The 144,179-nt window shown below is 36.1% G+C and overlaps 1 protein-coding gene across 1 annotated transcript; it reads right to left on the minus strand.

Annotated features, from left to right (window-relative positions):
- Nucleotides 1-575: 575 nt before the first annotated feature.
- Nucleotides 576-117,291, minus strand: LOC149560460 (vesicle transport protein GOT1-like). The gene is made up of 7 exons (XM_089823601.1): nt 116,979-117,291; nt 116,503-116,573; nt 116,286-116,373; nt 90,799-90,875; nt 1,386-1,483; nt 1,147-1,228; nt 576-1,002 (listed from the first exon to the last, which is right to left on the minus strand). Exons 4-7 carry the CDS (start codon nt 90,844-90,846, stop codon nt 967-969), a joined length of 264 nt encoding a protein of 87 aa, XP_089679727.1. The 5' UTR covers nt 90,847-90,875; nt 116,286-116,373; nt 116,503-116,573; nt 116,979-117,291; the 3' UTR covers nt 576-966.
- Between the last annotated feature and the right edge of the window lie 26,888 nt (nt 117,292-144,179).

Raw genomic sequence — 144,179 nt, forward strand, 5'->3', positions numbered from 1 at the left:
TAAACAAGCAAAGTGAGTTGCATATTTATCATATCATTTCATTGTTACTCTCTAACCATTATAGTAAAATATCTCTTATCGGAGTGGACTTAATAGCGTTTATTTGTAAATCCTTTTATAAGGTGGCATTCTATTGAATGTTCGTGAGTCCTTTACAAATGCCACTTATTGAATTGTAACTAGGTCACACCTAACAAGTGTGTTTGTGCCCTTTGGCAAGGTTGGCTCTTAATTGAGATCACTTAAGAAAAGTGAAATATTTTTGAGTGACTAATCCCTAATGGGTTTTTTTTTTAAAGGTAATCGGCTGAAGCCTAGATTATTTATTATTATTGTTAAGATTAATTATTATTGTGTGTTAATGCCGAGTAGATTCGAACCCAAGACCTCCCGGATGAGAGGCTCACAATTTACCATTTTGTAGGCTCTTGCCTAGTCCCTAATGGTTTTTACCCTAATCAGGTTGCTGCATTAAATATCATGGTGTTAAGATGTGTTGTGTTATTTTCTTTTACATGTTAAAACTGTTGTTATTTTGTAAGTCGGTTAATGAAGTTAATACTCGATACAAGACGTGCAAATATGTTTACTGCATAAAATTGATTAAGTTACTGTAGTTACCAAGTTGATTTACTGATAAGTTGAAGTTGGCTTAAGTGTGGTGAATTGTTTAAAAGGGCATAAGGATAACTAATCCATGGGAAAACCATGTTCTTAAAAACCAAACTCCTCCTGCATGAAGACCTTATAGTACATCACATCCCACTTTGTATCAAACTTCCAGAATTTTGAACCATGAAATATGAATATGTTTACAGGAGGAACTTGCATAAGAAAGCTAAAAACTAATATTTTTAATTAGTCAGATAAAGATAGTAAAGCAACTATCCTTGATCCTTACACAACCATGTGTGATTCTTCTGTATATTTTCCCCTACGAAACCATGCTTGATTTAACATATCAAGTTACGCTGGCACCCTTCTGTCCCTCGAGCCAAATACCTTTATAAAAATAATAACTATTGATTAGAACCTTAATGGTAACTATACGGTGCCTTCCAAAACACTTAGTATTGGCAGTGAATTTTGGATTACAATTTTTCCAGAAGTGGCTCTAGAACTTTAGATTAAGCATATCTTACTCACCGATTTAATGAATGGTAGTTGGAATACCCAACCGAGTACAGGAATCCTGCTCAAGTATACAGCAAAAGTAGGCCAGAAACCACTGCCAAGACCAAAACAGCAGGCAAAAGAATAATACATTAACATATCAGATAAAAGTGTTTCCCTCTAGAAATTCTCCATATTTGAGTGTCAACAAATTGGGATACAGAGGATTTAAACAAAATAATGATAAAGCAGAAAGCAACAAAAGGATCAACCTGAAGAGAAAAATAAAGCCATAGATTTCCAATATCATCCCAATGACAGGCCATCCAATGATAACAAAGAAGAATCCAATCAGAAAAGAGATGGATCCCTGCAGGCGGCAAGAAAAGATTTACTTGAGAAATGCACTGAAGTCAACACTTCTATGATTATAAAGCTCATCTTCTGTAAGATTATAAAGCTAATTTTCTGTACAAAATATAACGTACAATTTATTCATCTCCTTAATCTTCAGCATATAAATGGATTATTTAGTTCAGAAAACTAATTTCCACAAATCAAAAGCATATCAATAGCAGGTTAATCTTCATAACCCCTATCTTTAACAAAGAAGCTGACTCTTAGAAAATTGAGGGTCTTCTTGGCACTCAGTATCTAGGTTAATATTAATAACGAAGGAATTTGTTGAGTTGTTACAACATAGTTAAAATGTGATAATGCCAGGAAGACTGAGACTACTAGAATTCAGTTCAAATTTAATATCCAAATGATCACACTAAGTAGAAAATCTAAAAATATAAGATCGTATACCAAAGATTTACCAACTTTATAAACTTAAGAATGATCAGTCTTCAAAGTTCTAGGAACGTAAGAAAACTATAAAAATGGCTATTTGTAAATGCTTTTATGTTTCTGGCATGAAAAGTGGATAGCACTGCAGTAACATATTGTTGATGTCTCCACAGTTGGATGCTATGTATCTATGTCGAAAACTGAAACACAAATTAAAACAATCTTAACGATAAATACTAAGTAGGAGATAATTTCCACAGCAAGTCAAATTGTGATATTGCTATCAGGTTTTAACTGTGTGATTTTGAGTCAAACTCATTGACCCATGTTTCATTCAACTACTCATGAAACATGGGTCAATGAGTTTGACTCAAAGTCACACAGTTAAAACCTGATAGCAATATCACGACAAATACTAACTTGGAGGCTTGAAAACTTCATGCCTTGTAATGGTTGCGCTTCATAAAGAATTGCGTTGTTGACTTCACACCAATTGTTAACATAACACCTGCAAAGAAGAGGATCTGATAAGAATCACAAGTTGAGCATTGGCTGAGTGAGCATTCACATCGACATGTACATTCCCCATTTCCAGTAGACCCTTATCAAAGATGTAATGGGCACCCCTGGATGTCCCAAAAGAACTAAACCAAATTGCTGGAAGGAATTATGTCAAACAGTTTGCATTCAACTTCTTATTTCTCCGTTTAATGTTTTAAACCCCTTATAACTCCGGAAATCAAACGTTTATTTGTTTGTTATGTTTCGTGCATGGAATTGGTATCATACAACATAAACAAGAAAGAAACTACAATAGTATGCAAAGTGGAAATGAACTGCTACTAATAAAATGTTATTTTCAGAATTTATAAAACCAAATACATGGCAGATTTATCAACTCACTAATTACTTCAGCAGTATTGACATAATACTCCAGCCCATGCTTTCGAACTTGCTGCTACAATACTTTGTCCTTCAATCAGTCCACTACCTTCATAATACCATTCCCTCAAAGCGGCATAAGCATCGGACAAGTAGTGAAGAAGATATGAGCAAAATACCAAATCTGCCTGTAGCCGAAAATGCAATTAAACTGCCTGAAAATGAAGCCAATAAAAAAGAATTCCAAAGGCCAAACCCCAAGGGAATGACGTCTAGAATGTTACAAGAGAGGATAGACGTCCTCAAATGCCAAGAACGGAGCTGCAACTCACACACCAATTTCTTCTCATATTCAACCTGCCTAATGAAGCCACAAATGCTTCCTTTTATTCTATTTCCAAGGGTCCGCTCAACTCATATGGGCAATGTGGGATAAAAGATGTGTAATATATAAAACATATATTAAAATACCCCTTATGTCTCCCTTGGGTACACATCACCATAAAATAAATATTAAAGTAACACTTTTAATATTTTACAATTAAATTAGACGTTACTTTAATAAAACTTCAGGCATTAAAATGTATTAGCAATCGGACTCTGAATAATGCGAGTGATAGCTCATCAGAAAGCTCTCACCAAGGAGTATCGAATTCAATCACCAAAATTGACCTGCACTGTGTCCTGCCGACTTACTAAAAATAGTAAGTATGCCTGAAACTGAGTAAATCAACTTCGTTTTGGCCCAAACTGGAAATGACTAGGCCAAAACACTCCAGGATCCCATTAAACCCTTCGTTAGCCCTCGAGACCATGTAGAACAAGGCTAACGCACACACACTTGGTCAACTGCTAAAATGGGGACATTACAAAAGAAGAAGACAATTCCCAAGAAAAGGAATAAAACACCAAAGCCTATTAGGCCTATCCCGATTTCTGTTTCAAAGCACAACAGAAATTTTGTAAGTCTGTAAAGTGTTAAAAGACTGTAATCTATGTTATATTTGCCCAAGAACGTGTCAACCAATCTGTCAGGTCACAAAATTAAGCATATAATATCTTTAAGTATGTCAAACCAAAAGAAGAATGTGCCACTCATAGGAGAACCCTAAATCCTAAGATTTGCATAAAAATGCCAAAGAGATGATCAAACCATGTGAATTTCATTCTTTCATCAGCAACGTAAACCAAACCACCAAAATCACATCTAATCAGGGTCATAGTGTTGAGAGTAAGACAGAAAAAACTTGGCAAGTTGATATTCGACTGAGACTCCAACTTGGTTCCAGTACTTGGTGAAAACTCAGCAAAAAATAACAAATATAAAATATCACTGAATATTAGTGAATTTTAAGGTTAAATGTTACCATATTGCAGTGTCTTATGCCAAATTAACTACAAATATCATAGTAAAATTACTCAGAATTGTGATCAACCGAGCAAACCAGAAGCATAAATGGAATCCAAATATTCAAAACCGCTGCTTTTCCATTTTCCACAGCACAAAACCTTTTTTGCATCTGCACAATCTCACAAGCCTTGAGTTTGGACTCGCCAGACCTGCAAATATAATCCAGACTTACCATGGGCACCTGAGACTTTGGACTTGCAAAACTAGGGTGAGTCACAAGACTGTAGGATTAGTCCTGCAACAAGTGGACCATGGTAACATGCAATCATCCTAAAAGTAAAGAAAATGGAAACCATAAAGCATTCCTTATGTTTCTTTCCCTTGGTCAATAAAACAGCCACAGTACTTATCCTATTCATACCAAATAATTGATAACTGTTAAGTTTTAATAGATTTGTCATTTCTGTAACTTGTATAGCACTTGTAGATTTCTGTGTTTTCCAAATTACTTTCTCAATGCATATGTATATGACATTAAGAGGCATGTCTCTATAGATACATCTTTTTAACTCTCATTAGTTATCAATAACATTTTCATGATTAAGAATGTGATTATATATATATATATATATATATATATATATATATATATATATATATATATATATATATATATATATATATATATATATATATATATATATATATATATATAAAATGAGTTTTATCTGACTAAAACTACACTAACATTAACACTCCCTCTTAGTTAGGAAGGATAAACACATGAATATATATTACCTCAACGTAATATTAGGAATGACAGTTTTAAGGATATCTTTGATCACAAGATATCCACCATTTAGATATCATCTCATGATATCAATAGTAATGGCCTCAAAATATCAAGTCGGATGATATTCACCAAATATCTGAGTAATGGAATCATGAACGTCGAGTTGCAAGATATTCACCAAGTGCTCTGAGTAATGGCCTCCTGAACATCAAGTTGTATGACATTTACCAAGTACTCAAAAATGTTCATTAAGGTATGTGCACACATATCCTCAACGATACTTACCATAGGAACATTCATGGTTTGTTTAAGGAACTTAATCCACCATGTAAAATATAATCTATTATGATCTTCTTAGACATCATAATCTATCCATCATAATAGAAGATTAAGTTATTATAAGATCATCACCTTTCAATAACTTCTACAAATACAAGTGATAATCATTTGGAAGTTGTCAATTCCTCATGATGCACAAAAGGGGCAGGCCCATTTAAAATCATGCATTCACATACATGAATTCTCAGACTCCCTCTGAATATCAATCTTTTGAGCTCCTCATCCAATTTGACTGTGAATCTTATATGGATCTTCCTTTTTCTACAAGAACATGCCCGGAGATAAAGGAAACAACCAAGGTAAATAGCTTTTATAGTACGTATAGAAATACAAATAAGAAAGAGACTACAATGAGTAGATAAATGAAATGCTTAAGGACAATAAATACTTATCTATACAGAAACATCCTTGATTGTCCTCATCATCATTGATGTGACCACTTATGACTCTATCTAATTACTAATGCCACTGTTAGATGTATTATTAGTAAAAAGGTATTCCAATTCTCCTCCCCGTATCATGATAGTATTTCTCCTCCTTGGTACTCAGGTGTGGCTTATTCATTCAATTATAATATCCATTGTACTTTAAATTGTAACTAAACATATATGAGTTTATAAGCCCCTTTTCCACCTTTGCTATCTGAGATTATTAAATTAAGGTATATATAGGATTTAATTGTGGTGGTCATTGAGTGTCACTACCTCCCATTTCGGTGTATCCACACAGGATATGTTTTGCAAGGTAGGGTGAAGACGAGTATGTTTATAAAATTATAAACCCTTCTGCCACCTTACTAAGGTACATCCCTTTTAATATATTTTCTCACGCAGTTCTTTTTCATTAAAGGATCATTGTTTGGCAGGGACATACTCCACGTGCCCTTGACTTTTGCATAACTCTCCACATTCCACTTAAGAATGAGTTTGATCCATGTTATTTGCAGTCAGCATTCCATGTCATGCTTTTTACCTCCTTACCACACCTTCCACATCATCCTTGTCCTATATCAAATTGCGCCAATGATTTTAAGTTGGAATTCAGTTCCAACTTCCTCCTATCAGATTCTTGCAGCTGCCAACACATTACTGTGTATTACCATTTAATGATATAGATCATTTATTTTGTGTCTTCCGCTTTGTCTTTAATAATCTCCATAAAATAGTGTTAGATAAAAAATGCAGAGTCTAATCATCATTTTATGATTGGACAACACGCAACATATTTTGTTTGAATTGATCTTGTCTATATTATAAGAATTCTTCACTGCAGGTCACATTAGAGATATTGCCTTGTGAGGCATCCTACACTCTTGACCGCTGATGTTAAGACTTTGTCAAGACCTATCTAGGCGCTCGGTAGCCTGATACCGCATTTATCAAATATTTTATTACAGATGTTAAGAATCCGATAAACAATTATTTTACAGTCAGTGTTGAGATTATATGCACAATGTGATCAAGACTATCAAAAACAAAACCCACGATGCTGGAGATTGTTTTTCATAGCTTCCGTCAAAGTTATGCTCATACGCAAATAGCATTGCTTCATCTATCAATTTGTAGGGAATGACAAGTCTCCTCCCAGGCTTTGTTCGGAAACACCATATTAAGTTTGAACTTATAATAGATTTGTCATTGTTGTCACTTGTAATAGCACTCGTAGCTTTTTGTGTCTTCCAAATTACCTTCTCAATGCATATGTATATGAGATTAAGAGGCATGTCTTCATAAGAACATGTCTTTTTAACTTTCATTAATTATCAATAACATTTTTTTATTGTGATTATGAATGTGATAATAACTTACATATAATAATATAATACAATATATATAGATATATATAGATATACATACATACATACATATATATATACATACATACATAAATATATATAATACAATACAATATAATACATACATACATATATATATAGAGAGAGAGAGAGACAGAGAGAGGTATCTTCAATGAGTTCTGACTGAAACTACACTAACATCAACAATATCACTGGATGCATTAATTTTTTTTTTAAAGGAAGAAAATACGAACAGACTAGTTTATAATGCTGCACCTGAACAACACAAATATACTATACCACACATCAAAAATTGATACAAACATTAGATTAAAAAGCATACCAACAAAGCAACATCATAACAAAACCACTTCATTATGTTAAGTACTTCTATAATCCAGAACAACCCAATAAATATCTAATTTGGCATTTATCACCTGAACTAAATAAGTGTATATTGCAACAGCCCTAGAAATTGTGCGGAAGATTTGTCTGCAAGTAGGTGCTGCCCATTCAAGAAGTGAAACATAAAGGTGCATAAAAACCATCATTGGAGGCCTTGTCATTGCCCAAATATAAAATATCAAACTACATTTATTCCTTCATTATCACTTCTATATCACCTTAGGCACATCCAAATATCATTTAGCATGTTCGTATTACATTATGACATTCAAAAAATCAAATTTCAACAACATTCTAACTTAACGCTCAGTCCCAGTAATGCATGTATGGAAAAAAATATCAAATAGATTCTCCCACCCCAACTGAGTAAACCCTAATCTGATGGATGGGGCTACAGATATAGGAATACTTCAGCTGGTAACTAGTTTGCAAGCATAATCCAAGCTTAGGAAGGATTTCAATAGTGCCACACATACAAAGGAATCCTCCCTGGCCGCACCCAAAAGTCCTGGAGTACTGCCATGCCTTGTAAACTGTGCCCAACAGAATATTTGAGTTATAATAGGGCCATCAGATGAACGGGTTGAGCAAAAATCAATAGTATCACTGCTGTTGTTTGTGGAAAGGGAGAAATGCTTTAAGTGGCAACAGGAACCTATCATGTGTGTCAAGGTGCCTTCAATGCACAAGCTGGGGAAAGAAGAGCTGTATTAAAAATTTGAAATATACCAGCATATAAAACTCAACAATAAAGTTATAAACATACTTCCAGATTAACCTCAGGTATCAGAAACAGATTTTACAAACTCCGTACAATCTTCAGATCACCCACATGAACAATCAGTTACTTTTTTCATACCATTAATTTAACTCACACGCACAGACTTATACTGGGAAAATCTTATTAACTGCAAATAGTAGAGTATACAAAACCAAACTCAGAAATTTATATGGAAACTGTGTAGCAGATTCATACTGTTTTCTCAACTCCAAGCACTGTGTCTCTGTTTGCTAATGACAGAAGATAGGAAGCATTTGTTTAGACTCTAGAGGGGCAAACTCTTACGCTTTGTAGTGAACCTGGAAATGTCAATCTCTGATGAACTAACCTGATCCAATGCCCATGCTCAGAATAAAGCCTATGTAAGATTGAGTGCAGTACAAGCACCATGTCTCTGTTTGCCAACGACAGTAGATAGGAAGCATTCATTAGAGGTACAATCTCTTAAGGTTTGTAGTAAACCTGGAAATGTCAATCTCTGATGAACTAACCCAAACCAATTCCTATGCTCGGAATGAAGTTTGTGTTAAGATGTGAGTGCACGCCACATGTAGTGTTAGTCACGCCACATGTATGTGTTAGTCAGATTCAAACTCTTCCTTAATTTATTATTCGCTGTTCATGTGGCAGGTCACAAAAGGTTTTGGTTTTGAGTTTAGACGTCAAAATAGGTTTTGGTTTTGTGTTTTGGTCTCTAATTTGCACCTTACCACATCTTTCATCACCCTGCAAATCAGAAGAATTACGATTTTGCTTGACCAAATAGTTCAGAAACACACAACAATCACTGAGTAGGGGTGTCTTTCTACCCAGGCCTGCCTACTGGAGTTTTCATTCCAGGAAGCACTGATCTCACAAATGTGATCGCAAACTCAAAACCTGTAATACCCTTTCAATGCTTCCTATCTGTATTATCAAAATATCACCTTATGTTGTCCCAGCAGGCAATCTGGTTAAGCAGCCTTCACGTCGGCCTGAGTTGAGCTTCAAATTATTAAATAATTGCCATTTAATAAGAATTCATATCTATTATATAATTTTTTTTTATTTTTTTATTAAATTTACACAAGCAAAAGACAGAAAAATAGGGTATTAGATAGCACAATTAGGCTGGCCAACCCACCCTTAAACAACCTCATCACAGTACTCAAGTCCCATCTTATCCTCAAGCAATTTCAGGCTAGAATGTTCAAAAATCTCAATTCCCTCCCATATAGCATCTTCAAGAGCAATTCCTTTCTATTACATCAAATCCTCAGGAAAGACTGTGTTTATCAACTTCTTCTCTATCACATCCAACATTGTTTAAGGTTCTAGAATTAATATGCTTTTATCGTCCAATCATAGTAACTTTTGTGAAGGAGTTACCTACTATCCAAGGGCTTTCTTAAGGCACAAAATGTCAAACATGTTATGGATTCTGCTGTTAGCTGAAAGTTCCTGCTCATAAGCAAATCAACAATTCTTTTGACCACCTTGTATGTCCCATAAAAACGTGTATTCAGCTTTGTTGTGTTGTTAACAAACACCCCATTGCAAATGAGGACCCCACTTTTTGCTTAGTAATTTACTAGTGTGTAGGTCTCTTTGCTTTGGTCTTTGGTCTTTGGTCTCTAGCTTGTGCAAAGTATTCTTGGGTTTTCCTCAGATTCAGAGATTCGCAAGATAGGTAAATAGGTAGATACTCAGCTTTAGCTCTTAAGAATAGAAATAGAATAGGCAAAGGAAAAGACATTGTTGTAAGAATTTGGAAATTAAAATTGATTTCATTGAAGATATGGTGAATTCATGCTTAGTTCAACTTGTTGCATTGTTTTTCCAATGTTGCAAGTGTTAGATGAAGTGTTTTGATTACAATGGAGAATGTAATGGTGTTCGATGAATTTCTCTGTCTCATACTTTTTGCATCTTTTTTATTATAAGTTGTAATGGTGTTTGACGAATTACCATGGCCCATACGACAATTTTTTCTTTTCTAGCACGCCCGATGAGACACGAAGCTAACCCACAACTAGTGGAAGTTCCAAAAGGTGCATGAGCCACAGATCAATCACTAGGTCTCAATCCATTGGAGCTCCCCATTTGTTAGTTCCTTCATTGGTTTTCGGTTGTTATAGAAGCCCTACCATCAAACGAGAGCTCAACAACCTCGAGCCCAAGTTGCTATTATAAACCCTAACCCAGGCCAACCGCAGCACACCAACACACAATGCAAAGAAATTTTGTGGCCTAGAATAGTGTAAGTCCCTTGATTCCCCCAACGTCTGTGACACAACGGGGATAGATTCCCACTTTTTCCTTAAAGGCATTACCTAAGTTCTTGGGCGAAGACTTCAAAACTCTTGGGGAACATCTCCAAGACATAGCAAAAGTATGTACACTACATAACATCACTGAATAGGACGTCGCCTTGTGACTGTTGGCAACATTGCTCAAAGGTAAGGTTCAAGACTGCTATCGGTCCCTTCTGACCAATTCTTTTGCAACATGGGACAAGCTAGGCGACTTGTTCTTCAAACGCTTCTCAAACAAAGAAAATACCTCTTTGTTGTTCTAGCAGTTGATCATAATCAAATGAGCCTATCAAGAAATTGTTACAGACATCAAGACAAAATTCAACAAGACCTAACATAGAATACCCACGATTGCTAGGTCGTTAAGTGGTATGGCATTCGTTTTCTATCTCAAAACATGCGACCCTTGTGTCTCCGTCATGATACAATCTATGGGCAAAGTGACATTACTATTTGCTTATGAAACTGTTGTGAAAGCCAAAAAAAGACCTCATAAATGTCAGTTATCTCTCGCCTAGACTAGTCATGCCTTTATTTGCAAATCTGCAAGCTACACCTACCCCCATAGAAAACACTTTGACTATAACCCCCACCCCACAGTCACACTATTACTACCCAAATTCACAAGCAATCTCATATGGTGCTACCCATAATACCTTGACCACTCCCACTACTCTAGTCACAAAGGTAAGTGAGATGAAAAATATGCTCTACACCTTCTGTAATGAAATTATCAGTTCAAAGAGACAGCAAGCCCCTACCACGAAACCGCCTTACCAAAATAACTTTTTGGGCAAACCCATGTCCAAGAAATCAGCCCCAAGTAAATAACCAGTTGGTCCCAGTCCCTTCCCCTTTACAAGCAATCTCACTTAGCCAGAGCAGAGAAATGATTCTTGGGTAAAATAGCTTGGCGGATGATAATTCGTGCTGCTTTCCATGCAATGATGGACATGGCTTGAGGAATGTTGAAGAGGAAACCTGCAACAACATATCACAGAGCAGCAAGCACAAGGGATAATTGTTGATTCAAGTGTATAGACCTTGCCTAGTATGGAGATTGCAATGGTGACGACGCAGTTGCAAGGTATGTACATGGAAAGGGAAGTTGAGATTGCTTCTGATCACACTCTATTCTCTTGAATAGAAGATGAGGTGGTGGTAGCAAACTTCTTTAAACAAGGTGGCTCGTCAAGTAGCATACCCTCACAAGTACAATCTAACTATCAACTGCATTCCAAACATTGAAACATTAGAAAACTAGTAATACCACACAGCAAAGTAAGTACACGCAAAGTAGCCCTCGAACCCGTTGCGGCATCTGCCTACCCAAGACCTAAGAAGATGACAACGTACAAGTACGAAGATGCCAAACGAGCAATATCAACTAACCTCAATGTAGTTGAGCAACACAAGAAGGCTCTTGCCATCGTATCCTTATGGTATATTCTTTCAATCCCTAGGCAGCAGTCATTGCTGACAGGGCCACTAACCAGAATTGATACAACATCGCTTGTTCCAAAAAAGACCCCAATGCAAGCAAAGAAGTTTATGCCTGATAGACCAACTGAACCAGGACACCAAGCACACACCCATATTGCAGTAGTCGACAAGGGGATAGCAGGATTGAGCATCAAGGCAAAACATACCAAACCTACCGCATTCTACCTGACTCTAATTGTGAATGGAAAACTTCTACATAATTCAATGATTGACAACGGAGCAAGCATCATGGTTATGCCAAAGGAAATTGTTGATGCAATGGGATTTGAGTATGAACCATTAAGCAAGAGACTCGTGCAGCTAGATGGCAACAAGGTCCAGACTCTAGGTGCCATCAAGAAACTAACACTTACTTTATACACCTACCCAACATCATCGTACTTCAAGAGGTGGTCATTATCAACATTCCCTGCACTTCCAGTCTCTGTCTCTCAGGGGATGTTATAGCCAAGATTGATGGATGCCTCTTGTTGAATTGGTCGCATCTCATCCTCAAAAACAAACATGGGGCTAAATTCAAGATTTTAAGCGAGGTTTTGCATTTTGAACATGTTTTTGAGGCTCTGGTCAATACCGAGTCCATAGAAGCAGAATGATTAGTACTACTGGGAGGTGGGATCATTCCTGAACTTGAACATATAGAAGACTCCTCTGTGCAAGGCAGTAACCCTATTATCTATCTTGAATATCAATCCATCGGCCTATGCACCTACATGTTATATGAAGAGGATCAACCATTGCCACAAATAACTAGGGATGGTGTTACAGAAGCAAAGGAAATTGAGAATACGAGTTTCGTTGTTTCGACCCTACATTTCGATGAAAGGATCCAATGCAAGAGTGTGTCTTATGTCCCCTAATGGTGAAGGAATTTTGAAGGCTAAACACGGTCGCTGACAATCTGCCCATAGTAGGCTCCTATTTTTGCCCAATTATGAATCTACTTGAAAACAAACACGCAATCCGTATAATTGTAATGCTCACATTCCAAACAACAACCAAAATTTGCCAAGTTTCGGGAACATGTGCAACCCAAGGTCGTTGAAGCTTATGGAGACCAAGTTATTCAACTAAAAGCAAACAAACTCCCCAGAGGACTAATCACATTAGAAAACATCTTTGACTTAGATGATACAACCATGAACTAGAAGAAAGTTCAAATCAAATAAGCACGATTGCAGTGATCTACAAGTCGGTGAAGATTGCATGCTTAATGTGGGTAATGTTGTTCCCCAACATGATCAGGACCGTCTAGGTCATCTATTTGAGAAATATATGAGTATTGCTTGGACATACAACGACTTGAAGGGATATGACCCGTCAATAATCCAATATATCATAGAGCTTACAGAAGGCACCAAACCTGTCAGACAAAAGCAGACCTATGAACCGCAAGATTGAACCTCTCGTGGCTAAAGAATTGACCAAGCTGGTGGACTCTCAAATTATCTTTCCAATCAAGCATAGTACATGGGTGTCGAACCTCATCCCCATACACAAGAATAATGGAGATATCCACCTTTGGGTTGATTTTCGTGACCTTTATAAAGCATCCTTAAAGGACCATCACCCTTTGCCATCAATGGAAGTGATCCTACAATCAATAGCTAGGTCAAAAGCATTTTTGTTGCTTGATGGCTTCTCGGGATATAATCAAGTGCTGGTTAGAGAGGAGGGTCAACAAAAATGACATTCACCACATGGTGGGGCACATTCGTCTACAAGAAAATACCTTTCGTCTTATCTGATGCAAACACAACATTCTAGCTAGTCAAGGATTGGAGTAACAAATTGCTTCTGTAACGGCAGTTGCACGTGCAATTATTTTAGCAATTTTGGGCATTCTAACTGTTCTTGTGATGGGTACTTATGTTTTTAGTTCTTAGATTATGTGATTTGGTTGTATTTAGAGTCTTTTTAATAATGTTTGAAACTACTATTAAATATAATAATAAAGATTAATTTAATGTTAAATATAACATGCTATAGCACTTATCAAAAATATCAAAAACACAATTGCTACAGCAAAATGAGAATGGAGAAAAAATTTCAATTTTTGTATTAATTCGTCTCCTTAAAATATATTACAATTGCCATATTTTATATTGAGAAATGTCTCATATGGACTTTCACATGCTTATTTAACTACACTACAATCAAGACTAACTTTGTACTTAATCTAATTTTATCGAATGAGACTGGCCCAAGATTCCTATGTAACTGTTGTTATAACAAACATAGACAGTTGTAGAACTTGTGATTAATAATTTATAACTGCTTGATTCTCCGTATTTCATGCATAAATTCATGATTCTAAAAACTCAAAGTTCAAACTGCATGTTACATTCTCTTCCTTATTCGGTGAATTGGTGCATGACTATTAGATTAAACAGTGCATGGAAGAGACAAAACACTGAAAGAAATTACTCTTTTCTTATTATTATTGTTGCTGCTATTTTTTTTTTTTTTATAATTATTGTTAGTCTTGATGTTGTTTTTAATTTTATTATTACAAATATTGATTATTAATATCTTTGAGTTCATCCAGAGAATAGTACTAAATCTAGAAAAACTTAGTAATAACAGTTTGAGATAACTGCAGAAAGTTTTTATTTTCACAAATATTCCCTTTCTTTTGAAAATCTGCGATTATTTTGGTAATGAATTGTAAAGTAGAAAGGAAAAAATTTCTATAAATCTTTTTTGGTTACTGTTTCGCTTGCAGTTTTCATTTTATATGAAAGTTTATTATTTTTTCAAATCTTAAAAATAAAGATTTTTATATATGTAATTTTATTTTATTATTAAAACAATAAGATTTTGGAGGTTGTAAAATATTGAAGTTTAGAAATTATTTTAGATTTTACAAATGAATTTTAACATAATATTTATATTAAAGAAAGAAAAGATAATAAAATTGTTACTTAAATCAAATATTAAAATTATAAAATTTTACCTAAATTTATTAATTGTATAAAAAACTATTAAAGATAATTAAGTTCTATTAAATGTACTTGATTTTATATTATAGAAATACAAACAAAAATTATAAATTGAGACAAACTTTAGAAATGAAGTCAAATTTAAAGAGAGACAAATAACATGAGGTGACGTGTGTGTGTGTGTGTGTGTGTGTGTGTGTGTGTGTGTGTGTGTGTGTGTGTGTGAGAGAGAGAGAGAGAGAGAGAGAGAATTAGCATGAGGCGACGTGATACAGAGAAAGAGTGAGATAAATAACATGATGCATTGTGTGTGTGTGTGTGTGTGTGTGTGTGTGTGAGAGAGAGAGAGAGAGAGAGAGAAAGAGAGAGAGAGAGAGAGAGAGAGGATATTCTTAGAGGGGGTAGAAGGAAAAGGGGAGAGGGGGAGAGATGAGCCATGGAGAGAAAAAGCATAAGAAGGGTGCAAAATAGATGGAGATGGAGATGGTGGAAAGAGAGAGGCCATCAGTGAGTGAGAGAGAGACAAAGACAGAGAGAGAGAGGAGGGGAAGAGGGTGAGAGACATGAGGTAGACATACATAGAGCATTTAAGAGATATATAAACATGAAGATGGTGTGTGTGCGTGTGTGTGTGTGAGTGAGTGAGAGAGAGAGAGAGAGAGAGAGAGATCGAGAGATCACATGAGGTGATGTTGTAGAGAGAAAGAGTGAGACAAGGGGGAGAGTGTGAGAGACATGAGGTAGACATAGATAGATGTAGTGAAAAATAAGGAGGGAGAAAGAGCCCGGGGGGGGGGGGCAGACAGAGAGAGATGATTAGAGGGGGCAGGAGATGTAGATATATAGAAGGGGAGTAGGGAGAGATGAGCTAAATAAGAAAAAGAATATATTAGGCCCAAAAGAGATGTAGACAATGATTGGGAGAGCAAGAGTATGACAGAAAGTGATAGACAATGACAATAATTATGGAGGGAGAGATGTATATATGTAGAGAAAGAGATGGACAAAGAGAACAACGTAGGGGGAGTGGGGAGGGTATACATTATTTGGGGGGGGGGGTGGAATTATAGAATGAGACATGTGAGAGAGAGTATGATTACAATTAACCCTAACCCTAACCCTAACTCTAAATTATAATTATAATTTCGAGTAATAATATTTATTAATTATAATTTTATTAGCTGTAATATCATTAGTAACCCAAAAATTATCTTAACATCAATAATAACAAAAAACCCTAACTCTAACTAGATAATTCTAATTTTAACCCTAACCCTAACCCTAACACTAACCCTAACCCTAACTCTAACTCTAACTCTATGTCTAACTTTAATTCTCCCCCTAACCCTAACCTTAACCCTTTATAATCCTAAATCTAATGCTAATTCTAACCCTAACCCTAATTCTAATCCTAATCCTAGCCCTAACTCTTACCCTAACCCTAAATCTAATCAAGTAACTTTAACCTTAACCCTAATCTAACCCTGATCACAACTCTATCTCTAACTTTAACTCTAACTCTAACTTGAACCCTAACTCTAACTCTAATTCTAACTCTAACTCTTATATGAACACTAACACTAACACTACCTCTAATTTTAACTCTAACTCTAATTGTAACCCTAACCCTAATGCTAATCCTAACCATAACCCTAACACTAACCCTAACCCTAACCCTAATGCTAACCCTAACCATAACCCTAACACTAACTGTAACCCTATCTCTAACACTAATTCTAATCCTAACCTTAATTCTAACCCTAAATATAACCCTAACTCTAACTCTAACTCTAACTCCAACCCTTATTCGAACTCTAATTCTAACTCTATCTCTAACCCTAACCCTAACTCTTATTCTAACCCTAACACTAACCCTAATTCTAACCCTCACCCTAATTCTTACCCTTATCCTAACCTAACTCTATCTCTATTCCTAACTATATTTCTAACCCTAATTCTAACCCTAACCCTAATCCCAACTCTAACTCTAATTTTAAACCTAACCCTAACCCTAACTCTAACTCTAACCCTAACTATAACTCTAACCCTAACGTAACAAGAACCCTAATTCTAATTCAAACCCTATCCCTTACCCTAATTTTCATCCTAATGCTAACCCTAACTTTAACTCTAACCCTAACCCTAACATTAACACTAACCCTAACCTTAATTCTAACCTTAACCCTAACACTAACCCTAACCCTAACTTTAACACTAACCTTAACCATAAACATTAATTTGTCCCTAACTCTAACCCTAAATCTAACTCTACCATAATTGGACTCTAACCATAACCCTAACCCCAACTTTAATCTTGGCTTAAAACTTTTCCCTAACCATAACTCTAGAACCTTAACCCTTACGCAAGCCCTAACCCTAACCCTAACCCTAACCCTGGCCCTACTATAACCCTAACCCTAACCATAACCATAAGTCTAACCCTAACCTTAACCATGAGCATAACTCTAACCCTAAACTTAACCATAAACATAACTCTATGCCTAACTCTAACCCTAAATCTAACTCTACCATAACTAGACTCTAACCCTAACCCTAACCCTAATCCTAAGCCTAACCTTAACCCTGACTCAAACCCTAACCCTATCCCTACAATAACCCTAACTCGAGCCCTATAATAACCCTAACCCTAACCCTAACCTTAACCATGAGCATAACTCTAACCCTAAATCTAACACTACCATAATTGGACTCTAACCCTAACACTAACCCTTACTTTAATCTTGACTCAAACCCTAACCTTCACTCTAACCTTAACCTTGACTCAAACCCTAACCCTAGCCTTACTATAACACTAACCCTAACCATAACCATAACTCTAACCCTAACCTTAACTATGACCATAACTCTAACCCTAACCTTAACCATAAACATAACTCTAATCCAAACCTTAACCATAACCATAACTCTAACCCTAACCTTAACCATAAACATAACTCTAACCCAAACCTTAACCATAACTCTAACAATAACCATAACCGTAACTCTAACCCTAACCTTAACCATAACTCAAACCCTAACCCTAACTCCAACCCTAACCCTAATGCTAACCCTAACCCTTATTCTATCCCTAAGGTTAACATTAATTGTAATGGTAACTTTGTCTCTAACCATATATCTATGTTTGACTATAACATTTTACATTACAATATGCCAAAAAAAAAATTACTTTTTTAAACCATAATCCTACCCCTAACTCTAACCCTAAATATAACCCTAACTGTAAATCTAACTCTACCATAATTAGACTCTAATCCTAACCCTAATCCTTAGTTTAACCTTCACTAAAACCGTAACCTAACCCTAACTCTAACCTTAACCCTGACTCAAAACTCTAACTCTAACCTTAACCCTTACTTTAATCTAGATGAAAACCATAGCCCTAACCCTAACCTTAACCCCAACTCAAACCCTTACCCTAACCTTAACCCTGATGTAACTCTATATACAACCCTCTCTCTAAATATAAACCTAACCTTAACCATCACCCTAAAACTAACCCTTTCTCTACCCCTTTCTCTAACTCTAACCCTAAGCCTAATTTTAACCCTAACCCTAAGCCTAATTTTAACCCTAATTATAACCCTAATTTAAACTCTAACTCTAGCCCTTATTCGAGCTCCAATTCTAACTCTACCTCTAACTCTAACTCTAACTCTAATTCTAATCCTAACCCTAACTATATGTTTAACCTAAACCCTTATTCTTACCCTCGCACTTTCCTTAACCCTAACCCTAATTCTAATTCTAACCCTAACTATATTTGTAACCCAAATTCTAACCCTAATCCTAACATTAACTCTAACTCTAATTCTAAACCTAACCTTAACTATAACCCTAACAAGATTCATAATCCTAAAAATAACCCTAGCCCTAACCCTAATGATAATCCTGACTCTAATTGTAACTCTATTCCTAACCGTAACTCTAACCCTATCCATAACTCAAACCCTAACAATAGCCCCAACCCTAACACTAACCCTAACCCTAACTATAACTCTACTCTTCAATATAACATTTTACGTAACAATATGCTTAAAATAAAACTAAATTAAAGTGATGCAAATAAACACCATATATAGAATTAAAAAATAAAGTATTCAAGAATAATTTTATAGTAAGTTTATACAATTGTATTTAAAAAGAAATAAATAATTCAGCACTTACCTTAAAAAAATAGAAAAAAATTTAAAAATACTTTTCCTATTGCGCCGCGATTGCCACTAGCTTATATATACCTCTATATATATTACGCCTAGAGTAATCGTTCTCGAGGCGCCTATTTTCATTTTCATAAATCCCAACTGTGATTAAAATAACCTTGGGATTAAATGAAAATAGGCGCCTCGAGAACGATTACTCTCGGCGTAATATATATACAGGTATATATAAGCTAGTTTCTTATTTGAAAAGTCATATTGGTTGGATGTAACCAAGTGACTATTGGATATTATACAAGTACCAAGTGCAAAAGAGACAAGAAAATAAGATAGAGATTCAGAAAAAAAAACATTCATATTCAAGAGAAATTATTTTATATTACTTGTACGGAGGGATAAGGAGTTTAATATGATTTTGTAATATAAATTTCATTAGTTTATTTTAATAACAAAATAAAATGTTCTTTGTTTATTTCTAAATGCCATGGAGATTTAAACTGCAATTGAATCGTCCTTTGTAATTATTATTTAGAATTTTGTATACATTTAAATGTCGGATAAGTGGACAAGGACATTTATCAATTAAATTCGATCATCACAGATAGTGTGAAATGTTAAATTGTTTCTGTATATGTGTCTAGTTTGTCTCCCTACTAGAGGAGTTAAAATTCAATCTGGACTAATCTAAGATTGCGAAATATTTAATCTACCACATCTTGATTATTTAATTTTTGGCAGTAAAAGTGTGTAAAACATTATAAAGTTGTACATGAAAATTCACTAAAGTTGACTCTATTGGCCAAATGAGCAAAGGCACTTGTCTTTTTTATTGAAAAAAATCTATAACTTTCTTCCTACAAGCATCAAATTGATTATTATTCAATTATAAAAGACATTCAACCATTATCCAGCATCCAGTTTTCATTTTCATTAAGTTCGAGGATCGTGCTAGCTGAAGAACTCCAAAGCTTCAATTCGTTATAGAAAAGCCTTGAACCAGATAGTCAGCGTTTGAGAAGGTAATCTACCCGCCTAGGTGTAGCGGAGCCTGAAGTGCAAGGGAATCGAGAAGTATTCCCGTTCGTTGGCCAGAATTGATTGCGGAATCCTATCAGAGAAGTGGCAGGCTCTTGCAGTTCCAATCTGTGGTTTTGGGAACCAACACAGTGTATGATTGTGAACATCATAACAAATACCAAAAAGGTCCAAATAAACTTTAAACAATTTATCTGCTAGATAAAATGTAAGCAAGGAGCCTGGACTAAATGAAGCTTTAGTGACAAGCTCAAATTTACTTTAGGAGAATATAGCTAAATTTAACACTAATATCTATTTGAAATTAAGAGAACATATTTACTGAAATTACCATATAAAACATTAATATTTGAATGCTCAAAACCCCACTATGTTCCCGTTTAATTACTAAAACAAGCCTTCGCTGTGCCAATGGCAAAGATAGGAGTTTAAAGTTTAAACACACAGTCAACATCATAAATATGCCCAAACCATGAATAAACAAAAGGCATTGCAGATATATAACACCTAATTATGCCCATGTTAAAATATGAATTATATATGTCTAATATAAGTCAAACAAAAATAATTAGCCTTCATCGAGTTTAATATTAAAATAAAACTATATGAGCCTTATGTTGTGATTAGATCAAGCTTTTGGTTTTATTTTATAAAGTTCTTATCTGACTTTATCTGCAACATTATTGTAATTAGATCAAAAGGCTTTTTGGTAGCAGCACAAGTATGGATGTTCTCGAGGCCATGCAAAGGAGACTGGAAAGTCAAGTTGCGAAAAAGGTACTAACAAGAATGTCAAAGGTTAATCATTTTGCAGGAACATCTACAAACCAATCCAGCAACTAGATACATCCATCACACTATCACTTGCCCTTAAGAAAGTAGCTATTGATAGCATAGTTCAACTTCTCACTGGTATATCAGGGATAAATCAACTTCTTGCGAGAAGTTCTAGAGGCGAGAAAACTTCAAATTTTATCACCGATTTTGGGGGCTGAGATTTTGCACTTCTCACGAGAAGTTCCAGGCGGCAAGAAAACTTGAGATTTTATCGCCGATTTAGGGGGCCGAGATTTTGCACTTCTCGCAGCAATAAGTTGGCAAGAAGTCAGCGATATATCGCCAATTTCTCGCTATAACTTGCAGTCTTCTCGCAAGCGGCATCCAATAAATACATGCGCACAAAAACATCATTTTATTTTTTTGTTTGTTGCGTTCATCGTCTAGGATGGAGGAGAAGGGTTTTGGAGTAGCACCTAAGTGTTTGGCATTGATTTGTAGCGATTTCTAGTGGATTAGGAGCGGATTCGAAGCTCTTTCCTAGCAAATCCCGATCCACAAGCAAGTTTCTCAATTTTTTGTTCTTTTGAGTTGAACTTATTTTTGTCTTCCCATACTTGCATATCTTGCATCTAACTTAATTAAGACTCTAAGAATACCATTTGTAGTATTCTCTAATACATTTTAGAGTGTAATGACAAAGCCCTTAAACCATCTGTTTGCAATTTTTCCAAGAACAATCAAGTTTTTGTCAATAATTTCAATACCTAAAGGCTAATATATTTTTTGTTTTATTCTCTAATTATCCAACAAATATGGCTTCCTCTACATCAAGGTCAGTTGCAGCATCTCCCAATGGTCCCGTAGCATGCCCATCTGGATTCATAGGCACGCGCCCTAAAGAGGCTAGAGATTTTGCATGGAAATATGCCTTTGAAGGAAGAAAGTATAATAGTGCCATATGCATGAAATGTGAAAATCAAATCCATAGAGGCATATCTCGTTTGAAATACCACCTTGCTGGTATAAAAGAGCGTGACACAAGGGTTTGTGATGCGACTACGAAGGAAATAAAAAGGGAGATGATTGTTTTGCTGAGTGCCCAAGAAGAGAATAAGTTGAAAAGGGAAAGGGCAAAATTGGCCATGAGGGCAGCCATTTACGAATTGCAACGTCTGTTTCCTTTTAAAAATCATTTATTATTTTCTAATCACGACTAATGATTGTGCTAAAACAATTATCATGATTCATAATGAAATGATGTGGGTTGTGTCATGTGACTAGGTATCCCAATCACCCTTGATGAAGAAGCAACTAAGGGGATAGTGGGCTCTTTTCGTGGCCCAAAGATCCGTGCACGAAACATACCTACCCGTGGCAGGCCCTCGGGCTCAACTTCCACATTTGTTGGTTCTAGTAGACCACAAAACTCTTCTATTCATGGTTATTTTGTGCATAGAAACACACCTAGAGCACAACCATTATTGGAGGGTACTGGATGGAACCGTGATGTGCATGAGCAACTTGACATTCAATGTGCTGATTTTTGGTTTTTTAACAAGCTCTCCTTCAATATTGCAGCAAGTCCATATTTTCTGAATTTTGTGATTGGTTGTACAATAGCGGGAAAGGGCTACAAGCCACCTACTCCTGTAGCCTTAAGTGTGAGGTACTTCACTTGTTTCAAACTTTAATACTTTTTACAGTTTTACAATTTACTTGTTTTTGTTGAAAGTAATTTTTCTTAATCAATGTTGTGTACTTAAAGTTAATCTCATTTTTTATTTTGTGCTTGTAGATTGTTGAAAGATGTTGTTTCTACGGGTAAAGATGAGGTTGAAGAGAAAAAGTTACAATGGAAACAGTATGGCTGCACCATGCTTTCAAATGAATGGACGAATGGAAGAAACCATACCATCATGAACCTTTTAGTTTCTTGCATAGATCAAGTAGTCTTTCTTAAATCCTTGGATGCCTCGGACAAGATAAAGATGACTGAGACTTTGGCTCGAATGTTAGAGAATGTTGTGATGGAGGTTGGGGTTGCAAATGTGGTGCAAATCATAACCGACAATGCAGCAGCATATGTGGCAGCAGGTAGGATCTTACGAGAAAAGCATAGCACACTCTTTTGGTCTCCTTGCGCAACGCATGTTATTGACCTTTTGGAGGATATAGGGAAATTGGATTGGGTGAAATTGGTTGTAGAGGAAGCAAGGAAGATAACAAAATATATCTACAATCACCCTTAGGTCCTTCGCTTGATGAGAGACTACACTGAAGACAAGGAGTTGGTTAGACCTGCGGTCACAAGATTTGCAATGATTTTTTTAATGTTGCAAAGTGTTCTTCATCTTATGAATCCTTTGAGAAAGATGTTTGTGTGTCCAAAATGGCCACAATCAAGTTATTCAAAGAAGGTCAATGGGCAGAGTGTTGCACGCATTATGTTTGACATCCAATTTTTTGATCGAGCTACAGAAATTGTGGAGGAAACTTGGAAACTTCAAAATTTGATTTTTTTTTCTACTTATTAATCAAGTCTTTCATTATTAATTTATAACGATACTCTATGATTAATAATTGTTTTCTACTTTTCAATTGTAGGTGGTGACGTCGTTGGTTAGAGTTCTCCGCTTGGTAGATGGGGAACAAACCCCAATGGGGTCCCTTTATGAGGCCATGGATAGGGCGAAAGAGGCTACAAGAAATAAGTATAGGGGAGAACCTAAAATTTGAGCCCATATGGGATATTATTGATAGGAGATGGAGCAATCAGCTCCACCAACCCATTCATGCAACAAGGCATTTTCTCAACCCTTCTTACCACTTCTCTCCATTGTATGAGGATCCCAATGGATAGTTCATGGAGGGCTTTACTGAATGCATGAAGAGAATGGTACCTGACATTACGGTGAGAGACCTCATTGTTGCCAAGACGGAAGTGTATCAAAATGCAACGGGCAAACTATTCTCCTCAGCCTTGGCAAAGAGAGGCAGACACACTCAAACCCCAGGTACAATATTTGGAATTTGGAGTCTCCCACATGCATGATAAGTAGATAAATAAGCTACAAAAACTTGTCCTCGTTTGCTTTCTAACTCTTTAATATTTATCTTGCAGATGCATGGTGGCGAAACTGGGTGGTAATGTCCCAAATCTGCAAAAGCTTGCTCTTCACATCCTATGTCAGCCTTGTAGTTCATCTAGTTGTGAGCGTGATTAGAGCTTGTTCGAATCTATTCACACAAAGAAGAGGAACAAGTTGGCACAAAAACGTCTAAAATGACCTTATCTTTGTGCATTATAACCTCAAGTCGCACATAAGAAAGGTAATGTCAGCATCAACTGAGCCACATGATCTGGATGACATAGATCCTTTTGGCAATTGGACAGCATAGGAGCAGCCTTCACTTTTCACTAAGGATGAAATATATTAGTTGGAGAGGGAGGCTATGGAAGAGGGTGGTGTTATAGTGGGACTAGACGCAATTCAGGAGGAGGGCAGTGAGAGTGAGGACAAAGACAGTGAGGATGAGGATGAGGATGATGAGGAGTCATTGCAAGGCCAACACTAGCACCACCACAGACGACTGCTACAACTAGAGGTGCTAGACCCCCTCCCTCTCCCATAGTTTTTACTAGAACTACTAGGAAGGGGAAGAGGAAGATGTGCACAAGCTTCATACCGAATTTGACATTTGTATGTGCTTATATTTTCACAAAGACAATTCGGTATTTACTATTTGTAGCTTGTTTCAAAGTTCAAAGTCTGTGACTACATCGACATTCCACATGAGGATGCGATTTTGTTAGTTATTGCATTTATATATATCTAGATCAGCTTGCTTGGTTTGTTTACTCATTTACTAACTCAATACATGCATCTACTTATTGAATTTTGTAAAAAAAATACGTTTTTAATTAAATTAAAGTCATTTTTAAAATTCTCAATATTTTCCCAAGAAGTTGCCGATTTCTCTCTGATATTTGCTGAGAAAAAAAATTGGCCTCGCCGAGAAGTGGCAGAGAGCGAGAAGTTGAAGTATGATTGATAGTATAGATAATGCAAGGGTCGCACTTCAAGAGACTCGACTTGGGTAGGCCGTGTTGTACAGGAAGGATTGGCATTCTCCAAGGATTTCTAGAGCAGTTTTGGGCACTCGTGCACTCAGGGCTAGATTTCATGCTTTCATCAATCTTGGGTATGATTTTTTACTTGTTAAGGAAAAGACTATACCCCAGCTTCGGGCGATGGTCAGTACTCCTGAGCGACTATTGAGGAAGGGCAAGGTGATTAGGGCAGATGAAAGGAACAACATAGAGTCATGGTACTTTTCTCTAAGCCCACAGGCTAGAAGAATGACAGTGCACATCTTGGTGTTTCTGTCTACACCATAGTTATGATTTTACAAACACTTTGAGTTCAACTACAATTGCCTTCAATTTCAAAGAGCTAAGTGAAGGAAACATGAACTTGGAGATTTTGACTGAAGGGTTGAGATCTTTCGGTGGTGGCGAAAATGGTTTCATCAGGCGTGAAATCTTGGAAAGCCTCTCATACTCTTAGACTACTCATAACTTCAATAGGTGACAAGGTGGATGAGTGGGAGAAAACAATTATGGCAACTAGAACAGAAATGGATTCAACAGAGAGGAAAGTACAAGTTCATCGAATTTGCGAGGGAAAGAGATAAAGGAAAAATAATTTTGGATGATAATTTGATGTAAGCCCATGTGGTAGTGACGCAAGGTTGGAGGGTAAAGAGGCACCTCCCAGCTACCCTTTCTCAAAGTTACACACAAAAGCCACCAAATAGAGATAACACAACAGTTTATAGAGGAAACAATGCAACAATGACTAGATAATCTTTCTTCAATGTGCCAGGCATAAGGCTTACCTGGTTGTGGCCATTTAAGTCTTAATTACAATCAATGATCTTAAGAGCTCAATCTTATACAGCCAAATCTCAGTATGTTTCTTCCATCTAACTTCATTATGTGTTTCCGTAATCCTAGACCTCTACTTTTATAGCCAGCAAGACCACTAATTGGCCAGTCAGGCAATTTATTACAAACTATAGGTCCTACTCAAAAGAGAAATCAGAAACCCATCACACAAGCAAATTAACTTCCACAGGGGCAAGGATAGGTCCACACGTCTCAGAATGGTAATCCCAAGCACACGAAACTCCAAGAGATCATAGGAAACTGTGCCTAAGCCAAACTCACATGTTACTTGAGGTGCTAGGAAATCAGCACGCCTCGAACAAAAGAAGGAATAACTTCTGCAAATCATGGAATTATGTTCTGCGCTCTTAGACGAAGGATCCACGATAGCTCCATATTAAGTAGATGACTGCATGGAAAGAGAAACCATGAAGAAAAACAGCCATTCTCCAAACAGCAAACATGAACAAAATAAAGGAAATATTTTTGGTGATGCAAGATTGCCAAAGTACCCAAGATGCCCCTGCATTAGGCAACTATTTACTCAATGCTTAATTGTCTAGGTATCTGATTCTGATCTCCCCACATTTGTGGCACCCTTTGATTGGTACCTACTTTTGTATAATTTTGCTATTGGTTTGTTATGGGATACTTGAACCTCATTCCTCGATGGGGGTGGAAACTAATGCGGATCTTATACAACCAAGATGTATATCAATGGAAAAGATAATGGAAAGAATATATATTATTTCTTATTGTACATAAAATATCCATCACTCAAGGCTGAAACATTGCCTCTTTCTTATACATATAAATAGCCTACTAAAAGCCTATAACAACCTGTAACATATCAACGATTAAAGAAAGATCAAACAATAATCCCTAATATTCCTCTAACTCCCTATGTATTTTAATCAAATTACATTCAAATCACAAAAAAATCATTGGGAGGTTACAAACAAACAAATGCCTATATGTGTAGTGATCTAGAAATATCTAGAATGCACCTACATGAAACTACTGAGGAACATAAGGACTTGTTCATGGTTTCCTGTCCATGAGTTTTCCAACTGCTTTTGTTGATTGTACCTTGTCTGACATATACCAATTTCAAGTGCATTTATAGCAACTAACTTCCCTCCTAGATTGCAAACTGTATTTTGTTGTGGTTCTCTTGCCTTACTATCATGAACATGTTCAACATCATTCATTTTAATGTTGAACTTTTTCATTAACTTTGTCCTCTTCATCTCTTGTAGTTGTTGATGTCTACTATTGTTTTCAATCTTCCCAATTTTGATACTTCACTTGGCAATTGATTTCTATTACTGACCATCGTCTTCACTTCAATATGCCTCCTCTTGGGTAATTTATTCATCAGTAAACATTAACTTTTCAACCTCAATATCTAGCATATTCTTTCATTGATCCATGCTTCTAACATTGTTCCATTGCACCTCTGCTTCAAAACTTAAAACTTGAATGGCCTCCATTGCAATTTCACTATTCAGATTCTACTTTTCATGATCAGATATTTTTGCAAAAGTCATTAAGGTACTTTGTTGCCTCTTCCATGGCTGTTTTATGAAAGATTGACTTTTATTGTTCAAATAAGCACTTTTACTTGCATCTTCACATGGATTAAACTTGTTGCAGTAAACATTAATCTCCAAAAATCCACTTGTTGCATTTTCTCAGATACTTATTTCATGTTTCTGCATTTTATTTGATATGTATAGTCATGTATTTAAATTATGTCATTTCCTTATATTAGATATCAGGATTCAGTTACAAAGATTAACTATGAGATGGAAATGCAATAGATATGGTAGTTTCAACTATATTTCATGTGAACCTAGAATTGGAATGTTAGTTTATTTTTCAGTTATATGAATTGTAAGTTATAGTTAAACTTGTAATTTCCCTTCATGTGAATGAGTAGAAAGATTATTGTAACTATCACTCATTTCATTCGGTTAAGATTGTAAAGGTATTACATTTAAATAATGGATAAATCAGCTATGTTACAAATCTTCTATGCAATCTTTACATACATGTTGATTTTGATCAAGAGAGGAGAGTGTGTTTTGTCACTTTAAACTCTGTTGGTATGGTCATAAAACATTCATCCATCGTGATCCTCCTTGAATGATGAATATTACTTATGTCATCAAGATCTTGAAAACTATCTACAATTAGGTGTAATACCTCCTTCGTTGTGTCATTACCGCAAGGAAGTTGAGGTGCCAATGTTTGTTGGGAAGTGAAGCTTAAGTGTCACCGAACAAGCATAGATTGTAGACATCTTCACTAAGCGTATGACATTCCTACGCTATCTTTAGTTCCTTTCAATGCTTAGGGTGAAGGAAGTTGTCCTGGGGGGTCTTTATGAGGCCTTCCTTCTGCATTTCATGTTTCTTTTCTACCAAAAATCTCTTTCTTTCATTTTTTCTCCTTTTCTGGACTTTCAAATGTTGTTTTTTGTACATGGGTACCTCGTCAACCCTTTAGTTGTTGGTACCCATTCTTGCATTTCAAGCACTTAGATTTCTTTGCTTCTCACTAAGTTTCACTTAATGGAGGTAAGAGCATGCACATTTTTTGCATCAAATATATAATTACAATATTTCATTATTCAGAAATGAGTGATTGCAAATGGTCACATTGTCTCCTTATCCAAAGAATAACTGAGAACGAAATAGAAACTTTCGAAAAGGCTAACAAGAAAGTTTTTATTTATCTAGAAATTACTTAATGAACTTAACATGCCTAAATGACCACTCATATAACATTAAATAATTTATTACCTTTTCTTAATGGTCATTTTACTAACTATCCTATAGAAAACACAATTCCTTTTGGTCACAAATACAAAGAAGGTTGCCCCCTTCTCAAAACATTTTGGTGCAGGAGCACCCAGGTAGGCTAGTGGTAGACCTAGGGCTTCTTTCATTGTTTTGGCTTGTAGTGATGCTAGCCACATCACTAGATCAATAAGAGGACTAACTTGGTCCTAAGGTGTGGATAGGTAGGTTGGAAGAAACCAAAATTGCAGTGTTGCTCCTAGTTGCTAAAAAATTGCTCATTTGGCTTTATAGAGAATTTTTGGGTTTTGGTGGCTAAAAAGGTGAAGTATGTGTTTTAAGGACCTTATTAGGTGTTTGGTAACCCTCTAAGGTCTTTTGCATAGTTTGGTATCAATTGGAGCAAGTTTGAGGAGCAAATGCTCAAAATTGCAAAAATTGCTAAAGTTGTCATTGACAACTTTTTGGACAATTTCTTGTAATGCGATCAACTTTTCAGTTAAAGCTCTTCAACTGTCTGAAGCAATTGGGAGCACTCATGGGAAGCCTTTAAGAGGCCATTCTCAACCTAAGCGTGGGATTGAAGAATTGAGTTATTACACTTTACGGCCTAGACAACAGGATATGAATAGCAGTTTCTTGTTTTTGAGTGCTCTTGGCATGTGTACAGATTAGATTTAGTATCTTTTGTGTTGGAAGTGTTAGTAGTAATTGTTTTGCAGTTTTGTACATAGTTTGTTTGTTATTTTATAGAGTTTGGAGTACTTAGGATAATTATCCTAGTATAATTGACTTAGGATAAATTATACTAGGATAATTTATACTAGGATAGCATGTAAACCCTTGAAACCCTTAATTCAAGGCTAAAATTATGCCCGTATAGTACAGACAACTTGGGAATCCAAGACCTCCAAAATCTCCCAAAACTCTGGAAAAGGTATCTGGAATTTTTATTTATTTTGGCCAATGTTGAGGAGTTTTTCAAGATATCTTGATTTTAGTGCATTTGGAGGGCAATATCACACATTTAAATCCTGATAGCAATATCATAATTTGACTTGCTGTGGAAAGTATCTCCTACTTATCAATTGATGAGCTTAAGGGCCTTTCTAATGAATGGTTCATAAGGCACAACACTTGGTGAAGGTTTTTCAAAGGGGTTGCAAGCTTTGGGTTTAACCATGGAGGAAACTCCGTAGTTAAGTGCACTCCGGTTGGAGTAGTACTGGGATGGGTAACCTCCCTAGAAGTCTCAATGCTTCACTCTTGTGAGCATCACCTAGATCCAATGAGTGCTCAAGTGTTCCATTTATTCTCATGAGAGATGGATTCATGTTGCATTGCTACTCATGAAACATGGTTCAATGAGTTTGACTGAAAATGACAGTTAAATCCTGATAGCAATATCATAATTTGAATTGCTATGGAACTTATCTCCTACTTATCAATTGATTAGCTTAAGGGGCTTTCTACTGAATGGTTCATAAGGTACAACACTTGGTGAAGGTTTTGCAAATGGGGTTACAAGCTTTGGGTATAACCATGGAGGAAACTCTGTAGTTAAGCGCACTCAGGCTGGAGTAGTACTGGGATGGGTGACCTCCTGGGAAGTCCCGGTGCTTCACCCCTGTGAGCATCACCTAGATCCAATGAGTGCTAAGTGTTCCATTTATTATCATGAGAGATGGATTCATGTTGAATCACTACTCATGAAACATGGGTCGATGAGTTTGACTCAAAATCACACAGTTAAATCCTGATAGCAATATCATAATTTGACTTATTGTGGAAATTATTTCCTACTTTTCAATTATGAGTCAAAGGGGCTTTCTAATGAATGGTTCATAAGGCACAACACTTGGTGAAGGTTTTGCAAATGGGGTTGCAAGCTTCGAGTTTAACCATGGAGGAAACTCCGTAGTTAAGTGCGCTTAGGTTGGAGTAGTACTGGGATGGGTGACCTCTCGGGAAGTCTTGGTGCTTCACCCCTGTGAGCATCACTTGGATCTAATGAGTGGTAAGTGTTCCATTTATTCTCATGAGAGATGGATCATGTTGAATAGCTACTCATGAAACATGGGTCAATGAGTTCGACTCAAAATGACATAGTCAAATCCTAATAGCAATATCATAATTTGACTTGCTGTGGAAATTATCTCCTACTTATCAATTGATGAGCTTAAGGGGCTTTCTAATGAATGGTTCATAAGACACAACTCTTGGTGAAGGTTTTGCAAATGGGGTTGCAAGCGTTGGGTTTAACTAGGGAGAAAACTCCATAGTTAAGTGCACTCAGGCTGGAGTAGTACTGGGATGGGTGACCTCCCGGAAAGTCCCAGTACTTCACCCCTGTGAGCATCACCTAGATCCAATGAGTGCTATGTGCTCCATTTATTCTCATGAGAGATGGATTCATGTTGAATCGCTACTCATGAAACATGGGTCAATGAGTTTGACTCAAAATCACACAGTTAGATCTTGATAGCAATATCATAATTTGACTTGCTGTGGAAATTATCTCCTACTTATCAATTGATGAGCTTAAGGGGCATTCCAGTGAATGGTTCATAAGGGACAACACTTGGTGAAGGTTTTGCAATGAGGTTGCAAGTTTTGGGTTTAACCATGGAGGAAACTCCGTAGTTAAGTGCACTCAAGCTGGTGTAGTACTGGTATGGGTGGCCTCTCGGGAAGTCCTAGTGTTAAACCCCTATGAGCATCTCCTAGATCCAATGAGTGCTAACTGTTCCATTTATTCTCATGAGAGATAGATTCATGTTGAATCGTTACTCATGAAACATGGGTCAATGAGTTTGACTGAAAATGACATAGTTAAATCCTGATAGCAATATCATAATTTGACTTGCTGTGAAAATTATCTCCCACTTATCAAGAGTTGGTGAGTTAGAAACATCAGTAGGAGGAGGAAGCTTGTCAAATTCTAAAACTTATATGACATTTCTCTTTTGAATCAACCTCTCAATCTGAGTCAAAGAAGTCCATTTTTGGATGTTGCTCTTACAACAATGGGCTTTTGAGTGCCTCATATCTGCAATGCAACAACTATCTGTCTAGTAAATACACTTATATCTGTTCTTCTATCAGCAATTACTTGTAAGTTCCTTTCAAAAACTTCATATAGTGCCATAAAGGATAATGGTTTGAATACAAGTCATGATCTGTTTCACGCGACATGGCGAAAGGCAGCTGCGAGGAGGATTTTATGATTCTTGGCCACTACTTGATCAAGGGTTCCTTCAAATTGGGAGCTTTTTTATCATTCAACGATTTTTCTAAACTTTTTGAAGCTTGTGAGAGCATATTCATAAACTTGGGAGCACAAGGCGATATTTCCTCATTTCTAATGGATGTACTTCTAAGAGTAGCTACGTCAATGACCTCTTTCAAACTGCAATTGCCATCATCATCTACAACGTATAGAAAGTTCTCGAAGGAGAAATATTCCCTTGTGAAGTTGCTTAATATGTTTGTGAAGGAAGAAGAGGTTATAGATCAAAGCTGTAACTCGTTTGTTAGAGGTTTAAGGACTAGTATTGGCTGGCCACAGATTGCATGCGTGGTGCCTCCATTCTTCTCTTTTAAAAAAGGATATGGAAAACCTTTAAAAGGCCACTATTATACTTGAAGCACGAATTGCATCATAGAGATGCTTGGTGTTCAATGGTCCTTAACTTGGCAGCTGCTTCGGATTTTTCAATGGAAGCAAGGTCCCTCTTTCATAAGTGGTTCCTACTTGTACGTGCAGATTGCATAGTGGAAGTGCACATCGAATTGGTTGCTTTCTTCGGCCATTGGAGACAACCATTGGGGTATATCAGTAGATAATGGTGTCAAGCTTCCTATTTCACATGCTTTCTTCTGCCATTGGAGACAACCATTGATTTCAACTTCTGAATACTGTTGTACTAACATGGAGAACCTCAATGTTAAGAAGAGTTGTCATTTAGAGGAGGTTGAAAGACTTCCAAGTACCCTTGAGATTGCTCTAGAAGGAATTAACAGGTTCAAGGAGGAGAAAATGAATTACTTGTCAAGATTGTTCTTGATGCTATGATTTCAATTGGTTAAGAATCTCGAGGTGATTGGGACTTGTGAACTTTTGAGGAGAAGTAATTGGGAAGAGAGATATCCAATGTGTTTAGTGGGTGATCATCAAACTTGACTGCAACCATAGTTTTATGTGGTGGGGCAGATCAGTTCAGTGATGAAAACTCTAAATAAGCTCAAACAAAAGCATGCATTTCCTTCTAGTGAGGGTGCACCTCATGGCATGGATATAAATAGAGAATGTAAAGTTGATTCTGTTGCTATCTTTGTGTGGGAACCTGCAGTTATAAAGGTAGATGCAATCAATGCTGCCACATAAGCCTTTTCTCAGTGTGGACAAAACAATAAAGAAACCAAAGTCTGAAAGTACTCAAAGGAGAAGTAGTTGTAAATGCAATGGCAGGTTGAGGGCGTCCTGGTGGTTTTCCAAGTCAAGGTGAATCCTCCATGTCAAGTACATGCAATAATCAATTCTTGGGGAGTGATATTACCAACATAAGTTTATTACAAATATTCCAATTGCACCAAATGAGGAATATCATATTTTATTTGAAATGCCAAATAAGATAAAAGGATTATGCTGATCGAGAAAATGATAAATCAAATTTTCCAAGCAGAAGAGCATATTGATTAGTGACTCTACAACCCAGGGAATAAAGCACTGGATAACAACAGATGGAGATTCTGGAGTTCTTTGCATCTTGACACAAAATACAGTCCCCAATTAGAGCCACTGTTACCTAGGGTTTTCAAACTCTGAGTATCCCCTCTTCACTCAACAATTTGAGAGATTAACAACTTTTAAAATTTACAAATTGTTTTGCATTTATATTAAATTTAATTCTTTAATGAATTAAATATCATTCAAGTTAAATGCAAAATAATTAAATATTAAACCATTGGTAGGTTATGCTAATTTCCCATATAATTATTTCTATCAAGAATTAATTATCAATATTGAAATATAAAAACAAGTAAATTGGTAAGTTGAAGGGGGTTAGATAAATGTGAAAAAGGATTTGAAATAATCAACTCCTTAAAAGAATTAATTATTATTGTTACATGAGGCATTTGTGGAAAACTTGTATGGGGAGACATTCTTGGGAAATGGGTTAAATTGGAAAAGGAATGTAAAATTAATTCTTTAATAGAATTAGTTATTATTTTAACGTGCTTGAGAAGATAAAGATTGGTGACGAGAAGTTACGGGAGTTACCAACTTCTTTGGGGAAATTATTTAATGAGGGAAAAGGTATTGTAAAGGGGTTCTTCTTTTCCTTTATCACATGTCTGTGTATTTTCAGAAGGGAAGAGAAGAAATTTTGATGTTTTCAGATTTGTAACAGAGAAAGGAAGGAAAGGAATTGCATTTTAATTGCAAACTTGTTTATGATGCAACGATAAAATGATTATATTGTTATTTTGTTTACATATTTGGAATGAAAAGAAATTTATTTGTAGATCTTATGGTTTGAATTTACGTTTCTCTGGTTGGAAATGATCTTGTGGTTATTCCAGCCACATTCAAAACATTATCTTGCTCATTTATCAAGGGTCTTATGTGTCATGAAATCTTGAGGTTATATGTACCAAAAATGCAATGAATATCAAATCTCCCTTTTGTTTCTCTGTAAATGGGAAGATTGATTAGATATCTTGTGTGCTATATACTTGATTTTCTTCTTAAGTTATTTAAATCAAGGTTCGCATTCATATCATGTTGATGAATGGATGTTAATGTTCCTTCTTTGCCTTCTAGTTAAAGGCATATCATAAAATTATTTACTATAAATCCAAAGGAGGGAGCTGTACCTTCATTTCAAAATTCAGAGAGCATTTGACAAAATAATTGCAAGTGCCTCAATTGTTGGTTTCAGAGTTTGCCTTTCACTTTGGGCATTTTAGAGTTATTTGTGAAGGATTTTCAAAAAAGACAAATTTGTTTATGAACAAGGTACATGCTTGATTTTGTATAGCCACTTAGAAGAGACAACTGATTTGTTCTTTGGCTTGGGTACAACATCCCACACATCATTTCTTAGTATTGATTGATATTCTTCAATCATTGCATCTTTCCAAGGTTTGCTTGATAAGGCTTCTGCAACATTCGAAGGTTTTTTTTTGATAAGTTCATATAGTAGTGCCACATAACATGAACGATTTCTTGTTCTCTTGCTTTCTCTGATTACTTCATCAGATCCAACATGATTCTCTTCTATCATTTTCCTAGCTCAGAGTGGTCTCTTTTTGTTATTGGAATTTTTAGTATTCTTTGAATTTGAGATAGTAGGTGAAGAAGGTCCAGTATCATTCTCCCTCTCATTTTCTACTGAATGATCTTCATCTAGTTTAGTAGTAGGTTCTGCATATGATTCATCAATGTTCTTAGAAAGATTAAAGGCAATGTCTACTTCAAATTTTACATATGTATTGATCTCAATTGTTTTTTGACTCGTAACATAGATCTTGTAACCTTTGGTTGTTTCACCGTATCCAATGAGTATTCTCTTCTTTCCAGATGGTTCTAACTTTGTTATTTTCTTTTTAGGAATATGAATATAAATAGACACCCAAATATTCTTAGGTGACTTATGCCTAGTTTGATACCTGAAAATACTTCTTCAAGAGTGGTGTTTTCTAATATTGAGTGAGGACCTCTATTTTGAATATAAACTGCAGTATTAAAAGCTTAGCCCAAAAAGAAGTACGAAGATTTTGGTCGTGCATCATTTCTCTGGTTGATATAATAATTGATCTATTTTTATGTTTTGCAACTCCATTTTGTTGAGGATTATATAGTACAGAAAACTCCCTTTTAACTCCAATAGTAATGCAAAAATCTTTGAAAATTTCAGAGATGTATTCTCCTCCATTGTCTGATCTTAGTGTTTTGATTTTCTGTCCAGACTGGTTTTCAACAAGTGCTTTGAATTCTTTGAATTTAGATAATACTTCAATTGATTCCTTTTGTTTGAGGAAGTAGATCCAAGTTCTTCTAAAATAGTCATCAATAAAAATCACATAAGAGGCATCCATTTAGGGAAGGTACAGTTATAGGACCACATAGATCAGCGTGAATAAGTTCAAGTACAGATATTGATTTGTGTATGCTTTTAGGAAAGGATTTCATGGTGTTCTTGCCTAGGGAAAATCCTTTGCAGATGCCTAAGTGATTAGTTTTGAGACTAGGTAATCCGTTTACAGTTTTTCCTATTGATGACAATGCACAAAAATGAAGGTGACCTAGTCTCCTATGCTAAATTTCAGTTGAGATTGATGTTTCATTATTTAGGGTTAAATTTTGCTGGTTACAAAGTTTATATAAACTTCCATCTCTAAATCCAATCGATATAGCTTTCTTGATGTTGGAGTTCTTTGGCCAATGTAAAACTCTATCCTCTTGGATGGTGATTCTGTATCCTTGATCAACAAGATCGAAGATAGAGACCAAATTCCTTTTTATACCAGGTACGAATAAAACATTTCTAAGTTGGAGAGTAATACTTGAATTTAGTTGAGTTGAACATGATCCAATACCTTTAATCAGATGTGTAAAATTTTCCCTAATGGTTACTTCTTCAGAGGAGTATTCTTCAAAGCTTTCAAATTTGTCTCTAAAACCTGTAATATGACGTGATGCTCCACTATTTATAATCTTGGTATTTTTGTTTGAGTTTAATTCACTTGAGAGCGCTAGATAAAATGCAAGGTTTTCTTCTTTTTCCTCCTCCTCTTCTTTGATTTCTGCTAGAGCTGCTTGAATTTTCTTTCATTCAAGGCAGAAGTTGAGTGTGACCAAATTTGTCACATTTGAAACATTTTACTTTTGATCAATCTCGTTTCTTTTATGATTTGTTAAATTCCTTCCTATTATGTCTAAATTTGCCTTTCTTTTCTTTATTGTTTGTATTAGTATGAAGAGCTTGAATGTCTCCCTCTTGATTTATGCTGATTCCTCTGGAAACTAATCTTGATTCTTCTTGAGTGTATTCATTTTTGAATAATTCAAATTTAGGAAGGTCAGGTCGAGTGCTTAGACCACGAATAAAGGTTTCCCAAGATAGTAGAAGTCGTTTTAATGCTATGATGCTAAGTTCTTTGTCATCAACTTGACTTCCAATTGTTGCAAGTTGATCTTTTAACTCAAAGATTCTTAGGAAATAGGACATAATTGACTCCCCATTGTTCATTTTTATATATAGGAGATCTTGGTTTAATGTTAGCAATCTACTAGTGTTGTTGATTTCGAAAGTGTTCTTAATAGTAGAGAACATCTCAAAAGCAGTTTTAAGAGTGGATATAGAAGGAAGAATATGATCCTTTATCGAGTCTATAATAATTTTCATAGCTTTGTTGTTGTGCTTCTTCCATGTCATTTTATCTGGATCATTTTCAGGTATTGATTTATTTGATCCTATGTACTTTCTAACTCCATTTCTTTTAGTACAATCATGACTCAAATTTTCCATGTCTCAAATTTGATGCTCCCTTAAGTCTATCCTCCAATCTTACATGATTAACCATTTTGAATTTGAGGATAAAAATCTAATATTGATAATTCTGAGATTTTAATTTTTAATTCTGAAAATATGATTCTCTATCAGGATGGCTCTGATACTAAGTAAATGAACAGGATCTCTGATAAAGACCAGAAATGTTATGACAGATTGGAATGGTATTGACTCAGAATTGTTTCGAAATTACTTACCAATTGATGTCTGATGTACGAAGTTTGATTGTATGTAGTGTGCAGATCTTCGTAACAGAACAGTATAATGGAGAATGGACAACTTTAGATTGATCAATGTCTTTGCTTGCTGGAAGGAGAGATCGCAGTGAGACTGAGTATTACCATGTTATTGATATCAGTCTATATCGACACTCTCCATATTAAATATACAAGGCATCATGTCCCCGTAGAGACATGACTCCATGTAACCAATGGCCACATAGGGTCATGTCCGTACGTGGACATAACCTTTGTTAATAAGACAACCTGATAACCATTTGGTTAATCATTATTATATGGTAAACATATCCAGATCGACTCATCTTATGGTAAGAGCCCGATTAGTTAAGGAATATTATTTATGAATAAATATATAAAACAAATGTATATGTAGAATCATGAGTACATATACTCAATATAATGTGTGCTTCACTTCTACTGAAGCTACACTTTAACAGTTTCAAGTGTCTTTGCTCTGCAAAATCCCGTCTCACAGCCACAAGCCGAGTTTGCAATTACAGTCAGAATCATTGGGAAAGACCTGCAATTATAGTGAATCTAGCAGAGGCTTCAGTATCGTCATCTTCATTTGGCATCAATTCTAGTTAGCATTCCATCGTGTCACAGCTAGTGATCTCAAGTCTACACTAGGTAAGGCAGTGTGGAATCACAGGTTATGCAGTCATTGATTCTTGCTAAGTTACCATTTATACACATTGCTCATTGTTGATACTGATTATTGCAAACAATGGTCTTACGAAGTTGCCATAGATTGTTTGCCGATAGAACTCTTATGCAATCTCTGAACATCATTTTGATGCCATGCATATAGAGTGTTTGTTGGTAATTATGTCATAAGTTGTCTTTGCGATCACTGTAAATATTTCATAATTACTTTCCCATGGCATATCTTGTGCATGAAATGTTTGTAAGCAAGCACTGAATTACTTTTGTGCATAATAATCAACTTGACTTACACGACAATATGCCTTAGAGATAAGATCAGCTCGAGAGGATTATAAAATACTGAATGTTCAATCTTTTACTTGATTTGTGTATGATCTCGAGATCTCTTAAGATACACCCCAAGATCGGAATGGTCAATATAAAGGGTGGGAGGAGACAACATCCGTACAGTAGCAAAAACAAGATGAAATCAGTAATGAATTACATATAACAACGTTAAATAATTGAGTCAGCTCATTGTTTTCCAATATGTAACTCTTGTTGTCAAGTCAAGTAGTGGGTAATCGGGCATAATTAGTAGTCCATTGAAATGCTTAGCCTAGGTAGGTTAGTGGCATGTTTGTCACAACGATCACTAGAGGTTAGAGTGCTAGATGACAGAGGGGAGGTTGATGAAGGATATCCACAACCTTGTTTGCTACTTAGCCGATGCTCTAATACCGGAATGCTCTGGTGGCAGGACCATGCTACCCCAAACCAAATCCCAAGGTAGGGAGGGCCGTTCTCGTTTGCAATTGTGCGCGGAATAAATTAAGGTTTGTGTTTGGGAGGTTAAGCCCATGTCCATTCTTCTCGTCTTCACTATATGCTGAGGCTTGCTGAAGACAATTATTGTCTTCTGTTTCATGAATGGTACTTAATTCTCTTATTCTCATTTATCGTTGCCATTATATTAAATAGATATGAAAGTTGTAACTGAATTTCATATGAATTTAGTTTAGTTCATTATTGTTCTCTTGAATGTGAAACACAATAACTAAATAAGTTCGTTGATTTCTCTTTCATTTGAATTAGTTGATATAACTGTCACTTGTCATTTTGTTATGAATATAGATATTGTTAATTTTCTCAAATCGCTGCAAATGTAATGACACTGCCATTTTAGTATGTGTTTTCCAAATTGCAACCATCTCCAATATAAAATGAAGTATGGATTGACATGTCGCTTCACGAGTGTAATCTCCTTTTTCTGGGGACATTAGAAATATTAAAGGGGACATCGTTATAATATTAAAATTGACTATGAGAGCTAAGACTTTATTTATTAAAGGTCAAATTAATATTCGAAGTTGGCAAAAGATGACAAGGAAAGATAAGACGAAAGGCCAGAAAAAGGAAGTCGAAGAGTCACAATTGCAAGAATAGAGAGAAGAGACCTTTTCTCTGGGGTATGCTTGATTTTGCTATTCAGTTCAGTTTTCTCTCTTGGAGAGTTTCAGAAAGCTTTAGCTTTCAGCCCGTGTGAGGACGTAGCCCCTCGTGCAGGCAGGCAGTGGACGCAAACCCATTGCTCATGGAGATATCATCACAGGTGTCTCATTGAGCTTACAGGTTCTTATCCTCTTATTCCAATCCGACTGTTGAATTCTGTATTTAGGATTGGTTTTCTATGTATTAGTTATTGTATTGTTGTTGTATGATACAATAACATTTAGTTGCCGGGTGTTATCTTGCGGTTGTAAAAAGCAATATCATTGTTTAAGGATTTTTAAGAGTTTCTGGTTTTATCATACCAGTTTGTAATTTGTGGTTGCATGTTGATATTTTGAATGTTATTGCGGAATAACGGGTCATATTTAAGAATCTTCTGGTCTATTATAGCATTGTCTCATTTTTGTGTACACTCGAATCTGAATGTTATATCTAAGAAAAGTGAATTAATTGGAAAATTCTACTGGTTTTTATGAATGTGTTGTAAATTATCCGCAAGGTTTTATTTCTAAGTGTATTGTTAAGGGAAATCCAGCGAATATCCTATTCGGGATATTACAGTGGTATTAGAGCTGGTTTTCCTACCAACCTATGAAGTTCATTCAAAAACTTTAATTAGAGTTACCGGACGGGGGATTCTTAATCATAAATTTGTTAATAGAGAATCTTTTAGAGACCAAGTAATTACAGGTGGATTTTGATCAAAGGGCTGGAACTTGTATTTAACTAGTAATATCTCTCAACTTATGCCTAAGATAGTTGTTTGTTTCTGTTGAAGAAATAGTTTTAGACAGAACCATTTGGTTTGACATCGTGACACAACACATGTATGGTTAAAAGATCAAGTACCTTTACTCTAACAGTGTTCTTTCATGTCAAGAACTGTGGACTAAGCAGTGAGTGATTCAAACTGCCAATTTAACTAGCTTTATATACAAGAGTCTTGTCAATAAAGACTATTTTTAGTGGTGAAACATATGCTCAGGATAGCCACGTTGGAAGGTTACGAATTGAGTTTTTCCCTACACAGTCGAATATACTTGATTGGAGGGCGTTTGGATTTATTGTTGGAATGAAGTCGTGATGTGTTTCTTAGTGGCAATAAGCAATATTTGGCAGTGAAAGCGGGGAACTGTGGAAGGAAAATTTCGATTGAGAACATGAGTTGGCTACAGCAGCATCCAGTAGAAGTCACGGCAGCACCATTATATCTTCTGAACACTAGACGGGATATATTTGCACTGTAGGTTCGAATCAAACTCTCAGCTCGGCAACAAGGATACATTGCATCATTGAAAAGAAGGGGGTCTAGGAAAAGCTTTGCGCAGAAGTTGAATTGTTAGGTATATTGGATGGAATCGAAGTTTTGGTAGAGTATTACGCGTGCGGCTGGACACAACCAATCTTTCTCTGCCACGAACAACCAAGGGACATGTTACTAGAGAGTTTCTTCAATCCTCGACCCAATATATGCCATCGTGGAGTCGGTTTTGGGCTTGAAAGAATAACTACGGAAGCAGTAAACGGAGGATATCATTGGTGCAGAGATTATAGGTGTGGTTACGTGGATAGATCAGTGACGTCGCGAGTGAATTTTCCAAGGCGTGAACAGGAATTTTGGGCGGCGTCAACGTAAGAGGAAGGAGTTACGAACAGGTGCTACACACTTCAGTGCCGTAGAACAGTCCGAGCATCAAATAAGGAATTCACAGGATACATAGGGTGGCGGAAACCATCATTCCCAGGCACTACAAACCGGCGGCATAAGGGTTGGAAGTTCATTGATATGCTAAACAACTGTTGCATTCATTCATCGGACTTACTGCCAGTTAAGATGAAAGATAGTCAACGGGTTAGAGCTCCAGTTATGTAAATTTGATCAATAACATTGAGATACAGAGATATCTTCATAAGAACCAGGCGAGTTGTAGGAAGAGGAAGGAGTTTGGTGGAGAAGTTTGTGAAGAAGTTGTTGGGAGATGATAAGCACACCAGCTGTAACACTTAAGGAGAATAAAGGAATTGTTACTGTGGTCATCTTCATCAGGGACAACTGTCAACAGTTCACTTATTATTGAAAGGCGTTCCAGTTTTTCACCGCTCTATTGTCATCATTATTGGCGTTTCATTACGGAAAAGAATTGAGTGCAACTCCTTCAGTTAAAAGCCATGATATGTTGATTATCATCTGACGTCGCGAATGCCAATAGTCATGAATGAACTCCAAGCGTTTTTTGGTAACGCTTGTTCTGCAAACTATTACCGAAAAATTATAATTTCTAAGTAATGAATGTCTAACAAGTCTATGCCAAGGGGAGGACGGTCAGTTTTGTGGTTGAAACCGATGGCAACTTGTTAGAATACAATGCGTTAACAGTTGGACGGCAAGGAGGAAAGACACGTCTTCCTTTATCCCATGGCAGTGCGAGAGTAAGAACATGATAGCACTGGGCACAGTAACTGCGAAGATTGGGTTGCTCTCGGCTTCCATCACATGACCTTCTCGCGGGATCATTCCATCTAAAATAGCAGGTCGGTTTGATTACAAATGACAGGTTGGTGGATTTACTTGACTTGACATTGTTTGCAGAAATTGTAAATACAATCAAGTGTTTAAGAGAGCTTATGGATGCAGGGGTGGAACCATTGGCTCTGATGTCACAGTTAGTAGCATTAATAATTGATATTCTTGCAGGAAGTTACAAGTTCTCTAAACAAGGGCACAGGAAGTTTTTTTGAAGAGAAACATTGTCCAAAGAAGAGATGGAGAGATTGCGGCAGGCACTGAAGATACTCTTTGAGGCTGAGAAGTAGCTTCGACTGTCGAGTGATAGAACAACATGGCTAACAGCTGCTTTGCTTCAGCTTGCTCTAGATCAGTCATATATGTTGCCAAGTTCCTCTGCAGGTACCAGTTTCAAGTAGAGCCCTGTAGCACGGAATCATATGAATGAAAAGCAAGTTACTGATAGAGAATTTGTGGATCCTAGATGAGACCTTAAAGATGATATGTTTGAGAATACACACTTCAAAGATTTCAAAACAAAGAAAGACATTAGTACTGCTAAGAGTACCAAGGATCCTGGTACAGTCAGTCATGGTGGAAGCAGAGCTAAGGGCAATTCATCAATTTTATCATCGAGAAACAAAAGTTTTGAACATAATGTGGATTCAAAAATTAGTGGTAGGAACACAATTCCAACAACCTCATCTGCATATTCTATGGAAGCAAATGAAGCAGGGTTGAGGCGATTTATCTGCAGAAGTCCATCTAAGCTTGAAGATATTTGGGAAGGAGTTCTAGAGAGGATCCATGCAAATTCTTTGAAGCAATTCTTGCATGTACAAGGGAAACTCTTTTTAGTCTCATTTGGAGCAGCTCCGGCTGCAAGGGTGGTCTTCAACGATCAAGAGCACAAAGCAGTAGCAGAGAAATCAAGGTCATCTATTGTACAGGCATTTTAGTTAGCTCTTGGCTGCCCACTTGAAATCCAAATCGAGTATGCACCTACTCAAGAAAGGAAAGCTGATTTACAGGCCAAACTTAGTTTTCCAGAGGGCCAATCAAATGCTTCATATGCTGTACAAACCCACGGTTTGAATTCTTCTACTCACAAATTACAACTTAGTGCCCCTGAAGCTCAAAACAATTTAAGAAGTGAAATTGGTAATGACATGATTCAAATGGGAGATTTTAATACGACTGATTTGTTGAAGGATAGCAACAAAATAAAGTTGGTTCCTATTGAGGAAACACCTTCCACAACCCTAGCAAGGAATGAAGTGTCTATAAATTCTACTCAAGTTATGAAGCCTGAAGAAGAGATCGGTAAGATGGAAAGTGTGATCAACTTTCATTTGGACAAGGGTAATGATGTGATAGAGCTGGTGCCCAATGAGAAACCCGCTTCTCTCCACGGTAAAGTGATGGAAGCAGATGTGGATTTGAAAGCATTCAAACTATCAATGATTGTGAGATGCCCAAAGTGAAAAATATCCATCCTGTTCAATTGCAAGATACCAATAATATGTCAAAAGCAATGTTGAGTGAGAAATCCTCCTTTGTCAAGCACAACAGTAAACCAAGCTTTGATACACAATTTATTTGGAATACCTTCCAGTGGACCAAGTAATCTTTTCCAAACAGCACCAAAAATGTTTCTTGCCAAATCTAGCTCAATTTTAAGTTCTCGTTCAAGTATTCCCACAAAAACTGTTCCTCAGGGAGATAGTTTTCATCCAGTTGAGTCTATTTCTACTCGAGCAAATGAGTTTGGGTCTTCTTTTGCAAACATGACTAAATTGAACAATTAAACTGTTTCTTGTAAAGCAGATTTGATTGGATTTTCAAATAAAGATGTTGCAGGAAAAGTTTCTTCAGAAACTTCAGTGGGAAATATGCCAAAATTAGGTTTTGGTATTGTGTTATTTGGATCCAAGCAGTCATCTGGACGACTTTTCAATCCAAGCATTACAACTTCAAATCTGCCAGCATCAGTTTCAGCTTCATCTTCAGGGGCACAGTTGTTTGAAGGAGTAAAAGTTTCATATCCGAGAAAGGCTGGTTTTCATTCTGTAAAACTACAACAACAGTTAGTTCGAAATTCACAACTTGATGTAAGGGTAGAGGTGCTTGATATGTTTGATGAGTATAACAAACTTCCTTCAACGATTCAAAAAGAGTTACCATTCATTGATTACATGGATTTCCATCCACAGCTACAAAAAAAGAATGACCTCGCAAAAAAGAAGTATTATGATTTGAGTCGGGATCTTCTTGCAAGAGAGTAGTTATGTTTCACTCGTAAGCATGTTTGGTCTCTTGATCACATTTGGGACAAGCACAAAGAAGAAGAGATAACTCAAGAAGTGCAGATCAACATTGAGGGAATTGGGAAATACACAGTTCAGCCTAAACATGATGAAAAACATAAGCGAGAACCCACTTTAATTAATGGTAAGGATCATTCTAGCAGCTTATCTGGTGATTTAGAGATTATTCTTGACAAACAATTCGATGATGTTGGTCCTATTCAAAGTAAGAGCAACTTAAAATCTTCACATGATGAGTTTTTGCATGGGAAAGATGACATTGCAGCAATTTTGCCTTTGCACGCAAATCAAATGAACAAGAAAATTGAAGCCTACGATGATGTTATTACTCGTAGCATGCAAAGTGTTGATTGGGTGAAGCATAGTAATTCACTGTTTGAGATAGTTGTTGATCAGATATTGGAGAATCCGCTATTCGAATTTGATGATAGTGAGGAGCCGTAGATTGATACCTGTTGCAGCCAAGATGTTGCTGCCTTGAGAGAAGGACATAACGCTGATTGCAAATCAGCCTTGGTTAGAGATATGGTGAGCAGTACAGTGAGAGAGAATTGAGCTAGCAGGACAGCATTGTGGCAGTTGATTAGCTTGGACACACCACCCATTATGGGTACTGAGAACCAGGATATGACAGATAGTTGGAAAGGTGGATGGCACTTTGTTTGTGGAATCCAGGAGGAACTTCCCTATGGTTAGTAAGGTTTCGAGGAGTTGGTTGGCAAATGGTTGAGTTCCCAGAGGCATGTGACCACAGTGGTGCTAGTGATCTCAGTTGGGTTGAGGATCTTCCTGTATATGTTAGTAGTACATGGTAGGTTGTTTTGACTAAGCATGCATGTGGTGTGATATGGGATCTAGGGATCCAGTTGACGGGTGGTTTGCAGAGTGGCACTTTGCTTTACAGTTTGGCTGGAATTGTTTTCAATATTGGCTTCAGGGTAAACTACAGATTCATATGGGATCCTGGTATTAATTGCTTGAAGGCAAGCAATCTCAAGGAGGAGAGACTTGTAATGTCCCTTTTCTGGGGACATTAAAAATATTAAAGGGGACATCGTTATAATATTAAAATTGACTATGAGCGCTAAGACTTTATTTATTAAAGGTCAAATTAATATTCGAAGTTGGCAAAAGATGACAAGGAAAGATAAGACGAAAGGCCAAAAAAAGGAAGTCGAAGAGTCACAACTGCAAGGATAAAAGGAGAAGAGACCCTTTCTCTGGGGTATGCTTGATTTTGCTATTTAGTTCAGTTTTCTCTCTTGGAGAGTTTTAGAAAGCTTCAACTTTCAGCCTGTGTGAGGACGTAGCCCCTCGTGCAGGCAGGCAATGGACGCAAACCCATTGCCCGTGGAGATATCATCATAGGTGTCTCATTCAGCTTACAGGTTTTTATCCTCTCATTCCAATCCGATTGTTGAATTTTGTATTTAGGATTGGTTTTCTATGCATTGGTTATTGTATTGCTGTTGTATGATACAATAACGTTTAGTTGCTGGGTGTTATCTTGCGGTTGTAAAAAGCAATATCATTGTTTAAGGATTTATAAGAGTTTCTGGTTTTATCATACCAGTTTGTAATTCGTGGTTGCATGTTGATATTCTGAATGTTATTGTGGAATAACGGGTCATAATTAATTGTGGAACAATGGGTCATAATTAAGAATCTTCTGGTCTATTATAGCACTGTGTCTCATTTTTGTGTACACCCGAATCTGAATGTTATATCTAAGAAAAGTGAATTAATTGAAAAATTCTACTGGGGTTTTCGAATGTGCTGTAAATTATCCACGAGGTTTTATTTCTAAGTGTCTTGTTAAGGGAAATCCAACAAATATCCTATTTGGGATATTACAACGAGACATGTTTATTCATTAGTCTTTAATTAATATAGTGACAAATAAATATCTCAAATATTTAGTATATTAATAAATATTATATCTCACACTTATATATATATATAATATATATATTTGCACTATAGTTTATCCAACTAAATCTACCAAACATTAACACTCCCTCTTAGGTAGGGAGGATAAACAAGATTTATACACAATATGAATAACATATTACCTCAACGTAAAAAATGGTTCATGGAATGTCAACTTATTTAATGTCCCAGTTTATTGATTGCCAACTCATTTGACATTTGAAAGTCAACTCTTGACTTTCTAGTTTCTTGAATATCAGCTCATTTGATATTTGAATGTCAACTCATTTGACATTTGAATGTCAACTCAATTGACATTTGAATGAAATTGTTATAAGATTCTCACCTTACAATAACTTCTGCAAATACAAGTGATAATCATTTGGAAGTTGTCACTTCGTCATGATGTACATAGGGGACAGACCCATATTAAAAACATATAGTCACACACATGGACTTTTGAACTCCCTTGAATATCAATCATTAGAGCTCTTCATCTAAAATTTCTTTTGACGAGGTGTCAAATTCCCACTGTGTCTGAAATCAATCTCCCCTTTCCTACAACAACATTCTCAGAAAAGATCAAGGCAAATAATTCTTATAAGTGTATAAATAAGAATGACATCATTAACTAGAATGTTAGTAATTTAACTCATGTCCATTACTGACAACAACATAAATGATTATATCATCTCTCTTTATTTTCAATAATAGAATACAATACTTAATTTCTCTCTATATGACTTTCTCTTAGATGGCATATTCTTGTAGAAATTCAATATTTGTAATTATATTTAAATTTTATTTCATTTCATTTATATTTATATAAATATTAACATATTTTCATATACATATTATTTGAATCGATACTTATTTCATTAAGTAAATCATTTTTACCTTTTATACCTTACTAGGTAGGAGGTAGGTCCCTACCACCCAAGATGTGTATTTACCTCCATTATTCTCCTTTAGTCTTGTTTGTCACTATATTAACATGTGGTGGATTACCCACGCCCCAATATTTCTCCCATCACCATCTTTACCTTTTATCTCTACTTTTATGTGGGTTCCATGTTTGCCTGTTGATCGAGGGTTATCCTTCACAATTGTTAATGTGACTTTGTTTATGTTTATGAATGTTACCTTAAGTTTTGGGCTTCAGGCACACGTTTTAAAAATAAATTATTCATAGCTCCCTCATGAAAATATTGATGGATGTACGACCCAGTCATATTTAGTAGAAAGGGGTCCAATATTGTTTACCGTTTATGCAAGTGCCAAGGTATGTAGTTTGGACGACAAACTACCAGTCGCTTCAATCTTGATTCAAATATTCTTTTTCTGCATTGTTTATTAAAAGTAAGACTACTACTTGTTATCATTGTCTGAGTGGATACAACTTTTCCAACTAGAGCATGATCTTCTTGTGGTGATACTTGTCCCTACGATTCTTGACCAAGAATGACAATTGTCATTGTGTTATGCCGATGTTTCATAACAGTGAGTCCAATTTTGCTGGTATCAATGAATTCTATCAGCAAACAAGCAAGATCATGCTTCAATTCACCATGTTGGCTATTTGTCAGTTGAAATGATTGGTATTTCCAATAGAGCCTCTCTTCACGGGCCCAAACTCTTGTGATTGAATATGCATATCTTCTTACGGTGAAGTGAGGCATGTGACTTCTATCAAGAACATTGTGGCAGTGGATTCCACCGTGGCTGTCTTGCTGTCTTTAAAGATTGCTTTGAATTTCATGGTGATATGAGGCACCATAGTATGAGGAGTTGACAAGTCTAGCAGATTTTCTATCAAATATTCTTCTCTCATCGTGCATGTCATCAATATCCTCTTGCTAGCAATGTGTAGCATCCTTGACTAGGTGCGAAGAGAATTCTTGATTTACTGTAACATTGGTATTGTCTTCATTATGCTATTGTCGTGGCATTACTACCAATGTGGTTTCTCATTCAATCCTTCAATCCGTGGTCTATCGTACTCTATCTAGAATAGTAAACTCATGTGCTATATTTGCAATTCCATTTTAATCATTTACAGTCTAGCTTTGGTACCATGTTAATTTTCTTAGATCGCTGCAAATGTAATGGCACTGCTATTTTGGTACGTGTTTTCCAAATTGCAGCCATCTCTCTAATATAGGATGAAGTATGGATAGACATGTCCCTTCACGAGACATGTCTATTCATTAGTATTTAATTAATATAATGACAAATAAATATCTCATATATTTATATATCAATATATATTATATGTATAGTTTATCCATATAATATTAGCACTATAGTTTATCCAACTAAATCTACCAAACATTAACGGATATAATCTGAATTATAGGTTAAATTGATTATGGAAAATAGCATGGTACAAGATTCGATAGTTGGTTGATGAGGGGACTGTTCACTTGCAATATGTTCCAACAGCAGATCAGACTGTAGACATTGTCACCAAGCCTCTTGGTCCAGATAAGTTTGTTCAATTTAGGGGACAACTTGGTGTTGTGGATGGATCGACCATCGAGGGAGGGTATTATAATATTATTATGTTATTACTTTAATGGTCAATTATGTATTAAATTTAATAATTTGTAGATAAGATTGTCTTTATGATCTTCTTAAGTTAATTATCAGGAACTTTTTATTTTGTATATTTGTAAATTCTCTATAATGATCTCTTCGATCATTTGTTAGTACATCAAATATTTTACCAATTACTTTGTGTAATAGGATCGACTGTCCAAATTGAGACTCAAAAAGAAATATGAAACTTTAAAATGTTTATGTGGCCCAACCCATCAAAACACCAATCTGCTCATAATTAATTTTTAGGCACTGACCTATAGATGACCAATCCCTTCACACAGAACTGAGCACCAACTCAGTTCTGAAGCACCAACCACAATTACAACAAAATGTATATTGTGCAGACCTTCAAAACTTAGACTGCACCATCTGCCAGATCTGAGCTGCCATAGAACATTTGCTCAGTGTGTATATTATCAGCAACTTGATTTGTAAACTTTAATTCATCTCTGTTATTGTGCAAACATCTTGCGCAACTCTTCTTCTATACATACACGCAATAGGAACAAACCTATATATATATATATATATATATATATATATGCATTAGAATGATAATTACATTTACATGTCGGCCTAGAACATTATTATAATATCCTCAAGTCAACCACACAAAATTTCTTGATGAAATGAGTAATGGATCTGGTCCAAAACACTACACGTTACTACAAAAGAAATGACATGCTATGCGTTACCCAATGCACGTTCCACTGGCCACAATGTACATGTACACATTCCACTGGCCGCCATGTACATCTACATGTTATCTTTGGCTGGCGCACACCCTACAGTCTTCTCGCGTATCAATCTGGAACATCAAAGTAACACTCAATCATCTCTAACTTTCTCTGTTGAAGTTCATCTCTGATACTTTGATACATCATGAGCAGCTTTACATTAGTGCCAAACTGCAGAGCATAAATCTTGACTGCAGCATAATGCAGAGCATAACAAATTGTTTGTGTAGACACTAATTTTGAGAGACAAACCTCAGTAGCATTCAAACAACTGTAACAGAATCATGATGATATTACAAAACTCTACAACAGATCTCATCAAAGTACTTTGCCTCTCCTTCCAGAACTCAAATGATCATACTTAGGCACGACAGTAATTGCACTCTTCTGGGTACCTTGACAGCAATGGGAAACTGTCCAAAACCATTGACATCAATGACAATGTTTGTCCTACATTCTCAACCTTGGTGGTCCAATCTCATTGCGGATCAACCTCCTTTAGAATGATGGGGGATATGCCAGTGCTCAAGATTAGTGAACGATGGAGGTGGAGGTTTTGATGAACATAATAAATATTATTCAATCTTTGCACTGACAACCTATTGAAATTCCTTGACTTTATGCATAGCTGGCACACTCAGCGTGTACTCGCCATTTTTTGTGTTGCTGAATTGCTCATAGGAAAACTTTCTAGTTTGACGTGCTGATCTTTTGGCAAGTACTTGACTTAAGAAGTACCGAACAATTGAATAGTAATGAGAAAGGTAGATGAAAGATATAATGTCCCCACTTTAGCAGTTGACCAAGTGTGTGTGCGTTAGCCCAGTTCTACATGGTCCTGAGGGATAACGAAGGGTTTAAAGGGATCCTAGAGTGTTTTGGTCTAGTGATCTCTAGTTTGGGCCAAAACGGAGCTGATTTACTCAGTGTTAGGCATACTTACTGTTTTTAGTAAGTCAGCAGGACACAGGGGAGGCTAATTTTGGTGATTGGGTTTGATACTCCTCAGCGAGAGCTTTTCAATGAGCTATCACTCGTGTTGTTCGGAGTCTGATAGCTAATATATTTTTATGCCTGAAGTATTGTTAAAGTAACATTTAATTTAGTTGTAAAATATTAAAGTGTTTCTTTAATATTAAATTTTATGGGAATGTGTGCAAATCAAAAGGGGCGCCTTAAGGGAGACATAAGTGAATATTTTAATATGTTTTATATTGCACATCTTTTATCCCACATTGCTCATGAGAGTTGAATTGACCCTTGGAGAAAGAATAAAAGAGTGTTAGTGGCTTCATTCGGTAGGTTGAATATGAGAAGAAAATTGATGTGTGAGTTGCAGGTCCATTCTTGGCATCAGAGGACATCTATCCTCTCTTGTGACATTTTAGACGTCATTCCCTTGGGGTTTGGCCTTTGGAATTCATTGCTATCAGCTTCATTAACAGGCAGATTGGGCACATTTCCAGCTACAGGCAGATTGGGTGTCTGCTCATATCATCGCCGCTTCTTGTCCGATGCTTATGCCATTCTGAAGGGATGATTTTATGAGGATCTTGGACTAATTAAAGACATATTATACAGTAGCAACACTATACCGCGACACTATTCACGTTACTGTAGCGCAACACTATTCACGTCACTGCAGCACGATTCTATTCATGTTAATGTAGCAGCAAGATGAGAAGTCATTACTATAACATTATGTTATAATGTTGGAGTAACTAGTGAGTTGAAAAGTCTGCTATGTATTTGATTTTATTAGTTTGAAAAATAATATTACTTCAACAATAATTCAATCTTCGGTTTGCATATTATTATAAATTCCTTTTTGTTCATGTTATGTGATTTCAAATCCATGCAAAGACATAAAAAGAAACAACCATTTTACTTCTGGAGCCATAAAGGGGTTTATACATTTAATGGAGAAATAAAGGGTTGGATGCAAATTATTTGACTAAATTCCTATTAGCAGTTGGTTTAGTTTTTGGGCATTTCTAGGGTGCTCATCGCAGTGGTATTAGAGCCTAGTTGTCTTGCCATCATGTGGAGGCCTTACAGGGAATTTGGAATAGATACAGGGAAAAGTGTTTCACGAAATGTCAATACACTTAAGGTTAGAGATAAAAGAGGTTAAGAATGTATGTTTGAGCATGCGACAGAGGCCATTAACTTCTGCCATACCAGAGCAAGACAACAAAGATTTAGACTCATAGAGCGAGCAATCTAGTTCTTCCGTGTAGGTGGACATAGAGTCCAACCATACAGACACAGAGGAGATATTCTTTGAACAAGACGATAGTATGGGTGACCAAGATGACAGGAATACAGGACTAGGCGGAGGTAGAAATGTCGGTTCAGATCAGGAGGAGGTAATGTTCAAATGGTTAATGGGTACGGTAGAGTAGGGGCAATGTATGCAACAAGAGCAGAATAGGCAAATGGATATGATGTTGCAACTTATGGCTAGATAGATGGGCGTCAATATTAATCCAGGCGATGCAAACAATGGAAACAATGATAATAATGGAGGCCAAGGGAACAACAATGGTCCTGAGAATAATATCATTGGTAATAATGATGGACAAAGCAACAATGGGAATGAGGCTGATAATTTTAGACACATTGCATGCACAACTCAAACAGCTAGCTCGAGACCTCTTCTACCCACATTCTCACCCAGATATCTAGTTCAAGTAGTGAACGAACTGCAGATTACCAAGTTACAGGTTTAGTTTGGGAGGGACTGGGAAGCTAGCGGACTGGAGTTTCAGGCGGATATTTCCCTTAGAGATTATATGGACTTGAGGATGAGACATATGGCTAGAGCTGGAGGGAGAAATCAAAACTTTGAGCTACTTTCTTTCTTTGCCTTATTATGATGCTTCAGGGAAGATAACTGCACAATCTTTGGTACAAAAGGTAGTTACATACTTGCAGCTAAATCCTATGCTTGAGGAGGAGGCTAGAAAGTATGTGGTTATTCATTTGGAGGGCCTAGTGCATGAGTGGTGGCACCCTGGCATGCTAACCTTGGGACATAATCAAATCACATCTTACGAAGAGTTCACTGAGAGGCTCATAGAGAGATTTGATACCAAAGATCAAAAGTTACAGTTTAAGGAGTTGGCGTAGCTCAAGCAGTGGGGGTCAGATGAGACCTACATCAGTGAAGTTCAGAGGTTAGCTGTGTGGGTCACAGATATTTCAGAGAGGAGATTAGTAGTGTTGTTTATGGACAAACTCTCAGATCCCTTGAGGGGTTGGGTCAAGGGGCATGACCTTGCTACATTACAGGAGGCCGCTAAGAAGGCTCATGACTTAGCGCCTTCTTCTTTTAAGAGCAGATTTCAGCCTAAGGAATACATACAAAGAAGGATAAGGACAAAAAACCTTTTTACTAAGATGCACAACCAAAAGGGGATAATAGGAAGTTGGATAATGACACCTTGAATGAGTTGAGGAGGAAGAAGCTGTGTTTTCATTGTAGAGAGCCTTGGGACTTATCTCATAAGTGCCCTCCCAAGGCTAAGGCAAATCAAATAGAGTATTTTTCAGTGAAGGAGTCATAGTTAGAGGGGGAGGATTCGCACTCCTATTCGGATGAGAGTAGCACTCTAGAGGAGAACATCATTCCGAAGGATGATAGGTCATTGCCACATTTGATGGGGCATCAAAAGGCGATCACATATAGGGTCAGGGGTACTATCCAGGGGTAGAAAGTGATCTCTCTCATTGACACTAGGGCTACACAAAACCTGATAGATGCACGGTTGGTAGCCACGAGAGGTTTACAGACTGAGGAGCATGCCAGGTTTAGAGTCATGGTAGCTAATGGTGACAAATTATTATGCATTTGGAAGATATCTAATCTTCACATCAAGTTTGGAGATGGCTATGAGTTGGAGGATGAGTTCTATGTAGTAGACATGGGAGACTATGATGTCATCCTCAACATGACATGGATGGCCTCCACTAGTTGAGTTTACACTCAACCTAGCAAAACTGGAGATGAGATTCTAGCACGAGGGCAAGATTGTTGTACAAAGGACTTTCGAATGGGAGTTGCAGAGTAGTCTCCCTAAGGAGAATGCAAAGACTTTTTCGACATAATGGCATAGAATGGACAACAAAATGTTTCATTATGCTAGCTCCACAGAAGCCACATGTAAAGAGTAATCCACCAGATATCTAGGAGATACTTGGCAGGCATGCCAAAGTATTCGGTGATACTCTGCATGGGGTTCCTCCTGACAGGAGGATAAAGCATGTTATTGAGCTTGAGGAGGGAGCGAAACCGGTCATGATTACTCCCTATCGTCATCATAAGTGAGATAGAGAAGGCAATTAAGGAGCTATTGGAGATAGGGCACATTAGGTCTAGCAAAAGCCCTTTTGCTTCAACAGTAGTTCTAGTGAAGAAGAAGGATGGGACGATGCACATGTGTGTCGATTACAAGGCACTGAATAAGAAAACAATTGAAAACAGGTATCCCATTCCTAGGATTGATGAGCTGATTGATGAGTTGCATGGTGCATGCTTCTTCACCAAAATTGATTTACGATCCAAATACCACCAGATTAGGATGAGAGCAGGGGACATCAAGAAGACAACCTTCTGATGTCACAATGGCCACTTCAAGTTTATAGTTATGCCATTTGGGCTAACCAATACACTCGCCACATTTCAAAGTTGTATGAACTAGGTGTTTAGGGGGCAGTTGAGGAGATTCGTCTTGATCTTCTTTGATGAGATCTTGGTCTTCAGTAAGACCTGGGAGGAGCACTTGTAGCATCTGGAGAAGGTGGTATCTATTCTAGATAGAGAATCATTGTATGCCAAGGAATCAAAATGCGAGTTTGGCATGACTGAGCTCCTTTACCTTAGGCATATCATTAGTGCAGATGGTGTTCGGGTTGATCCCAAAAAGATTAGAGCTCTTGTTCCCTACTCCCACAAACCTCACACAGCTTAAGGGGTTCTTTGGTTTATGTGATTTTTACAGGAGGTTTGTTAAGGGATTCTTACAGATTGCTGCACCTTTGACAAATCTCACCAAGAAAGGAGCCTTCACATGGATAGAGCCTTCAATCAGGTGATGTCATCTTGTGCAGTTCTAGCTCTACCTGATTTCATGAAGCCATTTGAGCTTAAATGTGATGCTTCAGGAGACGAGATAGGAGTAGTATTGATGCAGGAGAGACACCCCATTACATTTGAGAGTAGGAAGCTCTGAGGAGTTGAGAGGAGTTATTCTATCTACGATAGGGATTAAATGTTGGCCATAATGCATGCATTGGCCCAATTCTGATTATATTTGGTAGGTGGGCATTTTGTGATCAAGACTGATCACAATAGTATTAAATACTTGATGAGCCAGCGTGATCTTAATGACCGGTAACAGAAATGGGTTACTAAATTGCAGACTCATGACTTTGATATAGAGTTTTTCAAGGTAAGAAAAATGTGGTGGTTGATGCTTTATCTCAGAGACCTCACTTATGTGCTTTGGCATAGGTTTCAGGAGATTGGAGATATCGAATTGCAACAAAGAGGAGTTGATTGGGCTTCTGGGATAGTTGCAGGCACGATTCAAGATGACAAGTATGCAGTGTTGGATGGGTTGATTAGATTTCAGGACAGTGTTTATTTGATCCCTACATTAGAGTTTCGAGAGGAGATTTTGAGGGCATATCATGATGCACCTACAGTTGGGCATCTAAGGGTCTTCAAGACCTACAAGCAAATCCGAGAGTAGTTTTCATGGAGAGGGCTCAAGGATGATGTTCAAAGGTATGTCAGGGAGTGTGTAGTTTGTCAGCAGAATAAGGGAGAGCACACATTTCCTGCAGGTTTACTATAGCCCTTGCCCATTCCGAACAGGAAATTGGAAAGTATTTCTATGTACTTCATCACTGGTTTACCACGAGTACAGGGAAGAGATTGTATTTATGTAGTGGTAGACAAATTGACAAAGTTTGCTCACTTCTTTGCTATTCCTTCTACTAATACAACAACTTAAGTGGTAGATTTATTCTTCAGAGAGGTTTTCAGGTTTCATGGGATACTGAGATTTATTGTTAGTGACAGGGATAAAAAGTTCATGAGCGCATTTTGGCAAGAGTTGTTTAGGTTGTGCGGTACAGATCTTACACCTAGTACGAGTTACCACCCTCAGATAGATGGGTAGATGGAGATAGTAAATAAATGGGTGGAAGACTATTTGTGGAACTATGTGACTGAGCAACATAGAGCGTGGTTCAAGTGGTTACACATGGGGGAGTATTATTACAATACCACATATCACATGACCATTAGGATGACTCTATTTATGGCATTGTATGGGTATGAAGCACCAAGCTTCATCGATTTAGTTTTGGGGAACAATCGAGTGCCCAAAGCCAAAGACCTGTTGCAGGATAGTCAGGATATCCTAAGAGCGCTCAAGGAGAACATACAACAGACTCAAAATCAACAGAAGTTATAATATGTTGATCAACTTAGGGTAGAGTACAATTTCGAGGTAGGGGATATGGTGTATTTGAGGCTACAACCATATAGGCAGTCATCGATCAAGAGGAGCAGAGCAAAGAAGCTGAAGCCTAAATTTTATGGGCCCTACAGGGTGATTCGCAGAGTGAGCAAAGTCACCTATGAGCTTGAGCTTCCAGAGGGCAGTTGGGTGCACAATGTATTTTATGTGTCGAGGCTTAAGAAAACCATTGGTCGGAGTGTGGTTCCTTCTACAGATTTACCCCCTTTGGATGAGGAGGGGAAGCTCGTGTTAGTACCTGAGGCTATTCTGGACACTTGAGAGAGGAAACTGAGAACTAGGATAGTGAAGTATTTGGTCAGATGGAAAGACCTATTGGAGGAGGATGCTACATGGGATTGTGGGCATGTTATTTAGCAGGTTGGATAGAGATTGCTTGAGGACAAGCAATTTCAAGGGGTGCAGATTGTAATGAGCCCACTTTAGTAGTTGACCAAGTGTGTGCGCGTTAGCCTAGTTCTACGTGGTCCCGAGGGCTAGCGAAGGGTTTAAAGGGATCCTAGACTGTTTTGGCCTAGTGATTGCCAATTTGGGCCAAAACGAAGTTGATTTACTCAGTCTTAGGCATACTTACTATTTTTAGTAAGTCAATTGGACATAGGGGAGTTTGATTTTTGTGATTGGATTTGATACTCGACGAGAGCTTTCCAACGAGCTATCATTCGTGTTGTTCAGACTCCGATAGCTAATATATTTTTATGCTTGAAGTATTATTAAAGTAATATTTAATTTGGTTGTAAAATATTAAAGTGTTACTTTAATATTAAATTTTATGGGAATGTGTGCAAATCAAAAGGGGCACCTAAAGGGAGACATAAGTGAATATTTTAATATGTTTTATATTGCACATCTTTAATCCCATATTGTTGATTAGAGTTGAATCGACCCTTGGAGAAAGAATAAAAGAGAGGGTTAGTGGCTTCATTCGACAGATTGAATAGGAGAAGAAAATCGATGTGTGAGTTGCAGATACATTCATGGTATTAGAGGACATCTAGCCTCTCTTGTGACATTCTAGACGTCATTCCCTTGGGGTTCGGCCTTTGGAATTCATTGCTATCAGCTTCATTAATAGACAGATTGGGTGTTTGCTCATATCATCCCTGCTTCCTCTCCGATGCTTATGCCATTCTGAAGGGATGATGTAATGAGGGTCTTGGACTGATTAAAGACCGATTATACTGTAGCAGCATTGTAGCGCGACACTGTCCATGTTACTATAGTGCAAAACTATTCATGTTACTGTAGCGTGACACTATTCATGTCACTGTAGCACGACGCTATTCATGTTACTATAACAGCAAAATGGGAAGTCATTACTGGAACATTATGTTATAACGATGGAGTAATTAGTGAGTTGAAAAGTCTGCTATGTATTTGATTTTATTAGTTTGAAAAATAATATTATTTCAGCACTAGTTCAATCTTCAGTTTGCATATTATTATAAATTCCTTCTTGTTCATGTTATGTGATTTCAAATCGATGCAAAGACATAAAAACAAACAAATAATTTACTTACCGGAGCCATAAAGGGGTTTAAACATTTAACGGAGAAATAAAAGGGTTGGATGCAAATTATTTGACTAAATTCCTATCAGCAGTTGGTTTATTTTTTGGGCATTTCTAGGGTGCCCATTATAAAAGACAACAAAAAATGCCACTAAAGGTCTCAACATTGCAACTAGAGAAGGTAAAGGGGACTGAAGTTTACACCATTACAGGAACTAGATAACTGAAAAGAAACAATTAGATCAATTCTTACACCTTAGCCAGCTGTTAACTTTGTTTTGTTAGTTGAACTGTGCATTCTAATCTTTACTTCATAGCTGTGTGTAGTGTCATAGATTTGTACCCTCGATAATAAGTCACATTGTGAAGGATCCTTCTGTAAAGATTTTGTTGAGTAAAAACCAGAGCTGGTGTTAACTTTGAAAGTTATGATTCTTTATTCCAGACATTTTTCAGTTATATCTACAAATTTGGAAATGTGGATAATGTTTTTTTTCTTGTACAAATTCAAGTATCTATTTTTGAAAGATAGTAACACTTCCATTTTATACTTTTTTCATCTAGGATTCTTAGAGGTGCCAAATACACAATTGGATGTTCTCAGATGAAGTTTTATTCCAGCTTTATTTAGTGTTGAAGAGATGCTTGTAAACAAGATAAATCCACTCTTTTAACTGCACTTTGCTTGCTCGGCAGATTGGTCGAATTTCAAATCAGTATCATGCTTTCCTTTGAGATGAATGACCGCAAAAGTAAGGTCACTGTTTTCTATCCACTGGTGTGCAAACAAAACACATGCTTATACAGATTCATCATCATTTTGTGGTTACAATTTAATTGTTTAAGTTTTTGAGAAAATTGCTTCATGGACATTAAAATTACAATGCCATAGTTTTCTTTGTGGGAATGGTTAAAGCTAAGCACGAGTTTCGAATTTCGATGTATATGATTGCTTGCCACAATTTGATTACTATGTTAGTTTTTACGTAGCAACTGTGCTGGAAGCTTATATTAAATTTGTTTCTTAATCAGAGTTTATTGCAAGTCGATGGAACAACTTCAGATATTTTTATTTTACTCAGGGCAGTGGGCTTTAATTTTTTGTTGAGTTTGCTTTAGCCTAGATTAGTTTTCTCTCATGTATTATTTATTTTAGATACATTAACCCTCCTATATATTTAAAATCTGAAAGTTCTTTGGATCAGGGTGTGGGGAAATGAGATAAATGGTTTTGGGAATTGCAGAAGATGCTAATTATTAGGGGATGTTGTGTGGTCAGTTGGATACATCTTATGGGACGATTCACATGATAAGGATAAAGTCCATGAGAGATAATAAACATACATATAAAGGACAAATAAAGAATATGTGTGATCTTAGTTAGTTTCATTATTAATATATGATGTTATAGTGTATTTTAGAAATTTGAAAGTTAGAGATAATGAACAACTAAGCTATGTTTCACGGAATTTCACAATTGGCAGATTTGAGGATGCACAGATGGGTTTTGGGTTGGAGGAATATGGACAAAAGAATGGGGATGGTGGCTGGTGGGACAAATATAAATTATACATCTATGTATGTTAGATAATTTTATATACATTTATGAACTAAATTAATTTATACTAAAATTAAGTATAGTATCTTCCCCATAATTCCTATGTTTTCTTTCTTAATTTTATACTAAAATTAAGTCAATGGAACATCTTCAGATATTTTTATTTTACTCAGGGCAGTGAGATTTGATTTTTTGTTGAGTTTGCTTTAGCCTAGATTAGTTTTCTCTCATGTATTATTTATTTTAGATACATTAACCCTCCTATATATTTAAAATCTTCAAGTTCTTTGGATCAGGGTGTGGGGAAACGAGATAAATGGTTTTGGGAATTGCAGAAGATGCTAATTATTAGGGGATGTCGTGTGTTCAGTTGGGTACATCTTATGGGACGATTCACATGATAAGGATAAAGCATATGAGAGATAATAAACATACATATAAAGGACAAATAAAGAATATGTGTGATCTTAGTTAGTTTCATTATTAATATATGATGTTATAGTGTATTTTAGAAATTTGAAAGTTAGAGATAAAGAACAACTAAGCTATGTTTCACGGAGTTTCGGAATTGGCAGATTTGAGGATGCACAGATGGGTTTCGGGTTGGGGGAATATGGACAAAAAAATGGGGATGGTGGCTGGTGGCACAAATATAAATTATACATCTATGTATGTTAGATAATTTTATATACATTTATGAACTAAATTAATTTATACCAAAATTAAGTATAGTATCTTCCCCATAATTCCTATGTTTTCTTTCACTCCGGATCCTTATTAATTTTTATAATTCAGAGAACTAAAAATGAAGCCAGGGTGAATGCAAACTGATAAAGGGAGCAATTATGTCTTGAAAAGGGGCAAACCTTGTCTTGAATTTTACAACACAAACATCTGCAATATCAGACAACATATGAAGAACACCTTCCAAAAGGAGAATAGTTAGAAAGGTTTTCTTTATTCCTCAAAATAAAAGATTACGGAATGAAGATACAATGCATAATGAACTTGCGTTATAGAAAGGAAAAGCCCTAAAAATAGAACGAAGTCAAATAAAAACAACTAAAGCTCAGCTACGACTCAACTAAAGCTACACTATGTGAACTTAAGCTAAGTAATGCTTGGGCACAAATGTGTAATGCAACAGTATGCAAATATGTAATAAAATATAATATTATATAAATGGTCATTTAGGCATATTTAGTTTATTTAAGTTTATTTGGTAAACTTTAGATAATATAGAAACTTTCCTGGTAGCCTTTTAGAAAGTTTATATTTCGTTCTCAGTTATTCTCTGTATAAGGAGACACAGTCTCCACTTGTAATCACTTGTTTATGAATATTGAAATATTATAACATAGTATCAAAGTGGGTCCATGAGCTCTTATAAGATTTGACAAATTTCTCTTTTAAAGAAATTTTTTTTGTCTTTTTTTTCCTTGGAATTTATTCCAGAAGTTATTTAATCTTTTTTTAAAAACGAAAAAACGACTTTACAAATTAATTGGCAGAACCAGGTTTTGCTAAAAATTGTAAACCCAGTCGAGTGTTTTTGTTGCACGATTTCCTGTTTTGAGAAAAAGTCTGCAAATGTTGTGGGTTGCATGTACTTGCATATGCTTCTTATGAGTTGCATGTTGCTTGCATTTGCTATTTTCCACAAGAAGTGTTTTCTTGCTTATTGGTGATCAAGTTTGGCTGTTTTCTGGGGTATATACGTGAAGTCTACCGTTTTGCTGTATGAAGGAATCTGTGATGGGTTCGTAAATTAAATTCCATAAAAAATCACAGTGGTGGATTTTCTAATATTTTTCCACAAAAAAACGTGGTGCATGGTTTTCTGATTTTTTGCCACAAAAAATCATGGTAATGGGTGTTCTGATTTTTGTTGTTAAATAATTAGTGGATTGGGTTTTTAATAGAATTTTCTCCCTAAAGATATTATGGGTGCGTTTTTCATAATTTTTTCCTCAAAAAATTCTAGGAGGGGTTTATAATCTGTTGATAATTGTGAGTTTTGTGTAATTTTTTTGCTTCGAATTTATTTTGTAAAAAGTTTTTCCTGTTTTTAAAAAAAAAAAGTTTTGTATTTTGATCTGTGTTTAGATTTTGTGTTTGGTATTGATCGATTCTTCTCCTAAAAAAAAGTGTTTTCTTTTTCGATTTTATCCTAAAAAATCTTTTTTTGGAGTGCTTTTACTATTTCTTTCCCAAAAAATGATAATTCATAAACTTCAATTTCATGGTTTAGTGATTTTTTGTGGTTGTCCTAGATTACACCTAGAGTTGCTAGGGTAGTGGTTTGCGCACAAGGTTGCTGGTTTTTTCTCAAAATAATAGTTTCAGGTTTAAACAGTTGACCTCAGAGGGATAGCTTTGTTAGCCAACATCAAGGTGGATGGCTTTTGGTCATTAGCATTTTGTAGATGTAGGGTCTCAACAATGACAAAATGTGATGTGACAACTAACCTTGCTCTCTCCCCAAGCTCTCTCTTAGGGTCTCCTTAGGTCATACACTTGACTAACTAGGGTTACTACTCACCCTATGCTTCTTAGGATTCTAACCAACAGAGCTCCTAACCATTCAGTTGATGCACACCAAATAGGTAGAACACACGCTTACTACTCTCCAACAACATAGGTAACCCCAAGCCTACCAATGACTCCCAAGAGGGTTGATTGGACTCCTAGGAGCTCCTTAGGCTTCTCTAAAGATCCGCAACCAAAATCAAGACTGATGCCCTAATCAAGTCCCAACTTTGAAGCCAAATTGCATCTAAGTGCTTGTAAAAAGGCTACAAGAATTAGCCCTCCAAATGCACTAAAATCAAGATATCTTGAAAAACTCCTCAACATTGGCCAAAACAAATAACCATTCCAGATACCTTTTCCAGAGTTTTGGGAGATTTTGGAGGTCTTGGATTCCCAAGTTGTCTGTAATATACGGGCACAATTTTAGCCTTGAATTAAGGGTTTCAAGGGTTTACATGCTATCTGATGCAAAAACTCGTTTGCACTCCTTAGGGTTCTCACCAGAACTTCTCCTTAGGATTGGGGTTAGTCCATAACACCTTCTAACTCTCCACATGCTTGGATTGAAGAATCAATGCTTTCAATCCACTCCATAGTTCTTTCTCTGCTTTGTGATCCCTAACCAAGTTGGAATGACTTGCTTAGAGCATCACGTTGAAAATCATTACTGTGCTTTCCATGCGCCCATCTCTACTATAAATGGACTACATGGAGTCTAGTTCCAAATCCTAGGAAACCATATAATGCCAACGGTGGGAAGTGGCCCTAGGGCTCCATCTTGCACACACACCCTAGTTCAGACCAGCAAACTAGTCAATACTAGGATAATTATCCTAAGTACTCCAAACTCTATAAAATAACAAACAAACTATGTACAAAACTGCAAAACAATTACTACTAACACTTCCAACACAAAAGATACTGAATCTAATCTGTACACATGCCAAGAGCACTCAAAAACAAGAAACTGCTATTCATATCTTGTTGTCTAGGCCGTAAAGTGTAATAACTCAATTCTTCAATCCCACGCTTAGGTTGAGAATGGCCTCTTAAAGGCTTCCCATGAGTGCTCCCAATTGCTTCAGACAGTTGAAGAGCTTTAACTGAAAATTTGATCGCATTACAAGAAATTGTCCAAAAAGTTGTCAATGACAACTTTAGCAATTTTTGCAATTTTGAGCATTTGCTCCTCAAACTTGCTCCAATTGATACCAAACTATGCAAAAGACCTTAGAGGGTTACCAAACACCTAATAAGGTCCTTAAAACACATACTTCACCTTTTTAGCCACCAAAACCCAAAAATGCTCTATAAAGCCAAATGAGCAATTTTTTAGCAACTAGGAGCAACACTGCAATTTTGGTTTCTTCCAACCTACCTATCCACACCTTAGGACCAAGTTAGTCCTCTTATTGATCTAGTGATGTGGCTAGCATCACTACAAGCCAAAACAATGAAAGAAGCCCTAGGTCTACCACTAGCCTACCTGGGTGCTCCTGCACCAAAATGTTTTGAGAAGGGGGCAACCTTCTTTGTATTTGTGACCAAAAGGAATTGTGTTTTCTATAGGATAGTTAGTAAAATGACCATTAAGAAAAGGTAATAAATTATTTAATGTTATATGAGTGGTCATTTAGGCATGTTAAGTTCATTAAGTAATTTCTAGATAAATAAAAACTTTCTTGTTAGCCTTTTCGAAAGTTTCTATTTCGTTCTCAGTTATTCTTTGGATAAGGAGACAATGTGACCATTTGCAATCACTCATTTCTGAATAATGAAATATTGTAATTATATATTTGATGCAAAAAATGTGCATGCTCTTACCTCCATTAAGTGAAACTTAGTGAGAAGCAAAGAAATCTAAGTGCTTGAAATGCAAGAATGGGTACCAACAACTAAAGGGTTGACGAGGTACCCATGTACAAAAAACAACATTTGAAAGTCCAGAAAAGGAGAAAAAATGAAAGAAAGAGATTTTTGGTAGGAAAGAAACATGAAATGCAGAAGGAAGGCCTCATAAAGACCCCCCAGGACAACTTCCTTCACCCTAAGCATTGAAAGGAACTAAAGATAGCGTAGGAATGTCATACGCTTAGTGAAGATGTCTACAATCTATGCTTGTTCGGTGACACTTAAGCTTCACTTCCCAACAAACATTGGCACCTCAACTTCCTTGCGGTAATGACACAACGAAGGAGGTATTACACCTAATTGTAGATAGTTTTCAAGATCTTGATGACATAAGTAATATTCATCATTCAAGGAGGATCACGATGGATGAATGTTTTATGACCATACCAACAGAGTTTAAAGTGACAAAACACACTCTCCTCTCTTGATCAAAATCAACATGTATGTAAAGATTGCATAGAAGATTTGTAACATAGCTGATTTATCCATTATTTAAATGTAATACCTTTACAATCTTAACCGAATGAAATGAGTGATAGTTACAATAATCTTTCTACTCATTCACATGAAGGGAAATTACAAGTTTAACTATAACTTACAATTCATATAACTGAAAAATAAACTAACATTCCAATTCTAGGTTCACATGAAATATAGTTGAAACTACCATATCTATTGCATTTCCATCTCATAGTTAATCTTTGTAACTGAATCCTGATATCTAATATAAGGAAATGACATAATTTAAATACATGACTATACATATCAAATAAAATGCAGAAACATGAAATAAGTATCTGAGAAAATGCAACAAGTGGATTTTTGGAGATTAATGTTTACTGCAACAAGTTTAATCCATGTGAAGATGCAAGTAAAAGTGCTTATTTGAACAATAAAAGTCAATCTTTCATAAAACAGCCATGGAAGAGGCAACAAAGTACCTTAATGACTTTTGCAAAAATATCTGATCATGAAAAGTAGAATCTGAATAGTGAAATTGCAATGGAGGCCATTCAAGTTTTAAGTTTTGAAGCAGAGGTGCAATGGAACAATGTTAGAAGCATGGATCAATGAAAGAATATGCTAGATATTGAGGTTGAAAAGTTAATGTTTACTGATGAATAAATTACCCAAGAGGAGGCATATTGAAGTGAAGACGATGGTCAGTAATAGAAATCAATTGCCAAGTGAAGTATCAAAATTGGGAAGATTGAAAACAATAGTAGACATCAACAACTACAAGAGATGAAGAGGACAAAGTTAATGAAAAAGTTCAACATTAAAATGAATGATGTTGAACATGTTCATGATAGTAAGGCAAGAGAACCACAACAAAATACAGTTTGCAATCTAGGAGGGAAGTTAGTTGCTATAAATGCACTTGAAATTGGTATATGTCAGACAAGGTACAATCAACAAAAGCAGTTGGAAAACTCATGGACAGGAAACCATGAACAAGTCCTTATGTTCCTCAGTAGTTTCATGTAGGTGCATTCTAGATATTTCTAGATCACTACACATATAGGCATTTGTTTGTTTGTAACCTCCCAATGATTTTTTTGTGATTTGAATGTAATTTGATTAAAATACATAGGGAGTTAGAGGAATATTAGGGATTATTGTTTGATCTTTCTTTAATCGTTGATATGTTACAGGTTGTTATAGGCTTTTAGTAGGCTATTTATATGTATAAGAAAGAGGCAATGTTTCAGCCTTGAGTGATGGATATTTTATGTACAATAAGAAATAATATATATTCTTTCCATTATCTTTTCCATTGATATACATCTTGGTTGTATAAGATCCGCATTAGTTTCCACCCCCATCGAGGAATGAGGTTCAAGTATCCCATAACAAACCAATAGCAAAATTATACAAAAGTAGGTACCAATCAAAGGGTGCCACAAATGTGGGGAGATCAGAATCAGATACCTAGACAATTAAGCATTGAGTAAATAGTTGCCTAATGCAGGGGCATCTTGGGTACTTTGGCAATCTTGCATCACCAAAAATATTTCCTTTATTTTGTTCATGTTTGCTGTTTGGAGAATGGCTGTTTTTCTTCATGGTTTCTCTTTCCATGCAGTCATCTACTTAATATGGAGCTATCGTGGATCCTTCGTCTAAGAGCGCAGAACATAATTCCATGATTTGCAGAAGTTATTCCTTCTTTTGTTCGAGGCGTGCTGATTTCCTAGCACCTCAAGTAACATGTGAGTTTGGCTTAGGCACAGTTTCCTATGATCTCTTGGAGTTTCGTGTGCTTGGGATTACCATTCTGAGACGTGTGGACCTATCCTTGCCCCTGTGGAAGTTAATTTGCTTGTGTGATGGGTTTCTGATTTCTCTTTTGAGTAGGACCTATAGTTTGTAATAAATTGCCTGACTGGCCAATTAGTGGTCTTGCTGGCTATAAAAGTAGAGGTCTAGGATTACGGAAACACATAATGAAGTTAGATGGAAGAAACATACTGAGATTTGGCTGTATAAGATTGAGCTCTTAAGATCATTGATTGTAATTAAGACTTAAATGGCCACAACCAGGTAAGCCTTATGCCTGGCACATTGAAGAAAGATTATCTAGTCATTGTTGCATTGTTTCCTCTATAAACTGTTGTGTTATCTCTATTTGGTGGCTTTTGTGTGTAACTTTGAGAAAGGGTAGCTGGGAGGTGCCTCTTTACCCTCCAACCTTGCGTCACTACCACATGGGCTTACATCAAATTATCATCCAAAATTATTTTTCCTTTATCTCTTTCCCTCGCAAATTCGATGAACTTGTACTTTCCTCTCTGTTGAATCCATTTCTGTTCTAGTTGCCATAATTGTTTTCTCCCACTCATCCACCTTGTCACCTATTGAAGTTATGAGTAGTCTAAGAGTATGAGAGGCTTTCCAAGATTTCACGCCTGATGAAACCATTTTCGCCACCACCGAAAGATCTCAACCCTTCAGTCAAAATCTCCAAGTTCATGTTTCCTTCACTTAGCTCTTTGAAATTGAAGGCAATTGTAGTTGAACTCAAAGTGTTTGTAAAATCATAACTATGGTGTAGACAGAAACACCAAGATGTGCACTGTCATTCTTCTAGCCTGTGGGCTTAGAGAAAAGTACCATGACTCTATGTTGTTCCTTTCATCTGCCCTAATCACCTTGCCCTTCCTCAATAGTCGCTCAGGAGTACTGACCATCGCCCGAAGCTGGGGTATAGTCTTTTCCTTAACAAGTAAAAAATCATACCCAAGATTGATGAAAGCATGAAATCTAGCCCTGAGTGCACGAGTGCCCAAAACTGCTCTAGAAATCCTTGGAGAATGCCAATCCTTCCTGTACAACACGGCCTACCCAAGTCGAGTCTCTTGAAGTGCGACCCTTGCATTATCTATACTATCAATCATACTTCAACTTCTCGCTCTCTGCCACTTCTCGGCGAGGCCAATTTTTTTTCTCAGCAAATATCAGAGAGAAATCGGCAACTTCTTGGGAAAATATTGAGAATTTTAAAAATGACTTTAATTTAATTAAAAACGTATTTTTTTTACAAAATTCAATAAGTAGATGCATGTATTGAGTTAGTAAATGAGTAAACAAACCAAGCAAGCTGATCTAGATATATATAAATGCAATAACTAACAAAATCGCATCCTCATGTGGAATGTCGATGTAGTCACAGACTTTGAACTTTGAAACAAGCTACAAATAGTAAATACCGAATTGTCTTTGTGAAAATATAAGCACATACAAATGTCAAATTCGGTATGAAGCTTGTGCACATCTTCCTCTTCCCCTTCCTAGTAGTTCTAGTAAAAACTATGGGAGAGGGAGGGGGTCTAGCACCTCTAGTTGTAGCAGTCGTCTGTGGTGGTGCTAGTGTTGGCCTTGCAATGACTCCTCATCATCCTCATCCTCATCCTCACTGTCTTTGTCCTCACTCTCACTGCCCTCCTCCTGAATTGCGTCTAGTCCCACTATAACACCACCCTCTTCCATAGCCTCCCTCTCCAACTAATATATTTCATCCTTAGTGAAAAGTGAAGGCTGCTCCTATGCTGTCCAATTGCCAAAAGGATCTATGTCATCCAGATCATGTGGCTCAGTTGATGCTGACATTACCTTTCTTATGTGCGACTTGAGGTTATAATGCACAAAGATAAGGTCATTTTAGACGTTTTTGTGCCAACTTGTTCCTCTTCTTTGTGTGAATAGATTCGAACAAGCTCTAATCACGCTCACAACTAGATGAACTACAAGGCTGACATAGGATGTGAAGAGCAAGCTTTTGCAGATTTGGGACATTACCACCCAGTTTCGCCACCATGCATCTGCAAGATAAATATTAAAGAGTTAGAAAGCAAACGAGGACAAGTTTTTGTAGCTTATTTATCTACTTATCATGCATGTGGGAGACTCCAAATTCCAAATATTGTACCTGGGGTTTGAGTGTGTCTGCCTCTCTTTGCCAAGGCTGAGGAGAATAGTTTGCCCGTTGCATTTTGATACACTTCCGTCTTGGCAACAATGAGGTCTCTCACCGTAATGTCAGGTACCATTCTCTTCATGCATTCAGTAAAGCCCTCCATGAACTATCCATTGGGATCCTCATACAATGGAGAGAAGTGGTAAGAAGGGTTGAGAAAATGCCTTGTTGCATGAATGGGTTGGTGGAGCTGATTGCTCCATCTCCTATCAATAATATCCCATATGGGCTCAAATTTTAGGTTCTCCCCTATACTTATTTCTTGTAGCCTCTTTCGCCCTATCCATGGCCTCATAAAGGGACCCCATTGGGGTTTGTTCCCCATCTACCAAGCGGAGAACTCTAACCAACGACGTCACCACCTACAATTGAAAAGTAGAAAACAATTATTAATCATAGAGTATCGTTATAAATTAATAATGAAAGACTTGATTAATAAGTAGAAAAAAAAATCAAATTTTGAAGTTTCCAAGTTTCCTCCACAATTTCTGTAGCTCGATCAAAAAATTGGATGTCAAACATAATGCGTGCAACACTCTGCCCATTGACCTTCTTTGAATAACTTGATTGTGGCCATTTTGGACACACAAACATCTTTCTCAAAGGATTCATAAGATGAAGAACACTTTGCAACATTAAAAAAATCATTGCAAATCTTGTGACCGCAGGTCTAACCAACTCCTTGTCTTCAGTGTAGTCTCTCATCAAGCGAAGGACCTAAGGGTGATTGTAGATATATTTTGTTATCTTCCTTGCTTCCTCTACAACCAATTTCACCCAATCCAATTTCCCTATATCCTCCAAAAGGTCAATAACATGCGTTGCGCAAGGAGACCAAAAGAGTGTGCTATGCTTTTCTCGTAAGATCCTACCTGCTGCCACATATGCTGCTGCATTGTCGGTTATGATTTGCACCACATTTGCAACCCCAACCTCCATCACAACATTCTCTAACATTCGAGCCAAAGTCTCAGTCATCTTTATCTTGTCCGAGGCATCCAAGGATTTAAGAAAGACTACTTGATCTATGCAAGAAACTAAAAGGTTCATGATGGTATGGTTTCTTCCATTCGTCCATTCATTTGAAAGCATGGTGCAGCCATACTGTTTCCATTGTAACTTTTTCTCTTCAACCTCATCTTTACCCGTAGAAACAACATCTTTCAACAATCTACAAGCACAAAATAAAAAATGAGATTAACTTTAAGTACACAACATTGATTAAGAAAAATTACTTTCAACAAAAACAAGTAAATTGTAAAACTGTAAAAAGTATTAAAGTTTGAAACAAGTGAAGTACCTCACACTTAAGGCTACAGGAGTAGGTGGCTTGTAGCCCTTTCCCGCTATTGTACAACCAATCACAAAATTCAGAAAATATGGACTTGCTGCAATATTGAAGGAGAGCTTGTTAAAAAACCAAAAATCAGCACATTGAATGTCAAGTTGCTCATGCACATCACGGTTCCATCCAGTACCCTCCAATAATGGTTGTGCTCTAGGTGTGTTTCTATGCACAAAATAACCATGAATAGAAGAGTTTTGTGGTCTACTAGAACCAACAAATGTGGAAGTTGAGCCCGAGGGCCTGCCACAGGTAGGTATGTTTCGTGCACGGATCTTTGGGCCACGAAAAGAGCCCACTATCCCCTTAGTTGCTTCTTCATCAAGGGTGATTGGGATACCTAGTCACATGACACAACCCACATCATTTCATTATGAATCATGATAATTGTTTTAGCACAATCATTAGTCGTGATTAGAAAATAATAAATGATTTTTAAAAGGAAACAGACGTTGCAATTCGTAAATGGCTGCCCTCATGGCCAATTTTGCCCTTTCCCTTTTCAACTTATTCTCTTCTTGGGCACTCAGCAAAACAATCATCTCCCTTTTTATTTCCTTCGTAGTCGCATCACAAACCCTTGTGTCACGCTCTTTTATACCAGCAAGGTGGTATTTCAAACGAGATATGCCTCTATGGATTTGATTTTCACATTTCATGCATATGGCACTATTATACTTTCTTCCTTCAAAGGCATATTTCCATGCAAAATCTCTAGCCTCTTTAGGGCGCGTGCCTATGAATCCAGATGGGCATGCTACGGGACCATTGGGAGATGCTGCAACTGACCTTGATGTAGAGGAAGCCATATTTGTTGGATAATTAGAGAATAAAACAAAAAATATATTAGCCTTTAGGTATTGAAATTATTGACAAAAACTTGATTGTTCTTGGAAAAATTGCAAACAGATGGTTTAAGGGCTTTGTCATTACACTCTAAAATGTATTAGAGAATACTACAAATGGTATTCTTAGAGTCTTAATTAAGTTAGATGCAAGATATGCAAGTATGGGAAGACAAAAATAAGTTCAACTCAAAAGAACAAAAAATTGAGAAACTTGCTTGTGGATCGGGATTTGCTAGGAAAGAGCTTTGAATCCGCTCCTAATCCACTAGAAATCGCTACAAATCAATGCCAAACACTTAGGTGCTACTCCAAAACCCTTCTCCTCCATCCTAGACGATGAACGCAACAAACAAAAAAATAAAATGATGTTTTTGTGCGCATGTATTTATTGGATGCCGCCTGCGAGAAGACTGCAAGTTATAGCGAGAAATTGGCGATATATCGCTGACTTCTTGCCAACTTATTGCTGCGAGAAGTGCAAAATCTCGGCCCCCTAAATCGGCGATAAAATCTCAAGTTTTCTTGCCGCCTGGAACTTCTCGTGAGAAGTGCAAAATCTCAGCCCCCAAAATCGGTGATAAAATTTGAAGTTTTCTCGCCTCTAGAACTTCTCGCAAGAAGTTGATTTATCCCTGATATACCAGTGAGAAGTTGAACTATGCTATCAATAGCTACTTTCTTAAGGGCAAGTGATAGTGTGATGGATGTATCTAGTTGCTGGATTGGTTTGTAGATGTTCCTGCAAAATGATTAACCTTTGACATTCTTGTTAGTACCTTTTTCGCAACTTGACTTTCCAGTCTCCTTTGCATGGCCTCGAGAACATCCATACTTGTGCTGCTACCAAAAAGCCTTTTGATCTAATTACAATAATGTTGCAGATAAAGTCAGATAAGAACTTTATAAAATAAAACCAAAAGCTTGATCTAATCACAACATAAGGCTCATATAGTTTTATTTTAATATTAAACTCGATGAAGGCTAATTATTTTTGTTTGACTTATATTAGACATATATAATTCATATTTTAACATGGGCATAATTAGGTGTTATATATCTGCAATGCCTTTTGTTTATTCATGGTTTGGGCATATTTATGATGTTGACTGTGTGTTTAAACTTTAAACTCCTATCTTTGCCATTGGCACTGCGAAGGCTTGTTTTAGTAATTAAACGGGAACATAGTGGGGTTTTGAGCATTCAAATATTAATGTTTTATATGGTAATTTCAGTAAATATGTTCTCTTAATTTCAAATAGATATTAGTGTTAAATTTAGCTATATTCTCCTAAAGTAAATTTGAGCTTGTCACTAAAGCTTCATTTAGTCCAGGCTCCTTGCTTACATTTTATCTAGCAGATAAATTGTTTAAAGTTTATTTGGACCTTTTTGGTATTTGTTATGATGTTCACAATCATACACTGTGTTGGTTCCCAAAACCACAGATTGGAACTGCAAGAGCCTGCCACTTCTCTGATAGGATTCCGCAATCAATTCTGGCCAACGAACGGGAATACTTCTCGATTCCCTTGCACTTCAGGCTCCGCTACACCTAGGCGGGTAGATTACCTTCTCAAACGCTGACTATCTGGTTCAAGGCTTTTCTATAACGAATTGAAGCTTTGGAGTTCTTCAGCTAGCACGATCCTCGAACTTAATGAAAATGAAAACTGGATGCTGGATAATGGTTGAATGTCTTTTATAATTGAATAATAATCAATTTGATGCTTGTAGGAAGAAAGTTATAGATTTTTTTCAATAAAAAAGACAAGTGCCTTTGCTCATTTGGCCAATAGAGTCAACTTTAGTGAATTTTCATGTACAACTTTATAATGTTTTACACACTTTTACTGCCAAAAATTAAATAATCAAGATGTGGTAGATTAAATATTTCGCAATCTTAGATTAGTCCAGATTGAATTTTAACTCCTCTAGTAGGGAGACAAACTAGACACATATACGGAAACAATTTAACATTTCACACTATCTGTGATGATCGAATTTAATTGATAAATGTCCTTGTCCACTTATCCGACATTTAAATGTATACAAAATTCTAAATAATAATTACAAAGGACGATTCAATTGCAGTTTAAATCTCCATGGCATTTAGAAATAAACAAAGAACATTTTATTTTGTTATTAAAATAAACTAATGAAATTTATATTACAAAATCATATTAAACTCCTTATCCCTCCGTACAAGTAATATAAAATAATTTCTCTTGAATATGAATGTTTTTTTTTCTGAATCTCTATCTTATTTTCTTGTCTCTTTTGCACTTGGTACTTGTATAATATCCAATAGTCACTTGGTTACATCCAACCAATATGACTTTTCAAATAAGAAACTAGCTTATATATACCTGTATATATATTACGCCGAGAGTAATCGTTCTCGAGGCGCCTATTTTCATTTAATCCCAAGGTTATTTTAATCACAGTTGGGATTTATGAAAATGAAAATAGGCGCCTCGAGAACGATTACTCTAGGCGTAATATATATAGAGGTATATATAAGCTAGTGGCAATCGCGGCGCAATAGGAAAAGTATTTTTAAATTTTTTTCTATTTTTTTAAGGTAAGTGCTGAATTATTTATTTCTTTTTAAATACAATTGTATAAACTTACTATAAAATTATTCTTGAATACTTTATTTTTTAATTCTATATATGGTGTTTATTTGCATCACTTTAATTTAGTTTTATTTTAAGCATATTGTTACGTAAAATGTTATATTGAAGAGTAGAGTTATAGTTAGGGTTAGGGTTAGTGTTAGGGTTGGGGCTATTGTTAGGGTTTGAGTTATGGATAGGGTTAGAGTTACGGTTAGGAATAGAGTTACAATTAGAGTCAGGATTAGCATTAGGGTTAGGGCTAGGGTTATTTTTAGGATTATGAATCTTGTTAGGGTTATAGTTAAGGTTAGGTTTAGAATTAGAGTTAGAGTTAATGTTAGGATTAGGGTTAGAATTTGGGTTACAAATATAGTTAGGGTTAGAATTAGAGTTAGGGTTAGGGTTAAGGAAAGTACGAGGGTAAGAATAAGGGTTTAGGTTAAACATATAGTTAGGTTTAGGATTAGAATTAGAGTTAGAGTTTGAGTTAGAGGTAGAGTTAGAATTGGAGCTCGAATAAGGGCTAGAGTTAGAGTTTAAATTAGGGTTATAATTAGGGTTAAAATTAGGCTTAGGGTTAGGGTTAAAATTAGGCTTAGGGTTAGAGTTAGAGAAAGGGGTAGAGAAAGGGTTAGTTTTAGGGTGATGGTTAAGGTTAGGTTTATATTTAGAGAGAGGGTTGTATATAGAGTTACATCAGGGTTAAGGTTAGGGTAAGGGTTTGAGTTGGGGTTAAGGTTAGGGTTAGGGCTATGGTTTTCATCTAGATTAAAGTAAGGGTTAAGGTTAGAGTTAGAGTTTTGAGTCAGGGTTAAGGTTAGAGTTAGGGTTAGGTTACGGTTTTAGTGAAGGTTAAACTAAGGATTAGGGTTAGGATTAGAGTCTAATTATGGTAGAGTTAGATTTACAGTTAGGGTTATATTTAGGGTTAGAGTTAGGGGTAGGATTATGGTTTAAAAAAGTAATTTTTTTTTTGGCATATTGTAATGTAAAATGTTATAGTCAAACATAGATATATGGTTAGAGACAAAGTTACCATTACAATTAATGTTAACCTTAGGGATAGAATAAGGGTTAGGGTTAGCATTAGGGTTAGGGCTGGAGTTAGGGTTAGGGTTTGAGTTATGGTTAAGGTTAGGGTTAGAGTTACGGTTATGGTTATTGTTAGAGTTATGGTTAAGGTTTGGGTTAGAGTTATGTTTATGGTTAAGGTTAGGGTTAGAGTTATGGTTATGGTTAAGGTTTGGATTAGAGTTATGTTTATGGTTAAGGTTAGGGTTAGAGTTATGGTCATAGTTAAGGTTAGGGTTAGAGTTATGGTTATGGTTAGGGTTAGTGTTATAGTAAGGCTAGGGTTAGGGTTTGAGTCAAGGTTAAGGTTAGAGTGAAGGTTAGGGTTTGAGTCAAGATTAAAGTAAGGGTTAGTGTTAGGGTTAGAGTCCAATTATGGTAGTGTTAGATTTAGGGTTAGAGTTATGCTCATGGTTAAGGTTAGGGTTAGGGTTAGGGTTATTATAGGGCTCGAGTTAGGGTTATTGTAGGGATAGGGTTAGGGTTTGAGTCAGGGTTAAGGTTAGGTTTAGGATTAGGGTTAGGGTTAGGGTTAGAGTCTAGTTATGGTAGAGTTAGATTTAGGGTTAGAGTTAGGCATAGAGTTATGTTTATGGTTAAGTTTAGGGTTAGAGTTATGCTCATGGTTAAGGTTAGGGTTAGACTTATGGTTATGGTTAGGGTTAGGGTTATAGTAGGGCCAGGGTTAGGGTTAGGGTTAGGGTTAGGGCTTGCGTAAGGGTTAAGGTTCTAGAGTTATGGTTAGGGAAAAGTTTTAAGCCAAGATTAAAGTTGGGGTTAGGGTTATGGTTAGAGTCCAATTATGGTAGAGTTAGATTTAGGGTTAGAGTTAGGAACAAATTAATGTTTATGGTTAAGGTTAGTGTTAAAGTTAGGGTTAGGGTTAGTGTTAGGGTTAAGGTTAGAATTAAGGTTAGGGTTAGTGTTAATGTTAGGGTTAGGGTTAGAGTTAAAGTTAGGGTTAGCATTAGGATGAAAATTAGGGTAAGGGATAGGGTTTGAATTAGAATTAGGGTTCTTGTTAGGTTAGGGTTAGAGTTATAGTTAGGGTTAGAGTTAGAGTTAGGGTTAGGGTTAGGTTTAAAATTAGAGTTAGAGTTGGGATTAGGGTTAGGTTTAGAATTAGGGTTAGAAATATAGTTAGGAATAGAGATAGAGTTAGGTTAGGATAAGGGTAAGAATTAGGGTGAGGGTTAGAATTAGGGTTAGTGTTAGGGTTAGAATAAGAGTTAGGGTTAGGGTTAGAGATAGAGTTAGAATTAGAGTTCGAATAAGGGTTGGAGTTAGAGTTAGAGTTAGAGTTAGGGTTATATTTAGGGTTAGAATTAAGGTTAGGATTAGAATTAGTGTTAGAGATAGGGTTACAGTTAGTGTTAGGGTTATGGTTAGGGTTAGCAATAGGGTTAGGGTTAGGGTTAGTGTTAGGGTTATGGTTAGGATTAGCATTAGGGTTAGGGTTACAATTAGAGTTAGAGTTAAAATTAGAGGTAGTGTTAGTGTTAGTGTTCATATAAGAGTTAGAGTTAGAATTAGAGTTAGAGTTAGGGTTCAAGTTAGAGTTAGAATTAAAGTTAGAGATAGAGTTGTGATCAGGGTTAGATTAGGGTTAAGGTTAAAGTTACTTGATTAGATTTAGGGTTAGGGTAAGAGTTAGGGCTAGGATTAGGATTAGAATTAGGGGTTAGGGTTAGAATTAGCATTAGATTTAGGATTATAAAGGGTTAAGGTTAGGGTTAGGGGGAGAATTAAAGTTAGACATAGAGTTAGAGTTAGAGTTAGGGTTAGGGTTAGTGTTAGGGTTAGGGTTAGGGTTAAAATTAGAATTATCTAGTTAGAGTTAGGGTTTTTTGTTATTATTGATGTTAAGATAATTTTTGGGTTACTAATGATATTACAGCTAATAAAATTATAATTAATAAATATTATTACTCTAAATTATAATTATAATTTAGAGTTAGGGTTAGGGTTAGGGTTAATTGTAATCATACTCTCTCTCACATGTCTCATTCTATAATTCCCCCCCCCCCCCCCAAATAATGTATACCCTCCCCACGCCCCCTACGTTGTTCTCTTTGTCCATCTCTTTCTCTACATATATACATCTCTCCCTCCATAATTATTGTCATTTTCTATCACTATCTGTCATACTCTTGCTCTCCCAATCATTGTCTACATCTCTTTTGGGCCTAATATATTCTTTTTCTTATTTAGCTCATCTCTCCCTACTCCCCTTCTATATATCTACATCTCCTGCCCCCTCTAATCATCTCTCTCTGTCTCTCTCTCTCTCTCCCCCCCACCCCCCCCCCCCCCTTTCTCCCTCCTTATTTTTCACTACATCTATCTATGTCTACCTCATGTCTCTCACTCTCTCCCCCTTGTCTCACTCTTTCTCTCTACAACATCACCTCATGTGATCTCTCTCTCTCTCTCTCTCTCTCTCTCTCTCTCTCTCTCTCTCTCTCTCTCACACACACACACACGCACACACACCATCTTTATGTTTATATATCTCTTAAATGCTCTATGTATGTCTACCTCATGTCTCTCACCCTCTTCCCCTCCTCTCTCTCTCTGTCTTTGTCTCTCTCTCACTCACTGATGGCCTCTCTCTTTCCACCATCTCCATCTCCATCTATTTTGCACCCTTCTTATGCTTTTTCTCTCCATGGCTCATCTCTCCCCCTCTCCCCTTTTCCTTCTACCCCCTCTAAGATTATCCTCTCTCTCTCTCTCTCTCTCTCTCTCTCTCTGTCTCTCTCTCTCTCTCTCTCTCACACACACACAAACACACACACACACAATGCATCATGTTATTTATCTCACTCTTTCTCTGTATCACGTCGCCTCATGTTAATTCTCTCTCCCTCTCTCTCTCTCTCTCTCTCTCACACACACACACACACACCCGCGCGTCACCTCATGTTATTTGTCTCTCTTTAAATTTGACTTCATTTCTAAAGTTTGTCCCAATTTATAATTTTTGTTTGTATTTCTATAATATAAAATCAAGTACATTTAATAGAACTTAATTATCTTTAATAGTTTTTTATACAATTAATAAATTTAGGAAAAATTTTATAATTTTAATTTTTGATTTAAGTAACAATTTTATTATCTTTTCTTTCTTTAATATAAATATTATGTTAAAATTCATTTGTAAATTCTAAAATAATTTCTAAACTTCAATATTTTACAACCTCCAAAATCTTATTATTTTAATAATAAAATAAAATTACATATATAAAAATCTTTATTTTTAAGATTTGAAAAAATAATAAACTTTCATATAAAATGAAAACTGCAAGCTAAACAGTAACCAAAAAAGATTTATAGAAATTTTTTCCTTTCTACTTTACAATTCATTACCAAAATAATCGCAGATTTTCAAAAGAAAGGGAATATTTGTGAAAATAAAAACTTTCTGCAATTATCTCAAACTGTTATTACTAAGTGTTTCTAGATTTAGTACTATTCTCTGGATGAACTCAAATATATTAATAATCAATATTTGTAATAATAAAATTAAAAACAACATCAAGACTAACAATAATTATAAAAAATAAAAAATAGCAACAACAATAATAATAAGAAAAGAGTAATTTCTTTCAGTGTTTTGTCTCTTCCATGCACTGTTTAATCTAATAGTCATGCACCAATTCACCGAATAAGGAAGAGAATGTAACATGCAGTTTGAACTTTGAGTTTTTAGAATCATGAATTTACGCATGAAATACGGAGAATCAAGCAGTTATAAATTATTAATCACAAGTTCTACAGCTGTCTATGTTTGTTATAACAACAGTTACATAGGAATCTTGGGCCAGTCTCATTCGATAAAATTAGATTAAGTACAAAGTTAGTCTTGATTGTAGTGTAGTTAAATAAGCATGTGAAAGTCCATATGAGGCATTTCTGAATATAAAATATGGCAATTGTAATATATTTTAAGCAAACGAATTAATACAAAAATTGAAATTTTTTCTCCATTCTCGTTTTGCTGTAGCAATTATGTTTTTGATATTTTTGATAAGTGTTGTAGCATTTATATTTAACGTTAAATTAATCTTTATTATTATATTTAATAGTAGTTTCAAACATTATTAAAAAGACTCTAAATACAACCAAATCACATAATCTAAGAACTAAAAACATAAGTACCCATCACAGGAACAGTTAGAATGCCCAAAATTGCTAAAATAATTGCACGTGCAACTGCCGTTACAGAAGCAATTTGTTACTCCAATCTGTTATCTTTCTTAGACTAAAGGAGCACAAGAAAAAGTGAGATTGATATTATGAGTTACAAAAGAAATTTGAATGTATTTATAAGCATTTCTGCTTAGAGATTTCCTATAACATTGTGTTAATACTAGATTTCCCTTTTTTTCAATTTTATTGCTAAGAAAATCATGATGGCCGCATTCTATATCTAGAGCAATTATCACATTGGACAAGTCGTTCAACATTGACATAATTATTCACACCATTTTCCAATGAAGAATCCCATCAAAATTCCACACTTTAGACATCGTGACAAAATTACAAACTGGTGGGAATGAGCCAGAACCTCTCAATCTGCACTTAACCAGATTAAACCACCGAAAGAATAGGTAGCAGGAAGGAACCTATAAATTGGAGCCACAACAGAGCCAATTCCAAATGCATATCCAGATCCAGAGTAAGTCATTTATCTTTAATCCATTCCCATTCAGTCCTAGCAATATGCTAATAGTGTCAGGAAGCTCCATGCATGAATCAGAAGAAAATGGATAGATTTGGTTAGGAAAGTACATATTGGACCAAAATATTTCAGAAATAGAAAAGAAGACACCCCTAAAACACTCCCATCAAGCACCATTAACAATGAAAAGTATTATAAAATATATATATCAAATAGATTTTGAATACAAATCTAAATCTAAATCAAACATGCAAGACTAAACTATTAAATGCAAGCCTAAATAGTTATGAACAGAATTCTAAATCTAAATGAAATTAATTAAAATTGAAATCTAAATCAAAGTAGAATATTATAACTAATTTTGAATTTCAATTTACATCTACCTCTAAATCTAAATGAAAATGTAAATAAAAACTAGAAATCTCACCTGCAAAAATGTTACTCCAAAACTTCAATTTACTCCTATTCAAAAACTCCAATCTAATCCTCCAATAACTTCCACCTCTTCCTTCCTGTAAAAACATAAAATGAAAATGAAATGAGGAGCCTTGGTTTTATAAGTTCTGAAAGGCTCGTCATATCCCCCAACAGACGTCTCTTCACATTCCACGAATTTGTTTCAAATTCCCCCACTCCCCACAAAAAAAAAGCATGAATGTGCATGCAAAATTATATTTAACAAAAAAAAAAATCATATTGAAATTATTTCACCCCTATTTTTTCGGGTCCTACTTTTTCGGGCCCTACTTTTTTCGGCCTATTATTTCGGCCTCCATTTTGCTTCCTATTATTTCGGCCAGCTATTATTTCGAGAATTCTTTTTTAATATTTAATTTGGAAGTTTGTAACCGCTCCCAATTCTTTTTTATTGACAAAGAATTTTGGCATATTCCCGTGCTGGGCATTTGTGCTGCCATTGTATAAAACGCCTCTCGGCGTAATTACTAAATCATCATTAAATGGAAACATTTAACGTCTACGAGGCTTTATTTATTTATTTTTTGCAATCTTGGTCTAACCAGCAATTTAAAAAAGTAAATTTCATCTTGTGAAAATTAATTTTTAGTTAAACATTTAATTGGGACCAAGTTTGTGCTCTAATTAATGTTTTCTTTCTCCCAGGGTCTCAGTAGGCCAGCTAAGGAGGGCAAGCAAATGGGGTATACGAGGAAGCCCTTTCCTCTTATCTCCTCATTCCTCTTTCCTCCTCTTCATGGTGTTTGGGGGTTTTAGAAAAGGTAGATTGGCATTATTTTTGGCGATTTTCTTCATGATAGAGATCTCCCATGCTCTATGATTTTCTTTGTAGGAAAAATCTGCACTCTATATTGGTTATTTTTCATGTTAAAGGCAAAATTCTCATGCTTGGCGATTTTCTCTAGGGCAGAGCAGACTTCCCATTCTTGGCGATTTATTTTGAAAAAGAAGAACATTTTCAAATTTGGCAACGTTTAAAGGCAGATTTCTTGCTATTGAAGTCTGATATTTGTTTTTATAAGGTTGCAATTTTCTCCTTGCCCTATGCAATTTCAAGTGCACAAAGATCTAGTGTTCTTCTAGAGGCTGCGATTTTCTCCTAGAGACTAGATGATTTTGTTGGTAAAGAAAACAAGTGATAAAATCTTATTTTTGTGGCACATGCATGGCAATTCTAAGAGCATCGAATTCTGATTTCTCCAGCTAGGGCATCAAGATTTGCAAGGGGCCTAAAATTCTTAAGTCTGATCCTAAATTCCAAAAGAAGACCCGGCCATTGGTAAAGATAAGTTCAATTCATTTAGAGTTGAAAGGGGTCCTTAAGCAGATTTTGCTCTTTTGTTCTTGTCTGGATTTGTTTCCCTTGGTTCTTCTTGCATTCATCATCCACCACTTCATCATCCCATCATAGGTTGAAGATTGGAGATTGATAAGTGTAGAATCCATGATAGGACATTTGAAGAGGCAGAAATAAGTTAGAGCACCCTAGGTATTGGAGAGGGAGATATAAGTGTAGTCCATCCTAAGGCAACGACGAGGCAGAAATAAGTGGTAGTCCCACCTGTAGGCTGAAGATTGGAGATTGATAAGTGTAGTGATAGGACTTGGCAAGGTAGTAATAAGTGTAGAATCCATCAATAGAAAGAAGGTTGGAAATCAATAAGGGTAGTCCGTATCACTTAGAACAAAGGGGCAGAAATAAGTGTTTAAGATGGTAGATGTTAGTGCAAGCAAGATCCCTAAGGTAACAAATACTAAGAAAGACAAAGAGGATATGATGCCCAAAACAACTTTCTTCTAAAAAATGAGGCAAATAACCGATACCAATGTCGGTACAGTAAATATGATACAAATAAAGGACAAACTAAAGGAAGGACAATACCCCATGGCAAAGAAGATACACAGAAGTGGAATTGTACACGCAGCAATTTTTCCTCCTACCTTGCCTTGTCTAGAATTGGTTATGGAGTGCGCATCCAGGTTTGATCTGATCAGTAAATCCATCATTTTTGACGAAGGGAAGAGGGCATTGGCTAATATTGGTGGACAAGCGATCGAAGAAGCATTTAACATTCCCCAATACAAGAGCATGACAACGGTAATGATGGATCAGGCAGCCAAATCATTTCCGGATAACCAGGAAGCTTATTTCACACCTCTAAAACAGGATTGGCTACACGAGGGAAAGAAAGGGGTAACCAGATCCTCGAGGCTCCTAGTCGCATATTTCAAATCAGAATATAGCAATCTCATTGTGCTCCTCAGCCAGATCATGGGCCTAGCTCAAGGTATGCAATTCGAAAACTAGATGTACTTCTTCATTGATGAAATTGAAAAAGGAAAAAGAAGATTTGATTGGGCTAGGATCATAAGCGAGAATCTAGAGTTGCAACTAAGAACCGTACAAAACCAAAAGCAATTCTACATAGTATCCTATCTGTTTTACCTAATTGCTAGATTGTATAAAAGTTTGGGACTTAAGGCCTTAGGAGAAATTGGTAGTGTGCCGGGGCAATATTTGGTGCATGAATGTTATCCATAGCTTCATTTGCACAACAACAAAGATTAAAAAATATTTTGTGATGTCTTTTGCCATGAAGACAGTAAGGGTATTACAAGGGACACCTACTAAGAGACTCATCGGAAGCAGAAGAAAAGATAAAGGAGTTTGGAAGTTGGTTCATCCAATTTCCGCAATTCACCTACATTAGAGTAACAGAGAGTACAGTTTGTCCCAAGAAGCTTTCAAGATACCCATCCGACAAGGTAGTTTTGATGGAATTGGCTAGGCAACTTGAGCATTATGATAGAACAATGAGAAACGAAGGTAAGACAGGGATTACTTTCGCATTCAGAATTGGCAATAATAGTTGCCCCAATCATGTCGCCTTTGCAGCTGCAGAGAAGGAATTGGAATGGTATCCTCTAGATGGTACAAAACAAGGCAAGGATTCGATCCTAATGGTCATATCAAGGTATCTCATGGAAATGCATTTAAACATGTCCCCACTATAGAAGACTTTTGGGCCAATGCCAAGGATGACTTTCATGTGAGAAAGCTAGCTTTCTCAAGATTGTCAATGAACATGATGAGAGATATCAGATGGAGAGGCCTTGATATTCCCAATCAACTAGAAGATGATGGAAATATATTGAGAGAAGATTATGATACAGTAGAAGGAACAGAGTTGAATCCAATAGATTGGGATGATCATCAAGATCCTTCCTTGCAGGCAGTTATAAGAGCAATTGACTTGCATACCGAGTCATGGTACAATGAAAGATTAAGGAAGCTACAAAGTCAAAGGATTCCCCTTATGAGAAGATGAAGCCAAAAGAACGTCCAGCGGAATCAGTCGGATAGAAGGGTGAAGGGAGTAGCCAACGATAAGAAATAGTTAGAAGCAAGAAGAGAGCTTTGGTGGTTGAGAAAAGCAAAGAACATCTGGAACCTCCAGCAAAGAGACAGCACGCAGCGCCATCGAGGGAAAGTATAATTGAGGCTAGAGGCCAAGAAGATAACACAAGTGAACAAAGGACCGTGGTAGAAGTGAGCTCTAATTCAGAGTCAAATGGTTACAGTAATAGCACCAAGTACTCTCCTCTCTTAGAAAATCAACGTGGAGATGACATGGCAGTTACTAGTGAAGAAGGAGATGGGCCAATTGATATTGAGGCAATAAGTCAAGCACCCGAGGCTGTTGGTGATGCTCTATTAGTCGAACCGAATCCAAAGTTGGGGAGATGCACTACACCACTATGGTTAAGGCAAATGCTTATGCCAAGAGGCGAGGTAGTAACTGCCCGAACAATGGACTAATAGAGAAGGGTGATAGCGAGAACCAAAAACAAATGGCAAAAACAGTGGCAAAGGTAATCAGGAGTGACAATGATGGTCACCGAAAGGTTTAGATTGCAATACCAACAATCAACAAGGGATTGGATGAGATTGCGGCCCAAGAATATTAGATAGTGGAGCATAATTTGGGAAGAAACACAAATGACATGGAATGTGAGGAGATCCAGGAGGGCATAGCTTCAATCAGAGAAAGGTCGAGGAAGGCAAATGAAAGGATCATAAAGTTGGAGACCAAGAACAAATATTGGAGAGATTGCCAGCCTGTCCAACAGTTGCACTAGGCAACCCTTCCTCAAGACAACGGAAGCAACCTAGAAGAGATATCAGCTCAGCTACATAAAGTCAGGGATTGGATCCATGATACAATCCAAGATGGGCAAAATTTCTTGCCTTTCTTTATCTCGACATTCCGGTCATTAGTGACCATTAGAAACAAATTTAGAGTATTTGAAGAGGAGTGGAAGGATTTCCTTCCAGTTGAGGATTTAGCTATTCCTAGGCTACAGGCGTTCATTGGGCTAACAAAGACATATTTGGAAAGGGCCAAGTTGGTTGATGAAAGAGGATTGAGTACGATTTTGTCTTGATTTGTTGCCTTGACTACCAGATTGAGAACACTCGAGCAAATACAAAATGCAATTGCACAGCACAGCCCAAGCGTCGACACTTCCATTTCAACCATAATGAGTGACAATGGGGTGGCACTTGATTTTGAAGACATCAAAGAAGAGGACATTGAGGAGACAGGGCTTGGATCGAGATTGGACGAGTTAGGAAAGGTTGCTATCAAGAAGAAACATTTCGGCACCCTTTCCTCCCTCAATGCCTTTATCAGATTTGCAAAAGAGTATGAGGACCATGAGAAGACACTACTGGCAACAAGCAACATCATAAAATCGATCGAGCTCAAGATAAAGCATACACCTTGCCCTCACATGGAGGAAGTCAACGAAAGGCTAACTAGGTTCCTTGCCTTAGCTAAAAGAACGAAAGAAAAAGGGACATTTATATTAGAAGATCATTTGATGTAAGCCCAAGTGGCAATTTCACTTTCTTCTAGGTAGGACAAGTGTCTAATTCTAATTGGCCACCATTTTGGTGCCTTCTGATTGGTTGCTACTTTTCCATTTTTTTCATTGGTCCATTGGCGAGGTGGCATCTTCTCATTGGCTGATGGGTTGGCAATTCTAATTAGGGTTTCTAGGATTCAATCTGGATCGTCAGTTTTTCCTTTTTATCTCTACCGTCGATTGTACATTTTGGCCTCTATATAAGGCCATTTGCTCTCATTTGTAATGGTCAAAAAAAATTGTTGCATAAGATAATGTCAAAAATCGTTTTTCTTTCTCATTGTTGTGACTTGCATGGTGATTAAGAGCCTTTGGTATTTTTGCATGGTTTCTACTTCCAAATAGTTAGAGTAAAATTTCTTTTCAAGTTGTTAAAGTGGATTGCATTTCAAGTTGTTAAGTAAAGAGTAAAGTAGATGAATAGTTGCATGGTAGCATTGGTGGATGTTTGATAGGGATAACTAGGCCACTAGCATCCTAGCAGCTTGTTGGGAAGCCTTGTGTGGTAAACTAGTTCACTTTCCTTTGAATCATTGCATCTATGGAGGTGGAGCTGCCGGTTAACTTTCATTAGATTCAATCCCCGTCCATTTGCTTAGCTTCGATTCATACAAGTAAGAGTAGAGTAGCAAGTACTTAGTAGTTGGAGTTTTGAAGAGGAAAGTTAGAAAGGTGTAAGTCATAAGAACATTCACCCTCCATCACCATCACCTTCTCCATCAACATCATCTGGCATTCATACCAAATCACCATCACCATCATTCCACCAAAGACCAAGTTATCTTCAAATGAATAACGTAAGCCCGCCTTCGTGATTACTAGCAAATCACATTGATAACTGAGTTAGTATCCACAGGTGTAAGGTACACTGGAGTTATTCTCATGTCTTCATGAGTATTAACTTTTCAAGAGAGGAATTGAGGATTTGATATCCCATATCAAGTGTTCAATTGCTATATGTTATGTAGTGGTACAAAACTGACATCAACAGTTTGTCATATAATAATGATTCATTGAATGGTTATCAAGTTGTGTTATTATCAAAGGTTATGTCCACGTAGGGACATGACCCTATATGGCCATTGGCCATGTAGAGTCATGTCTCTATGGGGACATGATGCCTTGTATATTTAATATGGAGAGCATCGATATAGACTGATATCAATAACATGGTAATACTCAATCTCACTGCGATCTCTCCTTCCAGCAAGCAAAGACATCGATCAATCTAAAGTTGTCCATTCTCCATTATGTTGTTTTGTTACAAAGATCTGCACAACACATACAATCAAACTTGGTACATCAAACATCAATTGGTAAGTAATTCTGAAACAATTTCTGAGTCAATACTATTCCAATCTGTCATAACATTTCTTGTCTCTATCAGAGATCCTGTTCATTTACTACAATAAGAAGAAAGTGCTTGCATGGTCTTGGCGAGAGCAATAAATAAACAACCCATAAGCGTATTCTCGGTTATAAGAAAAAGATCGAGGTGGCATGTGAAGGCCAACTATCGATCAATTAAAAGAGTAACTTCATCGATTTAAATTTTAAAAGAATTATGAGCCGATAAAAAGATGGCAATCACTCAAATTATAAGGAACCAATATTAAAGATATACATAAAAATTATCCTTCATGTTTTTAAAATATATCGGCATCATATTATCGTGCCACCTCTATTTGTACATACATATATGTGTGCATAAATTTAATCGCATAATTCTTTTGTATCACTGTTGTTGAAGTCTAGGATCATTTTCAGCAAATGTACTAACATTGCCAATGTGATTGATGATTTCCAAATGCAGATTTGAAGACTCAATTACGCGAGAAGGAGACAATCATCATTACTTATAACCATATGTAAAACTCATCTTTAAGCATATATGTAAGATTAATATGTTAACCATATATGTAATATATTATTATATTATTATATAATAATATATAATGTAAAATATATATAATATATATTATATATAAGATATTTATCTTAAAGACAATTTACCATCAACAAGGTATCTCGTGATAAAATCAATCCGACAGAAGCTACAACCTTAACACTCCCTCTTAGCTAGGGAGGATTTATAAAACACATTATGCTCTCAAGGAGATGAAGAGATGTCATTTCAGTATGATATTCATTTCACTATAAAGCTAAAGTTCTCACCTTTCATAACACACAATTGAAGCAATTTCCATAACTTTAAAAAACACCACCTTAAGTGTGGTCTATAGTAGCAACTATGGTGTCTGGCAAGATCCGGCCCAAAGAACCATAACAAGTTGATTATCATGGTGTCCAGCAAAATCCGGCCCAAAGAACCATGATAACAAGTCTACCATTTATAAGATCGACACCTTACAATGGTTACCTTTTGTCTATTTGATATCATGATTTCCAACATTCTGGGACAACAATTTAATGAAATTTGTCATGATAACAAGTCTACCATTTATAAGATCGTCATCTTATAATGGTTACCTTATGTTCATATATGTCAATGAAAGACCGTCACCTTTCATTACATATCATATGTGAAATAGTAACCATCATGAACCAAGTCAGAGGGTGATGCAAAGGCTTTCACCTCAATTCTCTCTCACAGAGAAGAATGCATTACACAAAATTTCACTTAGAATTTCTCCTCATAGAGAAAATATCATTCACAAAGGATTGCAGTTCCAAAATTCCCCCTTTGAATAATGATCCTGAGAAGTCAGATCCAATAGTTACTCCCTTAGAGGCTCTCTTCCCCTAAGGATTCTTGTCAGACTCACTCTAAATTGATATCAATCTTCCGATTTTCTAGTGATAAGTCAATACTTCCTCATAATGCACTCAAGAGTAGGCCCATCAAAATCATGCAGTCACACACATGTATTTTTAGACTCCCTCTGAGTATCAATCTTTTAAGCCCATGTGTTGCCTTCGAAAAAGTGTCCTACTCCCTCTTAGAGTAGAAGAATCTCATAATCTCAATCATCAAAGATGAGAGCCTTATTTTATCCATCTTGATCCTCAAGGTCTTTGGAGTTACTATCATTAGGTTAAGTTTGCACAATATTTGGTAGCATGTGTAAAGTACCAACTTTCTTTTCCTCTACACATGAAGATTCATTAATTGTTTTCTTAGATTATTTGAAAATGGAACATCTCCCCTCTAAAGAAGGTTCAAGTGGGAATGGAACATTGACTATTATTCCCCCAACAACGTAGAATTCCCACTCATTCTATATTGTTGAACAATTTGTATCAAATATGACAACTCCTTTCTAAGTTCCAACTTGCTCTTTTTGTCCATTCAAGGTCCAAACATTCATTTAGCTTAACTGTAGAAGCAAACATGTCCTATTTTCTCAAACTCGCCCACAATACGCCAATATCTCGATTGAGTATGATTGTGCCACTTGAATGACTCTACAACTCATACGTCAAGTTTGAATTTATTAAAAAGAGACTCATAGATGGTTTAATTAAAGTGACCACTTTCTTATGATGTACACAAGGGGTAGGCCCATTCACATAGTTGCATGAATTACAGTCCTCTTGACTGTTACAATTTATCAATCACTGATAGATTCCATCACAACATTGATTTACTCCCTCTGAATCAATATGATTGATATCACTGACAATTAACAAAACCATATCCTCTATCTATTCCCTCTGATGGATGTGTCAGAATCCTTCTGAACATAAATCTTCTAAGCTTCTAAAATAAACTTCCCTTTGACAAAGTGTTAGACTCTCTCTGAATTTGATATTAATCCTCCTTTTCCTGCAGGAACATTCTCGGAGGAAAAGATCAAGGCAAATGCTCGTATAGAAATACAAGCAAGCGAGATATTATAAAGATTAGATAAATAAAATACTCCAGGATAATAAATTCCCATTTGTACATCAATAATTCTTTTATTTGATATTTCATTCTATTAGACATTAATCTAAGAATGATCCCAATTATTTCAATATAATAAATATATAATTTAAGTATATACATTAACCACATATACATATATTCCATTTTCTATTGAAATACTTTAATCAATATTTTCAACATGTTATTATTTTCCTATGGAATCAATAAAATATTTTCCTAGCCATAACCTAGGATGGATGTATTGTCCATATACCCTTATAACTTTCATGATTGATGTCATTAGTCATAATAATTATTAGCTTTATTTACATACATTTTTCATAATACTATAATCAAATGTTAAATAACAAATCAAATGTTAAATTCACTCTAAATATGAAATAATAAAAACACATACCTTATATAATCTACAAACCTTATTTGCATGTCTTAGGAATATGTCGATCAAGAATAGGACTAGTGATCGATTTCTAAAACTTGAGTTCCCTTTTCCTTAATGCCCAACATATCTAATACATTAGAGTTAGTTATGGACCACGGACCATTTATACCTCTACCTTCCACCAACATGGGTAACCTTAAATGTACAGTGGATAGGTACTATCCAATATGGACAACAGACAAACATTTGATTAAATAAGGAACGAAAAGGTTTGCACACATATCGAAGCACTTGATAAGACAATAATCTGCAAGTATATCATCCCTTCTTTGCCGCTACTTATAAGGTTTGCATATTTCCTTCTCTCTTATCAACCTTTGTCGCTAGAACAAGCACGAGACGTCTGATGATGTGATTTCTTGTTAACAACTCCAATCACCTCTAATGTGTGTATGTGAGCACTACATGGTTTGCCTGAGTCATACAAAAGCTCCTTTTTCAAATGTGATTGCATCACTTCCTTTGATGTCTTCTTTGTTTTAACTAGTCTGTCCATCCTGTATTCAGTGTTACTTGGATGCCATGTAATTGGTGTGATTTGAACCACGGCTCGCAGACCCTTCTCATTTTATATGGTCGATCAATTCCTTTTCCTTCCTAATATCTCAGATCCCACACAACTAGGTCTAAGATTTAAGCAATCCCATCATGATCTCTCTAGTCTGACATGCATCGTTCTGTTGACTATAGCAAGTAAAGTAGTTAACATTATTAATATTTTGGTTTATAGAATCAGTGCCTTCCCCTTGTAGCGTTACAGAGTCATGTTGAGCACTTTTCTACCATTTCAATAAATAAAAGTCAGCTACCCATATCTAAATGTATGAGTTATCCACCAAGGCATAACATCTCAAGTCCATAATAAAATGCGGGAAGCTTTCCTTGAATCTCATAAAGTAAAAATGAACAATAACAACAAGAAGGCCTCAATATGTAATGAATCAGGGTCTTCACCAACACAGACAATGTGCGGGAAAAGTTAGCTGGTCCAAACAATAAAACATGAAAGGTGTGTTTTCACAGAATAAGAAGCATCTACATGCCAACATATGGACCACAAGCCTCTACATGTCAACTTCCTAGTTCATAGATGACTGATACATTTACATCGTATAAATCAAGGGATCAATAATCATCGTTTTTTACTTAGCACAAACTACACACACACATAAGGAAACTATTTTACGGAAAATCCCCAATTCTGGTTCTAAAGTTCCAAAACTTCACTTAGCCATCTAACATCCTCTGACATAGTTCATAAAGCATTTAAAAAAACCCAGACTTGGTTCCAGAAACTATCCAAGTCAGCCCCATTTTTAAAAGCATTTTATTATAAAACAATTTCCATAGACTAGAATACAACCCATAGTACTTTCTTAGGCTCGACTACACAGGACTCACTTTGTTATCTTTTGGTGACTTTTTTGATTATTTACTTTGGATGCTGACTCAATATTTTCTAATGCAGGTGCAAATCTATCTTACATTTCCAGTCCTGCTTTGATACCATGTTAAAGTCTAGGATCATTTTTTGCAAATGTACTAATATTGCCAATATGATTGATGATTTCCAAATGCAGATTTGAAGACTCATAAATATGAGAGGAGACATGTCTCTATATTTAATGATCATTAGTTATGACCATATGTATAACTCATCTTTAAGCATATATATAATATTAATATGTTAACCATATATATAATATATTATTATATTATTATATAATAATATATTAATAATATAATAATATATAATGTATAATATATATTATATTACATATATAATATATATTTTATATATAAGATATTTATCATAAAGATGATTTACCATCAACAAGGTATCTCATGATAAAATCAATCCGACAGAAGCTACAACCTTAACAACTATATTGATTTATGCACTTATTATATATATACATAGGTGCAAGTACATATGTTAGGATAACATGGTGTCAATATATGAATATATAGTCAGGAGACTACACAACAATCTCACATGAGTAGGTAACAATTTTTTTATTATTATTAAATGCTTAATGTTTCCTTGATAAATGTTATGAACCGACTAGGCAGCTCATGGTTGTCCAAGGTATACTCTTGCTCGCCTAGTCATTAAAACCTTAACCAAGATGGTTAGATTCCATACCTGATGGCCTGTTGATGGACTCTTGGTGCCCCAATCCTTAGTTTTCATTTAGCAATACTACCCACCTTCGTCTTTTCCTACATCCAAGAAGAACTTTCCACGATAATAACATACTCCTCAATTTAAATCAAGATAGCTATAACCAAAAGTTATTTCATAATCATCATAATGGCTAACTACCATTTCCACTAAACAACTAACTTTTATAATTTCTTGTAAAAATAATAAATATTCATTTCCAGTTAAAATTGTAACCAACAACTAACAAGTCATTTTTACATGAATCAAAACAAATAATCATAATTGCTATTTCACATGATCATAATATTGAACTAATTTGATTATCCAACTGACATTCACATGAAATATATAACAGCTATATGATTATTTAAATCGGCAAAATTTGGGATGTAATGACAATGAATTTCCACATGTTTGGTTCTTTCATGGAAGACCGGGTTCTTGGCAAGTTTGAGAACTCCCTACTTATCAAAGAGAAAGACAACCAAGCCTACTTGAGATAAATGTATATCCGCAAGCATCCAAGAAGCCAAACTACCTCACAAGCTGCCTTAACAGCTCCTAGATATTTTTCTTCTATAGAGGAAAGTGAGACTGCATGTTGCATCTTACTAGTCCAGGTGACTGCACCAAATCCCAAACTGAATACATATCCAAAAGTTGATGTCTTATCATGAACTGAACCTGCCCAATCTTAATCTGTAAACCCACTGAATTTGGAATTGTGACTCCTAGTGTAATGAAGTCCATAATCATAGGTTCCCATAACATAACACAGCACGCACTTTGCTGCTACCCAATGATCAGCCTTGGGCACTATCATGAAGCGTGAAATGTATCTCACTACAAAACTAAGATCGGGTCTATTGGCAATGAGGAAGATGAGATTGCCCACTAGTTGTCTGTAAGTGGATTCATCAAGAAGAGGAGAATCAAACTTGGCTGACGACTTTAGTCCTTTCTCCATAGGTGTGGAAGCAAGTTGACAATCCTGCATATGAAACCTGTCAAGCAAATTGTTGGCATACATAGACTAAGAAATAAAGATACTACCATGAGTCTGCCAAACCTCAACACCTAAACAATGATGCAAAAGCCCCAACTCTATCATATCAAAATCCTTGATCAGATCTTGTTTGAATTCTCAGTTTCTACAATCAAATGTGTTGAACTGCTAGTAATGATCAAGTCATCCACATAGATAACAAGATAGAGAGCATCATCACCAGAACGTTTGATATACATTTTCCTGTCAAAAGGGCAATTCCAAAAACCATAAGCAACCAAGTACTGATCAATTTTGATGCACCACGCTCAAGGAGCTTGTTTGAGTCCAAAGAGTGCTTTCTAGAGTTTACAAACTTGATGCTCTTTGTCGGCAACATTGAAACCAGGAGGTTGCATCATATAGACTTCTTCCTGCAACTTACCATTGAGGAATGCACTCGTAAGATATGGACTTTCCATTCGAACTAAGTTGCAATGGAAAGAAGAGGACGAATTGTACTCATTTTGGCAATAGGAGCAAAGTCTCTTCATAATCAATGCCCTCCCAATGTGTGAATCCTTAAGCATCCAATTTGGCCTTGTATTTATCTAAGGTACCATCTGCATGATTCTTGACCTTATAGACCCATTTGAAGCTAATGGTTTTCTTCCCTACAGGAATATCCAAGATCCACATCCATAGCCTGTTCCCACTCTAGAGTACCTTTGGCCTCTTTAAATGTCAGAGTTCATATATACTATGAAGGTTGGCCATGAGAGCAAAGTTAATTGTATCTAGCTACTTGCCTTTATTTCTAGAAGCTCTACCCTCAATAAGCTCATCAGGACAGAGATCACTGATAGTCTTGGAGGTCAGATAGTAGATGTGTCAACATCAAGAAGAGTAACTTAAGGTGGAACGGGAGTTGCAACAAGTGAAAAATTAGCATCATCCGAAGGAAGTCAGGGCGCACTATCAAATTTAGATTCTACATCATCCCTCACATTAGGTGGGCCTAATGGAGGACGGACACCCAAATTAGAAGCCTTCAAAGGCTCATCCTCAAAATTCTGCGGAAACAAGGAAGAGAGAAATGGTCCTTGTTCTTCATCAAAGACAACACCACAATTGAAGATAAGGTGATCAATGTCTACATCAATCAATGAGTAAGCCTTATGGTTGTCACTGTAACCTATAAACATAAGCTTCTAACTCTTGGAATCCAACTTCCAGCCTTGCGCATAAACATATGCTAAAGAGCCTAAAACTTCCAAATGGTTGGTCCTAGGTTTGCGACTAGTCCAGGCTTCCTCAAGAGTCTTTCCTTTAACACCATGCGTGGGAGACCTATTAAGGAGACAAACCATAGTAAACACTACTTATGCCCAATATTTCTTAGGAACATTTCTATGTTCCATCATAAACCTGATCATTTTTGTAATGGTGTAGTTGTGATACTGTAGTGCCTCTCCCATTTGACTTCTATAAGTCATCCTAACGGATGCAACCTTGTTGATCTTTTGTTGTGATGGATCATGATTGTGACCATGAGTGGTCTACACCATTGAGGTGATTGGATTTATGTTTCTGTATCAGTTGCTTTGATTATGCTTTTGACTGATCTATGAGATTATGATTTGATTTATGGTTCATTGAGGTTTGTGCCAGTGGTTACCAGGATCGATGTGGTATCATGAGATTGTTCCGTGATTACCTTGAGATGTGTGCAGAGATTGCACTGTGTACATTTTACCATGCTACACTGGACTAGGTTCCTGTAGCAGTGGGTAGTCATGTTTATGACTGTGGTTGCTTATGTGTTTTAAGTGCCTTTTTGTTGATTCTCTAATCAATCATTATTTAATGCTTAAGTAATTAGAAATGGATTGTTCAAGTTGGATTATTCGGTTATGTGCTACGGCATTTACCTTGCTATATTTTGATCTAAGAGATATCTGTTACTTATGTGATGATTTACATTTGAGACGACCCGAGGGTCAGATGTTATACCTTGATTTTAGTATCATAGATATTAGACTACTATGTTGTTCAGTTGATCATATTGCATGATGATGCCATTTTGAGATGACAGTGTGTTTTATGATGATATCTGGTTATCTGGTATTTGGACATACCTCCGATTATGTTAGGTGATGGATTTAATGCTATGGTTATTTACTTCATTCCTACGTTGTTATGCTTTATGCAAACGTGAGTGATGTAAATAGATTATTTTAATATAATTAAATAAATGGTTAAATTAGGTGATTTAATGCATTTATTGCTTCAGCTATGTTATTATATGCAATTGCACTTGATCGTGTTGTTTAGTGTGCAGGATTTATATCCCTAGCAGTGGCACATGGAGTTAGTGATTCAACCTTTCATATTTTACCAATGTCGTCCTTATATGGTCGACGTATCCTTAATTAAATGTTTAATTTAAACCTTTCGGTGATTATTAAATCCGAACTCATTTGCATTATGTGATTTGACCAGTGAGCGTGTCTGTGCATTTAGAGTTTCGCATTGTTGCGAAAGTTGTTAAGAAGATTTATGTGTTTTTGGGTTTTCGGGCTTTTTAATTAATTTATTTTAATTTCTGGCAGCTTTGCCATAGATGAATTCCTATTTATAGGAATAGCCTGTTTTCGTTTGGGTCGATTCGGGGTTTAACTAGGTTGCCTGGTTATTTGCCCTAATCGATTATTCACTTGAAAAGTGAATAAATATCCAAAAAGGAATTTAATTTCTCACTTCTCACTTTTGAATTAGAAAGTTGGAGAGTAAAACCCAAAATCCTCTTCATGAGGATTTACTGTTTTGTTCATTGTGGGAGCTACGGGCGTGGGATCATCGCGAGGTTGAGCTCGTTGGATCCAGCTCGGGCAAACCTTGGATTGTCGCGATTTTCGGCCACTTCTGCGAGCATTTTATTTTCTGGTTCAGATTCCCGTTTTGCCCTTTTGGCTGTGAGGTAGGGCTTTCCCGTTTTATTGTTTCGGCTTCGTTTCTGCTTCTGTTTTTGGTAGCTGTTTGTTTGGAGGTTGAGAACTAGTGTTCCCCTCCGTTTCTGTATGTTAGCTCTACCCGGTTGGGCGAGTATGAACATTTCCTTGTTTTTTGAGATGAGGGTTTGGGGTTTTACGCCGTTATGCTGGCCTTTTTTGCATACGGTGTCCGAATTTGATTATTTTTGGATTTTGGGGGTTTTTGTGCCCAAAGGCCAAATAGGTTTTAATTTTGCTGTTCTAAAATTTGGAGTTTTTACCTCGTTTTGCGTGCCGCCCTATTTTCTCAAGTTTTCTTCGCACAATGTGGGTCGTGGACCTTGACGATCCATTTGGATATCATTCATACCACTATTGCACTTTTATGTTGCATTGGGATGCGTGTTGCATCCGCACTCCTCACATTGTGTTCGATTGAGTGATTTTTACCTGGTGTTGTTTCTTTTAGACCTTTGCTTTTCTTTCATGAGCGCTAGGATTCGTGTAGAATCCATACTCTCGGATTGAGGCCGGTTGAGTGAGTTCATGATGTTTGGCCTTGTTGCATCATTGGGATTCGTGTAGAATCCATACTCTCGAATTGAGGCCGGTTGAGTGATTTTATGATGTATGGTTTTATTGGGTTTGGGATTCGTGTAGAATCCATCCTCTTGAGTTGCTTTCAGTTGGGTGTTTTGTTTTGCATTGTGTTCTCATCCTGTCCTTGTGTTGTGATCTTCGTGATGGTGGTGCGCCACACACGAGTACGTGCACGTACATTTGTTGGGTCACTTGCGAGGCCCAATCATCTGTGGTACTTCTAAAATTTATGATCATTGGCGTTGGGATGGGAGTATGCATGCCCACGGGCACTTGTCGTAGGATGAGCACGGGTAGGGTAGGGTAGCATATGGAGGGGGCTTCTATCTCGCAGCTCAACGTTTATGGTGTTGGAGGTTGACGAAGGATAGGAAGTTTTAAGTAAGTGATAACTAAATTAAAATGTGAGTGTTAATAAATTTAAGAAAATGAAAAGATCCACATTCATGTGATGGTTCCAAGGGAGTCCCTTGAGAGTATTGCCACAGGTGATCCGAACTTGGGCTTTTGGATGCCAAGCGACTCTCCATGATGTCAGCCCCTACGTAGTAGCCCACTGAGATGTCTAACCAGGACCTGTAGTTTATGCATTGCCTTGTCTTGGGTTCAGTCATCATACTGTCTGGCGTGAATGTTAGCCATGGATGTTGTGCTTTATGTGTGTTTGTGGTTGGATCTTTATCTCCATCAGCATGGCAGGTGTGGACCTATGGGTGCCACGTGGTTGGGAGGCGTAGCTACCTATACCGCTGCTAGGGACCGATGTACAGAGACGGTCTTGTCCTAGTGCGACCGTTGCTGGATGTTTTCACTTGGTACTTCGGGTTCCAAAGTATGCTTTCTTGTGACTTATGCTTTCATTGGAATGCTTGGATATCATGTTTAGATGATGTTAGTTTATTTGACGCATTCTCATATCATGATGTTTAGCATATGCTTAAATGATGTGTATTGCTATATTAGAGTACCTATTGCTTATGGGTTTAGCAGGTTAGATTTCCTTATTATAATGTTCAACATGTAATAGGTGATGTTATCTACTTGTAGGATTATCTGATGCTTTACTACTAGCATGTTAGATTTCCTTATGCTTTTGTTGGTAGCATGTTTAGTAGTGACGTCCCTATTACGACAGTACCGACGATCGGATCAGTGGCTTGGGATGTTACGCACGGGGGATGGCTAGGATCCATGATGATCTTATGATGCTATTGAAGGTTGGGAGGAACCACGTACTTGGTTGTTCAGTTATTGCGATGTTATTTCTGTACATTGTGATGTTGCTTTTTTTCACTACGATTTTTATTTTAGTATGTTCATTACTGCTATGGTTTAGATGGATAGATGTTCCTCTTTCCTTCTTGTTGTTGCTCTCGAGTGTTCATTCCTCGATTTACGTAGATCCGGTACTCCCCGGTGTGGAGGTTTCCATGTTTTTATGCTTTTTGTTTGCGTTTTGTTGTTGCGCTGATTTGTTTTCTCGCGTGGAAATGCATGTCCTTGCGCAAGACCATGCAAGTCCTCGCGCAAGAACGCAAGTCCTCATGCGATGCGCAGGGAATCCTCGCACGAGGATGAAAGCCCTCGCACGATGCTTAGGAGTCCTCGCACGAAGCCATGCACTTTCTCGCGCGCAGTGGTGCAAGATCTCGCGTGCAACTTGACCTAGTGTACTTTCTCGCACGAGAAACAGGGGCTATCTAGGCTTGTCGGATGAAAGTTCGGAAGTTGGTTTTGGACACCCTTTTGGTTTTTACACCTTCCTAGTTCAAAACAAATTTCCTAAGGGGTTTAAAATATATCATTTAAGTATAAGTTTCCTTATACTTAAGATATATGTTAATATATGTGACGAATCTTTTGAGATAGGTTTCAGACCTCTCAGAGATAAGATAAAGATTCTAAGAAATTTTCAGGGCTTCAGGATTTCAGGTTTAGCCAAATTTCAGGATTCTGCATTTTACCCCAACTTGGTGTTTTTTTTTTAATGAATGGTCGTTTCTTGAGGCCTCATCATGTGCATGGTCATTGTTGGCTTTTGTTTGTGTGTGTTAGTTTGGTTGTGGCGTTCGGAGATTCGTTGGTTGCTGGGATTGTGGTGAAGTCTTCCGTTGCGATCTTTGTGATCCCTGTATGATGTTGTCATGTGCATTCATACTTGTAAAAAAAAAAGGATCTAGCTTGTATTTCATCCTTGTTTCCAAGGATCTCCAGGCGGGGCATTACAGATACTCTACAATTGTACCGTCTTAAAATGAAAGCACCCATAGTTTAAGAATTTTTAGCTCCCTCCCTTTTCTGACCTTACAGTCCATGGATAGACTTGTGCTTACTCAACTCTTTCTCTCACTCAATTTCCTCTTTACCAGTTTTGTCACCATAGTTTTTGAGACATTTGGAGCTCCCTTCCTTTGAGATGATTTGAGAATAGGTCAACCTAAATCGACCTATTCTAGACTAGGTTGACTCGTTCCTCTAAGATCTTAAGTCCCAAGACTAGTTTTGTCTCGGGGAGTTAAATTTTAAAATCGAGTGACTCCATCACCTTGCTTTGTTTTCAAGCTAAAAAACTAGTATTAAAGGAAGCCTAAGCACCTCATTTCACATCAGAAACATCAAGAAGCAACTTCAAGCATTAAAGATTCCAAGATCCCTTGAGAGCATTTCCTCTTCAAGATCTAGCATTTTGTTGGCCATCAAGGGAGGAGATCTACATCAAGGCATTCATTATATTCTTTATTGATGCACATTTACATCCATGGCTCCATGATGTAATTTTGGTAGATCCATTGCACTTGTGGAGCTTTCCTACATCCTTCATTGCAAATTTGATATCTTCAACATACAAGAATTGCAAATCCTTATTCACAAGGGTTTCTACAAGCAAGGTGAATACTTACATTTGTCTTGCTTTCCTTTACATATTTACATTTCAATTTCAAGGTTGATTCCACAATCTAGGGTTTGACCAAGGCAAATCCTCATCTCCCCAAAACTAAAAAACAAATTTTACTGTGTGCAGGAGCAAAATAGCCAAATTGCTTTATCATTCATTTCACTTTTTAGTCTAGACCTATTTTCATATCTTAATTGTGTTGATTGCATATATTTAGCACCTACCTCTATCTTACCCTTCTTCTCATTTAATCAATTACCTCAATTTCGCATTTACAATTGCACATCTTTAGATCAAATTAACATTGCATGAAAGAGAACTTGCTCGCGTACTTCCTTGACATAATTTGATTTTAGCATTGGTATCCCTTTGCCTATTTGGCTTTTGCTACTCTAACTTGGGTTATATTGCGAGTTATGTTTGGAAGCCCCTATTTATCTGGTATTGAATGTTAGTGTGAAAGTGGAAGTCTTATATTTACACATCTTATTAAGCGCCTCCATTTTCCACCTAAACAACAATGTCATTTTATTAAGGGTTGCATCATGTGGTTAACTGATGTTTTATGCCATGTGTCTCACGAAAAGTGGAGAAAGCAGTAGAACAAAACTCCCCCCATTATCAAACCTAAGAAATGAAATAGAACAACTAGACACTTTTTCTACTTTGGCCTTCAATTTCTGAAATACAATAAACACCTCTATTTTCTATTTAAGAAAGTACACCCACAATTTTCTACTGAAATTATCAACAAGTAAGAAACACCTGCACCCAGTAAAAGGAGTATTCATTGGACCACATACATTAGCATGGACCAACTGTAATAGCTTAAAGGCTCTCCATGAGTCACCATCCTTGAATGGTGTCCTGTGCTACTTTCCATCCTGACAAGCTCCAAACACTCGTTGATTTTGATTTTGAATTTCAGGTAGGCCAAGTATTAAATCATCCCAAACAAGTTGAGCAAGATTGTGAATGTTCACGTCACTATATTGTTGATGCCAAAGATTGTTGATAAACCCTGAATTTGTTGCGAAAGCATGCTCAAGAGAATCACCAATATCCACAAGTCTATATAGACCATGATCCTGAATACCAACAACAACAGTAGCGTGTGTCCCACGATCAATAATCGAGCACTTGTGTGAACTAAATATCACATCAAGCTGAGGAGAATGCCATATGATCTAACTCACTGAGAGTAGGTTAAGTTCCATTCCAAGAATGTAGAATACATTGAGGAAAATGAGATTACTCCCACCAGACTGTATGCATGTTGCCCTTGCCAACAACATTTTACTCTTCACCTCCTCCAAATATAACGAAATCAATAAAGGGAGAAATATTCGTACACCATTCACGCCTATGAGAAAAATATTGAGATGTACAAAAAGCTAAATACCAAGAAGAAGATTTGGCATGGTCTGCAAGTCTTTTAGCTATGAAGGCAGAAAAGGCAAATTCTTTCTACTCTGTAAGCTCAGCAACATTGGCTTTAGGCTGAGACCCTCCTTGCTTCTATTGTTCAAAAGCGAAACAATTGCGACAATCTTTGAGCAAATGGTCATATTTGTGACAGTAATTACACCGCGCCTTCTTCTTTGAAGCGTCCTGTGACTGTTTTGAGCCCTTGTGCTGAGATGGTTGAGTGTTGAGATTTTCCTTTAGCCTTGTGATAGGATTTTACTAAAAAGGCATGCTCTAAGGAGGACGAGGTGAGACTACAACCAAATTGTTGCTTCCAATGATCCTACTGCAGAAGTGTGGTGCATAACTCTAGAAATCTCAGATCAACATTAGTAGAAGTAATGATGAGAGTCTTTATAAAGTGCTCATAAGATTTTGGTAGAATCTTCAAGGTGATGACTACCATATCTTCTTCCTCTTTTTTCCAACCAATAGCTTCGAGTTAGTCTTGAATATCCTTAATCTTTGTAAGATGCTCCAGTAAGGACATGTGCTCATCCATTGTGATGCAAAATAATTGGTCCTTGAGAAAGAATGCTCAGCTGTTGTCAAATGTCTCATGTAACTCCTGCAAATGTTGTCAGATGCATGTTGCAAACTTGCCAGAAGAAATTTAGGGCAACTGATCATCTGTGATCTGCAATTAGTTTTTCAAATAAGCACAGAAAAAGAGAGTTTCAAATGAAAACCTAGCCAAATAGAAAAACCCTTCAAAAATGACAAAACGTAACAAAAACGGTTGTCGTCATTTTTTACAAAGACGACCTTAGAGAAGATTGAAACTGGTGGAGATGGCCATCATAAAAAAGAAACAATCACACATTTGGTCAAAAATCTCAGAACAAAACATTGTAGGGCTATAGAGGCTAAGAAAACGGCCCGCAATTTGAAGGAAATAATCCCATGACAGAAGAAATGCCAAAACATGAGCAATAATGGTAGTAAAAGAAACAAAAGACAGCCACAAAGGTCTTGCAAACCACAAACAAAGCCCAGAACAAATGTTGAGTTCAAAAAATAAGCCAAAAATTGATGGAAAAGAGCAATAACTGGCTGAGAAAAAAACCCATGAAACCCTAAAACCCTAGTGAAGTGTTAATGTTATAATTTTGTCAGATAAATTATATTATATATATGAGATATATAATATATGACAACTATTATATATGAAATGATTAACTTATATTAAGAGTGATATATATATATATATATATATATATATATATATATATATATATATATATATATATATATATATATATATATATATATATATATATATATATAGTTTTATAACCATTATAATATATTAAGGGTATATTACTTGTGTTATAAATATAACTAATGTAAGTTAATATGTTAAAGAGACATGTCTCTTCAAGAGACATGCCTCTTTATTTCACATATATATTCATTCATCTAGTAACTTGGAAAACACATAAAATTCTGCAAGTGCTATTACAAGTTACAGATCCTATTTCACTAACATGGTATCAGAGCAGGTTAAGGAAGATCCAAATTAAATTTGAGAATTCAGATTACACAAAAAAAATCACGTGACCTCCTGTGATCAAATTGAATCTACCGTGACGCTGGAAGATGGACAGCCTGCAACATGTTTGGTGTGAGTCACAGTGACGTCTAAATAACAAATCCCTTGCTACCGAAGGTGTGAGCAACATTTTTCTGCACTGTCAAAGCCACAAGTATTGAGAGTTATTTCGGAATTCATCGCAGCACACGGGCAGACATAACACCTTGTGGAACTAAGCTCTCCAGATTTATTATTGAAGATATTATTTTCATAGCCAACAAACTTTGATATATAATTGTGTGGTTGTGGGAGACTAGCAGAGGAAATGAAACTGCAAAATGAAATTACAGGCAGATGGAGTTTCTCAGAATACATTAAATGGCATACATTGTCGGATACCCCAAATTGGAAGATCGGGAAATTCATACATCAGATTTGGGATAACATAGAAGGTTTGTAAGGTCACAAATTATTTTGGAGCCTCCCATACTTGAAATGGTAATTATAGAGAAGATTGTGAGGATAAATTGAATCATTGAATCATATTTTTAGAGATGGATGTAAACTAGAACCTATGTTTATGAGACCAACTCCTGCGGTGTGTGCATGAATCTCGCCTTAGGAATCTAAGTGCAGAGAGATAACCACAGGCTTGTAAGATGAGAACATACCTGTCAGTGATGAGAGGGGGCCACTTCATCTGCACGCTTGAGGCTGCATTATGGATTGCAATTTGCTGGATGTCAGATATGAGTGGCATCAGTTCGATGCAGATGCTCTGAGATCTTGCAAAATTTGTTAGATGTTCGCTGGACTAGTGATTACTCTCTTGTTGATGTCATGACTACCAGGTGGACTCTTGCAAGATGGTTCTCAGTCTATGCTAACCTTACATACAGTGTTGTCTCCACATATCTTGGGTATTTAGTAGTGGCTCGGGATGACTTCCCACACCCCTTCCCACAAAGGAGGATGAAATTCCATCTATTATCATGATCGAGGAACCTATAGAAATTTTCAACTTGGGTCGAAAGGATTGTTGTGGAAAGACTGTATTCAGGCATTGCTGTGTGACTGGGAATGTATCACCTAAAGCGTTGTTCTGTGTAACATTGGGAGTCAAAATTTAAACATCCTATGAAAAAAGCATAGGACTTCATAAGATGGTTGTCAGCAACTGGATTGATCTCATGTAGAAACTGGAGAAGAAACCTCCTCACATTGTTTGTGTTTAAGGGCCTTTTGTGATCATGATATGTTTTCTATAATAACAGGTCCACTCATTGTTGTCATACCAGAGTTCTTTGTCCATAGAGAGCATGCCACCATCAAGGGGATGTGCTAGACGACCTTGTGGCTTCTCTTTGTAAATTCACAGTTCTTCTCAACCCATTTGTTTCTGTTGAAATTGCGATGATAAAATAAAAGTATATTATTCTGCAGGATGTTTCAAATACTATTGTTAATTCACCTATGCACAAAGCAGCAAATCTATGAACAAATTATGGAAGCGCAACCTTGGGGAATTCTTGGTCATGATGACTTAGATATTCCTCATATAGATTAGAACATTTGGAGGTGCAGTTAAGTTTGTCTGACAAGCTAAAACTTATGACAGTAAGTCCAGGTGGTCTTGGACCTATCATTTCAATCATATGTGAATCATACCTCATGAAGCAAATTATCATCCATGTTTGGGATCATGTGAGCAGCATATGCACAAAGTTGAGCGGTTAAAACAATAGGAAAGTGAAAACATGTCTGAGGCGAATAACCAAGTCTTGGATAAATTACTGAAGGAAGATGGATACTGTAGAAACTGACTGTGTAGTACATGAGTTATTGAGTTCTATGGGAGGCCTTAGGGACTCTGATTTTGATTATGATGTGATTCTCTGCAAGGGTTGAAAGCTTGTTCTAGTTGCTCCAATATAATGAGGAGGCACAAAGAAGTTTTCCATATGTGATGTGATGCAAAATTACTCAATGATATAAAGAGTGGGAATCTAACATTGTAAGGGGGAATAATAGCCAATGTTCTATTCCCATTTGAACCGTCCTTATATAGGAGCAGAAAAGATGTACTCAAATTGTTTGATAAATTCTTACATGGAGGCCTTTCTTGATTTGATGCATATGGACCTTCATTGGAGAAACCTATATTATTATTGCAAATAAGTATTCATTATCCTTGGGTATTGCATGTATCTACTTATTGTAGTCTCTCTCTTATTTTATATTTCTATAATTACTATAAAGAGTTATTTGCATTGATCTTTTCCTTTGTCTTTGAGGATGTTCTTGCAGGAAAAGAAGATTGGTACATTCGGCATGCTACCAAATATTGTGCAAACTCAATCTTATGATAGTAGCTTCAAAGAAACTATGATTTAGCAAATGTGAGTTTCTTGAAGCAAATATCCTTGATGATTGAAATTATGAGAAGGAGTCTAACAGTTCATTAGAGGCAACCTTGGAGGAAGAGAGGGAGCAGAAAATAAAAATGCTTAAATCAAACTTCTAATGATATTGGTTCAGAAGGAGTAGACCTTATCAATGGATTCAACACTAGTTAGAAACTATAATAGCTAAAGGACTATGATTCATGGGATAAAGTCTCATGTATATAGGTTGGAAGGCTTTATGCTATCAGGATACCCATTGAACTAGGGAAGCATGACATGATTTGCTTCCAAAAGAGGTTGGAAGGATGATAACAGATTCAGAGGAAGTCTGACACTTCATCAAAAAGAACCTTGTGCTAAGAGGTCAGAAAAGTTTATATCAAACTAAGAGGGAGAAACCTTATTCTCTGATATGTTTTATGGTGAATATTGTGACAACTCCATATGACAGTATTCATGGAGACTTCACGTGAACATTTGATGTCATACATGTATGAGCATGTCCCTGTGTACATCATGAAGAAGTGACGACTTCTAAATGATTATCACTTGTATTAGGAGAAGTTGTTGTAAAGTGACGTCCTTACAATAACTTGTAGCATGATTCATTTTTGCGAAATTGTTTCATGTAAAGGCTTTATCTTATAAATCAACAACTAGGCAGTTGATATCATTAATTTGATTATCTACAAGTTGTTGTATAGATATATTTTGGTACTTGGTGTATATCTTGCCTTGATATTCTGATAGGCCATTACCACATTGAGTACTTGGTGGATATCATTTAGTTGATGTTCTAATAGGCCATTACTCAGAGTATTTGGTGAATATCATTTGATTGATATTTTGATAGGCCAATGCTCATGTTACCAAATATGATATCAAATAGTAATTGGTGAATATCATATGTTGATATTTTGATAGGCCAATACTTACATGATATCATATTCTAAAAATCTTCTGATCAAAGATTTCCTATATGTATTATTTTTGAAATATTACCTATGGTGTAATATCTATGTGTTTTATCCTTCTTCATTAAGAGGGAGTGTTAATGTTATAATTCTGTAAGATAAATTATATTATATATATGAGATATATAATATATGACAACTATTATATATGAAATAATTAACTTATATTAAGAGTGATATATATATATATATATATTGTTTTATAACCATTATATTATATTAAGGGTATATTACTTGTGTTATAAATATAAATAATGTAAGTTAATATGTTAAAGAGACATGTCTCTTCAAGAGACATACCTCTTTATTTCACATATATATTCATTCATCTAGTAACTTGGAAAACACATAAAATTCTACAAGTGCTATTACAAGTTACAGATCCTATTTCACTAACATCAAGTTTTTCAGATTTAGCTTGCAATTTGCAGAGAAAGAAAGATTTGTGTCTACAAAAAAATTCCACCGGTCCTGCAGCAAAGAGAAAACAGCTTAGAGAAGTTTCTCCAAAATCTTTAAAAATTTCAAGCTCTGATACCATATTACGCAAAGTAATTGGTAAAATATTTGATGTATTAACAAATGATAGAAGAGATCATTATAAAGAATTTACAAAGGAACAAAATAGAAAGTTTCTAATAAGAAACTTAAAATTGTAAAGACGATCTTATCTACAAATAATTAAATATACTACATGATTGACCATTAAAGTAATAACATAATAATATTCTAATAGATCCAAGCAACTATTTTCACCATAGCTTTTCCCTTGTAGGTTTCCACATATATCTGGTGTACTCTTGTGTGGTTGTGTGTTTATATTTATCAATTGGATAGTTGTGTTGATGATAATGTGAGATCCGAAATTGATACTAATGAAATATTGAATCTCATCCCTTCAATAAATATCTCTATCTAATAGAGGATACCATCTTCAACAATGAGGACCTTGCGCAATTTGATCAGGATGAATCAAGAGGTAGAGAACGTAGCCATGTTAAACAAGGATAGTGAACAAACAAACCCCTTTGTTATTGATGTCACTAAGACGCATGCATTATGATGGTTGACAAATCATCAAGGACCTATTTTAGACATTAGTGTAGAAGTTATTTTAATGTTCGGGCAAGTGATACAAGCTCCTTTGAACCATAGACCTATAGTTCTAGTTTTGATATTTCCTTTGTTATAGTTTTAGTTTTGATATTTTAGAAAAATGCATTTGGGTGAGTATTGCCACAACAACAGCTAACACGTGACCATTAGGATGGCTCTGTTTATGGCTTTGTATGCGTATGAGGCCCCTAACTTCGTGGACTTACTTTTTGGGGATAGCAAACTGCCCAAGGCAAAGGATTTGTTATATGAAAGTCGGCTCATCCTCACATCACTAAAGGAAAATATCCAGCAGGTGTAGCAGCAGAAGAAGTTATATGATAATCAATACATGGTTGAGCACAACTTTGATAAGGAAGATATGTTTTATTTGAGACTTCAACCTAATAAGTAGTCTAAACTTAAGAAGAGTGACGCACGGAAACTTAAACCTTTGTTTTATGGTTAGTTTAGAGTTTCTCAATGCCTTGAAGATGTGGCTTATGAATTACTAGTAAGCAGCAAAAGTTCACAATGCATTTCATGTCTCAAGGCTCAAGAAGGCTGAAAGTCACTATGTGATTCCATCAGCAGAGTTAGCACCCTTGGATGTGTTGGTTCGGAAAACCGCAGATTGGAAATCCAAGAGCCTGCCACTCCTCCAATAGGATTCCGCAATCAGTTCTGGCCAACGACTGAGAACCACCTTGATTCCCCTGCACTTCAAGCTCTGCTACACCTAGGTAGGTAGACCTTCTCCTCAAACCTAATCACTTGGTTTAGAGCTTTTTTATAGCGAATTTAAGCTTTGCAGAGTTCTTCGGTTGGCAAAGTCTTTGAACTCGACTAATATGAAACTGAATGATGAGTGTTTGAAATGAATGTTTTGTATAAGGTTTTAACAATGGATTTGAGGTTTGTACGAAGGAAGTAATTGATTTTCTGACTTCAAATATAAATCCAATACTTCAAATGATAAAAAGACCAGTGCTTTAGGCAACAGAGTCGAATACAATGAAGATTGTAACATACAACTTTATAATGTTCTATGCACATAAACTATAAACAGTTTAATGATCAAGACACAACGAATCAAATATATATATGCAATTCTTAACTAGTCTAGATTGTGCTTTAACTCCTACGGTCGGGGCGACTGATTGGACACAAATTCGAAAACAATTAAATATTTAACATCTACGATGATCGAGTTTAAAATGCCATAGATGACCGCGTCCACTTATCTGACATAAATTGTTAATGGAATTTTATAAAAATCTATAAGGACAAGCCAACTACAGTCTAAATCTCAATGCCTTTAATAAAAATAAACAAAAGGACTTTTATTTTATTATTAAAATAAAATATTTGAATTTGCATTACAAAGCCATAATATAAGCACCCTTTTATATAAATAAAATATTTGAATTTACATTTCTTCTCTTATATATTTTTACGAATATCTTTTATTATTTATTTTTCAAGTAATAGTATCTCTTATTTATAAGAGGGCAAAAGCGGATGAAAGGTTACCTCTAAGCAACATACCGCTCCATAATATATAATTGATTATATTAGTGTGGGCTCTTAAACTTAGTTCTATAATATAATCTAAACTTTGTTTTAAGTCACGAAACCAAAATGTTTAATTTGCGAGCACTCTTTTATTACCGAGTAAACATAATCGAATTCCCCATGGATGGTAATGGATATAGACATTAGTCGAACGCCATGGAATAGTTTTCAAGTCGCACATAATTCTCCATTGTAGTGTTTTCAGGCCCGTGCTATATGAAAATCATTGTTCTATAATGTTGTCGTAATTCATTTTGCAATCAACTTCATACTTTGTCCTCAATTTGGGGCTCTTTATTGTCTTTGAAACTCTCATTCTACTGTGTTTATAGCATAGCACATGCTTTCCTTATAGATGGCAAGTTTGATTGTTGTTTCCAAGCGATTAATGCTCTAGCATATGCTATCGTCTCTTTCCATTGGAAATTGCCAGTGTCCCTGTAATGATTAAAGAGCTTGGTGTTCACATGTGATATATCTCTATAGATTCTCTCACATGGAACGGAGGGCATGTTCACGGTATTCTTCTAGATTTGACTATATGGCATCCATGGATCAAAATGCATGAGAGAATATTGTCGTTTTGAGTTTCACATCAAACCTCCTGTCACACCTTTCTTCATTCACGGCTTCAATTTCCAACGTTGATTCTGTTTCATTCAACACAAGTGTTCTAAGGGTGTTTTGCCACATATGCTATTGCTCTCAATATTATCGACTGATGCTTGCATAGCCAAGATTCAACATTGCCCTTATGAACTTCTTAAAGCACTTTGAGACTAGTTGTATATTCACTGTTAAATCTGGGATGCATATCGTTCTTTCATTAGACATACTCCATATTTCGTTTCCAGTATGGTTGTCTGTGTACCGAACATTACATATAGGAATTTATTTCATCATATATTATTGTTTCCAGAGATACATACTGTAAGTGGTATTTTATTTAAAATCTCTTTTCCTCTATATTTTTTAATAATAGATAAACATGGAGTAACCATATGCACTCGTGTGAATCTACTCAACCACTGTGTCTTCCAAATCTCCATTTGACCAATGGTCTTTGCATACTTTTCTATCAATACTCTATATATGGGCTTTCAGAGATTCAATGAGGCATTCCAAACTTGCTTCAATTCATCCTTTATCAACATCTCGTTACTGAGTATAATCGAACAAAAATCTGTCTGATTCAAATGTATCAATGCATTGATTGCAACTTATTTGGTATGTGAATGGCCAGTCCAATGTGTTTTATAGCCAGAATATGTTTTATCTAAACAAGGATGCAATTGTAACTCTTTCAAATATTCCCCGACCAGGCTTACGATCTTCTTTGAAGTTTCAGTAGGCTGGAAACATTTGTTTACTTCTTCGAAAGTACTGTTTACTGACTTTATTTATTTTGGAGGAACCTTCTAATCAGCATATCTTAAATCCTTATTTAGATGAAATGTAATTTCTCCACTTATTTTCACATGGTAGGTTATCAGAAACAGTTTCACCAGAAAGTGATGCTGACATGGCTTTTTATTATCTTCTTTAGAGCTGCAGCAAGTCCTTCATATGGCCTTAATCTTTTTTACTTTTCAATATCGCTTTTATATATCTATCCATATATCTGAACTCTTCAACATCATAAATGGAGGCCCTTATTTTTACAAAAAATTGGGCTCCATCAGGATGTGGAGGGGAAATTGATATTGGTTCCAGAGGCTATCATAGACAGCAGGGAGAGGACACTTCGAAAGAGAATCATCAAAGAGTAATTGGTCAAATGGAGGAATCTACCCATGGAGGATGCCACATGGGAGGATAAAAAGATCTTGCAACATCCAAAAATGAAATTACTTAAGGACAAGTAATATTGGGACGGGAGGACTATAAATTGATATTGGTTCTAGAGTCTATCATAGACACCAGGAAGAGGACGCTTTGGAAGAGAATCATCAAAGATTAACTGGTGAACTGGAAGAATCCACCAATGCAGGATACCACATGGGAGAATGAACAAATCTTGCAACATCCAAAACTGAAATTGCCTGAGGACAAGCGATATGAGAAAGGCAGATTGTAATGTCCCCTTTCTAGCACATGTTCTATGAGGTTGTCATTAGCTTATTCTCCATGAACATTTCAGTTGCAGGTGATTTTAAAATGTTTTGGTACAATTTTGGGATACTTACTATTTATAGTAAGTTGGTTGGGTCAGGTCAACATCATCAATGATTCGTGGATAGTACCCTATCGATGGTATTTATTTAAATTGACAAGATAATTTAATAATCATTTGAGAGTATTAATTTATTTACCAATGTAACACCAACATCAGGGTAGGTCGGGACGAGTTTCCAAGACATGGGGAAAGGGGCCTCAATTTCGGGACGACAGGGGGTTGAGGGGTGTTGTATACTATAATATAGACCTTGAAATGCTATTTGTGAAACGATGCTTCTGTATAACATACCAAATTGAAATACTTGAACATAGCAAACTTACAACACAAACCAGAATTGCAACCAGAATAGTTAAACATTCAACATAGCAAAATAGTACATACCTTATAGTAACATTCAAAAATCAAATAGAAATTCAAGTTGCCCATGACGAAGGTACTCAGGTACTCAGTACCCAATACGGCGATCTCTCGAGTACTCAATACCCAATATGACGATCTCTCGGGGACAGATATTTCGAGGTCTTTTTTTTCAAGGGGGGTTGGGGATGCAAGTCCCCAGGTTTCATTGCTATTTACCAATAAAGTTGAGTTATAAAGTTAAAATTAAACTTCACTGATATGGAGACTTAAGTCTTTAAGGGGACTATTAATATTTTAAATAATTTTCCCTTAAAACTTAGAGTCCCCATATCAGTGAAGTTAAATATTTTAATTTTAAATTTGTATCTCAACTTTATTGGTATATCAGAAGTTTCCCTTTATTAAAGATACTTGGGAGACTCAAATATTAAAAAAGAAGTACCTCTATTTATCCCACATTGGTTGGTGAAGTGTGGATCTCTTGAAGAAGTTATAAAAGACTTTTGAGAGTTCACTTTGGGTATGCTGAATCGAATCAGAATTTAATGAAATTGTCAGAGAATTCATTTTCAAGGGTTTGAGGACAAAATCCCTCATAAGCAACAATCTCTATGTTGTTGAAAGATGCAATCTAGAGCTTCAGTTTAATGTCTGTACTGAAGTGAAATCTGATTGCTTGATCTTGCTATTCACTTCCATTTAAAGAAGTCTCAGTCCCTAGTAGAGGACAATTAGAGTTATTGGAGATTGTGTTGTGGTGAAAATGTTGTCTATTGATTCCAATATTGTTGGTCACCGTCATACCATTAATGGTCTGCAAAGGGATTTGTGCTGATCCATACAAGTCTGCAAGTTGTCCTACAGGTCTGGAATCATCTACAAGAGTGTCACACAGATCTGCAATCCATTGCAAGTGTGTTGCAAGTCTGAAACCAACAGCAACAATATCATACAAGTCTGCAATCATCTGATGGAAGCCGTATGTGCTTGGAATAGTAACATACAGGGTTGAAACCACCTAGAGAGTGACATCAAGGGTTTGCTACTGCTGCTAATGTACTTAGTGAACAATATCGTGACAGGAGCAGCATTTTGGCATGCATAACACATTGGATTGTTGATATTAATTGAGAAATCATTGAGATGATCCGCTGTTAATGTATTTCAGTATTATTGGTTTTAGAAATAAAAATATATAATTGAATTCGGTTTCAACATTGCTGCTGTTAATATAGTAAATTGCATCATAGACATTTCTGCATTGTTGTCTCTTTGATGTCCGTTTCAAACAACTACAAACTTTGAAATAAGAATAGAGTGAAATAAATTAGATTTGCAAAAGGGGCTGCCTATTACATTACTCCTCCAATACATTAAATGCAAATAGAGTTTTTCAGGCCTCTTAGAAGAGATTATATATGGACCAATACGAATGTTTTTTCTTTAATGCAACTAATGTTCCAAAGTAAGGACACAAGCTTCATATTTTCTATCAACTGAACTATGAGTAGACTCCCCAGACCTGGCAATTAATGGTTGCAAATGTACCATATTATAGAAGACAGGAAAGTAAAAAATGTTTTATGCAGAATGTGTTCCATTGAATATTTCTCCATTAAATCTCATCAGTCAAGATAAGAATAAAGAAGCAAAGGCTCAAAGACATTACTTGTGTTAATGGCATTAAGAAGAAACAATGTTATGTACCTTTCTGCAGTGAAATGCAGCTAAAACCTTATAGAGGTGCATAAAAAGTAGATCACAGGAGACTCTTTGTGTGTCTTGCAATGGAAAACAACACAGGTGAAGAAATCTGGATAATTCGATATCAGAAGAGACAAATGCCAAACTGTGCAATTTTTTTTTGCGTACAAAAAACTTGAATCAAATTTTTAGAGAGAGAATTCTTCTTTGTGGTTACAGAGATCTGATACATAAGGATAGACCTGCCAGACGCAATCATATCTAGAATTTCTTCTAGAAGGATGTTGAATCGTTCAAAACTGATGCAAAAGCAGATTCTAGCTTTATTTGTCTGTGGGAAGACGATCTTTCAAATATAACACCAACGTTTTTTGTTGAGGTAACAGACACAAAGCACATTAGTATCTAATTGTACTGTTGTATCCATTCCTATCCACCTTAAAACAATGTGACAGGATGTACCAATCTAGATGGTCAAGCTGTTTGTCATGTTATCAATATGATCTTTTAAAATTTTAGTCATTTTGTGTCACACCAACCCCTTGTCTTGTGACATTTGGTCTTTAAAGTACTGTTGGTAAACACATTTGTCACTGTGAGTATTTCTTTGGAAATGACCCTGTTTGCCCTAGGATAAGTGACAACCGCACCAACAGTTGGAGAAATTGGAGCTCGATCACTATCAAACTTCAACCTTCCTCTGCATTTCAGAGGGGCAGCTCCCTCGTATGATAAGGGTATTTGTATTATTGTGTACTTTTCACCTGAAAGTATATAAGGAGACAAAGCAAAACTAAATATAACGGCTAACATGAATATAAACCCCACTAGTAGACATACGACTACTAACTGAGATTCACAATAAATAACATTTTACAAGGGGGTTTTGAGAATATAGAAGTAAAGATGGTGAAAGCAATTTAACCAATCCTGACATACAAAGTCATAAGCTATATGAGTACATCCAAATCAAGATACCATGAAATGAACGTGTTTCTTTGCACCAAGTCAAATGATCCACATAAATGCATAAAGGGATCACTAATTTAACATACAAAAAACAAGGGATCATAATTCAGAAAGACAATTTGGACATAACAACAAATGCATTCTTCATTATCTTTAGAGAATATAGTATATACAAACTCAAAAAGCTTTACACACAATATGAAACTAAAATTCATTTAAAATTTCTTCAAAGTTTCCCCTTTGCATGTAAATCCATGAAGGAGAGATTTGGTTTGGTATTTGTCACTTATAGCTATTCATCAAATGGATTTGATGATATTGACACAACTTAAGAAGTATTCTATCAAACAACCCGCATGTTCTGACTTTGCATTTTGAATGCATGCTTAGCCAAGCGCTTTTACTTGTCATGTCTGGTAAAATATCTCCTCCATTACACTTTGGTGGATGTCCATAACTTGTTCTAAAGCTCCCATTATCATCATAAACGACCATTTCTAGAGACTGTAAATGGCGGTTGACTGCATTTTCTGAAAATTTCTAATTGATTTTTATCAATAACTCCATTTTCTACTTTGTGTACATCTCGCAGTCATGGTTTTACATGATGGCTTTCGCTTGAGGCATCCCGTCGACCACCTTGAGTGCTGCCCATTTTTTTCAATGACTACCACCAGAATTTCTAATTATGATATTTGACAGAAATCCCCCACCATTAAGCTTTGGAGAATATCCAAAACCTGTTATAAATGACATGAGGAACCTGTAATAATTAGAATTTATTCCCTAAGATGAGCCTCTTTGAAACATTTTATCAATTAATCTTACCACATTGTCTATGACTCCACATCTTGCATGTCAAAATCTGCTAGAGATCTACCCACTGATATGCTTTGATGTGTGCTTATAATTTGTCACAAAGCTCCCATTTTGGCACAAGGATAGAAGATGCTGGTAAATGTTATGGAATTGGCTGTACACAATTTTGAAATTATCAACCTATCTCCACATTATGCACGGAAAATATAGTGACGGTAGTGGACCCCTTCCATTTGCATTTGCTTGAGAGTTTCTATGGCACTATAAACATATCCATTTCTGCAACTAGATTTAATTTGTTTTAAACTTTCAAAACTTTTTCATAGCCCATATTTGCATATGAATCATAGCTGCAAGTTTCCATGAGATAACATTATTTCTTTGAATCATGTAATCTTGGATCATTTCATCAATTAAATAGAAATGGTCAATCAATATAACATCGGTGGTTTGGCCAAATAATCCAACTTAACAATCTTTTGAAATATATTCCTTTATTTTGACTTTCGAGAGACGTTTGACAAAATCCACCATGTATAATCTTCAGGGGCATATCACTCTCATTGCACCACATCAGTCTGATAGTGTTTGATCAATCAAATATGTTCACTTCCTTACATTCCCAACAATGCACCTGGTTACTCAATTTAGCTACACTATCTATGAGTGTGTAGGGTGTATATCTATCTTTCAAGTTGACTTTCCAAAGTCAAGAGGATTTGGGCGGATGCATTGTATATTCTAGCTATAGCCGCTGACCAAGATCTGCATCATTATTTTTGATGGATGCTCATAATTTGTTTGAAATTTCCATTTAAGTAACAAACAAGGATGGTGGTGGCTGTTGAACTGACCCACAAAAATTTATCTTTGTTTTGCTTGATTGTTCCGAAGTTGTTTAATTCAAGAAATGGACTTCTATAATCATTTTAGAACTAGTTATAATAACTGACTCTTCTCTAAGGGAAGCCATCAATATTTTTGGAAATCTTAGAATACTTTCTTCAAGTGTGGATGATATCATTATATCAACTAACTTCGAAGCAATGAGGAACATTTCCCAATTTTTCTAAGTTAACGACGGTTTTATTATAATGCTTCATAGCAAGAAGCCATTCGCTCCTCCACAAACTTATTCAACTTTTCAAAAATGCCAAAGAATGAGAATCTTCTTGCTTACCAACTTGGCTATCTCGTCAATCATAACATGCAAGTGTTTTAATGAGTGCATCAAACTTTTCATCAAGAACATGTTGCCAAGGAAACTTCTTAACTTCTTCTCCATAATATAGTGTTGATCATCCACACATGCTTCACAACATCCACAGGGTACCCACTCTCATCACTTCGACAAACCATTATATTCGATAGACATTTGAAAATCATGAAGTTGCCTTAAGATGCATTCATGCTCCTCAATCAAGTATGTGGGAATGAATGTTTCTTGATGCTTTAATAAACAATGCGAGTGGGAGAAACAGTTATGAAAACCATTTTTGTCAATATGTCATCTCCTTTGCTCCAACGGCATCTTCTTCTTCTTTTTTAAACTTTATTTGAACTTACTGTTCGCTTGCATTCATCGAGCTTTTTGCCAACTTGGCCAACTTGGCCAACTTTTGAAGGCTCCCGATAATGTCAGCATTTCTCCATTTTTTTGAATGTGTCACTACCTTTGAAACGTGTTGTCATCTTTCCCATGCACATCACAAACTTCTTTAGTTGGTGTTTCAGGAAGATTTAGAAGTCTATATTCCCATTCCGGTAGTCACTGTGTGGAAATACTTATCCCATCGATCTTCTTGTCCACTTTCCAAGTCATCGGGCCTTTTAAAAAAATTAACAACTTTTGCAACTGGCAGCTTTAATTGCATCATTGAGTTTGAATTGGAATCTTCAACAGCTTTTGCAAGTTGTCTAATTTGACAAAATTGTTGATATTATAAATCTCCACTTTTGATGTTTTGGAATTTTTAAAAAGTTCTTGACAACTAAGAATGTTGAGCCTTGCCTTTATGATCGGTATTAGAAGATAAGTTGACAACTTAGATATCATTACTCGTGTGCCTTTTATACCAACCCTTGCCTCCCTTATCACAGAAAAAAAAAGATACAAATTCTCATGCAAGTAGTGGATAATGAAGACTTCATGCATTTTCAAAGCTCATCACCTTTTCCCATCATGTGGTCAATATTAACTCAAGGCTTTCACTTTTTAGAGTCTTTTAGTTTTGGCAATTCATTCTAAAACTTGAATGTTGCCGAGTTCATCATAGGATTTCCCACCAACCTTAGCACTATGGATCACTTAAAACCTCAAATTGGCGAGGAATCATAATTTTGAAGAATAACCTTGCTCTGTAAACACTGGGAGCTATTTGGAGATTTTCACTCAAAAGTTCAATCACAAGGGCTTTAACATAAAAGTTTGAAATTGGGGCTAACAAGTACAAGAGCGAGCATAATAACACAAAAGTGTGAGAAATATGCTGTACAATGTATCAGGTTTTCAAGAAGAAAGTGATAAGTTTAACATTTGATGATGGTCTGATCTCTACCATTTACTCTATGTGAAAATAGCTTTAACAACAACCATTGTGTTTACAACACAAGCGGTAACAAGTATCCATTCTACATCTACTCAATAATTATGTTAGGGGAAATTGTCACAAAAGAACATCAAACGTCAAGAACAAGCAAAACGAAATAAACAAAAAATTAAAACCACCAAAACAAAAATGTAAAACTCATCTCACAGTTCAAAATATTTCTACATTTATGAAAACGGCCATTCGTAAAACTATAGACTCATTGCCTTCATTTAACAAATTAACAATGAGATTGATTTGGCCGCATAGATATTTGGAAAACGAAATTAAAAACTCACTAAAAACCATGACAAGCGACTTACCTCAAGATTCTGCACAGATTATGCCATGCTATCAACGATGCCAATGAGAAAGTATGGGCAGAGTTTGCAGGAAAAATATTATGAAGCCCTGCCAATGCGGGAAAAAAATTTAAATGAGGGTAAACAAAATCAATCTCCCTACAGCTGCTGTTTCAATCTATTAAAAACAAATCGAAAATTAAATCTAAAAACAAAAGGGGTTTTAGAGGTACTGAACTCTTGAGTTCCAGAAAAGATTTTGCAGCCCTTTAAATAAAAATATTAGTTGCCAGATAAAATTTGCCATATCTGATAAGAAAAACAAAAACCCATTCAATTCCATAGCAATCACGGAACATTCGTCTGCAATAGTTTTGCTCGAATCATTGAGTTCAAATAAACTAAATCCCACGCATGAATTACAAATCTCCAACAAAATTTAGATCGAAACAAACATTCTAAAACAAACTTTAGGGCTAATTATTATTTTAAAAAATAAATGGGTATTGGATCCACACCGCACTTTTTAATTCAGCAACCCTACATTAATATTCACCCGGAACGATACACGCAGAGTACAGTATTATATCAACGAGGTCAACCCATGTCTAGAAGCTACTTGTTAAACATATGACAATCCAATGAAAATGTAATTTATGCTCTGTCTTGATCTCATTCATAGAATTATGCATTGAAAATTATTTTTATACTAACCTGTTCAAAATGATGCAGAGCAAAATATAAAATAAGATTGCCTTCAATACGTTATGAAGCCTTCCTTCTCGCCCGGGAGTTTCAGCGCCTTCCATCTCGAGAAACCACAGAAGCTGTGTTTTGTGGGTTGATGAACTGTATACGATAGAATCAATTTTTTTCGTTTTTTTTCTGTAATTTCTTGATTTTGTAAGCGCGAGGGAGATGAATTGGAGCTGCTGAATTGTGTTTTTTCAGTTTTTGCGTTTTGTGTTCTAAAAGTGAAAGTAAAACATACCACGCGGATGTGTACCGTTAAAACTTTAAAATATAAGCTATATTCAAATTTCAAACTATTTTGCGTGGGGGCTTTAAATCAGATGTAATGATGATCGTTATATATCTTTAATGATTTTAAATACTAGCACTTGCATTCAAAGGAGGTGCAAGGGATCACTAATCGGTATTTGATGTGAAAGCATAAATGAATTTTTACGACATAAGAGGCAGTGTCACTAATTAGTCCTTGTAGAGAATATATATTATCATGTCATCAATGAAATGTGAGGATAATAAGCCTTTCATGTAGAGGCTATCAAGCATGTGTATGATCATGTCTTGTAAAGTGCATAGAACCTAAGTTTCATTCTTTCTTCTTTAAATAATATTGAATGTACATGTTAGAAGAAATAAACATTTTTAAAAAAAGTTAATCATTGTCATGATAATTAGAGAACCCAAATTCAAACAAGATCTATTTTCTAGTAGTAGCACTGTACCAGTTTGAAGAAACTTGAAATGTTAGTCAATCAATTAAGATTTTTTTTTTAATTGGCTATTTAATGAAGTGCCTAAGAAAAATATGGCCTTGTATTTAATGCCATGATAGATTGGTGTTCAAAATGGCTATGTTATACAAACTTGACACTTTTTAGAAACACAACACAAAATGGTTTATTTGAACATGCTTTGACAAAGTGAAGGTTCCCTGAAAAGGTTTGTTTACTGCAAAAGTTGATTGATAAATCTTTAGGTGAATTGAATTGGACAAAGGGAAATAGATCAATGAGTATTTTCACAATGTGTAATACCAATTTTGCATCTAAATTAATCACAAACTAATAAAACAACTATATCCTTTTGCCTTTCTAATAATCATTAGAATTAATCTTTGGAAACTTTAACCTAACCCTCAATTCATGGTTTTCTAAGCCAGATATTGGCTTCATGATGTGTGCTTCTTATAATTTCAGAACATAAGTCACTCATCGTGCCATGTCCTTGTTATGTCATTGTGAAATCTTAATTTACCAATGGCATTGACTCTTTTATATAGATTTCTATAAGATAGGTATAATGCCCCATCATTTACATAGATTTATCTAAAATAGTTTTAGATAGTCAAATATTATTGTATGATAACAGTATCGATTAAGATGTAAGTGGACATATCTCTATTTATTATAGCTAAATTTTATCAAATTCTTTATTGATTCAAATATTGTAAAAATATAATAGCCTAGTATTTCTTGATAATAGATTAACAAGAAAAAATTGTGAACAAATATTTGAGACAAGCAAGAGATTGGTAAGATAGAAGCTATTATATTATAGGTCACTAAAAGTTTATCTCCAAAGTTACTTGTATCACATTGTGATGTGAATATTAGGATTTAACTGTGTGATTTTGAGTCAAACTCGATGACCCATGTTTCATGAGTAGTGATTCAACATGAATCCATCTCTCATGAGAATAAATGGAACACTTAGCACTCATTGGATCTAGGTGATGCTCACAGGGGTGAAGCACCGGGACTTCCCGGGAGGTCACCCATCCCAATACTACTCCAGCCTGAGCGCGCTTAACTACGGAGTTTCCTCCACAGTTAAACCCAAAGCTTGCAAACCCATTTGCAAGCTCTTGAGTCATCGCCTGATAAACCCAAAGCTCCGGAGTTCCTCCACAGTTAAACCCAAAGCTTGCAACCCAAAGCCTGAGTCATCGAGTTTGACTCAAAATCACACAGTTAAATCTTGATATTCACATCAAAATTTGACTAGCTGTGGAAATCATCTCCTCCTTATCAATTTTATCACATTGTCAAGCTACACAAGTGATCCATAATGACACAAATCCAAACTTTTTTGAGTCAATTTTCCTTTATTGTTGGTAGGGAGATGACCCAATAGCCACCCAAGCTAACTTCAAACGCCTAGAACTCCTAATTTGTACATCAAAATTTGTCAATTTTTCTATGAACCTCTTTAGTTGAGTGAAGAGCTTAAAGCTAACCTTTTAGATTTTTGGCATTTGTGGAGCTCTTTGTAGAACTCGTAGAGAGTGAGGCGGTCTAAAAGTTTCATTTTAAAAGATTTGCCTAGAATCCATCATGTTCACCCCCCAATCGTCGCTGACAAAAATAATAGTACTTTTTGCACAAATTGACCAACCAACAACCATGAAAGCTAATAAATGATCAACTGTTAGTACATGTGGAATCCCGTAAGAAGAACAACTTGTACAAGGTAAAACAGATTCATATTGGATTTGTCCTCGTCGGCTAAGAAAAATAATAGCCTCAGTCGCTAGCTTCGACCCCGTCACTTTCTGTCTCTACCAATGTACTTGTACCAAGAGCCGATATCATTTATCAGTTTTCATTATCACATTGTACTCGAACAAAAATAATATTTATAATTGTATTCTTATGATTACTTTGTTTAGCTTTCTAGAGGAATGAGTTTTATGTACTGGAACAAAAATAATATTTATAATTCTATTCTTATGATTACATTCGTTTGGCTTCCGAAAGGAATGAGTTTTATGTATTGAAACAAAAATAATATTTATAATTGTATCATTATGATTACATTTGTTTGGCTTTTGAAAGGAATGAGTTTCATTATGCTGATGATGGGCCCTAAAGGTTGTCCAAAACCATTCATTCACTGATAAACAGTGCATGTGCCAGAGCTCTAAATATATTCATGGAAATTGAAAAGTGTAAAGGTAAATTTTCCAAATAACAATGGAAATGTCAGAATAGAACCATTATATTGTTATTTCAATGTGTAGAGGAAGGCTTCACAAATCAACATACTCAGCATTATTATGAAGTATCAATACTCATCCAAATCAAGGATAAATATACAGTATTAACTAAGTTGAGAATAAAATTTCATCCAAAAAAAATAGTAATAAAAGAGTAGATTGAATTACATTTTGCTACAAAATAAATTGTCAAAATTCATTGGTGGCTACAGACATTCACAGTATGGAGGAGCAGCTACATTTTATAATACAATTAAAACAAACATTTTTAGATGGATTATACAATTATGTCTTGGAAAAGCCAAATGAAATTTTTGCTATGTAAGCCAAGTAAAATAATGTCAATAATGGAAGCAAAAGGAGGTGGGATACCATAGCAATCATATTACAAGCTCATCGGGTTTCGGCTCTGTAGTCCCTTTTAACTTTTCATAAATTGAAATGATCAAAGCAACAAAAAATAGAAAGCGATAATAAAAATAAATAACTAAATTCATGAAGTCTTATGTGAAACAGTACAGATTTTTTGATAACACATTGAGCTTGAAAGATGTCATTTATGTTATAGCCAACAAAATCCAAGTCAAAGATAAAATAAAAGAGAAGTCAATGTTTTTTGGAATTGGATAAAATATATCTACAACCATGTATATGCATTATTTCAACTTATGGGTTGATACTAAAAGCTAAAAAAAAATACAACCAGCAAATGAGGCCAAGCACGCAACAAAACTTTCATGATTACCTTAAAAACTATATGTTGGATCAAAGAGACTTCAATAATGAAAGAACATAAGGTAGCAAGGGAGATATAGTTCATTAGGAGTTTTAGACTTTTAGTCAGGTAATAAACATGAAAGTATTGAAATGCCCATATTAAATAAATAAGAACATGTATGTGATTACATATTTCACAAACTCTGAGTATATTCATTTTACTAATATTAAAGTTTCAGTATATATCATATAGTAATTGCTCCAGCATGACATATAGAGGATACAATGCCAAAATGATAAATTAATGAAGCAAAATATGATGTAAGCATGTTTTAAAGAGATTGTTTTATAAGTTGTTGAGACTTGTAGAAAATATTTTCATAGTACAAAAATGTTTAGTAATAGCTCCTTGTAAGACCTACACAAATCAAAGAAAAAAAACTATTAAAATTGTGCATGATAAATTTAGTATCCTAAGAAAATGGTTGTGTTGTGTTGTGGACCTTAGCAAATGTATGAGGAGAATGCATATAGAGCATTAAGTGGCATAAGAAAATAGTTGTGTTGAGTTATGTACCTTAGATTTGTTAGAGAGAGCATTGTTGCAATCGGGCTTCCTCTTTTTTCCTTGAGATTGTCTATAAGTTGTCTTGCATTTTGGAGTATCTCTCAAAGGAGTACATTGGTTAAATGCAAAGGTCATTCAATGTTCTAACTCTAGACATAGATGTGAATGTCAACCCCTGCCGTTCTGTCTTCCCAATGTCAATTGTTGCCTTTTGCAGTGTTAGACCTTGAGATATGTGTATGGTTATAGCCCATGGCATTGCTAGTGGTATTTTTCTTTGACTACCTAGTGACACAAGAGTTATGGATACAATCTTGGGGTCATCTTCATTCCATGGCGGTCTAGTATAATTATCAATCCTTGTAGCAATATAAATTGGAATATCAGGTGATTTGGAACCAGGACTATACACAATATCAACTACCTCATGGCCAAGAGATCCATTTACGAGACCTACTTGTGTCCATATGTTTGTCATGAGCATGATGTGTTGGCCTTTACAAAGTAGCACTTTTTTTTCAAGTTTTTCATCACCAATTGCATTGTCCATTTTGTTCCTGGTGTTTGCTGCAATACTTATTGCAACAGGGCAGTTCAACAATTTCAGCATTCATTTGTTGTGTAGACTAACCAAATCATTGGTAGCAAATAGGTGCATTGAGCGATCAAATTCTTCCCTTTTAGATGATGTTACTTGTTTGTTTGTTCAGGTCATCAACAACTCCCAATCTTCTTGCCTTGGCTTTGCATTTTGTATGTTTTATAATAGTCGACATAATTGTGTCTGGGTTGTACTTTCACCTTGTCATCAAAACATTGTTTCTAAAGTAACAATTGTTGTGAAATGCTCCCATAGTCTCCAACTAAGATTATGGAGATTCCTCCGAAACATAGGTGTTCATTGTAGGGAAATGCTTGTCACAATTAACTAATTTTTAATAGTAGCTTTTCCCCTATGAAGCTCATTTCATCAAGAAGAATATTTTTTATGTCCTTTAATGCCTCTTGGAATGTGTTCAAAGCCTACCTGTGCAATGGATGCATTTATCTAATAGGAATTATAAACATTGAATGTATTATCAACACATGTATGTTGAATGCAGCAACTCTTATAGGAGCTAGTGTGTGTAGTTGGCTTCCTTGTTCTGGTGTCTCACTCTTGAGTGCATTTCTATGTTGGCAATCAAGTAGGATTTTCCTGTACCAATTGCCCCTTGAATGATCATGTGAAGTGGTTTGGCACTCAAGCAATTCTTGTGATTTGTAATTATTTATAAAGCAATTTCTTGCTTTGTTGACAATGTATAGCTTGGGATGTCAAAGTTAGACAACATGCTTTCATCTTGCCAAATTGCTTTCTTTTCATTTATGAATTGTGTTGCAATTACGTGTAAAGGTTCTGGTAATGTAACCAAATCCCATCTATTGTTGTGATCAAACTCATGCCTACCAAGCATGTCAAGTTCACTTATGCCCACACTACTTGAGGGCCCCATTTGTGAAAACAATTGTCATTCATTCAGTTATATTGTTTCGTCTATGTTGGTATCACTTTTACTTGAATCTTCTTCTGAGGTTGCTTCCTTTTGGGTAATGTGATTGACATGCCATACAAAATATCCTGTTGCATTTATTTGCTTCTAGTTTGTAATAATTTGATCCTTTGTAAGCCCTATTTCAATCTCTATATGACAAAAATATTTATATAAGAGTAGCTCACTCCAACAGAATATTTCAAATTGCTCTGACTCCTCATCTGGGATGCTATAGAACTTTGGGTAGACATTGACTATGGCTTTTACCTGTCTTCTTTTCCACTTTCTTTGTTTATGATTGACAGGATAGGTATATGATCTTGCAAATTCAAGAAGTGTTAGTGTTTTGAGCTTTGGGGGCCATTCAGTGTAGCTATGCAAGTAGGTAGACTACACTTGGCTTTCACCCTTTTTCTTTGTTATCTGTTGGAACACTTTTCGTCCAGCATTCAAGGATGGAAAAGAATGATTGCATATGACAATGATAGTTTTTGGAGCATGTGACATGTTTCGTGTGTCACTATATCATGCTCTACAACAATCTTTGTCATGAACTTTCGATATGCAGTGAGGGTTGGCATGTCTTCTTGTTGTGTTGTTGATATTCTTCTTAGCATATTCATACAAGTATCAGATGCTTTCTCTACTTTTGATGCATATTTGGAAATGTACTTGAGAACAAGGGCTCATGAGATAACCGACTGACAATCTATATTTTCTCTCTAGATCTTTAACATATCTTTGTTGTGTATGTTTAGCCTCTCATCGTTTTGTGCAGGTGTATATTTTTTAATTCCATCACTATCACATGATAGAGTGGAGACATTTTGTTCTTTCCATGGAGCTTTGTATTGGCACTCTATTTTTTTACCCTTCTTCCATAAACATGTTCCCTCTTTACATTTTGTGTGTCTCTAGACATAGTTAATAATTGCTTCATAGTCATGTACATGATCTATAGCGAATATCTCAGTTGTGTTGAGCAAGCATGAATCATCTAGTGAAGCCGAAAATATTGTATTGCTTCTATGAGTTACATCTTGAGGGTTCCAAGCACATACATACATGTCAAAAAAATTGCATGCTTTTTTAACCTTTGCATCATTTTTCCAACCAAAATTTTCCATATCTAGTGCATTTTTTAGCCAAATAAATCCATCTATGTGTCCAGTCCCTCTATGTTGCCATTCATATATGTACCAATAGTCCTTTGCACCAAGAAGTTTTTCGATCACCTCTTCATAGAAAATTGTGAATCATTGATGCAAGTACAACGATGTGGTGTGGGGATTGTTTACTATGTTTTACAAACTTTGTTTGCTTGACCACATTTTGATAGGTGTGTCATGTGAAAACAAACATTGTAGATCTTGCCACTTTGTGTTTGCTGCACTTACTGTGAAAAATAATGTTGGTGCTCCTAGTTGATTGATCATGTTTGTTAATTTTGATTGATACTTTTTCCAATATGGTCTTGTGCCTCTGATTGAAGATCCAAAGTGCATGAGTCCCTCTGCAAGTTGTGAGTCTGGAAGGTTTTCTAAACGACTGCAAAGACTTTTGATGGTGACCAACTTCTTCTCTTCAATGTTTCTCTTCATGAAGACAGTTGCAAGGGCTTGACTATGATGTCACAACATAAGATTGTAGATAAAATATTGAAACCGATGGTGCCTTCCAAACCTATTGTCATGAAACCTCATCAAGTGTAATACATACTCATGGAATTGTACCTCTCGTAGTTGCGATTGCATGTGTTGTGCAGAACTTTTTGGGAAGAGGGTAGGAAAAGCCATATCCAACAGCCCCTCAGTGTTATATTCATTTATTGGAGAAGGGTCTATTCCAGGCCAACTGATGACATCATCGATATTGTCCTCCAGTTCTAATGTTTTCTTAATAATTTCTAGCTCACGACATCTATTTGGCAATGTATACATGAATCTTGATGTGCACGGAACACTATTTTTAGTTAGATCTCCATCAATTTCCATCTTGTTATCTGATATCACCATCTCTTCCTATGTTTCAATGCTATGAAGCATGCTCAAAACATCTGTTATTATTTTTGGGATTTTCGCTAAGCATACAATATCTATGGTGACATCACTATGATATGGGTCATGTTTGACTTTGTATTGTAGTGCATCTATAACATGACTTCTACTCATGTAACAATCATAATAATGTCCTTGTGTATGCACTCTTTGAATAATGAGCATATCTAATTCTTGTATTCTTCATGGAAGCACTTTTCTAATTTTTTTATGTCTTGTGAGAAGCTCATTGTGTGTCCATTGTATTTATATTGCCCCCAAAAACTATGGTTGACTTGTAATACTGGGTTAATTATGGCAATAACCATCTCTTCCACCTGGGTTAGTCTTTTCAACACAAGAGGTTGCTCTCCCGGGTCCATGTTGTTCATTGATGAGAATTGATGTATCACTTTCTCATTGAAGCATCTCTTGCAAGATGGATTCGAGCTTGATGACTACAAAAGCATGCTTGGATAACATTCTTTGCACATAATGCATATTCGTAAGTTTGCCAAGGAGTCTATTCGGTGCTGAAATCTTTTTAATGCTTTCATAAAGTTAGCATTGTCATCTGGTGGTGTTGTGATTTCTGACTCCTGTTGTATTTGGGCTTCTCTATGTGATGCATAACATTGTTGATTGTAATCTTGTTGTCCTTGTCTATATGTGCCTTTTGCATGTCTACGAATAGTTATTTCATCTCTATGGCGTGCATAGTATTCTCATTTTCTTTTGCAAGCTTTCTCTCTTTGGATTAGTATCTGCTCATAATCAATTTCACTTTTCTCATTGCAAGATTATATTGTCTAGATTTTGGAATTACATGTCATGTTAAGGTTTTCATAATAATTGCATTTACTAAGAAAGATAAAAATCAAGAAGCCAACTGTTATAGACTATCTATATTGTTATTTAATTCTTATAGTTCTTGATAGGAAATTAAATTCTTATATCAATCTTATGTTAAATAAATTAAAATACAGATATCTAAATTTTAAGTACTATAAATTTAATATAATCCAATATCAACAAAGAAAACCTAATTTTATTTTATCTATTATATAATTCACCATCAAGCAAATAAATTAGAAAATGTTGTAAGATATAATAAATATTTATATTAATGACATAAAGAAATGTAGATGTTTTTCAAATATATGTACCTTATGATTAGAAGACAAATAAATGAAGTGTGATAATTTAATATATTAAACCTATTGATAAAACTTTTGAGAAATTTTCATAATCCAAGCAAGATACTCTATTAATGTTCTTAAAATGATATTTAATATTCAAACCTACTTTATTATCGAGGCAGTCACCCCGATCATATCAATCTTGTGATATTTCGCTAATAACTAATAATTTACAAACTAATTTGTTTTTCAATTCTCTTTATACACAATTTCATGGAAGACATGGCCCAATGTATTCGAGCAGCGGACATATGCCAAGATGTCACCCACATGAAATGTTTACTTAGAGGCCCAAGATGTATAGTTTACTTCTGGTGTCCAATGCTATGTGTCGCCTACTTAGATTATTAAAATCTAACATTGGTGTGGCTTTTTGCAAAGTATACTAAGATTGCAGATGTTGTGTTGGTTATAACATATCCGTGATATTAAATTTGAGCTGTGCTGGATAAATATTTTTTCAGAAATAAACATTTGCATTGAAATATTAAGTAAATATTAAATAATATGATTAATTGTTTAATCTAAAACATTTTTAATGAATTTTAAATAAGTATACATCACTATTGCTAGAAGTTTCTAGGGGAATGATTATAAAAATATATATTTACTTTATTTTTACAATGTTGTAATAAGATCATAACTAGAGTGTCTTGACAACGACAAATAAGTATGTTCTTTTGTTAAAGAGCACATGCCTTCAATAATGACTACAACATATATAACAGTTATGCATCCTTGGCAACAAACCTAACAATATTCAATAATGAAAACTGGATTTTTTTTTACAGCTAAGTGCATTCTTGAGAGTGTTAAACCCAACTATTAAAATAAGGTATTCTACAAAAAAATTAGTTATTATTTGACATCGGGCATATGCACCGAGTTGTGGTGCCAAAAAGATGACAAGTTTTTTTTTTTTTTTTTTCTAATTTTCAATAGCGCGTACGCGCTATTCTGTGACCAAAAAGTTATATGATGGGTTGCAGACCCAAGGCCCATCATTTTCTTTTTCTTTTTTGGCTCTCCAACAGCGCGTACGCAGGTTTGACAGTGAAATTTCACCACCATTTGCCAAAATGCCTCCTCACCGACAAAATCCAGGACAACGAGCACACCCACGACGACGAGGTAAGTGATATAAACTTAACTTTGCATTGTTTTATATGTTTTCCATATTGTTTTATTGGTTTTTGATATTCTTTTGTAGGGTTTTTACAAATTTCATTTAGATTTGTTTATTTAGTTGAATTTCAATTGATTTTTTTATCAGAAAATGTCCATAATCAACCGAAAAATCCACAAAACCCTCAAGAACCTCAAAATCAAAACCCTCCTCAAGAAGAACAACAAATTCCACAACCTGAACCAATTGCAAGACCTCTGCCAGGCACACAAGAAAATATAATAAATGAAATAGAGAGAGGCAAAACTGAATTAGAAAGACTCATTGCTCGGTTGAAAGAATCTGGACAAACCAATCCAATGAGGGCTCAATTGGCATCATCCCTCAAATCCATTAACACTCAGATAGCCTCAGTTAGTGGTCAGTTAGATATTTGGCAGGTTAAGAGGGATGAACAAAAAAGATTTAATGCAAATAAATTGTCATATGAAGATGTTAAAAAAGAAGAAATACCAAAAGGTAGTATATGTGCATTATTTAGAAAACCCGGTGAGCAAAATACCGTTAGAGAGGGTACTAAACGATTCCCCATCCATTGGTGCATACACGATGCTATTAGAAATAATTTTTGGGATAGATGGTGGATGGTTTTTGATGCCCCTCCTTGCAACAATCATGAGGTCCCCATGTATTTTTTGAAGAAATTATATTGTGAGTTTGTCCTTGGGGAGATCCCCAATTATTTTGATATGTTAGACTCCCAGGGTAGAGGTGGGGGGTCATCATTTGAGAGGCCAGGAGCACGTCGTGACCATAATGTAGTTAGGGCACCTGTGGTCCATCCACAACATGAGCATGTGATTATTCCTTCAGTTGTGAAGGAACATGTAGAGGCCAGCACTCTAGGGACCATTAATGCTTTGACACAGACCCTCATCCATTCCACGAGCCCATTAGTTGAGGGGGAGCCTTCTATGTATCGTGGTCACATGTGCACTTCATGCAGATCTCTATGTACATTTGGCACTCATGCCAGAGATGGTGCGGATGATGGGCTTGTCACTGATCAGTTCCTGAACAAGACATTTGGCATTGACACATAGGTAAATTACTAATTTGATCACATTTCATATGTATAGTGAATGATTAATTAATTAGCATTTATTGACATTGTTCAAAATTTAGGGTCAAAGTGTTGCTAGGCCTAGCAGCAATCCTCCAGGCCCATTTTTTGTGCCTTCGACGAGTCTTGAGGTATGTATCAATTTAATCATTTTAATTAATACATATATTTATTACGTAATCATATTAAGGATTGACAAAAAAAATTATGCATGTGCATCAGTTCTCCACAGGACATTCAACCTTTACCATAGACACAGAGTAGAGACATCATACGAGCTTCACAAAGGTACAGTTGTTCCATGTTAATTTAATTCATTTGATTATATTTATTCCATGTTTCATGTTAGATATAACGTGTATTGTATGACATGCAGCTCATGATGTCAAACACACCTCCTCATCTACGACAGTCTGTTGATAGTGGAGTGGCCGCAGCTGTGGCTAGCTCATAGCCACTGACGAAGGTATGAAAGAATTTTCTTCATTTTAGTTGTTGTTTATAATAGTTAATCTCAAAATTTCTAATGTTATTTATAAGTGATTATATTTATTGAATTGTTGTAGGGTCTTGTCACGCCTGATCGTCCACGAGCATTTGAGGTGGACTTACAGAGTGACTATTTTTTGGCGATAAGAAAATAATTGATTTTGTGTGTACATATATCTGATTTCAACGTATAATAAATATTTATTCATATCTACTTTCTTTGTATCAGTTGGACCTGGAGAAGAGCCTCAATAAGAGGTCAAGTGAGCGTGTCAAGAGGGCCCCGTCATCTCCACTTTCTCCCTCCACACGACGACAGAGGTCGTCGAGAGACTTGTTTCCTTCCCCTCGTGGGAAGGAAAAGATGTAGTTAAGATATTCGATATATATATATATATATATATATATATATATATATATATATATATATATATATATATATATATATAGATAGATAGATAGATAGATAGATAGATAGATAGATAGATAGATAGATAGATAGATAGATAGATAGATAGATAGATAGATAGATAGATAGATAGATAGATAGATAGATAGATAGATAGATAGATAGATAGATAGATAGAGAGAGAGAGAGAGAGAGAGAGAGAGAGAGAGAGAGAGAGAGAGAGAGAGAGAGAGAGAGAGAGAGAGAGAGTTGTTTCCTTCCCCATGTATATATATAGGCATCAGAGAGACATATTTGACATACATTTGATGTACATATGACATTCTATATTTAATGTATGACATTATTGGTTAATATATGATATGTTTGTTCATACACGACATTATTAGTTATCATAATATATTATGTGTTTGTTAATGTATATGACATTATTGGTTATCATTTTATATTATATGTTTGTTCAAGTATGACGTTAAATTAGATATGTTCGTGTATGACATTAAATTAGATATGTGCATGTATGAAATTAAATGCTAGAGAGTTGCCATTATGTCTACCAACTAGTAGATGTTCTTTTTTGCTTTATTAGTATTTCTCAAAAACTGCAAAGAAGTTGTTTCTGGTGAATAGTTGTAAACAATTGTGATCATTGACTTCATGTACTCATGGCTTTGGCTGCGAACACTCGTAACTTTGGCTATAAGCATCCATGGCTTTGGCTATGTGCACTAGTGGCTTTGGCTATGAGCATTTATGGCTTTGGTTGTAGGCACAATATAGCCTTGGCTGTAGGTTGTCTTTCTTGCTGCATGTCAAAGTTACCTTCAAGAATATCATTAGTCTAAGATCATTACAATTAAAATACTATGACATAATACCTTGGAAATAATAGTTTTTAACCCATTACTTTATTTGTTAAAACATCATGTAGTATCTACTGTAGTGCTTCTACTCAAATATGTTTTCAAAAATACTTAGTATGGCAAAGAAATGTCTATGGAAAGCTTGTCAAATAGGATATTGAAGAACTAAATGTGGAAGTACCCATCAATAACAACACAGACATCTTTCTCAAGCAAGCCATATGACATTAGCTTAATTTATAAATTTCCTTTGCAAATAACTAGAAGATGCTATGAATCTTAATACAGAGTTAATCACGAACTCATTATTCCATCCACGAAGCATATATCACCCTAAGCCAATTAACCGACAGGATAAAAATTAAGTCAATTTCAACAAATTTTTTAGTATAACAAGCATCTTAGGGATTCTTACAAGAATTAACATGATGTTCATAAGAGCATTACAAGTTCTTGTAATGCTATTTCACATATTGTAATCATATTCAGTTTTGAATGGCCATTTGTGTTACAAGCATAAATGTTCTTTAAGGTCTTTTAATTCTAGACATGAATTTTATTCTGAAGTTTTTTTATGACAACCCACTCAATGCATATATTGTTGTTCCACATTATGCTGATTTGACTTTCATTGGTTGATTTGGGTCTAGACATGATGTTATTCACTACCTTTTTTATATATTATTTTTTTGTAGTGAGGTTCTAGCCTGAATGAATGTATTAATCATCGAAGTTGTGAACCTTGGTCGAGATCCTTAGAAATATATTTTCAAATTGGACCTCAAATAGTTTTCTCAGTCACCCCCTATACACAGATACTAAAATTGTAGTTAATTACAAAATTAATACTGAATTAACACAAGTTTAATTGAGAAGTATTATGTACCTCAATAGGCTAGATTATTATTGACCGGGAAGCTTTATCTTAGAGCAGTTGGTTCCCTAAATCTTTAGCGCAATGACACTCTTATGGAATGTGGAATTAGGTATGCTAGCTAAGGAACGTTCTTTAAAAGGTAGAGGAAACTCAAGACTCAAATGTTTCCAATCAATATAAATGTTTAAATCGCTTCTCTAATTTTTCCTATTTATGATCTTCTTAAAACTTAACTTTCTAAATGCATTGATGGGGAAATAAAGATCTTCTAGGAACTAAAGGCTAATCATGTTTAATACTTACAATTCTATGTTTTTATCTAATAATTTAAAAAAGATTGTACAAGTGTTTTCAAAGAGCAACACTTGTCACTAACATCATAAGAAGGAATATCCAAGGAGACTTACCACTAATCCCCCAACACCAAATTCAAGAGAAAACAAAAATCCACTACTAAAGAGATAGTAACAATGATCATCCCTAGTCTCTCCCTTATCACAAAATGATTACCATCAAAATTTGCATTTCCAATTGTGTCATGTGCGTTGAAGCGATAGTAACATTTTCACTCTCTTACCTAATGTCTCCCATTTTTGAAACTCCTGGGGAAGGGCACGACCATCTTCTCAGTACTTCAAAATACAACGAGTTCCATTTTTTCCCATATTGATAATCGTTGACTTAAAGTATAGTCAAAGTATTGACAGCCCATAGGAACTCAACCTTTGAACATCCCATCTATAAATGACCTCATAAAGAAAGTTCAATAAACCCACATGAAACAGTGAAACAAAAGTTGCATACTTGTGAAGATGATCAGACTGCAGGTGATCAATATGTCTCAAACCTATATTCAGTTCTTTTACAATGCATATAAATGGTTTGTTATATAAAAGACTTATATCCACAAGATAAATAATCATTTTCTTACTATGCTATCCTTATCCTTGGTTGATCTTTGGTAGACCATTTCTTAACCATCCTCCTTCGATCTATAGGTCACTGTATTAATCTGGTTCATCTTGTCTCTACTCGAATTAATAAGAATTGGCAATCTCAGGGATTGCCAAAAGAGGAATGGGTCCAAGTGGAATTAAAACATAATAAATAGTGTATTACAAAAAGGAGAATGGTATGTTCGTCGCAATCTACTCCCTTATACATTCTATCAATGTTCCACATTGAACCTGATAGAGAACATCACAACACATAACTAGCAACATAGAACATACCTCCTAGCCACCTCAAGAACATAAAATTTCAAAAACCAAAGTGCACAAGTTTAAATTCAAAGCCTCAAAGGTAAAGAGCACAACAAATAAAAATAAATAAATAAATACGAACAAAACCCACATTTGATGGAATCACAAAAAATTTGGTGGCCAGATAGTTACAAGCTGATTTAAGCTAATCCTTCATCACCATTAAGGTTGAAAATAACATACCCAATTGAAAACCAATTTACATATACAAAGTGACTAACATTACTCACAAAGAGGGAGTAGAAGCTACACACTACCTTGCGTCCAAGGTGCGCTAAAGAACATAACCAAACTCTTGGAGATCATATAATCCTAAATTTACATAATCTGGTAGTAACACATTTCATTAACTTATGAAACATTTACCAAGTTCCATGATTTGTCTTTCCAAAAATGACATGCTAGATATGCTTTCCAACAATATAATTAAGATCCTTCCATCACACACTACGAGTTTCAGCATCACCCGAGATGGCGTTGTAGAATGAAAAGTGAGAGAGGTTATTGTAGGCCTCTACAACACGGTCGTGTAGGAATTACAATCTCATCCATATCTTGCATGAGCTCTGAGATATGCCCTGTCAAAGATTGCAGCCCTGTGGCATTTAGTGACCCTTAGGGACATTCCAATTCAGCGTGCCTGAGAACGTTCGAGCACTGAAGGGGACAAGACAAGGTTATTGAGAGGTTATTGTAGGCCTCTACAACACGGTCGTGTAGGAATTACAATCTCATCCATATCTTGCATGAGCTCTGAGATATGCCCTGTCAAAGATTGCAGCCCTGTGGCATTTAGTGACCCTTAGGGACATTCCAATTCAGCGTGCCTGAGAACGTTCGAGCACTGAAGGGGACAAGACAAGGTTGGGGATAGCGTACATCTCCAAAAAGTGAGAGAGGTTATTGTAGGCCTCTACAACACGGTCATGTAGGAATTACAATCTCATCCATATCTTGCATGAGCTCTGAGATATGCCCTGTCAAAGATTGCAGCCCTGTGGCATTTAGTGACCCTTAGGGACATTCCAATTCAGCGTGCCTGAGAACGTTCGAGCACTGAAGGGGACAAGACAAGGTTGGGGATAGGGTTTACCCAGCCACCCAGAGCTAATGGAGTAGATAGTTTGATCCCACGAGGAAAGATGAGAGAGATTTGGCAGGTGGCAACTTTGTACTGGCCAACACTGCAAGTTTCAGCATCACCCGAGATGGCATTTTAGAATGAAAACAGAATGTGATCTCCAAAAAGTGAGAGAGGTTGTTGTAGGTCTCTGCAACACGGTCCTATAGGAATTGGAATCTCATCCATATCTTGCACGAGCTCTGAGATATGCCCCGTCAAAGATTGCAGCCCTGTGGCATTTAGTGACCCTTAGGGACATTCCAGTTCAGCGTGCCTGAGAACGTTTGAGCACTGAAGGGGACAAGAAAAGGTTGGGGATAGGGTTTACCCGGCCACCCAGAGCTAATGGAGTAGATAGTTTGATCCCACGATGAAAGATGAGAGAGATTTGGCAGGTGGCAACTTTGTATTGGCCAACACTGCAAGTTTCAGCATCACCCGAGATGGCGTTGTAGGATGAAAATAGAATGTGATATCAAAAAAGTGAGAGAGGTTATTGTAGGTCTCTGCAACACAGTCCTGTAGGAACTAGAATCTCATCCATATCTCACATGAGCTCCGAGATATGCCCCATCAAAGATTGCAGCCCTGTGGCATTTAGTGACCCTTAGGGACATTCCGATTCAGCGCGCCTGAGAACGTTCGAGCACTGAAGGGGACAAGATGAGGTTGGGGATAGGGTTTACCCAACCACTCAGAGCTAATGGAGCAGACAGTTTGATCCCACGATGAAAGATGAGAGAGATTTGGCAGGTGGCAACTTTGTACTAGCCAACATTGCAAGTTTCAGCATCACCCGAGATGGCGTTGTAGAATGAAAATAGAATGTGATCTCCAAAAAGTGAGAGAGGTTATTGTAGGTCTCTGCAACATGGTCCCGTAGGAACTAGAATCTCATCCATATCTCACACGAGCTCTGAGATATGCCCCGTCAAAGATTGCATCTCTGTGGCATTTAGTGACCCTTAGGGACATTCCGGTTCAGCGCGCTTGAGAACGTTCAAGCACTAAAGGGGACAAGATGAGGTTGGGGATAGGGTTTACCCAACCACTCGGATCTAATGGAGCAGACAGTTTGATCCCACGATGAAAGATGAGAGAGATTTGGCAGGTGGCAACTTTGTACTGGCCAACATTGCAAGTTTCAGCATCACCCGAGATGGCATTGTAGACTGAAAATGGAATGTGATCTCCAAAAAGTGAGAGAGGTTATTGTAGGTCTCTGCAACATGGTCCTATAGGAACTAGAATCTCATCCATATCTCACACGAGCTCTGAGATATGCCCCGTCAAAGATTGCAGCTCTATGGCATTTAGTGACCCTTAGGGACATTCTGGTTCAGCGCCCCTGAGAATGTTTGAGCACTAAAGAGGACAAGATGAGGTTGGGGATAGGGTTTAACCAGCCACTTGAAGTTAATGGAGTAGATAGTTTGATCCCACGATGAAAGATGAGAGAGATTTCGCAGGTGGCAACTCTGTACTTGCCAACACTGCAAATTTCAGCATCACCTGAGATGGCATTGTAGAATGAAAACGGAATGTAATCTCCAAAAAGTGAGAGAGGTTATTGTAGATCTCTACAACACGGTCTTGTAGGAACTAGAATCTCATTCATATCTCACACGAGCTCCAAGATATACCCCATCAAAGATTGCAGCCCTGTGGCATTTAGTGACCCTTAGGGACATTCCGATTCAGCGCACCTGAGAATGTTTGAGCACTAAAGGGGACAATATGAGGTTGGGGATAGGGTTTACCTGGCCACCCAGAGCTAATGGAGCAGACAGTTTGATCCCACGAGGAAAGATGAGAGAGATTTGGCAAGTGGCAACTTTGTACTAGCCAACATTGCAAGTTTCAGCATCACCCGAGATGGCGTTGTAGAATGAAAATGGAATGTGATCTCCAAAAAGTGAGAGAGGTTATTGTAGGTCTCTGCAACACGGTCCTGTAGGAACTAGAATCTCATCCATATCTTGCACGAGCTCTGAGATATGCCCCATCAAAGATTGCAGCCCCGTGGCATTTAGTGACCCTTAGGGACATTTCAGTTCAGCACGCTTGAGAACGTTTGAGCATTGAAGGGGAAAAGATGAGGTTGGGGATAGGGTTTACCCGGGCATCCAGAGCTAATGGAGCAGACAGTTTGATCCCATGATGAAAGATGAGAGAGATTTGGTAGGTGGCAACTTTATACTGGCCAACATTGCAAGTTTCAGCATCACCCAAGATGGCGTTGTAGAATGAAAATAGAATGTGATCTCCAAAAAGTGAGAGAGATTATTGTAGGTCTCTAAAACATGGTCCTGTAGGAACTAGAATCTCATCCATATCTCACACGAGCTCCGAGATATGCCCCGTCAAAGATTGTAGCCCTGTGGCATTTAGTGACCCTTAGGGACATTCCAGTTTAGCGCACCTGAGAACGTTTGAGCACTGAAGGGGACAAGACGAGGTTGGGGATAGGGTTTACCTAGCCACCTGGAGCTAATGGAGCAGACAGTTTGATCCCACGACGAAAGATGAGAGAGATTTGGCAAGTGGCAACTCTGTACTTGCCAACACTGCAAGTTTCAGCATCACCCGAGATGGCGTTGTAGAATGAAAACAGAATGCGATCTCCAAAAAGAGAGCAAGGTTATTGTAGGTCTCTGCAACACGGTCCTGTAGGAACTAGAACCTCATCCATATCTTGCACGAGCTCTGAGATATGCCCCGTCAAAGATATTTGAATTCACAGTGTTTAATGAGAATATAGTTGAGGCTTGCTTTACTTTTCTATGTTAAGTTTGGCTTTCAATTTTGGTTTCCCTACTTATCTATGTGAAAGTTCCACTTTCATAAGTAACATGGATGCAATAATACTAAATTAAGTATAGGTCCATGGTTCTAGAAGCTTCACATAGCTTCTCTTCAACTATGGATCTTGTAAGCATTGTACCATGACTATTGGTGTTGTGAGAATATACAAAGCATATATATTGTTTGACCAAATGTCTTCAATGAACATGAACTATATGGAAGAAGAGAAGACATGTTGCAAAGTCTTTGAAAAATTTCTTCAAGAAATGTAAGGAGCCATGGGTGATTCATCCAAATTATTTGGTAAAATAAGAGGAGGAAATGAATCAACCTTGATGATAGAGGTAAATGCTGAATAATATTTATTTAATCACATTGTTTGAAAAAACTTTAATGACCTTTAAATACAATTGAAAGAAATGGAATTGATCTCCCTTACTCATGTAGATGAATAAAATTGGAATTTAAAAAAGAGAGGGACATCCACCATAAAACCATGCAATCATGCACTTCTTGATGGGAGTATCATAAGTTCATTGTTAGATGGATATGCCAAATGTGGAAGAATTAAAAGGAAAATATGTTGATTGATTGAATATAAAACCAAACATGTGGAATATTTAAAAATATATCATGGGGCTATTAATAAAATCAAACTAATAGAATCGATCTCTACAAACATGGGTATTCAAACTATGAACAAAAAAAACATCATTATTGAGGTTTTAGCATGTTGCGCAAGATAGGGTCTTATTGAAGCTAATAAGAAGCATCATTGTATATAGTGTTTTATAGGCATAACATTAAAGTGGTATAAAACCATTTACATGCAAAAACATCTAGAACATGTGATAAAATCATACGTTCAAACCATTCATGTAGCCATAGTCACAAATTTCAACAAAGAATTCAACCAACATAAAGGTGCTAAACTTTGTAAGCTATGGATAACTATTGATCTTTAAATATAAAAACATTTGTATGGGTCTAAGGTAATATGCATTATGAAATTTCTTGATTTTCCAAAATATTATATCTTAAAATTCACAATCATCAAATCTTAGCATCCAATCAACTAATCCAGTAATACAAGCATCAAACCAATGTGATAACAAAAAATCTAATTTGATTCCATAGGGTCTAACAATATCATATAATTCATTTATCAATAATTTGAAACATCATAAGCATATGTCTAATAATGTCATACATGAAATATATGTAAAAAATGACATACATAGAAAAAATTATAACAAACATATGCCCAATAATGCCATATAGGTGTAAAATGTACATCATTAGATATATACTCTTTCCAACTAGGGGAACATAATAAATCCCTAATTGTCTTTAATTGCCAACAAGTGGGAGATGGTGTATATAATGAGGTCTTCCTAACATGCTCACTAGTCCATTAGTCTAGAATCTTCTGTAACTCGACATGTTACAATCAAAATTATATATGAATTTTATATTGAATTTTAGTACTAATGAAATTTTAATGTAAACTCTTTCATACCTTAGTCATTGGCTTAGAACTAGTGAGTGCAATAAGGACTCGTTGATCAATACAATGATGAAGATGTAAAGGAATCTCTGATGTCAATAACTGAAAATGATAATACATGAGACTCAAATGCAGTTATGAAGAATACACATTTTCTTTTGTCTCCATATCAAATAAAATATTTTGGTACCTCTGTGAATGTAGTATGACAGCCTTCATTTTATAGTGTTGATCCCAAAGCTACAACACTTATTATTTATTACACATGTATGTAAATTTGTTAAGCATCAAATTCAACAGCTTTGCGTGCAAAATAATGTACTATATGTTAGAGTAATAAATTCATTTTCTTAGTAATTAAATTATATTGATATAATTACTAAGTTACTTATTATATTGATATAGTTTACTTATAATTCCTTTCGATTTACAACTAATTGAAATGATTTCCCCAATTTTCCATCTAGTCACTAGAAAATTGGATTTGTTGTCTCTTTCTCTTAAAGAACCATATCTACTAGTTCCTTTGGTCTAGAAGCCTTCCATTGAGATTGGGGTTTTGAAAGGTTCAAGGGTTGAGGAACTTTTTATAGAATATCTTGAAGAAGGAGAGGTCATGTATAATGGTTTTGAGGAAGGCTAGAGTTCCATCCAGATGGTGTTGCAAAATGGCCAAGCGGAGGAGGAGGTAGAAGAATAAATAGAATAAATGCATGAGAAGGAGGGTCATGGGGGCAATGGAAAATTTGGGGAGGGAAGCAATTAGGAGAATGGGTCAAATATGCTTCTCAACTAGAAGGAGAGTATTGCATTGGACACTGATACTAGTCCGCCTCATAGCAAGATCACCTTGTTAAGGAGATCACTACCAATCAGAATTTTACCTATAAGCCTATAAGACTTCATCCCTTGGTAGTGGTAATGGTGGTAATTATGGTTGAATGTGTTTGAAATAGAAAAAGAAATGAAGGGTGTTTTGCATGACACTATTCACTCATCATAGGTTGTATGGATTCAAACCCACAATCTAGCTTTTATACCATTATACAAATTACAAATTATAAGACTATGCCTTTCATGATAGTCACATTTTCATATTGGCAAATGAAGAATGACTTTTGGAAAAAACATAATAAATACTTCCAAATACAAATGAAGCCAATGTATTGTATTATAAGCTCAAATGGTAAAGACCAAGCCCAAACATTTATTAAGGTGTAGCATTTATAATTGTCAAGTTCATGTGAAGAAGTCATCATTCATATTCTCATTGTTGTGTAATTAAATGATAAGAAGAATACAATGATATAGAGGTTGATAGTGACTTAAAACTTTACAAAATGAAATCAATGAGAATTTTACATTGAGAGGGGAGTAATAATCAATGTTTCATTCTCATTGTTTGACAAACTCTTATATAAAGAGCGAGTAGACAGATGATATGGTTTAGTCTTCTTTCGAGAATCTTAGTCATATTGGTTCAGAAGGATTCATGATACAACTACTATACTTAGCATGACCAATTGATGCTAAAAACCTTAGTATTGATGCTACAAACCTTAGTATTGACATAATTTAACCTCTGCGATTCCAGGCATAAGATGATTAGCATACAATGGTACTTGAACAAAGAACACTAATAAATATTGAGGATGTGAATTGATAATACCATTTCGCAGATGATTTTGGCATCTCACCCTTTATCACTTGTGCATCAACTTTATTAGCCCTCTTCTTTGGTGACCTACAAATGGAGAATTAGCACAGTAAAAAATCTAAGATAAGATTAAAAAAAGGGTCCTATTAAAGAATCTAATATAAATTCAAATAATGTATCTAGATTCTAAACAAATCAAAACTAAATCTCATCACTTACACATCATAACAATACGGTCCACCTTAGTCATGTGATAGTCTTGGGGAAGAGGTTGTAACATTGTATTTGGATCCAACTGATCATTTTTTCTCTCTCTCCCAATTCAATCTAATGAGCCAACTGGATCTGCTCGACATTTTAATGTCTCAAGTATTGCCTCATGGTTTGACTTGCGAACTTTCCAAAGAATCTTATTATGTGGTTTTCCACCATATTTTATCAAGTGGACATTTGATGCAACAACAAGGTTTGAATAATGAAGAATCTTCCTCTCTGTTTGCCAATCCTCGAATAACCACAAGTTAGGATTCTTCATAGGATATCGTCTAAGTCATGTGCCTGTTACAATCAATGCACCGACATGGTACTCTAAACCTTCACCATCTATAATCGAGTGATCCAATTTTTGTTTGGCTTCAACACAATGACACAAATAATAATCTGTCCCTTCTTCATTGTCTTTAGGTGCAATAATAGAAAAAACATGGCCTGCAGTGACAAATGTACAAAATGCGGTCATTAATTCAAAAAATACTTGGGTAAAAGTTATAAAGTTACATATTGAAATTACAAAGATATATAAATATATATTTATATATATATATATATATTACCAAGTTGCACTAGATCTAACAAGCGGTCAAAGTCAATAGATGAATCCATCTCTACAATTTCCAGTGCTTGTGGGGGACGATAGGTGTCAATTGGGTCCAGAACCCGTATATCCCATTCGTCCACCCATTCAGTTGACTCACAGTCATCCCAATTTTCCTCTGCACATGATGGACAATAGCATGCCATTTTTTTGTGTGTGGATACTCCATGAACTTGCATCAGAGCTTCTAAAAGAGTGTAACTCACTAGATCCTGTTAGTGTGCAACAATCCTGATATGGTGCAATGTTAGTATTATCTATCAACCAAAAAAATCTACGAACTATAGACTCACCTTCCTTACCTGGACCCATTGTACCGTTACACCATTGGACGATGGATTTTGTATCTATCAATATTGCTCCATCTTTGTACTTTAGTTCTTCACGAGACAAGGCTCTTTTAATGCATGCGCCTGCACCATCGTGCTCTCCCTTACCATGACCAGCCTCTGTGAAATTCCACATATATTGAGTTCTACACAACCTGTGCATCTTGCTCAACCAATAGAACATCCGTGCATTCTTGAATTGAGATGCACAATTGTCTGACCAAATAATGTGTTGACGATATGATACGCCCATGTTAGCCAAATCTCCATAAAATAGTTGAAAACAACCATATACAAACTCCGTAGAATGTGATCGATCATCGCTGATATAAAAATGGTACTCCCTCAAAATCTTCCTGTCATCCTTTGTACTTGTAGGTGAATGCATGAATGTTATGTGAACAAATATGGAAACCTATTGAGATGTATAATACTTTTCTTGCACCTCATTTTGTGGTTGTAGTGTGTAGTTCTCTGCAAAATCTACAACTGAAACAATGGTATCCAATGGAAACGTATCCTTGCACAACTTGAATTGCAAATCCAACCATCGAGCTCTATGGGTATGCCTTGCATGCTTGTACATAATCTTTTCACGAAAAATCTTCATGAACTCATACACTAGAATCTTTTCAATAACTAGATCACATCTTTTACCATGTTTCCCATCTTTTAGAGTATATGTCACTGTCTTGAATTTTTTCGTAATCTACTATTTCATTTCTAATTGCATGTGTACTATCCATATGTTGACAAGTTGATAAAAGTTGCACGTACCATCCAAGCATGATGTCTTGTAAAATAAGCACGTACCATCCAAGCATGATGTCTTGTAAAAATTGTTGGCCATCCCCTATTTCACATAAAATGTTGGATATGAATTCCCTTGAAGATCTTGGTGGCTCTTTTATGTCACAATCTTGCAAAACAAACTGAGAATGCAAAACTACGCATATGTGCCTAAAAACATCAACATGGTTAGAAAATTCAATATGTATCCTACAACAACAAGTTGTGCGTGTGTGATTTATTTTCACATAAAAAGGTTTACCCATCTCAAAAAATCTTTGACATATTTGAATTTGAGGATACATACCAATAAATTATGCAAAAAATTGTGTCTGAGTTGAGTCCAAAAAAATTTTCACATGTGGCTCGCGATTTCGGCTACCAATCCTCCTTCTTACAACATCTCTTTGATTAGGAGAAACACGTGTGTTATTTTTCCAAAAATCTTGGATCAATGATTTCAAGGCTTCACTAATTTCTTTATCCTTTCGCAGTAGTCTACCGTTAAATGTCCATAACTCATTTTTTGTTGGATCTTCTAATCTCTCACGCCTTAGCATGGCTCTCCTTAAGGTACCTCTACCAATTTTTAATATTTTTCTTGTCTTTCTCATGAGTCGAGCTTTCTTCATTTGGCTACTTACTATTGTCGATGTAAGTACTCATCTTGTGATATTACTATCTTTGGTGCGTGATTTAGAACCCACTTTGTCATAAACACTCATTAGATTTTTTACAATATTTCTTTCATTTGAATCATCCATCTTTCTTAGCCCAAGAATCTTCATGATAGGCCTAAATTTCAAATTACTCATCATTTCAACAAATAATTGGAATTGACCTATAATATTTAATTCTTCAAAAAATAATCTCCACATATGATTAACTTTTCTTTGACAAGTACGCTTGCTAATCTTGTCAAACATTGATTTCAAAATGTTAGTATCAATATCAATCAAATATTTTGGTTTTCTAAAACGAATTCTAAAAGGTGTTCTAATCTCTTCAATTCTCTCAACATTTTGAACATCAATATAAGATTGAATGTATTGCATACCTTGAACCGAAGATGATGTGCCTTGGCAATAAGATGTAAAATATGGAATATCACCTACTTGATGTGTTGATGTTGTGCTTTCAACATGACATGATGGAGTGTGTATATCACCAGATCTATAAATCAGTGTCTCTTCAACATGAGAGGATGATATGACTTCAACATTGGAAGATGGTGTAGCGGATGATATGACTCCAACATTCAAAGATGGTGTAGCGAACGATATGACTCCAACATTGGAGGATGGTGTAGCTTCACAATTCAATTGTCTTCTTGAGTGTAACAATCTCATTCGTTCTCTTTGTCTTTCTAATTCTTCCTCCTTGTTTCTTTGTACTGGTGGTTCTTGATCCTCTTCGAAAGTTAATTCTTCATCATTGCTTTGCAATTTTCTTTGTTCACGTAGTAATTTCATTTTATCTCTTTTAATTGTCAAATCTCTCTCCCTATCTGCATTTGTTTGAATCTTTGGTTTCTTCCTTGGCATGATGATGATTTCTACATGTCAAATTATTCAAACATCCAAATTACTTAAAATGTGTAAATTAAAAATTATTCAATTACATATAAAAATTATAATTATTTGAACGAATACACAATATATATCAAATGACTTGTCAAATTTCTAACCATTTCGAAGTAACATTTCATTCAAACATACAAATTTTCAATGAATTCACTATATATTACATAACATATCAAATTATAATCAAATTTGTATCTATATATCGACAAACAATATTTAAAATGGATTGCACTAACCTTTTCTATTAAAGGAATATTCAAAAATTCTTCAAATCACGTATCCAATGATTGAATTTGGTGTTTGCTAGCTTCCAAAAGTGTTGAAATAGTGTTTGCTAGATGTTGAAACCCGTATTTTCTGTCGGAATAACAAAGAGCATAACAGACTAAAAGTTAAAAATGGATGAAATAGGCCCCAAGGTCAGTTTTTGACTATTTTTTGGTGATTTGAGATAGTGCATACGCACTATAGTGCGTACACACTATCTCAAAACACATCACTCCCCATCCTCCCTACTCTCTATCCTCCATACTCTCTCTCCCATCCCCTCCCTCTCTCTCTTCCTACTCTCTCCCATCCTTTACTCTCTCTCACTCTCCCTCTCCCACCACCTACTCTCTCAACCTCTCTCACCCCCTCTCCTCTCCCATCCTCGGCTCTTTAGATCTCTCACACACACTCTTATCCCCCCTATCTCTCTCCCTCTCCCTCTCCTACCACCTAATTTCTCTCCCCCATCCCCTACTCTCTCTCTTCTCTACCATCCCCTACTTTGTCTCTCTTACACACATTCCCATTCCCCCTCTCTCTCCCTCTCCCACCATCTACTTTCTCTCCCCCATCGTCGTACTCTCTCTACCACCCCCTACTCTCTCTCTCTCTCTCTCTCTCTCTCTCTCTCTCTCTCTCTCTCTCTCTCTCTCATTTTCTCTCTCCCTCTCTACTCTCTCTCCCCCATCTTGTACAAGCTCTCTCTGCCTCTCCCACTCTCTCCCCCATCCCCTGCTCTCTCTCTCGTGTCCCATCCCCTACTCTCTCACACTCTCACACTCTCCCCCATCCCCTACTCTCTCTCCCTCTCCCATCCCCTACTCTCTCACACTCTCACTCTCTCCCATCCCCTACTCTATCTCTCTTACACATACACCCCCATTCCCCCCTCTCTCTTTCCCTCTCCCACTGCCTGCTTTCTCTCCCCCATCGTCGTACTCTTTCTCTCTGCCACCCCCTACTCTCACACTCTCACACTCTCTCCCATCCCCTTCTGTGTCTCTCTTACACACACTCCCATCCCCCCTC

The sequence above is a fragment of the Cupressus sempervirens genome, chromosome 4 (genome assembly GCF_028749045.1).
Source record: "Cupressus sempervirens isolate cs-2001-9-10 chromosome 4, ASM2874904v1, whole genome shotgun sequence".
NCBI lineage: Eukaryota > Viridiplantae > Streptophyta > Pinopsida > Cupressales > Cupressaceae > Cupressus > Cupressus sempervirens.

Coding starts and splice junctions, on each gene's coding strand:
- LOC149560460 (XM_089823601.1), bottom strand. CDS start 90,846: ATGAAAACTAAGGATTGGGGCACCAAGAGTCCATCAACAGGCCATCAG. Junction 1,229..1,385: donor GGCTTTATTTTTCTCTTCAG/GTTGATCCTTTT, acceptor TGGTCTTGGCAG/TGGTTTCTGGCCTACTTTTG. Junction 1,003..1,146: donor AACTACCATTCATTAAATCG/GTGAGTAAGATA, acceptor ATTTTTATAAAG/GTATTTGGCTCGAGGGACAG.